The sequence below is a fragment of the Clytia hemisphaerica genome, unplaced genomic scaffold, assembly GCF_902728285.1.
Source record: "Clytia hemisphaerica strain Z4C2 unplaced genomic scaffold, Clytia hemisphaerica genome assembly, whole genome shotgun sequence".
NCBI lineage: Eukaryota > Metazoa > Cnidaria > Hydrozoa > Leptothecata > Clytiidae > Clytia > Clytia hemisphaerica.
The window spans coordinates 643,598-763,245 of NW_027104206.1; the positions used below are offsets into that span (position 1 = coordinate 643,598).

At 35.5% G+C, this 119,648-nt stretch overlaps 8 protein-coding genes across 9 annotated transcripts; 1 reads left to right on the plus strand and 7 right to left on the minus strand.

Annotated features, from left to right (window-relative positions):
- Nucleotides 1–4,462: 4,462 nt before the first annotated feature.
- LOC136815338 (uncharacterized) lies at nt 4,463–6,673 on the minus strand. Its single transcript, XM_067071779.1, has one exon. It carries the CDS (start codon nt 6,611–6,613, stop codon nt 5,408–5,410), a length of 1,206 nt encoding a protein of 401 aa, XP_066927880.1. The 5' UTR covers nt 6,614–6,673; the 3' UTR covers nt 4,463–5,407.
- Nucleotides 6,674–33,407: 26,734 nt separating this feature from the next.
- Nucleotides 33,408–40,071, minus strand: LOC136815339 (hydroxyacylglutathione hydrolase, mitochondrial-like). Its single transcript, XM_067071780.1, has 8 exons — nt 39,925–40,071; nt 39,430–39,643; nt 38,368–38,485; nt 37,851–37,953; nt 37,412–37,515; nt 36,930–37,031; nt 36,373–36,452; nt 33,408–35,045 (listed from the first exon to the last, which is right to left on the minus strand). The coding sequence occupies exons 1-8, from the start codon at nt 40,004–40,006 to the stop codon at nt 34,952–34,954; spliced, it is 897 nt and encodes a 298-aa protein (XP_066927881.1). The 5' UTR covers nt 40,007–40,071; the 3' UTR covers nt 33,408–34,951.
- A 7,554-nt stretch (nt 40,072–47,625) lies between these two features.
- On the plus strand, nt 47,626–53,644 carry LOC136815364 (uncharacterized). The gene is made up of 2 exons (XM_067071806.1): nt 47,626–51,881; nt 52,261–53,644. The coding sequence occupies exons 1-2, from the start codon at nt 48,154–48,156 to the stop codon at nt 53,450–53,452; spliced, it is 4,920 nt and encodes a 1,639-aa protein (XP_066927907.1). The 5' UTR covers nt 47,626–48,153; the 3' UTR covers nt 53,453–53,644.
- Nucleotides 53,645–54,376: 732 nt separating this feature from the next.
- LOC136815340 (GATA zinc finger domain-containing protein 7-like) lies at nt 54,377–65,138 on the minus strand. Of its 2 annotated transcripts, none has more exons than XM_067071782.1 (9): nt 65,025–65,138; nt 64,490–64,633; nt 62,316–64,121; nt 61,970–62,089; nt 60,230–60,322; nt 59,218–59,352; nt 58,781–58,866; nt 56,922–57,029; nt 54,377–55,292 (listed from the first exon to the last, which is right to left on the minus strand). In XM_067071782.1, the coding sequence occupies exons 1-9, from the start codon at nt 65,106–65,108 to the stop codon at nt 55,238–55,240; spliced, it is 2,631 nt and encodes an 876-aa protein (XP_066927883.1). In that variant the 5' UTR covers nt 65,109–65,138; the 3' UTR covers nt 54,377–55,237. The 2 variants fall into 2 exon arrangements, with proteins under 2 accessions (XP_066927883.1, XP_066927882.1); XM_067071781.1 differs by having other exon boundaries at nt 61,970–62,092.
- A 336-nt stretch (nt 65,139–65,474) lies between these two features.
- Nucleotides 65,475–67,101, minus strand: LOC136815343 (protein chibby homolog 1-like). The gene is made up of 3 exons (XM_067071784.1): nt 66,669–67,101; nt 66,340–66,461; nt 65,475–66,076 (listed from the first exon to the last, which is right to left on the minus strand). The coding sequence occupies exons 1-3, from the start codon at nt 66,868–66,870 to the stop codon at nt 65,984–65,986; spliced, it is 417 nt and encodes a 138-aa protein (XP_066927885.1). The 5' UTR covers nt 66,871–67,101; the 3' UTR covers nt 65,475–65,983.
- Nucleotides 67,102–78,015: 10,914 nt separating this feature from the next.
- On the minus strand, nt 78,016–101,021 carry LOC136815349 (forkhead box protein J3-like). Its single transcript, XM_067071791.1, has 3 exons — nt 100,969–101,021; nt 80,769–81,774; nt 78,016–80,442 (listed from the first exon to the last, which is right to left on the minus strand). Exons 2-3 carry the CDS (start codon nt 81,492–81,494, stop codon nt 79,417–79,419), a joined length of 1,752 nt encoding a protein of 583 aa, XP_066927892.1. The 5' UTR covers nt 81,495–81,774; nt 100,969–101,021; the 3' UTR covers nt 78,016–79,416.
- A 483-nt stretch (nt 101,022–101,504) lies between these two features.
- Nucleotides 101,505–107,714, minus strand: LOC136815350 (dehydrogenase/reductase SDR family member 7B-like). The gene is made up of 6 exons (XM_067071792.1): nt 107,529–107,714; nt 106,966–107,066; nt 106,098–106,311; nt 105,095–105,187; nt 104,492–104,644; nt 101,505–102,766 (listed from the first exon to the last, which is right to left on the minus strand). Exons 1-6 carry the CDS (start codon nt 107,659–107,661, stop codon nt 102,555–102,557), a joined length of 906 nt encoding a protein of 301 aa, XP_066927893.1. The 5' UTR covers nt 107,662–107,714; the 3' UTR covers nt 101,505–102,554.
- A 1,015-nt stretch (nt 107,715–108,729) lies between these two features.
- LOC136815351 (uncharacterized) lies at nt 108,730–109,943 on the minus strand. Its single transcript, XM_067071793.1, has one exon. The coding sequence runs from the start codon at nt 109,772–109,774 to the stop codon at nt 109,079–109,081; it is 696 nt and encodes a 231-aa protein (XP_066927894.1). The 5' UTR covers nt 109,775–109,943; the 3' UTR covers nt 108,730–109,078.
- Nucleotides 109,944–119,648: the final 9,705 nt, after the last annotated feature.

Here is a 119,648-nt window from a genome sequence, read left to right on the forward strand (position 1 = left end):
CTCTGAACGTAACGAAACAAACGCCAGAGAAGACAAAAGGCAGAATTGTTTGAAAATCAAGTAACAAATTGAACGATTGAATTCTAAGCAAAAGTTGAATACGTAATATGGAACAGTTTCCACCAAATCTTGAGAAATACTTAGTTCCTAATAGAAATTCCATGACTATAAATAAACTTATTTAAACGAAAACTCCCAATGTATTGTCATAGAGATGACACCCACATAGAATGAAAAATTAACATATTAGCATCACTATGGTATTCATTATGATGGTGGGCTGCACATTTTTTATAAGAACATCGTTTTAAACATGTTCTTAACTTTTTTTGAATTATATATCTCTCAGTTTGAACCACAAGTGATTTTGTGGTTTAGAAATGCTGACTAAATCGATCTGGCCAGCCAGGGTGCAGTACGCAGTGCTGACGAGTCCCAATAAGGACGAAATGCATATGCTGCTCTGCCACCCAAAACTCCTGAGTGAATATAGTTGGACAGAAATTCATTTATTTTTGTGACAAGTTGAAAAAGTTTACATTACTCAAGAGTAGCATGCTTCCAGCAATCTTCAGATGTCAAACCCTTGAGTTTTTAGCTTAAAAATGATCTTTTATGAATACTTTGGCCTAATTTCCTAAGAAATTGTATGGTTTAAAATTTGCAAAGTCTTTTTACACCTCGTAACTTTATGTTCTTATATACTCTGTTCTTATAAAAAAGCGTATACATAAATTCTTTCATGGAATAGAAAAGACTGATTTAATAAATTCTCTCGATGGGTGAATCAGCAAATCCAATTTTATGAACAGTTATATTTTTAGAGTAATGCGGTGACATCCTACTGTGTCACTTACTGCTTTTAAGGTGACGGGATAAGAAAATGTACAGGGTTTCCTTTATCAAGGTCTACAGCTAATATATAGACGTTTTTTTATAAGAATAAAAATGTAAGGCTTCGAAGTGCAAAATATTAAGTTAAGTATCATTTTAAGGCTTTGTGGGCTTTAAAACACCCAATTTCTTAGGAAAAATGGACAAAATTTCTCAAAAAATGGTGAAAATAAGTATCGAATAACGGAGGGTGACCAATGTTCTCATTTGAATTTCAGAAACGATTTGGGGTTCGGTTCGAAAGAGAACCGATTGGCAGTGCCCCCCCCCGCCCAGCGGCCGATTTTTTGGGGGGCGCCAAAATACAAAGTGCGCAAAATAAAGCCTCCGATAACTAATTTCGGCGCCCCATTGCTCTTTTACCAGCTTTACACCTTAGATATGGCCGAATCGGCCAAAAAGAGAGAAAATACCCAATTTTCGAGCGCCAAAATCAAAGTGTTCTTATATTGCCTCTCCAGTTTGCCCGAATTTTAGTCGACCCACCACGCTACTGCCCACTGGCTAAAAAATCCTACCAGGTATGTAAAAAGGGGTGTGAAAACACAGCAAATACCTGAAGTATGATATTGTAACACTGGCAAGAAAAATGTGTCATCCAAATTAGGTAGCAAGCTTTTTTGCCATGATTTCCAGATATATGTTCGATTATACCTACCTACATTGTGACATTTTATTCAAGATAATTCAAAATCAAGAGCCTTCAACACCCATTCTGATTCACCCTTCACCAAAACAAACAACGTACACCTACTCATTAGATACCGTTTCGCATATAATATATTACTAAGACATACAAGATCTAAAATCTAGAGTTGATGACGTTTTGGATTGAGTGACGTCACAAATAGACAAAATAATTATCTGGAAAATCAATATCCGGATGTGATTCGTGACCTTGGTAATGATCGTACCTACGCGTTTTCTTCATAAGAAAAAGTAAGTTTTGGTTTAGCCTCGGTTGCTCTTGGTTTATCTAGACTAAAAGACACGTTTTAAGGGCTACTTAGACTACACAATATATTGACTACACAATATATTGGCGTACAATATTTGACAATATCGTTTTCGGACCGTAATGTACGATGTAAACTATTATGAAAAGGAATTTTCTTTCTGTAAACAATCCCTCTATATTGTTGGAAAATTGCAAATCAAGCTGACAATATATTGCAGACACCTTTTCAATATTGCAGGCATTCAACAATATATTATCAATATATTGCCTGACAATATATTGTGTAGTGTATGTAGCCATTTAGAAAGGCAGAACAGCCTGCACTAGTGTTCAAAAAGGGAACGTCTTCTTGCGTTTCTTTACTATAAATACTGTTTTTACCACAAAATTGGCAATTTGAAAAGAGACAGGATCCGATAAATGGACACTACAAATAAGGCATGAAAAATGGCCTGACTTGAAGGCATACTTTAAGGACAGAAACTTTCGCATTTTTCGCGATTTTGATCCTTTTTCGCAAAAGTTTCTGCCAGGTAAGAAATTAAACCTGAAAAACGCGAAAAAATAAACTTTCCTTCTCAGTTTTGCACTGTTTGCTAAATTTTTGAGTGTTATATGAGTTTTTGTTACCAAAAAAGGTAAATTTTATATGAATTCGCGAAAGTTCTATCTGTGAAATTTCGACTAAAACCATAATTCGCGAAACTTAAATTCGCTAAATTTCGCGAACGACTTTTTGAAGATGATCTATATATCCATAAAATGACAAATTACTTGTAAATCAAAATATTGTAAGAAATGTTTTCGAGAAATGTTATAGATTCAAAGTACACATAATTGATGAAAGTTAAATATTTAGGAATCAGTTTGAATTAAATAACATACCTTTTACTTCTTGCTGCATCCAAGATTCAAAAATGCAATTGACCAGCTGTCAGCGAACACGGTGAACCATATCATATTATACACTTGAAATACCATAAAAATTATACACTTTTCTCTGGACGTACATGATAAATGCATTGCTGGCCTCGTTTCCAAACCAAAACTTCCAAACCTATGTATTGCACATACTTGCATTATGTTGATTTTTCAACAAGGCAACTATATGGAATGATTATTTTTCTTTTACGTAGTTTAGAACCCAAAAAGGAAATTTTTGCATAACTTTCCGAGCAGAAAGCCCAAAAGGGGATAATTTTTATTTCAAAGTTCAAATGAAGGTTCAAATTATGGGAAAAAACCCCAACAATGCTTATCTGTATTTCCAAAGAGGAGTGCAATAAATCGTTCCTGGCAATCAAGGATACGATATTAGATATCACCAATACCCATTCAGCTTTTTAGGAATCTGTACCATGCCAGAATCGGTATATAAAGGATTAAACCATCCATGTTGAACAAAGAGAACGACTTTTCTTGATAATCATCCACTTTCTTTACTTTCAATAGACTTTTTTTATCCACAATAACGCCAGAAACACCATACATTATCCGTGGTTTTTTGCCTTTTTATTTTTCAACTATTTGATTATTTTCACTGAAAATCGTAAAAATATAATAGTATTGGAATCGTTAGACAGAACAATGATACCTAAAAAATGACTCTAGACATCACATTGAGCAGATCTCATATATTTACAGGATCTACCTTAAGTGGATTAATTTTTCCGTTGACTTTTTTTTCGTGACCTGGGAATTTAAAAATTTCGCCTGGACCCAATTTCTTTCATTCTCCTAAGAGTTTTGGCCAAAATCCGGATTTTAAAAGAAATTTCGTTTAATTAAAATTTAACGGCGAAATTTAGTCCACTTGAGGTAATTCCAGAATCATTGAATGGCAAAAACAATAGGCGGAAGAGGCCTTTCTAACCTTAAACAGATAGTCATAATTTTCTTACGCGCACTGTAAACCTCAGAAGGCGCATGAAAATTAGCCATCTGAGGAAAATTGTTAATTCTATTACAATAACTTGTTTCGCGCCGGAATGTCAAAAATTTAAGTTTTTCGTGGCATGGTGCTCTATTCATGAGTACAATCACGCAACTCTATTGTCATTCACAGTCCTATGAAGGGAAGCACGGTTATTACAAATTCGAGATAGCTCATTCGTCAGATCGTTGTTTTCACACATCCCTTTAGAGCTTCAGCGTGCTGGATAAAAAATAATAACGATCTGATCTCAGGTTAGGCTTTTCCAGATAAAAGATGTTGATTGGAAAATGTATCATTTTTTTGGTTCATCACCCTTGACAACTAATATCAATGCGGGTTAAAAATATCTTAGAAAAAATATAAATTGGAGCGTTCAGACGTTTAGGCGTATTAATAGATTATATCCGATCAAATGAAATTCAACAGTATTATTCAATTTGGCTTGATTGAGATTCTATTGCCGATTGTAATTGATCAAAAATTTTGTTTATTAAAATGAGCATTTTGTAAAGCACGTAGGAGTACAGTTGACTCTCCATAACTCGGACACGCAATGCAAATTTTTCGGGTTAAGGAAATATTCGAGTTATAAAGGTTTGATTTTAAAAGGCTCAACTGTACAAGAAAGGTGAAGGGGGTAATTTTCCAAATTTACTGACAGTTCGAGATTTAGGTCGGATTTTTTAATTTCCTTTATCTTAAAAAAACTACAATCTGTAATAAAATATAAAATCAACAATAATATTATTAGTTTTAACGTGTTCTAAAAGTGTATAAAATTATAATGCTTAAAAGCTTGTGAAAAAAATGAAATTTGAAATTTCTTCTAAACGAACACCACATATGAAAAATTTACTGGTTAGTTGTAGGGTATGTTGAGAAAAATGGCGATCATTCACCCTCATTAATAATTTTTTGAATGATTGTCTCACGTTTAAATTGAGAAAATGGTAGCCCTATACTTAAAGAAAATCAAAGGGAGCCTCAAAAACAGAAGTTGGTCTTGATTTCCCTCACTCAAAAATAAACAAAATTAGCATGTAAAGAGACTCTTGAGAACGGCGACCACTTAACAGAAACCAAATTTATTCAAAAATCTAACATGGATCAGCCGTTTTTATCATTTAATAGAGAAATTAAGGTAAATCAAGTTCCCTCTCTGGTTCTGAAAGAAAATCTTCATTTCAATATTTCTCAACAACAAGAACAATCGAGATCCACAGCCAAATTGTCTTTAATACATGTGACTTTAAAAAAACCTTTTGTATGTAACCTCACACTTTTCACAAGAATGTTCCTGAATGTTTTGATAACTATAGTTGCAAAGTTTGGTTAACCAATTTTCCAAAACAACATGTTGCTCGAGTTTACGCTCCTTTCAAACTTCAACCCAAAGTTTTGTTCTTTAACTGCTATTGTACAGTCTTTTGAGGATTTCACATTAAAGAGATAACCAACAGCAAAATGGAATACGAGAAAAATATCTCAGGTGCTACCGTAACTATTTTAATCATGCGATACGATAAACACAACATCATTTCAACACAAAAGCGTTCATTTCTCAATAAGGCCCCATTCACATCTCCTAACTACACATCTCTTGATACTTAAGACCTCCTTTACACCTGCGTGACTGACCCGTAACCATCTTCAGAAAAGTCGCTGATAGCGTCCGAATAATCAGGCGGGATGTTTAGGTTATGATTATCAAGAGACGGTGGCCCTCCGTGCGAAGATGGTGGCCCATCAACCTCCATAATGTCATTATAGTACATATCACCGTTGTGGTTAGGGTATCTTGATTTCTCCTCTTCAGGATAATAACCTGCATACTGATCGCTCTCTTCCTCTTCTTCTATACGGATCCGCTCTTTGTCGCTTAACCCGTTCAAGCGTACGCGCTCGCGTTCCTCTTGTCGGATAAGTTCTTTATCAGGTTTTCTGGTATTTTCAGTTAATTTTTCACGCTCGTCATGCGTGCTCTCGTAAGTACGGGCCGCCGTATCGTTTGGAATGTCCCCGTTGTGATAATATCCAGAAGACACATTCTTTTCTTTCTTGCGACCCAAAAAGTTATGCTTATAGCAATATCTGTAGAAGAAGTAATAACAAAAAACGATCACAAACGCCTCAACGATTATCACGACCGCCAACATGGCGCCATTTACGCCCCCATCACATCCTGAACGAGATTTACCAACGAGGACTTCAGGATCAACGCATTCGCACGTTCCTTCATCGACAACTTGTTTCCGCTTGGCACATCGAGCGTAGAATTTAGCTTTACACGTACACCCACATTCCTCCTTGCTAAACACCTTACGCTTAGCACATACTTGGGAGTGCTCGTCTTTCGGGCAAATACAATTACAAGCGGACTGCTGCCAGATGAAAGGCGCATAACAATTTTTGGGTCCCGTTGACGGGGAATAATTACACGAACAGCCGCATGTTGAAGATTTGAACTGTTCATACGGTGTACAATCCTCCTGTGAAATAACACATCTTTGCTCACAATCCGTATGATTAGTGATATTTAGAAAATGTACATTTCCCAATTTCGTCAAAACAATAATCTCTACATTGTCTTTCCCATTTTGCATCTTCGGGACACATTTCTCATTTTTAGGGTTTGGGACCGGATGTTTGCCATGACAACGGTGCATTTTAACAAAGTATGGTTCGTAACGGTATAAGTTTGGATCAGTTGCCACGTGGTCAATGTATGGAGCACATTCTACGTTCTCAAGATGGATTGGATCAGCGGCTAGTATCGCACTTGACCAGAAGACCAACAAAAGGAGGGGTATAGAATACAACCTCATCTTTATAATGAATTTCGATTGTTTTTTTTTCTGTTATTTTTTGTGTTATTTTTTAAATCTAAAAACGAAAGAATGTAAATTGTTAAAAAATATGTTGAATATATTTTCCAAAAATAACAACAACTTAGTTTTATACTGCCTAGTCTATTTCTACTAAATTACTTAAAATAAATTTTATTTAAAATCTATAATACAAAACTACAAATACAAAATTTTAACTATCGAACTTTGACTTTAGAGTATTATATACAAAAGTTATCACAGACTCGTCAAAAATTCGTTAAAACATTGCAGTGTAATCAGTAACTTGAATTAAAAAATGAATGAATCACAAAAAATAGAAAAAATTCCAACCGGTAAAAATTTCGAAAATTTATAAACCATATCAGTTGTTAAGAATGACAAAATTTGTCATTTTAATTTCACAAAAGCTTGTAATTTTTTCTTTGTTTAACACAGAGAGGAGCGGTAGGAGTTATAAAGTGATTTAAAATTTTTACTTATTTCTAAGAGAGTTTCTGTGTGAATTCGATATGTAGAAAATTGTCACAAACAGCAAATTTAACTGATTTTTAAGGGTTTTCAAATTCCGTTCAAGTATAAAAAAGATCTGTTAGTTGAATTATAAGGCCATTCATGGTCGAAATGAATCATGGGTAATCAAGACTGATTGCTTCGGTTAGGCGCAAAAGCATCCAAAGTTTTAGACCAACAGAAAGTTGTTATCGAAGCGCGGCGGTCCTGATTATCCATGATTCCATTCGACCATGAAATGGCATATTAACGTAAACCTAAATAAAACCTTCATTTCAATAACACCGCAATCGAATTTTAAAACAAGTCATCTTCTTCTTAACTCCGTCCTTTAGAACGTCTAACTAAACTTAACTTTTAAAAACAGATCTTTCTTCTAGACAAGAATATGCAAACATAAAACTGATGACACGTTTATTATCAACGTTGTTTAGTTAAATCATTGATAATGTTATCGTATCTAATCCCTACGACTTTAACCTAAACATCATGTTTTAATACGCAAACAGACTATATGACCAACATTTTTCAACAAAAATCTTGTGTTGATAAGGATAAAAATCAAGGACCCCTGCATATATAATTGTTTCAAGGAAGTAAAAGGTTGGTAAAGTTAACACCGAAAAGTTAAAGAATCTATAAAAAACGTTCCTGGCTGATATTGGTAGGATATCCCGGGGGGGGGGGGTACTTTGGCAAAAAGGGGTACTAGAAAAATCAGTCCCTCGTAGGGTATTTTTGGGGGGAATTTGGAAAAACTACGGAAAATTTTGAAAACATTTTTGAATTTCAGTCCCATTCAGAGTCACTTTTTCAAAAGAAATCACGCAGGGTTCATTTTTCGAACTTCAGCGGCACACCCCCGTTGGTTGGCAAGGTTAGTACCACCACTCCCTCCCCCCGCCACCCGGGAGGATATCATTAATTTAATACTCTTAAAAATTGTTCCAAGAAAGCCGAAAGCTTTAACGTCCGTCTATTTCAGAATAAGGTGACAATAAGTTCACTTTCAGAAAACATTCATAGTTCCTATATGCTCCCCAATCCTCAATCAATACGATCGTCATTACTGTGTCGAAAAGAGGCCTAGATATAAACACTCAATTTTTTCCCAAAACAATAACAAATTTCTCTGATAACTGATATCCCTCTAATATCGATAAAAACATTTAAGGTATTTTCTTTCACCATCAACATCAACAAGTGTCTCTCAATGACCACAATGAACTTCAACTAGAAGAGTCAAAACCTGACAAAAGTGAATAAAGACTTCTGCAAAAGAAAAGTTTGTTTAGATTGCATTCCCGCAAGAAAAATACTTCATAGAATTTAAATCCTGGGTTCGACTGAATGCTTATAATTCTATATTTTTATTTGTGGGTACCACGGTTTTCTTAAATATAAAGATCTGTTCCGGATTTTGTTTTCAAATCATTATAAAACGTCTCTCAACTCAAGCCACAATAAATACAAAGCAGATAGGTGAGACTTTAATGTTGTTTTTACGAGACTCTCATACCCTCAAAAAGAAGACATATTCCACAAACAAAATGGACTTGTAAGAGAAGAGCGCAAAATCAATACAAGAAAATTCTCTTAACGACAAAATTAACCTTAAATTAAGCAAACTTCTCCTAGAAACTATCCCTAAAACTCCACAGCAAAACAGAGTGGAGTCTAAAAAAAAACACACAATTACAATACAATATCTTCAATCAAATCAGACAGATATTGGTTAAATTCAAATGACAAACGATGGATCTACGTCAACAAGCAATGTCTTAAATTTCTCTCTCCATCAACATTTTGAAAACTCATTAAACATTCTCAAATTTCCCTCTCTTTCCTTTTTCTTCACTTCCAATCAAAATGTAACTCAAAATAAATTGAATTCATATATGGCAATCTGAAACGACTTTTGGTAGGCAATCGTCAAAAAGTTATAAATAAACAAAACAAACATTGATACGTCATCCTCATACCCTTAACACTAAATTTATTTCCCAAAAATGAAAGGTCCTAAATCGACTCTTCAGCACGTAAAACAGTGCTTACAATATATAGGAAATAGACCCGATATTGTAAGTATCATCTAAATAACACGTCGTCATCATACACTTAACACTAGATTTCTTTCTCAGAAATGAAAGGTCCTAAATGGACTCTTCAGCTCGTAAACTATTGCTTTTAGTAAATTGACCCATGTTGTAAGTGTCATTTGCAAAACAAGTCATTAACAAAGAAAACGTAAAATAAAATTGTCATGAAAAAAGGTTCCAAAAGAATCAAAAGAACAGTGAAGCAGGCTCCCTTGTGAGTCAGTCTCATCTATGGATTACATCATCGTCATTATAACTTACACTCGAATTTTCTCAAAGGTTATGTACAAGAACTAGGACCAAAGGAAGAACTAAGAGCAAAGTAAAGACTATATTTAAAGCAATCCTTTAGTAAGAGCCAGTACCAAGGATGTTACTGGTAAAAATATTACCAGGAAAGACAACAGGTACATCAATGACGCATAACATACGAAGAAAGACTGCCAGAAACTTTTTGTAAAGCTCACAAAAAATAATAAACAAAAAGCTGGTTGGTACTGGTTCTAAAACTACTAGTCTAACACTTTCAACACCCTATTACATTAGAAGACAGTCTCTGCTTAAACTGAGCATAGAGAACGGTCATTAAAAAGTTACAATGCTAAGCAACATATTTAACATATTTCAAAATTACAATTCAGTCACATGTCTGACAAAGTAACTGCCATTTTATAATTTGTCTAATTTCATTTCAAATTACATCACATTTCTCGCATCATACCACAGTGGATCATACGGATTCTACAATTATAGCTCTTCGAACATCCTTTTCCAAGGTTAACATCCCAAAGCTGAATATAGACAACATAGAGTACAAAGTTTGAATAGCTCGAAAAATTTTTTATCAATCTAAAAGTATTGTCAAAATTACAGTTCAGCTTGTAACGTTCATTTTTATAATTTGTCTAATTTCATTTCAAATGACATCACAATACAATGTACAATACTGGTTCTAAAACTTTAGCTCTTCAAATATCATTTCCAGGGTACGACGATCTCTATTCAAACCTATTCAAGACTATATGGACAACATTGAGTACAAACTTTTTAAAACTCGAAAAATTGAGTTATCGATCTAAGCATTGTCAAAATTACAGTTCAGTTTTATAATTTTTATAAAATTTCATTTTAAATTAGATCCCATTTCTCTCATCAAATCATACATCAGCACAATAATGTACAGTATAATTTGATAGGGATGCATAGATAATAACCTTAATGTTGATTATGGGATGAATTATGCATTCCCTGCTCACAACAACAAAACAAGAAAATAGAATAGGAAAAGAGGTTGTCTAGATTACATTGTTCATTCTAATTTGATACATTTACTATTTTATTTACAAGAATATTCTAAGAATACATTTTAAGAATAAAGCCTTAAAAATACTCCAAGATTAACCATCAAAAAAGAGACACTGATATTTTTTTCCAGAGATCTAGAGTAGGTTATTGAAAGTCGTCCCCACAGAACTTTGTTAGAAAAATATTCTTCAAATTTGGAACTTGATTCCCTTGAAACTTTATGGTTTGATGCTTTGAATAGAAAAGATTTCCTATAATGCATTTCACGAAGATTCATTCATCTTAATTTAGTATTCCTCAATTAATTAATAGATCTAGGTAACCATGGTGACCCTCCGGAACGGTTACAAACTAGATTAGAAGAAAAAAAAACTTGAAGAGTGATACACGCGGAGATCCGATGCGGTTTTTTAATCGTGTTGCGATAAAAGTTGAAAAGATCAAAGAGTTAAGTAGAAAATGACAGTGTAAGAGTGACAGATATTTTGGCTTCAGAACCATAAAATTCTTTAAGCCAAAAAGTACGAAATAAGTTTAAGTTTCACTTCCATTGGTGAAAAAAAAAATAAGAAAAAATTTCTCGGTAAAAGCATCATGTTTACATAGTGACAAATTAACTCTTCTTTGAATTCACAGTAGACCAAAGGCTGAGTGGAAACAAAAATTACAAATTAAATTTTCTCAGATGAGAGGAATCAAAAGGAAAAAGAAGGTTTAGATTTTCGTTCTTCGATCGAAAATAGAACAAGGAAACAGGAAAAATGACAAATCAAATATTAGATTAAGTCAAATTGACAATAATGTCGTTGAACATCAATTTGAATGAAAACTCCTAAAGTAAGCAAGAAAATGTAGTAACGAAAATTGAAACGTTCAAATTCTCAAAACTATTAGAATTTCCCAGATAGTTCCAGACTTGAAAAAAAGCTAGAAAGGAATCATATTTTTTCATAGGAGGTTTCAAATGTTATCTCAAAAATTCCATGAGACTAGCTATCATTCTGACATGAAGTGTAATATATTCTAGCCAAAAACAGCATCATATTTTGTTGCTTTCTCTGGCATCCAAACACACTTGAGCATGGTTCAGTGATATAATTCACAATTAAAAAGACGAGAGGACCAACATAACAAGAATCTATTCAGAGGCTTATTCTGAGAAACAAATTCAGTAAACGTCCATATAAAACCACGTCCACAACATTCAAATAAATGTAGAATGTTAACGATTCAAAAAATTGACAGACTCTATCAACATTCAATATACTAAAAGGAGAATAGATAGAGGTATTTCATTATTACCTATATATAATGCACTACACCACTTGTGATGAATTTCAATCATATTTATTATAAACATACTCTCTATATTACAAAAAGTAACTCTTTATTTCATTTTGTATCTCATTCAAAACGATCAGTGCAACGGTGACAGTGTGGACACGTTCAATATACCAAAATGAATTGTTTAAATTAAATATATTTCAAACCTGCAAGCTATCTCAGTAGTATTTGAGCTTAAGCCTTTAAATAAACAAAACTGTAACTTTTGGCAATCTAGGATATGCTTTATAATTTTTACACACTGTTGTACACATTTCAAAAAGCTTCTCTAAAATCTATTCTAGAATCTAGACTCTCAAACATGCGTGCAATCTAACAAACGATAAATTCAATTCAACTCAACGATAAGTTGAGTCGCCACTTATCGCGACGATAAGTTATAATTTGTCATAACTCACTAAAGCTAACCAGTATTATATTAATAGTCAATGAGTGCACATGTTGATTGTAAACTATCAAACTAACATTAAATTTCAAATGATTTTAACTTAAAACATGACTTTTGCTTTACTCACTTCGACAATGTACAAGCTCCCCTTGTGTGTCAAATGGTGAAATAAGATAACAGAAAGCTTCTTATGACATTGAGTAGCATATAATGACATCAAAGAACGCATTTATTTATAAGAACTTGAACAAAAACTGACATTGGAGAAACTTATGGATGACTTAATGAGGCAATTTAAACAACTTTATAAAAGGACGCTTTGGTCGAACTAATGGAGATTGGTCTGAATACAGTTGCCTCTCTCTTATTCGATTTTCAAGGGGCAAAGACTTCGAATTTTCTTCGAATTATGAAAATATTTGAATTATAGAGAGCATTTTACCAATATGTTAGTTCAAATTAAAGAAAAGATTCGAATTATAGAGGTTCGAATTAGAGAGAGTTAACTGTAAAAGGGAAATATGAGAGCTTTTTGTTTGTGTGTTGAGGGTATCACTAAAAAACGTACATGTTATATTCAAAAGGATTTGAAAAATTCTTATAAAAAAAGTTGAAAAAATCTCATTGACAATTAAGAAACCGCACTAACCAGCGCAATGGGAAAGAATGAGAAAGAATTTATTTCCTCTTTCATGTCAATCTTATAAATGGTTATCTATTTCATTCACAAGAATTTTCAACATCAAAAAAATGCTTGTAAACAAAATGATTACAAAAGCCAAAGCTCAAGTCAATACACCATGTTTGAAGTCCATCAGGTACCATAACCTGGCAATAGCGAGTTTATGTATTCGAGATAAATCGAGGGGGACGGTATAAAGCAAAGTTGACATGTCTCAGAAATCACCGTCCACTTTGCTCGACGACGGTAAAAACACCAAAATGCCGTCGTCTGTTTAGGTGAGCAAAGGCGATATAGAGCCGTTCATCAACGATCGACTTTGTTTTGTATCATTTCGCTTACCGTCGCCCTCGATATCCTTCGATACATGTAATGGGATCGAACCCAGAACCTTTTGTACCAATGGTCTTACTTTTACTACGCCCACTAAATCCTTTAAGCAAGAAAGAAATGTGACCATCTATTCCAAAACTAATGTATAGTGAAAATCATAACATCTTTAAAATGTAATGTCTGAATGGTAACACAAAGTCTAAAAGTCACGAAACTTCTAACTTGCATATCCTTAAAGGAAAAAATCATTCCGATATTTCATTCTCTCCTTTCTCTCAGAGCTCCTTATAAAGAATCATTACGTCATGACGTCATCTCTAAAACGTCACTGACGCTGTCAAAACCGCATGTCGTAAAGGAAATAATGTTTGCTTTCAATTTTCTTTGTTATTTTTGGTACTTTTAATTAATGTTTCAATGAGTAATGTTTCATTTGTTTCGTTTGTTAATAGAATGTCATGAGTACAAGACATCCACAAAAATTGTGCTCTCAAAACTTTAGGTAAACTTATAGTAAAGGAAATTATATCCGACCAATGCATGCCTATAACCGTTACCCAACGTTACAACTCTCACCAAATCCTACGTGGTTGATAAGGGTGTTACATAAATGCTCTTCTGACCTAGATGTAGATTGCTCCCTGGTTCCTACTTCTAATTTTGATTATAATACTAAAACGGCTCTTTTGCGCATTCCAGAATTTCATCACCATCCAAAAAAGGGAATCAAAAACTGGACAGTTCAAAATAATAGGATCAATTTCGTATTATGTTTGATGAACGAAATAATGAATTGGTCAGAGTCTGGGTATTGAGTTATCTAAACATTACATTATTTTCTCCCAAATGTTAAAATCATATGACACGACTGTTGAAAAATGTTGATCCAATTTTCCACGAACTGTATCATGCAAATCTTTATTTTTGACTTTAGTATACATCATAGCGAAGAAAAATGTAATTTTGTGTGACGTTTGTCGTTCAATTTTGTCTTTGAAATTAATGATACTCACAAAACCCTTGAAGGCGTTGAAAGTTTTTCTATCGATTTCAATTTCTATTCAATTTACACACTGTCTAAAAAAGGAAATTAAAATTTCTTACCAAAATCGTGGTAAAGGATAAGCTAATTTATCGAACCTGCCCATGATCTCAAGTAGTTGCTTAAAAAATATACAGTATCAGTAATTGTATGTTGTTGTTTTAAAACTACAAAATTAAAAGCCGTCTATTAAAAGACGTCGTAACCAGTCGTAACCAGCCATTCTAACTGAACTCCGAACCTTGCTAAATCAAATCAATATCATATTTGTCAGTAAAAAATTACACTACTGTCAGTTTCACGCTGAACGATTGTCAAGTGTAAAACTTCTTCGAAAAAATCTCAACAAAATGTACAAAAAGTTGTAATCCCTCCCTAAATCAAATCATAAAATGTTCGATCAAGGTCAACCAAACATATCATAGTGTACCTTGATAATTAAACGAGGCAATATTTATAAAGTATTGCTTGATCATTGAAAGTGTAGGATTTAAATCTTTCCTGCTTCTTTTTAGACTAATCTGCTGGTCGGTCACTTTGATAGTGCACCTTCTAACAGCTTGAGATCTAAAGGTAATCAAAAGGAGTATAGGGAAGGAAGGCTTTAACGGTTAGCAAGTTTAATGTTAAAACAATCAGTGCAGAATATTATAAAAAACAGACTATTTTTAACCGACTATTTCAACATACTCGACCCAACTACTTTAATTGAAAAAAGCTTGGATTGACCTATTTCATCTGCTCGAATGTTGAAATTATTTTCAGGTGTCCGATCTTGCTTTACAGTCTTGTGTCAAACCTGTGACGAGGAAGCTGTCAAAAACAATTTGCAAAAATAAAAACAAAGATATATGTAATATGAAAAGTAGGGGTGGGAAAATCAAGGTTCCTATAATCACTGATCCGAAACGAGAGACTCTTAATAACTATATCTCACGAAGAGGATTGCTTGCTGCACAAGAAGGATTTATTAAAGTAGGGGTGGGAAAATAGCAAAATAGGTTTTCAAAACACATATTAGCTAAAGGTTGGATTCTTCATAATTAGATTAAGCTAAATTTTGGGTAAAATAAATACTCTTAAAGTAAACAAAGACTGGATACTCCATCAATTTAGATTCATTACTACAAAATCTGCTTTTTAAGACCACTTTGTCTGACATTTACAGCCACTCAATTGCACTCAGAAGTTGGGAGAAGAATGAAACCAAAGTCTGTAAGACCAGAAAAAAGGTAATACAAATGTGAAAAACTTCTTTGACATCTTGGCCGTAGATCCTTTTAGGAATAAAAAATGTAATCTGACAAGTCATCAAAAAAGAAATCATAAGTCAACAAAAATAAAGTGAAATAAAGATTCTCTCTCCTGGCTAAGGAACTGGATTAAAATATGGAAGCCGAAACTAAATATTTCAAAACTTGAAATACTGTATAAAAACTAAATAACATACCACCAAAACATGAAAAATATGAGAACTGATCGATCCCCAATTACATCTTATACCTATAAGAGGTCCTATCTAAATAAATCTGAAAATTCTGAAACTGAAAAATTAGTGTGAAAGTAAAAAAAGTCGATCGGCTCAAATGATAAATCGCAGCCAGTAATAATAAATCAAAATAAAGACAAATTTTTAAAAATAGAAAATTATACCAAGGAAAAATAAAGCAAAATAAAAAAAAGGAAAAGTTTTTAGAATAATAAAAAATTCATCCTAAAACTTTATATAAAAGATTAGAAAAAAAAGACGGATTAAAAAAAACCTGAAGAATAAAATGAAAAAGGAGGTAGAATGATAATGAATCCTTTGCATGAAAATTCAAGAAAAATGAAAAAGGATTGACTCACTTTCAAAGAGACTGTTTTTAAAAGGATTTAAAGTTTCCCAGCCGCCAACTAAGGGACCCTGCAAAGACTTTGAAGATAAAAAAGAATGAATGATATTCTCCCCATCAAACAACCTTTCCAATCAATCGTTTTTATTTAAAATTATGTCTTAGTGCGCTTTTATCTCTCTGTGTCATTAAATGAAACAATGTAGGAAAAAACCACGTAAAGAGGGATTTATAACCAGCAGAAACAAAAAATAGTTAATTCCCTTTTGTTTCTTGAAAAGTATCCTCAAAGTTTAGCATTTTTGTTGTAAATGTAATTTTACAAAAACCTTAATCTTGATTCTGACCTAGACCTATCAGCAAATTAAGGACAACCCCAGAGCCCTGGGTATAAATAAAACATCTGAAAATTCAATTCGAGACAACTTTTAAGAAAAACAATACTAAGAAAATTCTGAATAATTCTTAGCCTGAAAACCACCAAAAATAAGTTAACTGATGGTTCTTTTCAAAAAGAAATTGGTATATGAGGTTTTCACACCTATGGGTGTAATAAATAAGCTTGTCAAAGTCATTAATATAATAATGGTCATTGAGTATCAAACTTGACACTCTAAATAACCACTTTATGCTAGCAACAGTCAGTGCTGCAACCAGTTTTGATGGTAAAATTTAAACCAGACAGTTGCAACACTATACCAAGACTCCATAATCCAAATTCAATTCAATTCACATAAAACACTCTCATTTTGTACATTCCTCTATTTTTTAAATAATTTTTCTTAAGAGTCGTAAAAGGACTTTTATCAACATTAATGACTACAGTACAACAACTTTGATCCTTAAAAATACTTTTCCATGTATGCTCTACCATCAAAGCTTTCACAAAAACCCGATTTTAGACGTTTTACAGTAGTTATTCTGCTGGCTAAGAATATTTAAAAAAAACACAATTAAATTGAAAAATGGCTATACAGCAACAGGTTGCATAAGGATACTCTAAACCCTAACTCAAAAACAAATTTCTCCTATAGTGTAAACAATTTTTTCATTTTGAGATCTCGGTTTGACACAATAATGGTTCATAAGTGAGGAGTAGCTTTCATCAAGTTTGAATTTGAGGGTAAATTTAATAGGGGAAGCTATTAAATGGTGACTTTAAGGACATGTTTTTTAATTGTTTCGTTTTTAGGGGTCTTGGGAAATCATCATTCATTTCTAATATAATGAATGAACTAAAATTATGCCCTGATGATGGTTGCGTGGAAAAGATGAACTTTAAAAATTTAAAAGAATTTTTTCTAAAGCTTAAATCTGTCATGACTTATGCTTCAACAAAGTGCGGTCCAAAAATGAGCCAATACTTAGCATTTTAGCAGGAGCAAATACTTAGCATTTGGATATAGAGGCTTGTATCTCTCTCAAATTTTCTGCTATGACTCTAATATTTTGCACATGCCTTTTTATACCTTATAAGATCCATATACCAACATAAGCAATCACTAAAAATGGTTGTATGGTCCTATTATGAGCATGTTTTTAGCATTGGGTGTGGCTTTTTTTTAATCCACCAGCACAGTTAAGATAAATACAAAAGAACTATGATATTGATATTATGCATACTTGAGGCATTCAAAAAGATAGAAAAACCAAATTTGGCCGATATAAAGCATTCCAGGGTCCTTTTATGAGCAAAAATTTAGCATTGACTGGACACAGAGTTCTTGAAGGCCATGTCTTTATGCTAAAATTTGAAAACCCGAAGGTTATTGTTATTTCATAGCTCATTTAGGCGCTATTTGATACTTGGATCATTCACGAAGCTTAAAAAGTCTTTTCTGTGATCTTTGTCATAGTTAAATGGACCAAAAACGAGCAGTATTTTAGCATTTTAACGGAAAATGTTAAATATTTGCTCGATTCTGGACCCTGAAAAGGTTTTGAACATCAAATAAGTTATCATTAATGTTTGATACACAATTGAACAGAACTTCATGAGGTTATTTTATGTTCCTAGGTCTCAAAATGTGCTGAATTTAGCAAAAATTAGACTAGGTGTAAAGTTAATTTTAGTAAGAGAAGCAGAATAAATTGCAGTATTTCCAGTGGAAAATGCTAAATTTAGCTCCAAACGGGCCCTTTAACAGCTCAAATGTTTTATTGGTGTTAATAACTTGATTATTAAAAACTACTTCAAAGAAAGTTATGAAGGTTTTACACCCACTCCAGCCTTTTAATTAGGTGTTTAGAAACATACTAGTAATTCTGCTGCAGTATTTTTAGTGGAAAAAATGCTAAAATTTAGCTCCAAACGGGCCCTTTAACAGCTCAAGTTGCTATATTGGTGTTAATAACTTGATTATTCAACTATTTTCAAAAGAAGTTATGGAAGCCTTATACCTAATCAAGCCTTTTACTTTGGTGTTTTGGCACTTATTGTCAATGGGGAAATAGGTGCTAAAAAAGTGCTCTAAAAAGGGCCCCATAATAGGAAAATGTGGGCCTTTTAACAATAGGCTACTTTAATTGCCATCCCTCTATAAGAATCATTGGTCAGATAGACAACTTCCTGGGTTTTTAGCTCTGATTTAGATCATTTTCCGAAACACATACAAATGCTAAAATTTGCTCCTAACTGGCCCCTACAACAGCTAGAATTTTGGGAAAAGAACTTTTTGGGGTCCTATCATCACTACTAACATCCTGTGAAAATTTCGGACCTCCAAGTTACCCCAATCAAAATTTAGCTTTTTTGAAAATGCCAAAAACGAAACAATTAAAAAACATGTCCTTAAAAAGTAGCAGTTTTAGGGTCCAAATAGGTAAGATTATCATCTCAAGTCTGGGTTGAACCTCTGAATCTCTTTGGTGAAAGTCTTCTTTGCTATGCGAACAGACCAGATCTGATCAATCGAGCTCCATTGAATGATTAAAGTTCAATTGAAAAATTAATCAAACCTAATCGAACACTCACCATTTTTGAAGGACTAATCACAAATTTGATCTTGGTTCCAAACAATAGTGAGGAGATAGCTTTCATCAAGTTTAAACAGCAAAATTTTCTGGTCTGTTATTTATAAAAGTAAAGAAAAACAACACACAATTTATTACATTATTACACACATTATTTATAACTTTTTTTCGTTCATTTTATCTACATTCATTTTATGAATAACAGACCCGAAAATCGGCTGTATGGAGTTGATGAAAGTTTTTTGAGCTTAGCAAGATCAATTGAGTAGGGGACCTAGGCATAGAGCCATCAAATGTTAACAAGACAAAGTGAAAAGTAAGCTTCAGAATGACCAAAAGAAACTACAGAATGACCGATGGAAACGACGAAATGGCTGGTAATTACCGGTCACCAGTCGTTAGTTGCAAGAGGAGGTGCCTTATTTCTAGCTGAAAATGATTTTTGTGTATGATGAACAGATAGCAATTTTCCAGCTAAAATCCTTCAAAACATATCACAAAGTAGCAAGCCTTAGATCAAATAAAGTTTTTCCAGATGAAGTTCCAGCAGTACCAAATTAGCTTCCCTACCCTCTGACTACTATTTCTGCGAAAATTGATTGGTTGATGGGAATCAAGGTAAGAAAAAGGAATAATAAAAAGATCAGAATCACTATATTACTTTGCTTAGCATTCAATCAGTGATTATTAAAACTTTCATATTATTCCTCGTTATAATGAAAGGTGATGTAATAGACATTTGGTACTATTATTATGTTGACATAAGAACATTTACGGTACAATTTACAGAAATGCAGCCTTAAATCCCACCATAATAGACCGTCGTATTCTCCCAAACCCCAGACTCTCCTTGTCAATACAATTGATAATTTTTCCCAATGGATGACCAATTGATAACCAATGGAAGGATTGAATATTGATTTTATTCCAATAATCAAAAGGTAATCGAGCCTATTCTAAAATCTTGAGTATCGATTGGGTGTTATATCATAAATAAATTATGTAAGTAAGTGATATTTTAAGTAATAAGTTCATTAACAATTTTATTTTGAAGTTTTTTTTTGAAAACAAAGCCCCCGTGCTAGATGATAATTTCATTTTCTTAACTTATGGACCCATTTGGAAGTATTTGTAATATAGATCATTTGCATGGTTTCATCCATGATTTTGAGTCCCCCCTTAAAACACAAATCATCCCTTATCAATTTATCCCCCCTCAAAGCTTAAAGATGGTTTTGAGGTTCCCCTTAAGTTTTACTCCCCCTTAAATTTGCAAGACTCTTATGTATACATGCCCTTAATTTTTGGGGTGTAGAGACAAGCGAGAAATTAGTCCATAAACACATTGCGGGGATTGCATTCAAAAATAGAACCCCAAAAAGTGAGGTTTTCAATAACAACCACTCTTTAGCCCACAGCGTTGACATTCTTGTGGCTGCTGTGTAGTACAAAATTCCATAAAATAAGAAAATTGATGAGCTTTCCAAAAATGTGGCCCTCTTTGAAGTTGAGTGATTCAGTCTTGAAATATAAGATGGCAAAGTGAGGGCAGGTTTTGTGGCTGTATGTCGATGTGGCTCACTCAACGGGTTGGCTTATATGTGCTTGCTTTAAAACTTAAATATTTTTTAACCGTTTTTCTTGAAATTGGTAGTTTTAAAGGTCGGATAAAGATACTTATGGGTTTAATTTGTGGCTGCAGGGTTTTCAATGGGCTTAAAATGTGGCTTCAATCATACTTCAATCACTAATTTATCAATTTACACATTCCAGGTTGGGTTTTGTTTTTAAAACATGAATATTTGCAAAGCCTAATGCAAAGCAAACACAATCTGACACAATACAGTGTTATTTTAAGAAAGAGTGTACATTTTGTGGCTGCAACTATACCATTTTTTGTAACTATAACCCTCTGAGCTGTTACATATAAGTATTAGTTGGCATATTTAGGGTTGGCTTATGTGCTGTCCTGCTTTAAGACTTCAATATTTTTTAACCGTTTTTCTTGAAATTGGTAGTTTATTAAGGTCTTAAGATACTTATGGGTTTTCAATGGGCTTAAAACGTGGCTTCAATCAAAGCATATATGAAAAAAATTTTCAACTTTGAGCCGCAATTCTAGCCCAATGACCCAATAATTTTGGTTCCATTTTTTATATTTTGTGGATAAACCCTTTTGCTACGAGTTTCATCTGAAAAAAATGATTTTTACTCATTGAACAAATTTGTGGCTGCTGTTTTATCAACATAGTGTTTTTCTTGATTTGTGCCGCAATTTTGGCCCATTTTACAAAAACTTTTTTTCAACCTACTTCAACCTACTTTAGAACCAATATTGTGAAGTTTCGTTTGAAAAGAGTTATTTTCAAAAGAGATATTCAAATTTCTTTTTTTTTTGCTGTTTTTGAAAACCTCACACAATTTTTGAATGCCATCCGGGGGAAAACCCTAGTTCTGGGTTCCGCTTTTTATTTTTTTGTTTATTGGTTGGTGGTGCATCAGCATCAGCTCCATCTTTTGAGGAAGCTCTTCTACTGATATTTCTTTCTTTTGTGAAAAAGTTTTTTATCATTATATACTTTTCTAAACCAGCAAATTTAAAATATTAGTAGAGTATGATAAACTGCAATAAACAATATACCTGGTATAAAAATCCCTACAATACACTTTTCTAAAATCGTTTTCTCCTCAAACTGGAAACTATTCCATATAGAAGCAGAACAGAAAAATTGAATGTCTTTAAAAATGTAAACATTCGAATCACGGGACATTCCATTACTGAAATGTGATTGGAGCCTTAGATGTAGTGTAGCATGATGACACACCAAGGAAACAAAAATATTTTCGAATGTAACATTCGAATCCAAATAGAAAATTCCATAGCTGAAATGTGATTGGAGCCTTAGATGCTTTACAAGATCGGGACACAGCAGGAACAAAAATATTTTAGAATGAGGTAAAAATGAAAAAAGTGATGAAGAAATATCAGCCGTTGGAACAGAAAGGAACAAGATTACTCCCCCCTCAAGTAGCAAGGGCTTCCATTTGACCCTTGAGACCAAGTCCCCCCTTATTTCTCAGTTTTTAACAGTTTTGCCCTTTGTGTTTTTCTCTAAATTTTAAATCACCCCTTATTTTAAGGGGGGGCTGAAACCATGATTTGGCAGGGTAGTTGCAGCCTATACAAGAATTGGAATCTAAAGTCTAAAGTCATAACTCCTTGCCAGTGACCCCGCAGAGAAATTTTTAGTTGGCAGACACTTACTTTAGGTTGGTTTGGAAATTGTTTTATTTTGAAATGTAATCTTCACTTTAGATGAATACTTTTATTCATTTGGATTCATGAAAGGTTCAAGGTTTGTTTACTTTTTATTTCAAATTATTTCATTGATTTATTGAGCTACAATCAGTGAGGCTGGAACTTCGATTTTTGAGGATTAAGATTTTACCAGTTTTTTAGCGATTTTTGCCTCGCTAGCCCAAATCTCGCAACCTCTTTACCTTAAGGAAGATCGAAATTAGAGTTTTTCAGCATAGCAGAAATTTTTTCATCTTCACAGGATCGATTCTCAACAACGCGCGCGAGAAAAAAATGACTAGCTCGTTTTCGTGTGGGCGAATAAAGATGAGGCGGCAATCTTGCACTGAGGGTGCTACTTAGTTTCCACCCTTTTTTGCGTCCACAATAGAATGGCCCAAACACGGAGGTAGTCTAAATGATAAACTATGTCGTTCTGTAAGTGTTTATTTTCTGAGAGATACAAATAGTATATTTGAATATTATTAACTTATTTATTAAAGTATTTTTGAGCACAAATTTAAATATACGGTTAAATAAAAAATGAATGATAACAGTTCTGTTTATTCCTCAAACCCCCGGGAAAAGTTTTTTTTGCTGACTTAGCTATTTTACAAATCTGGGAAAAGAACTCCCATAGGAATTCCGATACCTAACCCGATTGGTTAATTTCGGAACGGCTTCAAGAAAGTCATAATGGCAGATAATTTTAAAAGTTTCTGAGGGAATGTGTGTAATTTATCGATGTTGATGCGGCTAGTTCGAAACGCAGGTCACAGGTCACAGGTCGCAGGTCACAGGTCACAGGTCAGTGATGACAGGTTGACTCTAATCAATGTCATTGCAGAGGAAAATGTTTGGAAAACACAAAGAATTATCAAAAACATAATTCTCAAGCAATTTCATCCATATAAAACCATTTCAAACATCAAAATTTAACCATGTGCTTTTATCGATCTTTCGCAGTTTGCGCCGTGTATAACGCAGACCAGAAAATTTAAAACCATATTATACGTACAACAGGTATATTACATATTGTAATGTTTGTAATGTTATATGATGGTTACATATAATAAAACTCATCGCTCTAAAACTACCTTCTCAGAGAACTCACGAGCTTCTGATTGGTGTAATTTTATATCCAGCCATATTGTTATCATCACATTTGGTATGCTAAATATTTTTGGTGTTTTTCTCTTTTAAGACATGATATTTTGTGATTCTGTCAACATTTTTGTCAAAAATTGTCATTAAGTCATTAAAATAACAATTGAATGATTAATTAGTTTCATCCTTCTAAAACCACTCTCTTAGGGACCTCACAAGCTTCTGATTGGTGCCGTTTTATATCCATTCACACTATCAACATCACATTCTGTATTATAAATATTTTTCGTGTTTTTGTCTTGTTAGGCATCATATTTTATGATTTTGTCATTATTTTTGTAAGTAAGTGTCATTAGGTTGTTATTTTATTCAATTGTCATTTTATAATATCTTAATAACATGTATTACTTTTTTGTAATTTAATGCGTTATTATAGGATTTTATATTATAAATATCTTTCTCTTGTTCTTTTAGATTAGCATTCATAGTTATAAATAAAACATATGAATAAGATATTCTTCATGCTAATCTTATTCACTAATTCTTAATGGAGTGAATTTTTTTATCTGTTATCATTATTGCCCTTGTAGAGAGCAAGGAGATGGCACGGGATGCACTGCCATCCTCAGTCGGGAACGTGTCCTCGTCAACATATCGTCGACATAAGCCAAAGCAGACTGAGGCTACTCACGCTGAAACACCTATTCCATGTCCTGGTTGTAGGAAGCCGTACCTGCGTTTCACGGAGGGCAGGACAGGACGAAACAGAAAGCCACACAAGATGTGTATCGACTGCTATCGAGCCAAACGTCGCCAAGAGAGATCTGACACCAACCAACAGCCTCAACCTGGAGCATCCAATAGCGAGATAAGCACCGTCCCTATGTTTTCCCAAGTGACTGGAATATCTACGCAACCAGATGTCACCAAATCTTCTAGAGCCACTCAGAATGCCATTTCGTTGCCTCACAACATCTTCTCCAAAGGGCAATGGCGCAAATCAAGATTCAAGGAACATCCTAGGGTAGAACTCTTATTGTCCGTTTTGTCTTCTGACTATAAACAATTCGGCAAAAGATGCCCTAGTATTGCCCCATCTAAGATAATGGCACTTGCTGACACGGGTGCGCAATCATGTTTATGGTCAATGGATGAGTTTGAATCGCTTGGGTTTACCAAGGATGACCTGATTCCGGTCAGCATCAACCTCATGGCAGCCAATAAGTCTCCTATTAAAGTCGAGGGGGCTGCACGTGTTCGTCTGGAGGGTACTGCATATGATGGCTCAAAACGGTTGTGTGCTACAATGGTCTACATCAGCAGACAAGCCCAAGGATTTTACCTTTCGCTGGAGAACATGATGGACCTTGGAATTGTACCTAAGGACTTTCCTGCCATCAAACCCTCGTCTACTGTTCACCCTACCAATGCAGTGGTTGAAGACCTCATTCCAGAGGAGTCATGTTCCTGTCCTACTCGCACCACCATCCCCGAATTTCCAAAGGAGCTTCCATTTGAATGCATTCCACAGAACAACGACAAGATGAAGGAGTGGCTGCTTGATTATTTTGTGTCGTCTACTTTCAATACCTGCCCACACCAGCGGCTGCCACAAATGGATGGTCCACCGGTTGAGATCCATCTTAAGCCTAACGCTGTTCCAAAAGCTGTGCACACTCCAGCATCGATACCAATTCATTGGCAGGACCAAGTGCACAAGGATCTCCTTCGTGACGAAGCATTGGGTGTAATCGAGAGAGTCCCTTATGGCGAGCCAGTGACATGGTGTCACCGTATGGTAGTGACACGAAAGCACGATGGGTCCCCAAGGCGGACTGTTGACCTATCTCCACTTAACTTAACAAGGACCTGGAAACCTGTCCATGGCATATTATTTCTATGTTTGACGACCCAGACGACTCGTTATGGTGTTGGGAACATCTTTTTAAAAACGTCCTCTCCTCTCACATTACAACTAGGAAAGTGAGAGTTCGAAACAACAACCAACCCTGGATGAATGGGGATGTACGTAAAGCTATAAATGACCGCTTCAAACTATTAAATAAAGCAAGACAAACCCCACGAAATTCCAAAGAATGGAAGGACTACAAAAGAGCCAAAAACAAATGCACCAACTTGATAAGAACCACTAAAGTAAATTACTGGAGAGAGAAATTTGTGACATGCGAATCCTCAAAATCATTCTGGTCGCTTGTAAAAAAATTCAAAGGGAAATCAAATAGCCGACACATTGGTCCCTTAAAAAATGAAAATGATACCATTGTTACTGATGACACTGATAAAGCAAAAACAATGAATAAATTTTTTGCTAATATTGGAAAACAACTTGCGACACCTCCACAGACTGACGAATATGGATCTTTGAACTCGTACATTTATCGAGTGACCCCTACTATATCTACAATCCAATTCTCAAAAGAACTTCTTCAAAAATCGTTCAAAGCTGCTGTAAAAATTGGTAAAGCCGGGGGTCCTGATAACATCACCGCTAAGGACCTATCTTTGAACCCGGAAGCCTCAGTTGAGGGTTTACAGTACGTTGTCAAATGTAGTTTATCGTCTGGTACTTTTCCAACTCAATGGAAAACTTCTAAAGTATCTGCAGTCTTCAAGAAAGGCTCTAAATCGGATTGTTCAAATTACAGGCCGATATCATTACTCTCAATCCCAAGTAAAATTGTTGAACATCTTGTCTGCTCACAATTAACTGACCATCTCAGAGAGCATTGTCTCGAATCCGAACACCAGTGGGGCTTTAGACCGAATCGATCGACCGATGACATCCTACTCTATATGACCGAGAAGTGGAGAAAAGCCATTGACTCCCGCCAATCAGTTGGTACCCTGTTCATAGATTTTCGAAAAGCATTTGATAGCGTATCCCACCCAATTCTACTAAGAAAGCTAAGCGCTTCAGGGTTATCAGGTGACTTTTTAACCTATCTTGAGAGTTATTTGTCGAATCGTAAGCAATTCACCGTTATCAATGGAGTCAACTCAGATTGTGCTGATGTGGAATTCGGAGTACCGCAAGGGTCACTTATCGGCCCACCGTGCTTTTCAGTTAATGTTAACGACATGAGTGAAAGCATTGATTGTGATCTAGATCAGTTAGCTGACGACTCAACAGCGTACACATCAGATCCACATAGCGATATTGTCATCAAAAACCTTCAAAGAAGTGCCCATCAACTTGAATCGTTTGCCAAGAAAAATTCGTTAACCATCCACCCTGACAAATGCAAAGTTATGCTTATGTCTAAAAATCGCTTTGTTGGTCCTCTTCAAAATATAACTATTTGTCATAAAAATGTTGAGATAATAAACTCAACAAAATGTCTTGGAGTTACAATCGATGACGAATTGAAATGGGATGTTCATGCTCAAAAAATTACTAAAAGTTTCGGTGTTAAAGTCAAGAAGCCATACCAAATGAGAGGGATGCCAAAGTCTACCCTTTCAACCATCTATTTTCAAGGAATATTACCATCCGTCCTGTATGCTGTTTTGATTTGGGGAAATTGTTCCGATGCCTTACTATCAAGCATTGAAAAAGTTCATATAAGAGCTGCTCGCTTCATTCAGCGGATAAAGAAATCAGTCCCAGATATCTATGTTCTGTCACAGGCCAAATGGAAGGAAATTATTTATTATTATAAGAAGAGCATTGCGTGTAAAGTGTACAAAATATACAATGGTCTCAGCTCACCACTTTTATCGGAACTTATCAGCAAATCAAATACACGTGGAAATAGAAAATCTTCAAAAATTGACCAGGCAAAATTCACCTTTGTTGATTATAAACGATCATTTATGTACAGAGCAGCTATTGTTTGGAATAACATTCCCAGCTCAATACGGGAAATAAAAACTTACAAAGCTTTTACAAAAGCCTTGAATAAATCTGATTGTTTGGATAAAATTAATTTTAATATGACGGGTCGTGCACTATTATATAAAGATTATGTTTATTACTAAATTACATTTACTGAATATCTATTTTTTTTCTTCGCAAATTTTTAGCTTATTATTACCTAGAGTTTATTTATGTACTTTTATATATGTATATTTCTCCTAAATTCTCCTGAGTCTTAATCCTAATCAACTTTTTGTTCCTATACAAAAACTCCTAGATTCAACTAACTTTTAGCTTGATTCAACCAACTTTTAGCTTAATTCACAAGCTTTTACTTTTTCGTTTTTTAGCCAGTAGGTCCACATCAGTTTTTTACTGCCAATATGTACAGAATTGTGTATAATTGTATATAGTTTTGTATATAGAACCTGACCTGCTTTACCAAATAAATTAATAATAATAATAATAATAATAATAATAACAAACACTGTCAAAGGGAAACGTTTGCATCTGCTTCACCATTCCAGTCAGCTAGAAGAGTACCAACCAACACGTGGAAGACTGTCAACGACGCATGGAACGGTTTCCATAGTGTACCTCTCGAGGAATCCCACAGGCACCTTACCACTTTCATCACACCCTTTGGCCGCTGGAGGTACTGTGCAACCCCACAAGGATTTTCTGGTTCCGGTGATGGTTACAACCGTCGTTTCGACCAAGTCCTCTCTGATTTTGAAAGGAAAGAGCGAGTTACTGACGACGTCCTGCACTATGACACGTCACTTGAAGAACATTGGTGGAGGACGATGGAGATGTTAATTACATCCGGCAAATCAGGAATTATCATGAATCCAGATAAGTTCCAGTTTGCCCAACGTACTGTTGACTTTGCTGGATTTCGTATTTCCGATTCATCCATTGCTCCGTTGTCAAAGTACACCGATGCTATACGCAATTTCCCTACGCCCAAATCAACCACTGACATCCGGATTTGGTTTGGCTTAGTGAACCAAGTATCAAACTACGCTCAACTCCGCGATCACATGGAGCCTTTCAGGCGGTTCCTAAGTCCACGTCAGATGTTCCAATGGACCCCCGAACTCGACAAAGCATTCCGTCAGTCCAAAGAATCTATCATCCAAGCAATCAATGCAGGAGTCATCATATTTGATCCTACACGAAAGACCTGTCTTCGACCCGATTGGTCTCGCAAAGGCATCGGCTACTTCTTGTACCAGCAACATTGTGAGTGTGACTCAGACACACCGGATTGCTGTAATTTGGGCTGGAGGATCGTTCTCGCAGGATCCCGTTTCCTACAGTCTTCAGAACAACGATACGCTCCCATCGAGGGGGAGGCCCTAGCAATTGCGTGGTCGCTTGAACAGACCAAGTATTTTACTCAAGGCTGCCCATCGCTGATAGTCGTCACTGACCACAAACCCTTGGTCAAGATTCTTGGAGATCGTACATTAGATGAAATAGCAAACGATATAATCTTTCGCCTGAAACAACGCACCCTGCCCTGGTCCTTCCGGATTTTTCACCTACCAGGCAAAACCAATCTAGCTTCTGACGCAACGTCACGTTACCCCTCATCCGTCATCGGGTTACTAACAGTCGCTGATCAGATTGAAAATGCCATCAACGCTGCTATTCGAGTCGATACAAAGGAAACATTTAGCATCAGTTGGGATCAACTAGTTGCCGAAACAGCCAAGGATCAACCACTTGCTCTGCTTCTTAAGTACGTCCAATCTGGTTTCAAAGCGATTCAACCTGATGAGATTGCAATAGTTTCTGAATACTGGAAATATCGAGATTCGCTATATATTCTCGATGATGTTCTCCTTTATCACGATCGAGTTGTTGTGCCCCCATCACTCCGTCAAACCGTACTATCCATCCTTCATTCAGCAAACCAAGGGGTGACTGCCATGTCTTCACGTGCTCAATCGACAGTCTTTTGGCCAGGTATATCAAAGAACATTGAAGCTACTCGTGCCAGCTGCGCCTCGTGTCACCGCAATGCCCCATCGCAACCTGCCATGCCTACTGCGCCTCCATCCACACCGTCGACTCCATTCGAGATGATCTTCGCTGATTTCTTTTCATATGCTGGCATTCACTACCTACTAGCTGGAGATAGATTATCTGGCTGGGTTGAAGTTTACCGCTCCATTCATGGTAGTAGCAAATCTGGTGCCAAGGGACTCATTGCTGCGTTACGCTCATTGTTCGCTACATTTGGCGTTCCTGAAGAGCTTTCCAGCGATGGCGGCCCAGAATTTGCCGCTGGTGAGACACAATCCTTCTTGAAGAAGTGGGGTGTACATCATCGCATCTCATCCGCTTATTTTGCCCAATCTAATGGTCGTGCTGAAGTTGCAGTGAAGAAATGCAAACGTTTGCTAATGGAAAACATTTCTCCCAATGGATCGCTAGACAACGACAAATTCCTCAGAGCCCTTCTCCAAACACGCAATACCCCCGATGCAGATTGCAAGGTCAGTCCTGCTGAGATCATCTTCGGCAAGCCACTCCGTGACGCCTTATCATTCCTTACCCGGCTACCCAAGTTTGCAAATCCTTCGATTCGGTCAACATGGCGGGAGGCTTGGAACAAGAAGGAAGAGGCCATGTTGGCTCGCTTTTCTCGATCGTCCGAACGGCTGAACCAATCCACTCGTAATCTCCAACCATTATCTGCTGGTGATCATGTCCTTATCCAGAATCAGCATGGCAGCCATCCTAACAAATGGGACAAGTCAGGTGTCGTTGTTGAGGTTCGTGGATTCGACCAATACGTTGTTAAGGTTGATGGATCAAATCGTGTGACACTTCGTAACCGACGATTTCTGCGTAAGTTCACGCCTATCTCTTCAGACATCCAACCTACCACGAGGATCAATGTACTGCCAGTAGCACCTGTCCGGAATACTGTTGCCACTCTTCCGCTTAGTCTACCTGACACCACATCAATGGGAGATACCGCACCTACAACTACTGTTGCTGATGCTCAGGAAACCGTTCATTCCGATATCCCAGCCCGCCAACATACTACACCTGAGGAAGTACAGGATACATCCCAGCCTTCCGTATCGGATGCTCCTACAAGTACGCACTTACGGCCGCGTCGCTCGATAAAACCTCCTCCGAGATACATCTCAGAGTCTGGAACCTGGTCTTGAGTGATGTGTTGGAAGGTTAACATGTATTTTCTATGCGATGGTAGTGATGAGTTCTCTCTATATTGAGCTTTTAATTGGTGATTGATGTGTTATGTTATTCTTAAATTGTTTTGGCATGTTGGATATGGTTTTGGCCATGATTGGATTGATTTATTGTGGCTTTTGTACTATGATGGGTAAAATTTCCCCCTAGTGTTGACGCTTCTATTGACTATCGGATTTTTACCCGATACATATGTGGTCATGTATATTTTTTATGACTGTTGAACACTGAGCTGATCAGCTCTTAGATTTATAGGATTTTATATTATTGTTAGGTGCTCCTAACTTTTTGGGTTTTTATGTTGTCATCATCTTATATGCTTTCAACATGGGGGGGATATAGGATTTTATATTATATATATCTTTCTCTTGTTCTTTTAGATTAGCATTCATAGTTATAAATAAAACATATGAATAAGATATTCTTCAGTTATGTATTGATGTTATGTCATTCCCTTGAGAACGGACCGAGTCCGAAACATGTCGGGAAAAATCAAAATATAATAGCCGCATTCTTTTTCACCGTCCAACACACAATGTATTGATGTTATGTTATGTATATGTTATGATCTTATTATCTTTTTTCCGGTCTGCACTTTGTTGACCTGTGACCTGTGACCTGTTGACCTGTGACCTGTGACCTGCGTTTCGAACTAGCCGATGTTGATGGCTTGTTGATTCTTTAAAGAAAAAAGATAACAGGTATAGCTTTTTCTAATCCTGGAATATCGAGGTTCCAGCTACACTGACAATAGCTGATTGAAAAACGAAGATTTCTTATAGTTATCAGCGTGGGCTTGGCCGCCATTTTGAATTTCGATTTTTTTCTCCTGTACTCGGCAATTTAGAGACCACTGTTTTTGTGATCTCGCTTGGTCTCACTTTTGTTTAAGATTTTCAGCTTGAAAACCAAGGTAAAAGAGACAAAAGTTGGGGGCAAAATTGGGGGCATTTGTCTCAATTATCCTGTATTTCAATGCAGCTTTGCTAGACTAAACAAGACAAACCAAAACATAATGACATCACAGTGAATTGGTCTAGAAGTTGTTCGTAATACGCGATTTGGCTTACGCGTTTAACACTTGTGGTTGTGCCCAAGTTGGAGCAGTTGATGGTAAATGAGTCTCCATTATTCTAATGTCTCTATAATTTGAGTAAATCGTCGTTCCTCGTAGCTGTTTGTGTATGGAGACTACACAAAGTTACTAGTTACTGTGCATTGAGTGGGACAGTCTGTCTGTGTGTGCCCTGACCTGTCGTCCTGTGGGATAATACCAAAAAAAATTGAATTTTTGTTTTTGTCTAGCTAAACATTACAAAAAATATTAACAAACATCTTACCAATTAAATCTCTATGTCAACTATGGAAATGTCTCACGAGCAGGGCTTGATAAAAACTTGGGTAGTAGAAATGGAACAGAAAACATAAAACTTTGAAAATCGAAGGTCGGATCAGTGTTTTCGCGACGCCATGTTTGTTTTCCTTCACTGGGTAATTTTGAATTATAGCAAAAAGTTGAAATCCCGCGCGCGGGAAAATTATCACACAACTCGCCCGCCCCGCCCCGCCCCGCCCCGCCCCCTTAAAAAAGTTACACATTTTTTTTGTTCATTTTTACTTCCATTTCAAATTCGAATAAAATGGCCCCTTGAAGATCGAATTAGAAAATAGAGAGATTCAACTGTACACTATTTTTTTTTTAATCCAGGCTTTAAACTTGACGACTTTACCACCAAATTTCTTCTTGATCGAGTTTCAGTCTGTTATTTTCATCCCCACTACTGCGACTAGCTGAAAAAATCCTACCGGGTCTGTGAGAAGGGGGTGTCTCTCTGGTGGTACCTTCCTACCAACCAATTTTGTTATTTGTAAAGCTGTGCGAAAAAGAGTTTTCGTCTAATAGGCCGAACGAATGCCCCCGGATAGTATAGAGAACTGCCGGGTACATTTATTAGGATGTCGTACTTGACTAAGTTGGCACAGGAGGGGCGAGATAGAAGGGGCGGGGGGCACATAGCCCAACCTTTCGTGTAGTTGTGGTCGCGCTTTGTCAAGTCTAGAGGTTGTATACCGCCCATAATCCAAAGTTGTTATCTTTCACGTCAAAAATAAGCGCCAATGGAGTTGCTTTATTTTTCTTTTGACCAATAGCGTAGTCTAGCAAGCTAGACAACTAATTCAGACATATTAGAAATAAAGCAAAAAAGTAAATTTTAGTCGTCTAGAAACCTTTGTGCACTAACTCCAAACAAAAAAAAAAAAGTGTCAATATCGCAATTAAAATTTTTTCCCGCTCAAAAGTTCTTGAAAATAAAATGTGTGTGGATTTGTGTGTTAAAAATGTTTCATTTGAGTTGATTTTATTTTGAGAGTTTGTTGTTGCTTGATAAATTGTTTTTTCGCTACGCAAGTTTCTGCGTAGCTAGGCCTCTATAAGGCTGGAACACCGGATTCTTCCAGTCGTTTATACAAACTAAATCCCGTATCATTATTTGATTTTATTATTAGTATTACATGCATTATAAACGACTCCAGTCTACCAATAGCGTGGAAGCTTCGCTCGAAAAAGAACGATTGAAGCGCGCACAAGTGGAGACCGGCCTTAAAACGGCAAAGAATTTAGAAATTTCTGTAGATATCGGGTCCTGTTTACAAATTTGAGACAAATGGGAAGCTCTCAAAGAAACACCCAAAACGCGACATATTACTCGTGAACGTCAAAATTAACGGGTACAAAAACGGATTATATATTTTCAACCATTTAATTCTTTTTCAATTGGTATCAAACTTTTAACGTACAAGTTTCTTTTAAGCTCATGAATCTAAGATATGATTACTGTATTTCCTATGTTTAGAGCGCCAGGCACCATACCTTAATCAAGAAGTTAGTAGAAGGCGCGCTGTGCCCCAGAAAGCGGTACTCTCGGGTTCCTAATAATTGGGTTTTTTGGAATAATCGGGGTTGGTGAAAAAATCACAAAACTTAGGGGCTCTGACCATAGTCGAAAAATTGATTTAAGTATTTGAACATAAAAGTTACTTTTTAGGTTCTTTAACACTTTTGACAAAGAATTGCCTTTATAAATTGCTTTTTAATCAAATCTCTTAAGAGTAATTAAGAATTTAATTGTAAAAATGACGTTGTGAACTTTAAAAAGACGTTAATGATATGTTGCATCACCTCCTTCTATAAAAAGTGCTAAGTTTTAATGGGTAATTAACTTTTTTGTTTCGAAGTTTTTTCAAACTGTCCGCAAAGAATTGAACTGTTTTAAATTTTTCGGAAAAATCTTCTAAATTAATGCATCAAAAGTTATGGCTGTTTTTCTATGAATAAAAATGTCATGGGTGGAAAATTTTTAAAATGGAGGCCAACACAGCAAGAATTTGGGCAAAAGAGTGAACTTCCAAAAAGCATTTTCCAAAAATTAATAAGCAGGGGGGGATTGGAAAGAGAATGCCTTGGTAGGAAAATTTTCGAAAAATTAATCAGGGGGACGCTTATTAGGTACCCGAGAGAACTTATTAGAAAGTCATTGACTTTTCGATAGATTCCTAATCCCTTTGAACTTCAAGGAGTTTGTGCTACGGAAGATTGGAGCTATCGAAATAAAGCATATACCAGTTTTAAGTGCAAAAACTGCATAGCTGGTTGTGAAATTTGTGCTTTTCTTTACACCCAGGGTGTAAAATAGTTTACACCCAGGGTGCAAAATAGCTGACATAAGTGGATAAATTTTGGTGGGGGTCAGATTTGGCGAATTTTGGCAAAAATCCCCAAATTAAATCCTCCGCCAAAAATCGGCCATCATCACTTTAAGATAATTTCAATTTTGCCGCACCCAAAATCTTAAAAATCTAAAGAGCAACGCGGCGGTTACTTAAGGAAATACGGTAAGCAACATGTTCTATGTTATAAACGTGGATTCACTCAATGTGTTCATGCTTGTGTCTTGTGTAAATTATGTGTGTAAAGTAGGTTAAAAAGTCTCCTTTGCATATTCCTTTAAACGTCATTAATTCTTCTAGACCTTCTTTCATCCATTTTCGTCCAAATACAATTTCGAAGACAGGGTATGTGCTTGAGTTTCTGGCGACATGGTTGCATTTAACCAGTGAACTTCGAATAAACATCACACATCTTCTAGATTCATTGAACTTGTCAACTAATTCCCAGGAATTGACAAGGTGTTTGATTCAAGAGTCGCTTTTGATCTCAAGTCATTTTCATCCTCTAAAACGTTTTCTTGAATGAACAATAACACCATAGCCTTAACCATATCATCTTTATTTGGGTTTAAAAGTATCTTTTTCTTTTCTAATAGCACCCATCACTTCGATTGGATCCGTCAATTGGACGTGTTGTTGAACAGCTGGTTGACTGCAATAAAAAGAAAGACCAGAATTTGTTAAAATCTACCAGGAAAGAAATACTGAAGGGTAGTTACCAAATCTGTCCAAAGCCCAGATAGAGATAAGGGAAGACTGCACACCTCCTTAATGTAAATCCTTAAGGGAACACATTTTGGCAAGAACTAATTTTGGCAATTCAGCGAGTTTAGAGAAAATTCGCCAAAATTAGTTCTCGCCAATATTAAAAACTTTCAAGATTTTCGTTACTCGCCAACAAAATTAGTTCTCGTCAAAATAAGTTCCCTTTTGAATTTGTTACTTACAGTTCTGATCAAAGGAAAGTATCTTATTATTCTTGCAATGACTGGTACGGTCTAGTCATCCAATTTATGAAAGTATCTTTAAATGAGGCCAAGCCTATCTAGGTTATCAGTCGAGATATTATCATCAACTGAAGTACTCACCATCATGTTGAAAATAGATCAATTTAGAGTTTACTCTTAGGTGCCAAACAAACGCCGCCCCCCCCCCCCGCTTGTTAATTTTTCGAAAATTTGCCAACCCCCCGGACCTTATTAGGACCCCCCGGATCTTATTAGGACCCCCCGTTTATTAATATTAAAGAAAAAATTTTTCAGTTGGCAAAAAGAAGTCCCCTTATTTTTCTCCAAAAAGCCTGATTTGTATATGTAATCACATGATAACGAGTGCAATTCGAATATAATTGCAAGAGTGATTTTTTTGTTATTAATTTTCCGAGTCCGAAAGGACGAGGAAAATTAGAAACAAAAAAAATCACGAGTGCAATTTTCGAATTGTACGAGTTATTATGTGATTACGAGCTAATCGCACAATGGCTGTCACTACTTTTTCCCAGTTAGGAAAGTAAATTACAGAAATTACACTGAGAGTTTTATATTTTTCTCTTCTCTTTATGTATTTCTTTTGTTGTTGTTTATTGATTTTCTCTCTCACAAAATAAATTTCGAATGCAATTAAAACGTTCGATGCGAAAAAAAATGTAAGAAAAAATATTAAAATCAATTTCGTAAACATTGGCGCCGCATTAGAGAGTGTGATTAACGATTAATTGCTCTCTACAGGATGCAATTAACGATTAATTGCTCTCTTTGAGGGCGTGCCAAATAAGAAAAAATAACCCATCGTGCGATTATAGCCTATATTTACATTATTTTTGGGTTTTCAGAAATAGTATTTCCAACCACCCCGGCAATTAGCCCCCCCCCCGTTTATTAAAATTTCGAAAATTTTCCAACCCCCCCCATTTATTCGAACCCTCTCTCCCCCCCCGTTTATTTGGCACCTGAGAGTACACTGTTTACTACTCATCATACCTAGTTCGCATGAAAGGATTGTATAACTTCTCTTCGTTTAAAGAAGATGGTATTGTTGGAAGATTTCTTTCTCTGCGACCCTGAACAGAAAAGAAGAGAAATTTTTATGTTTATGAATACATATGGTAATGTAGTTTGGTATTTGGGAATAGGTTTCAAAGTTTCACTTTCTGCTACGTTCTGGAAGCTATAACTTTCTATGTAATAATTTTGAATGAAAAATAATACCCAAACCTCTTAATTTGGATTTTTCTTTAATTCGACTAAACATTGTTGGTCACTTTAGTCGAAAAGCACTCCAAAACACTCTCTATAATTCGAATCTCTTATTCGAAGAAATGATTTAGCCCCTTGGGAATTGAATTAGAGAGATGCGATTGTATAGCTGAAATCAGGTACCTCTATACCAAAAATAAAGTTTCATCAAAAATGAATTTTTTTTATTTTCTTCTGCATTTTTGAAGTTATTTTCAGTGGTATATAACTTCAATAAGCGAATAGACGTTGATATAAAAGAATTACACATAATGATCAACGAATAAATCAAATTTTCAAACCTTTGCCCACTCCATTTTCTCAATGAGATCTTTATTTTCTGGCTCAACATGAAGTGCGTATTGTAGATTCTGTACAGTATACTCGTGACCACAATAAACATTCTAAGAAAAGACAAAAGGTAAGAAAATGTAGAGAGTTGTAGGGTTAAATCTTTTTTTAAAGTTTTAACTGAAAGAATTTCAAACAATTACATCATTTTGTTCTGAAGGTAAGAAATTATGTAATTATTCAATACATTCGGTTAACCAAATACACTAACTGGAACAGTTTGATATTATAAGTTATTCCTTAAATCTCTCAAAACTGAGTGTACTGATGAGTGAAAATAAATTTTCTAAAAAAGAAATATTTCTCAAAAAATAGCTTTATTGCTATGTGTATCCTGTAAAAACAATCCTATGATTTTAAACACAGCTTTGTGTCACCACCCTATGTACCTTCTGATACGCTATATAGCACACCTCAGTTATTTTATACTTACACAATGATCGGGTAGTTTTGATAATTTCTCAATGAGTGCTTCATGCATTTGGTGTGGTGTACCTTCAAAGAACCGCCCACAACCGCCTACAAACAATGTGTCTCCTATGATTAAAAATATAAGAGAAATATTAGATTCATGTAGCCCTTTTTTTCGTCATTAGATATTAATAATGCATTATTACAATCATTATTATCAATTATCAAAATACATACAAGTTTTAAAGATGAAGATGCACCAAAAATAAATTACGAGGATTATACTCTTGTCTTTCACGACTTCAAATCAGGATAGGGATAATGAGAGTAATGTTTTGAACCGTTATTGAAGCATCGCATTGAAAAGTAATCTCATTGTTTGTAGCAAAAATAACTACTAGATGATGCAAATAAAACACTTATTAATTATATCGTGTCTTATATATGATTAAGATATATACCTGTGAAAAGTGCCGGAGCATTTGAATTTCCTTCCACCAAATAACAAATATGACCCATTGTATGACATGGCGTAAAAATACACGTGACATCTAGGTTACCGATCTAAACACAAACAATTGTAATCATGTTCATTGTTTTGGTCTGAACACCTAAATAACGTGATAGTAAATGTTGAAACACATTTGGTTTGCCAAAATAACAAATTCAATAGAAGGAATATAATTATTGTATGGAAATGCATTTTTATTGCCCTAGGGGAAGGGGCTTTGGAAAATTTAAATCATTAAATTCAATTCAAATAAAATTTCGTACATACAGTAGGCTATGCCAACAGCAAAACATTATCATTTTCAGCCGGGAAACTCTGGTTAAAATTCTCCTATCTTAAGTAGTGATGAGAGAAACTGTATCTGCTGAATATGGAATTCCAGTGTTTTTCAAAATTTCTGCACTGAAAAGAGACGAGTTTCCTGTCTACATTGTTTAGAGATTAAGTGCAAAGCAGAATATACTAACCTTAAGTTTATCACCATCTTCAACTTTTTTATTGAGAGCACCAATTCTATCATCGCCACCGCACACAGTCAGTCCTTTGACCAATTTGCACATCTCCTCATTTCCGCCAGCATGATCCCTGTCAAGCAAACAAGTAGGTTTTTTAGAATCAGGCAGATAGTTAATCTGTATTAGGTTGAAGGGACTTTTGACAAGCAGCTTGTATTTTTTAAAGCATTATTAAGTAAAGTAAAATAAGTATATTCTTTTGGTGGCTGTCGATAGGCTGGGAGTGTTGGAATCCTTCCCCTTTTTCTATCTGCCCTAGACCTTGGAGGTCGAATGCACACCTACTATAAATTCCTAGTGACTTACCTACAATCATGGACAAAATATTTGAGACAAAGAGGATTTTCCTGCAAAATCTTAAACATCACAAATGATTTTTAAGCGCATTAAACTACAGTTGGGAAGTAGAGTTTTAACTCCGAGTTTTAGCATGAGACTTTTAAGACTTGGGACCTTATAGGACCTCAGGATTTAAAAGATTAAAATCTGCTCCAATAAGGCGTGGAATGTAGCCTAAAAGCCACCGAACCCCTCCAAAATCGAAATATTGAATGAAAGAAAGTGGAAGTGCCATTGCAAAAGCAATTCTCGTCCAAACTTTAAATCCTGAAAAACGTTAAAATACACTAATATTTCAAAATATTTCAACACCATGATTGTACAGTTAGACCAGATTACCCAATCTATGATTCTTATTCACTGAGTTGGCAGTGACCAGGGATCAAACCACAACCCTTGGATCATAAAGCGAATGCTCTACCAACTGAGCTACCTCGCCACACAGTTTGGTAATGGTCTGGTAATTTCACTTAGCAATCTCAAATGATATTTATTTTCAATATAGCTCTGTATAGCTAGAACAATAAAAGCCTTATCTAAAAATGTCTAAAAACCAGCAACCTTGGGTTTGGTTTGTTCAACATTTTTCCACTGAGCTTTAAATGTTGCTTTTTAAGCAATAGTCTTAAAAAGACTCTTATCTTAAAATAAGAAAAAGAATCTGAATTTTCTTACCAATGATGATGAGTAGTAAGGATGTGTGTCAATTTGACATTTTCTTCTTTGACTGCATTCAAGCATTTCTCCGGTTCCACAGGATCAATAATAGCAGCTTCTCGTGATTGCTCACAAATGATCATGTACATGTAATTGTCTTGAAGGGCTGGTAATAGTTTTACTTTCATCTCGCTTGAGTAAATGGCTGTTGAGAGGGTTGAATTACCTCGACCTGGATTGTTTATTAAATCAAAACAATTTCAATAAATCACAGTAACTGTGGCGATTCCTTACATAGACTTATTTTGATTAACACAACTGTTGTGTTAATCAAAATAAGTCTATGTAAGGAATCGCCATGACCATGACTAGATTCAGTGAATCGAATGATAAAACATATATAAACTCAGTTCAATTTAGATTAAAACTTTAAATAACCTCAAAAATTTAGTAGGCATCGAGGTAGGTATTATTGCGGTGGTTAAAGTTTTATAGTATATATAAAAAACATACCCCAAACTCCTTTAAGAAAGTTGAGAATAGCACCACGTGGATTTGGTATACTAGGGATATTTGGGCAAGCTTGTCTCCACATTGATTTGATCTAAAGAAAACTCTCCTCTTCTTTTTTGTAAATAATATGTTATTCTAATTTAATCTGGATGGGAAAAAACAATATAGTTTTAAAATGTTTAAAGGCAACCTGTTTGATATTGAATCCTACCTGGAGTGAAATCTTGCATCACTGGAGGGAAACATGCATACGCCTCAATTAATTAATATGTCTGGTCATGGTTTTCTCAGGCCAATAAAAAGAAATAGTCTTGTTTCCGGAAATGTGGCGCGCAAATATCATGAGACCCTGTCAGACCTGCCAACTTGAGATGTCCATTTTGCATGAGATAAAAATTTCCAAGTCAAATCTGAAATTGTAGCCCGGTTTTCCAATTTTCCGAAATCGGGGAAATCGGGGGAAAACTTTTTTCCGAAAATTGGAAAATTAGGGAAAATTTTTTTCGGAAATTGGAAAATCAGGGAGACTTTTTTGCCAAAATTCGGGAAATCAGAGAAAGTTTTTTCAAAAATCAATAATGTGTGAGTGCATGAGAAATCAAGTTTTTCAAAAATTGCATGAGACAATGTTGAAATACTCACGCTCAATGCGCAAGAGTTGGCAGGTCTGTAATATACAAATCAAATATATAAGAATGTTTGTTCGCCTTTGCTGTATATTATATTATTCAAGAAAAGTAAAGATTCGGGCATCATTCAGAATGACAGATTGAAAGTAGCACTTTCTTTTGTTCCCAGGACATATTTTTAGAAATCTGGCAATATATTTTACCGTAACTTGGTCTAATGTCAACATCCCTCTTCTAATCTCAACACCCTTCTTTAGAGATAGGAATAGTAACGTCAACTGCTCTAACTTGGGACTATCTGACAAAACATGGGACGGCAATTCGGCCACCATTACACCGAATCTCCAAAGTCATTTGATTTGAGTTAATGAACGACGTATTAAAAAATATAATCGACCGTGCGCAACACACTGGGCTCAACTTCAGTGGCTTCAAATCATTCATAGGCCCAATTGTAGACCCCCAGATATTCACCCAATGAACAAGTGTGCCAAATTTTAACCAAATCCGATTATTTTGGAGGCCTGTAGACTGCTCCAAAGCTTTAGCCTCGTTTTGGCAAAAAACTCGTTCCCAGGCCCCAAAAATCAAAATTTTCAAAAAATGAAAAAAGCGCCCCCAGATATTCACCTAAGGAACGAGTGTGCAAAATTTCAACCACATCCGACCATTTTTGAAGTTTCCAGGCTGCCCCAAAGTTTTAGCCTCGTTTTGGCGAAAAACTCGTCCCCAGTCCCCAAAAATCAAAATTTTCAAAAAATGGAAAAAACGCCCCCAGATATTCACCTAAGGAACGAGTGTGCAAAATTTCAACCAAATCCGACCATTTTTGAAGTTTCCAGGCTGCCCCAAAGTTTTAGCCTCGTTTTGGCGAAAAACTCGTCCCCAGGCCCCAAAAATCAAAATTTTCAAAAATGAAAAAAACACCCCCAGATATTCACCCAAGGAACAAGTGTGCCAAATTTCAGCCAAATCGAACAATTTTTGAAGTCTCCAGGCTGCCCCAAAGTTTTGGGACATACACACACACAGACAGACAGACACACACACACACATTCTCAGATTCTAACTCAACTGAAGTTGAGAATATATATGATTTCTCTTCCGCACTGAGTAGGCTTTTAAATCGAAATATGAAAAAAATCTGTAGTAGAACACACACGAGTGTCTGTGTACTCTAAGAGGAACGAAGAAGTATGATTGATAAACTTGGTGGAGTTATCAAAACAAATTTGTTGTCAAAGAGATTTAACAGTACCGTGAATGGTCCTAAATACGACAGCCCTGCCTAAATCCGACCCCCCCCCCCCAAATAACTACCGGGTGCGTCAGAAAAAACTTTGGACGTTTGGTGAGCCACTAGGACCGAGCAAAGTCTTTTTAAAACTCAAAACCACTTTTATTAGAAAGAGGATAGTCTAACTTAAATTTTGAGGTATAGCTTTTTAAGTTGGGTAAAGTATTTCTCAAGTTATAAGCTTTTGAAGTTAAAATTCACTTTTCGAAAAGTGTAAAAAAACGTCAAAAATGGGTAATTAAAATGTTGTGACAATAGACAGTGTTGTCGCGGCATTTTGAGAAAGAGAGATTTTTTTCCATACATCACACTCTTCACAGATAGATTCTCTCAAAAATTCACCAAAATAAAATTTTTAATTGTTGTTTTACAAATTCCTGCTCTGGTATGTTTTATTACCCAGTGGAAACATTAATGACATCGTTAAAAACGTGCACATCAGAACAAAAGAGAAAGAGAGAGATAGAAAAAAAGAGAACAAATTTAATTACCTGTTTTTGATGCATTTTTGCTCTTTTTGATAAGTAATTTTGAGCTTCAAATAGCAATATCTCAAAAAGTTTTGTTTCAAATTTAATGAATGATACCTCAAAATTTAAGTTAGACTATCCTCTTTCTAATAAAAGTGGTTTTGAGTTTCAAAAAGACTTTGCTCGGTCCCAGTGGCTCACCAAACGTCCAAAGTTTTTTCTGACGCACCCGGTATATGAAAAAAAATTCTATGTTTATAAACATTCCCTCTCCAAGCTGAACAATAAACTATTGCAAGGACTCTCGAAACAAAACATCTAACAAGATGACTATAATGTCAAGATGTCAATTAATGTGATCAAAGAAGTGCGAGTTGTAAAAATAATTACCTCTATTATTCTGAATCCATTGCTCATGTTTAAAACGTTAACAATTTATGTAGTAAAAAATTGTATGAGAAGCAATTATTGTAATTTGGTTCAATACACCGTTTAGGAGTCGACTGCGCACGCGTCCAAACAATTTTCTATTGCTTTGATTTTAGCGACCGTTCTTTCCCGCGTAAAAACCGGTAGGTAAAATTCTGGTTCTCATAAGGAAACCTAGCAGAGAAATGGTAGGTGAAGAACTTCTTATAATCATAACTTCTTTTCCTCTAGATGAATTTTTGTGAAATTTTCAGGAGAGATTCATAAAATTATCATTAATATCATGCTCAAATATCTAAATCATTCTCTTTAAAGGAAAGAAAAAAATTGACAATGTTTACATTCCTCTAACCTTCCACAGTACTAAAGTGCGCATTTTTACCTACTGTTTTCACGGTGGAACACGGTGGAGATAGCGAGACTCCTAAACGGTGTATTGGTTCAGTGTATCAAATCTCACAGTTTAGTTGACACTTTGGTATCTTCATTGCGCCACAGTGAAAGGTTTGTTTTCATTTTAGTTTGTATCTTTGAAAGACCCCATCGGATTGAGGCAGAGCTGTCGGATTTAAGACCACTCACGGTAAGTGAAAATACAGGCAAGATATCAACCAGTCCCATGTTTTGACCAATTGTCCCAAGCAGCCTAGAACAATGTTAAATTTCGTTTTCACGCAAATTCGTCACATTATGTCCCGATAGCCTCATACCTACAGAACTTATCCTTAGAGGCAATCGAGCAAGAACAATAGAAAAAATCTTTATTTGGCTCTGTAGAAAAATTGCAAAATAGAAACTTGCTTAAATTTACAATACTGATTCTTTACCCCAAAACGAAACTTTTCTATTTTGTAAATCTTTCTTCCACTTCCCCATATGTAAAATATAGAGTATTTTCGTTTTCCCCCCAAACTTGCGAGGGAAAAATGTTAAGGCCGCGTGTTGTCCTCACGGATTTTTCTAGAGTAATTTATTTGTGTGATGTCATAATGTTATTGTTCTCTTCTCAGATTATTACTGACGGCACTTCAATCACTTACGGGATTGGACAATGGTTGACAATAGACCGTGACGTATACAACAATTTGATATGACGCGGCAAATGAAAGTTCATTATTGGGTGGCTTGATAACACTCGTGATTTCTTTATTTTTCTAATATATTTTGTTTCTTTGTTTTGGAGAATGATTATAGTAAAAAATATGGTTTTATACTATTATTTTTAAATTTGATATTTTAAATGCCTATTTTAAGAAAAACTTGTAATTGGGCGGAAAGAATAAAAACGCCTTTGTTTTGAACGCCCGACAAAATCGCAGGATTCTGGGACTTCTTTTAAGGGTTAAACATGAAAACAAAGAACTAAGAAGAATCGACTTTTTCAAACTTAAAATACAATGTAAAATAATTTTGTAATCAAAATTTATTTTAAGAAATATATTGAAAAGTAATAAGGGAAAGGGAAATCGAAAGTAATTACATTCGGCTTGTGATGTTTGAGAGCTTGGATGTTGGGAAGCTGCAAGAATAAAGGTAAACAAATTATAGTCTTTTTTCTGAAAAAAGAATTAAAATTCTGCTAGACTGCCAAGTTAGAGCAGTTGACAGAAGAAAGGTTGGAATCGTTTATGGAAACTATATTTAATTCAATTTTTTTCTGAGCAACCAGAGAGAAAAAAAATCTTTTGTTTACCAGTGATTCTGACATCACTACTGTATTATTCCTATCTCTAAAATTGGGTGTCAGAATTAGAAGAGGAATGTCAGAATTAGAAGAGGAATGTCGATATTAGACCAACTTAAAGTACTTTCACCCAGTGTTTGTGTAAAAACCACGCAGGTCTTGCGGCTGCTTGCGGTTAGGATGGGTAAGAAGCTTCATTTCCCATCCCGGAGTCTCCTCTCCAGCCCTTCAGGTTCGGAAGTCAAGTTGGGCCTTAAACAATAGATCCAAAAAGGCACCCTCATTGTGGAAGATAATTAGTTTTGGTCTCCGGCTTTGAGAAAAGTAATGTTTTCAGTTGTTTACGATGGAAAATTGTAAAGTTTACAAGTGCCATTTCCAGACGATCTCAATCGAACGGAATCGACGATCGAACCAATCGAACCAAATGGAACGCAATCGACCGATTGAAATTCGATTGTCGAACGCAATCGAATCTCGATCGAACATCAAAATTCTGGGTAATATTCGATTGGTTCGATTGTTGTTCGACTGGTTTCTTGCAGCTTCCCAACATCCAAGCTCTCAAACATCACAAGCTGAATTAAATAGACCTTTTTTCAAAGAGGACGTCCTGTTGAATAATTATGTAGTCCAGCCATAAAAACAATGATAGAGCCATGTATAATTACTGTATCATGCATATTGTAATAATTATGCATGGTTTTATCATTGTTTTTCTGCTGGACTACATAATTATTCAACAGGGTGTCCTCTTTGAAAAAAGGTCTATTACTTTGATTTCCCGTAGAAATTATACAATGAACAATCCGGGGGTCAATGAATCGACGATCGAACGCAATCGAACATCAATCGAACGCAATCGAATATCAATCGAATCTGAAAATTGCAGTAATATTCGATTGAGATTCGATTGCGTTCGACAATCAAATTTCAATCGGTCGATTGCGTTCGATTTGGTTCGACTGGTTCGATCGTCGATTCTGTTCGCTTGAGATCGTCTGGCCATTTAGTTTTTGCTGGCTGATTGAATGGCACAGGACCCTTGACGTCTTCCCTACCTAACCTAACTGTATAGGTAAAATTGCATATATAATTAATAACTTTTGGTGTCAGTCAACCTTGTGATCCTTTTGGCCATCAAAGTGTTTCTTACAGCTGAAATCTTGACTGGTTTTAAACACAGCAGGCCTTGACTAACCTGATAACAGCTGTTCATAATTTTCTTACGTGCACGGTAAACCTCTGAAGGTACTTTTAAAAATTATACATCTGAGAAAAATAGTCCTCCCGGGGAAAATTTTACAACAAGAATCTTGTGTGCGCCAGAAAGTCAAAAACTGATACAGCGCCCTCTGCTATTTGTAAACACTAATCACGCAACTTTGTTGTCATCCCCAGTCCTTTTAGACCAACGCGGTCCTTACGATTTTGAGATAGCATATTCGTCAGATTGTATGTATTCACCCATCCCTTTAGATCTTCAGCGTAGTGGGCAGAAAACAACCACAATCTGATCTCAGGTTAGCCCTTGGACACAAGAATGTATAATAATAACACCACTCCTCAATTCCATTCGTTTAACTAATCTAAAATTTTGTGATTACCATATCAAGAAATTTCGGTAAAATTTGAAAGGTATCAAAACTTTAAAGTGTACTTATTACAAGCATCAATATAATAGAGTCACTTTTAGACTGGTCACCATTTGACAAAACAAAAGAATTTCTGTCAAGAATCTCATAAAATAACTTCTGCCGAAGCAGGTAGCTATTCAAAATCGAGGGAGTCAAATGATTGGCAAAAATTATTACAAACCTTAAGAGAAAATAATACTTAGCAAATGAGCATCTGACTGTGGATACTTTTTTTTGTTTCTTGGAAATCTAAAACTGTCAACTGTGGCTCCATTTGAAAATCGTACGATTCATGTTGCCCTTTCACTTTCCATTCATGAACTGACGGAAAGCACAGATTTTGATTTGGTGTAGTTTACCTCGATTGTTCAAACATGGTACAAATGGGAAATTCCCGTCGAAAAATTTCCCTAAAGGCATACGCCCTCTCTATATGATGGCGGAGTGGCGTTTGCCGATGATAAAATGACACGGCGATCGGTTATTCGGCTGTGCTCATGGTGCGTCTCTCCGGTCGTTTTGGTGGACTTTGGTGGTGGAATTATATGAAAGAGATTTATGACATGTGAAGTTCTGATCAAAAAGGCAAGGTGGATGTACTGTACACATCACATACGGAGGATAGGGGAACTCTCATCTCATTTACACTCATTTACTTCGTTTACGAAGATAAGGCTTATGGCCAAAATGTTAAAAGCAAGTTAAGGTCACTTAGTTAAGACGTGTTTTTGCAGCGCACTTCAAAAAATTGTGGAAACTCAAAGAAGCATCAAAGTTCGCTAAATATGAACAAAAATCGTGACAAAAACAGCAGATCCACCAATTAAGCAGCAAAAATACAACTGCAACATGCACCCTTGTTAATGTTAGGTTACGTGTATTGATGACGAAGATCAAAATCTACTCAAATGCCGTAGCTGTCAACGTATGGTAAGTACATTACGAGTGCACACAATTGCTACTTTACCAGCTGCAAATCTTCGCTAACACAAACACGTATAATATTCAATGTGTATCGATGTCACAATTGTGTGCGAATAACGAGATCCTTAAAAAAGTAAAATCGGAGAAAACAAGTACTATATGATGCAAAAGGAAATTGCTAAGAAAGACAACGAAATCAAAAAACTCAATCACCAACTCAAAAACCGCGAAGTCACCAACAACGACATCCTCAAAATCCTAACAGAAATAAGGTGAACGATTTAGAATCTCGTAAAACCTACGCTGATATAACCAAAGCACACAAGGAAAATCTTAAATCTGTTGTTGCGGAACAAAAAGAAGAGGAGAGGAGAGAAAAACGATTATCAATCCAAGGAAAAAATACATCATTTTTCATGGACCTCCTGAACAAATTGAAGAAACGAAAGAAGAAGATCAAGAACAAAAAAATAAATTGAGGATCTACTCAAAGATATCGGCATCCCCGGCATCAAACCAACGCATCAACATCGTATTGGGTTCGAACACGAAAATGGGCCGAGGAAAAAAGCGCCCAATAAAGGTGACCTTGTGTGATGGACGAACTTTGTACTTTCGATTTTGCGTTTTGATCACGTGACTATTAGGGTCACGTGGGCCTATAAATTCTTTTGTATTTTGATTTTACACTCACTTAGTATTTAGACGTCGAATAGAACGGAACAAAAAGTAAATACAGTCCGTGATCTACCACAATGGTCCAACGACCGGATGAAAAAAAAGAAAATAGAATAGAAAAAGAAATCAAATAAAAAGATAATTATTTGGTTATTGGAATAGAAAACTTTGTTTTGAAATTTGGAGTGGTTTGATTTATAGACTCCCCCCTTGGATGTATATTTTGTGGAGAGTATGAAATTGTTGATTTTTTGAATTATCTGGAATTGAAATGTTCAAAGTTTTGGTATTTGAAATTGTTGATTTACTGGATAAAGAGAAATTTGTTTGGTGTTGCTGATTGATTACACCTATCTGGAAATTGAAATATTCAAAGAGATTGAAATTTGAAATTGTTGATTTCTAGAGTCAGAGAATTTTTTTACGAACTATTTGTCGAGAAATTGCTGAAGTAGGTACCCCCCACCTCTGTTGAAACACTATGGCTGAGCAGAACTTAAAGAGAATGAAACGCAGACGCACTGCAAACAAGAATGTATTGACAGGACTTTTGGTGAAAGCAAAGGATGGGCTCCAAAAGGAATATAATGACGATTTAAAGGTCGAATTGCAAACATTATTGAGAACTATTCAAGAACAAGAGGCAACAGTGAAAGCCTTAGACAATGATATTTTAAATTTAATCGAAGAGGATGACGAATTAGAGACAGATTTGAAAACATCCGTCGATTTCGGAATTGATGTTACGACGGGAATCACAAAGATAATTAACTTCTTGAAGAAAAATAGTATTGATACGTTGAGCTCGAGCAGCGGGAGTAGTAGTGGTAGGAAAGCGACGACAAAGCTTCCTAAATTAACTTTACAAAAATTTAACGGAGACTCTCTGAAGTGGAAACCGTTCCTTGATTCTTTCAACATAGCGGTCGGAGAAAATGATGAATTGTCGGGAGTGGAAAAAATGAACTATTTGAAATCCCTCCTCACAGAAAAAGCCGAACAAACCATCTCGGGACTTGCACTTTCGAACGAAAATTATCCTATAGCAATGAAACTCTTAGAAGAACGATTTGGAGACGAGCAAATTATTATCTCGTCCCACATGAACAAACTGTTAGAATTACCCAAAATTATGAACGTGAGAGACATTATTGGGTTGAGAATTCTTTACGATACGGCGGAATCACAAATTAGAAGCCTTCAAGCATTTGGTCTACTCGTGAAAAATTACGGACCTTTACTCGTACCTGTTATTCTTTCGAAATTACCGGACAGTTTGAAACTTATTATCAGCCAAAAGTCAGATTCAGACATTTGGGACGCAGAGAACATTTTGAAAGTTTTGCAAAAGGAAATTCTTGCACGTGAAAAACTTAACACTATTGGAGAAACTGTGTCAGATTTCGGTGAATTTGCAGGCCTCCACGTTGGCGGAGGTGAATCGAGAAAAAGTTCGTGTACTTTTTGTGATGGGAAACACAAATCCCACAATTGTCGAACGGTGTCAAATATTGAAGCGAGAAAGCAAATAATCAGAAGAAAGGGCCTATGCTTTGTTTGTTTAGAGAAAGGTCATTTATCGAAAAACTGTCGGAGAAATTTTACATGCTTCAAATGCGGAAAGAAACACCATACATCCTTGTGTTTTGGAAAAAAGACTGAGAGGACCGATACTAAGCCAGCTGCGGATACAGGGGATCAGGGTACCGAAAAAGCAAATGATGACAAAACTGAAAGAACTGAGACAGCTGAAAACACAACTTCAACCGTTACAGGTATCGATTTAGAAACTGTTAATTTACTCTCCAACTCTGATCAAGTTTTGTTGCAAACAGCAGAAGCAGTTATTTTTTCCAAGGGGGTAGAGACAAACTGTAGAATTTTATTTGACTTGGGATCTCAATTATCCTATATCACTCCAGAAGCCAGGAATGCTTTGAATTTGGAAACCACCGACACAAAGCGTCTTAGTATCAAGGTGTTTGGGGGTTCGCATTCCGTGAAAGAACTAGATAGAGTTGAATTTACTGTGAAAGCCAAGTTTGGTCATGACAACGTGAATGTGTCTGCTTTTGTGAATGAAGTCTGTAAGCCTCTTAGTGGACAGAATATTGACTTAGCCAAATCGGAATTTCCCCACCTTCAAGGTTTGAGTTTAGCAGATGGGGGAAGTGGCAAAAAGAAAATTGACATTTTGATAGGGGCGGACAATTATTGGAAATTTTTCAAATCGGGTGTAGTTCAAGGAGAAAATGGAGGGCCGGTGGCTTCAAGCTCAATTTTGGGATTTATTTTGAGTGGACCGATTAATAATTCAAACAATGCTTTAGAAACCAATTCTACAATGATTGAAACCTTTTCTTTGAAAGTCGCTGTTGAAGAGGAGAAAAATTTATTGAAAGAATTCAAAAGGTTCAACGATTTAGAAACAATAGGCATTGTAGAAAATGAGAAAGATTGTGTACTTGAGGAATTTGAGAAGTCTATTGAATTCAAAAACAATAGATATGAAGTGCGGCTTCCTTTTAAAGAAAATCGTTTACAGCTGAATGACAATTATGAACTTAGTCGAAAACGTCTCTATTCAAATTGGAACAAACTGAAAAACAATGAAAGTCTTTTGAAAGATTACAATGAAATTTTCCAGCAGCAACTAAAAGATGGAATAATAGAGAGGGCGGGACATGAAAAGCCAAATGAAGTTCATTATTTGCCGCACCATGGTGTTGAGAACAAAAGCTCAACGACCACTAAATTACGTATTGTTTTCGATGCTAGTGCAAAGACACATGGCTCTCCTTCGCTGAATCAAAGTCTCCACACTGGACTCTCACTTACACCCTCCCTTTTCGGGGTTTTACTTCGTTTTCGCTCGCACAATGTAGCCCTGACTGGCGATATAGAAAAAGCGTTTCACCAGATTTCAATCCACCCAGATGACAGAGATTATATGAGATTTTTGTGGTTCAAGGACCCTTTCAAATTAGATAAGGAAACTTTTGAGAACAACGAATTGATTGAGTACCGTTTTTGTCGAGTTTTGATGGGCGCGACGCCCTCTCCCTTCTTGTTAAGTGCCACCCTACAAGAACACATGCAAAGAAATTGTACTGATGAGCCTGAACTCGCTTCGAAATTTTTAGAATCAATCCACGTAGACGATTTAACTACTGGGGCTGAAAGCGAATCATCTGCCTTTGAATTTTACGATAACTGTAAAACAAAACTGAAAGAGGGTGGATTCAACTTGAGAAAATTTAAATCCAACTCCAAAAATCTAGAAAGTTGGATAGTGAAAGACTTTGGATCGAATGAATTAGAAAAGGGAGAACAAACGAAGGTACTTGGAGTTTCGTGGAACAAAGCAGATGATAAACTTTGTTTTGATTTCGATGAACTTTTACAAAATCAAATTGAGCCATTAACGAAACGAAATGTTATGCATTTTATCGCTTCAATTTACGACCCTCTCGGGCTGATAAACCCAGTCGTGGTAACAATGAAATGCTTCTTGAAGGAACTGTTTAAAGAGAAGCTTGGTTGGGACGACCCCCTACCCGAAACCTTAAAGAGCAGATGGATTTCTATTTTGAAGGGCCTTGAGAACTGTAAAATTGAAATTGACAGACTGTACTCTTTGAAAGAATTTGAAGACCCATTCGTTAACGTACAATTACACGGGTTTTCTGATGCATCAAAAGTCGCTTTTGGTGCAAGTATGTATTTGAGATTCGTTTACAACTCTGGAAAAATCAAAGTTGTTTTGATTGCAGGAAAATCTAGAGTCAAACCAAACAAAGTGAAAAGTATTCCCCGCTTAGAACTTTTGGGAACTTTATTGATTTCACGTTTAGCTCAAACAGTTAGAGAAGAATTGAGCTCTGTTTTTACGCTTGATGATCGGACACATTTATGGACAGACTCTTCGTGTGCTTATTGTTGGATCATCAATGAAGACAAAACTTTTAAACGTTTCGTAGAAAATCGGGTTTGTAAAATCCGCAAATTGACTGAGTCTGCATGTTGGCACCTAGTGCCTTCAAAGTCAAATCCTGCAGACATAATCTCCAAGGGAAGTTCACCAGGAGAACTTGGAGATTTGTGGTTTCGAGGACCAAAATTTCTGGCTTTGCCGGAAACCTCTTGGCCACAACTTTTACCTGGTGACAAGTTTGATGAATACAAAGAAGAAGAAGAGGAATTAAGCCGGTGATTGCTTTGTCAGCACCAGCTACTGAAATTGATTTAAGGGAGCTCATACCTCTCACTCGCTACAATTCGTTTCTGAAACTCATCCGTGTTACGGCATGGGTCATGAGGTTCATAAGAAACATCCGAAAGAAGAAAGAAGAAGGACGTTTACCTACCAACAACAACCAGAATGGACCGTGGCTATCCGCCAAAGAACTGACGGATACCAGAAAGTTATGGATTAAACACGAACAGTTATCCATCAAAAATTTGAACGACGTCGGAAGAAACTTAGGAAATTACTTAGACGATGACGGCTTGATACGATGTCGTGGACGATTAGACAACGCAACGCAAATCTTACGTTCAACGAGAAGTACCCTTATTTATTGCCTAGCAGTCGGCTAGCCCAAATGATTGTTTGTTATGATGTCCACAACAGAATCCAACACGCCGGTGTTAGAGACACTTTAGTTGAATTACGTCAAGAATTCTGGATACCTAAAGGAAGAAATTTCGTACGAAAAGCACTATTTGACTGTAATACGTGCAAACGAGTAAATGCTAAACCATACGCTTATCCAGAACCACCTTCACTTCCGGTAGATCGAGTAACCGGAACGACAGCCTTCAAAAACGTTGGTCTTGATTACGCAGGACCTCTTCATGTTAAGAACGTTTTCGGAGATGATGAGGAATTATACAAAGCTTGGATCTCGGTTGCTACCTGTACCAGTAGCCGAGGAGTTCACCTCGACATTGCAGCAGACGCTTCGGCTGATGAATGTGTGGAGATTTTACGACGTTTGATTGCACGACACGGTGCACCCGACATAGTACGTTCTGACAATGGGACTAATTTTGTCAGTGAAACTGTACAGAACTTTGCATCATCTCGAAATATAGACTGGAAATTCAGTATTGAAGCTGCCCCCTGGATGGGTGGTTTTTGGGAGCGTTTAGTGCAATCAGTCAAACGCCCATTGAGAAAGGTATTATCAAATTCTACCTTACGATTTAATGAATTATTGACAGTATTAATGGAAATTGAAGTAATGATCAACAACCGACCTTTAACATACGTCTATCCAGAAATGGAAGAAGCTTTAACGCCCAATCACCTCATCTTTGGAAGAAGAATCAACACGGTTGCCGAAAAACTTGGGGAACGAACGGCCCAAGTCGAAAAGCGTGTACAATATCTAGAAACTTTGTTAGAACACTTTTGGAACAGGTGGAACAAGGAGTATTTGACTGAATTAAGAGAACACTGGAAACAGAAACGTATGAAACGACAACCTATTACCAAAGTAAATGACATTGTATTGATTATGGATGATAAGTTAGCCCGCTCCAAATGGAGAGTCGGAATTATTGAGAAACTTATACCCAGCAATGATGGTCAAATTCGTGCTGCAACTGTTAGAACTGTTACCGAGACTGGACGTATTTCGTACTTGCGGCGACCAGTAAATAAACTTATACCACTTGAAGTCTCGGACGAAGAAGACGAAATTCATAGACGTGAGATCAAATTCGTGGACGAAGAAAAGATGAAATTTATTTTACCATACACTCCCGGACACTAGAACTAGGAAATTAGGGTTTATTTTATACGATTTTATTATTTGGTGGGGAGTGTGATGGACGAACTTTGTACTTTCGATTTTGTGTTTTGATCACGTGACTATTAGGGTCACGTGGGCCTATAAATTCTTTTGTATTTTGATTTTACACTCACTTAGTATTTAGACGTCGAATAGAACGGAACAAAAAGTAAATACAGTCCGTGATCTACCACACCTTGCAAAGTGAAGAAGAAAAAAAAAGAATCATGAGCAACCTAAAAGCCTTAAAAAAGTTGAAGTGGCTCTGGATATCATCTAAGCATCACTGATATTTCACCATCAATGAAAGAAGAAAAACCATAAAGAGATATGCGAAAAAGCTAAGAATAATGGAACTCTGAATGTGATTTCATTTGGCGTGTGAGAGGAAGTCCCAGAACAGATAACCTTTGCTTGATAAAAACAAACAAAAACTTTGCCAACCAAAAGCTGTCAATATCTAGCCTCAGTAGCATCGACGTCGGGGGAAACTGACGAAAATTTTGGAGGGGTGACGAAATTTTCCTGTATTTTATCACCCGACCAAAACTTTTACCTATTTTTTTTATCCCCGACCAAAACTTTTACCCAATTTTTTAAACCAAACCAAAATTAAAATCTAAATTTTTTACATTCTTATTAACCGAAATTAGTGCTTTAAACTTTAAACACCGAATTAGAAGATCTTTTTTTGAGCTAGTGAAGGAAACCATTTCATTTGGACAATTTAGTTGAGTGAAAGTGACTAAATTGTAAATTTCGTCGGGGAAAAGTGACGAAATTTCCCCCCGACGAAAAAAAAAACCGACTAAATGAAACTCCCACATTTTTTCCCCGATAAGGTATAACCATGGCGATAAGTGGTGAAATATGAAGCAAACGACAAACAGAGAAAAATATGGATAATTCAAGTTCTCATTGGTATGAAGTATTTATATTTCATAGAATCTTTCAAAAACAGAAACGTTTTACAAAAAACGAACAGAAATTTTTACTTTTCACTATACAAAAATATTATCTAAAAGCTGTACTATCAAATATTTACAAAAATATTATACTTTAAAACTTAGGGACCCTCGACAAAAAACTTTCGAATTTTTTATCGGCATTGGGCCGATAAGGGGGTGAGTGGGGGTCCAACTACATACCGATAAAAAAACAAGTATTGGGACGAAAATCTTTTCAGCCAATTTCTTTCTGATTTTGTCCACAAACTCCACTGAAAGCATACAATTTCACTTGCTTTCACCTTCGCGCACAAATTCGCAACTTTAAAAGTACAGTTTTGAATTAGCTTTAATAAAAAAACTCTTTTTTCATTGGCCAGCGTGCTGCCATTTCCTTCGAAATGTTGCGACTTCATCGCGTCTTTTTAATTTTCGTTTTGATTAACAATATCAATGCGGGTATGAACAAACTCAATGCTGGTGCAAATAGTCAAAAACTCAACGAAGACGGGTGGAAAGCGAGATCAACGCGATGGCTGGAAAAAAATTGTGTTTTCGAAGATGTAAAAGTTGGTTTCAAAAATTTTGGCCGATAAGAGGAAGGGGGGAGGGGGTCTGGAGCTTATCGGCCCAATGCCGATAAACAATTCGAAGAAGAGAATTGGAAGAGAGGAAAAACTAAAGATAAAGTATTTGGGATTCAAAATAATAGATGGACTGACAGAAGAGATGAATTCCCCCACAAAAGAAAAAAAACAAAAAGAATACTATAACAGTAAAACATAATAATAACTTTAAATTACGCATGCTCCAAAATTAATTATCGTTTTTTCATGGTCGGAGAATGTGGACTCTGGATCGGTTTCAATGCACCTCTAAAACCGAAAAAAACAAGTGATACTTTTATGGACCTACCTGGTTATGCATTTAACACATATATAATTGATATCTACATAAGCGTGACCATTAAACAATCAATCAAAACACAAATAGTGACGATCTATTAAAATTAGTCGTTTGTTTCTTATAAAAAAACACGTTTAGAAACCAAAATTTCATGCTCTTGAAATATTCTTTCATATTCAAGGCTTCGAGAGCAAAAAAACATCTCTTTTTAGCTGAAATTTGCCCCAAATTTTTTTTCCCAAGAATCGAGCTCCGTCACATTCGAGGGTTTATAGCTATGCATCTTTGTGCAAAAAATCATAAAGAATAAAAGAGCCAATCTCGAGAAAAGCTAATACCTAAGTAATTAATAGTGTGCTTATAAAAAAATATCGAATTTGGCCAGCTTTTCTATAAAAACATGTCTAAACACATATATTCTTTAAAAGTAAGCCCTCGTGAGCAAAAAAAACATCTATCTCATAAAAAAAATTGAGTTATTTGACTAAGAACATTGATGTATGCTTATTAATAGTGATTCTTATAGATAAACATGCGTTTTTTGAGCCAACTACAATTTTTTTGCAAAAATCTGCTTGAACCGTATTTTACCTATGATAGTACCTTTACTTTCCTGCAAAAAATCAGTAAAAATTAATGATCCAATTTTTCACAAAGTCCAAAAAACCCATTTTTTAGCCGTTTTTTGGCCCAAATTTGCCCAAAATCTTTTTTGAAAATCGGACTCCGTCACATTCGAGGGTTTATAGTTATGCATCTTTGTTCAAAAAATCGTAAAGAATGAAAGAGCCAATCTCGAGAAAAGCTAATACCTAAGTAATTGATAATGTGCTTGTAAAAAAATATCGAATTTGGCCAGTTATTTTATAAAAACACGCCAAGCAACCAAAATTTCATGTCGAAACACATATTCTTTAAAAGCAAGCCCTCCTGAGCAAAATCTCATAAAAAAATTGAGTAATTTGACTAAGAACATTGATGTATGCTTATGAATAGTGATTCTTATAGATAAACATGCGTTTTTTGAGCCAACAAAATTTTTTTGCAAAAATTCGCTTAAGCCATCTTTTACCTACGATGGTACCCTACTTTCATGCAAAAAAACAGAAAAAATTAATGACCTAATTTTTCACAAAGTCCAAAAAACCCGTTTTTTAGCCGTTTTTTGGCCCAAATTTGCCCAAAAAACTTTTTTTTTGAAAATCGGGCTCCGTCACATTCGAGGGTTTATAGTTATGCGTCTTTGTGCAAAAAATCAGAAAAAACTAACGAGCCAATCATGAGGAAAGCTAATAACAAACGAACGAACGAACGAACAGACGAACGGACAAAGGTTAATTTATAGGACCTCCACCGGGGTAGGTCCAAAAAGAGTTATAATCAGGAATGATGAGGAATATCGTGCGGAAGATCATAGCAAAGGTTATGACTATGTTCAGACGTTATGGTTTCACTTCGTCTCGAGACCAAACGGTTCCGAAATACCGTGTTTGGTTGAGATTTTACTGATTTTCAGAATTTTCCTAACATTTTGCTTCGAATTATAAGCATCCTTCAAGCATTTTCAGCCTTGTAAATTTCTCTATCTAGAAACATACCGTCCAGTAGATTTTGGTCTTTGAGATGCGGTCTTCTTGCTGACTCCTTGTTTAACAGGCGTTTTTGGTGGTGGTGCTGTCTTTGGTCTGTTGTTGTTGATATTGTGTCTTTTAAGTAACGAGAAAAGTTGTAGTCAAGGAAGAAACGATGGTTTAAGTGATATTTTTGACTCGATTACTTGATATTTATTTGACTCGATTACTCTTGATATTTATAGCTTCAGAAGAGACTCCATTCAAAAAGAATGTCAGTATAAAATTTGTATTGCCTAGCGATTTTTCATCACCCTTTAACAAAATATGTTTTACCAGATAAGTAAGGTGTGAAGAACAAAAATTCTCAACCCTCCCTTTCATTACATTTTCTGAACATCTTTATACAACCTACTCTCGGGTACCTAATATCCGTCCCCCGGTAATTAATTTTTCGAAAATTTTCCACCCAGGACATTCTTATTCCAACCTTCCCCCCGCTTATTAATTTTTGGGAAAATGTTTTTGAAAGTTCCCTCTTTTGTCCTAATTCTGCTGTATTAGCCTCCTTAAAGTTTTCCACCCAGGACATTTTTATTCCACCCCCTGCCCCACTTATTAAGTTTTGAGATTTTCTCCACCCCCCCCCCACCGCTTATTCCAATACCCCGGCTAATAGGTATTCGAGAGTAGGCTGCTGAAATCCACTAACTGGTTCGTGGACACCCTATCTAATATGATTTTCGACACGATAGAAAATCTATCGAACCGATTTTTCTAGCGGATAGGTGTTGAGACGATACGATGTCCTAAGTGTGCTACGTTGCGTTCCGTCGCATTCTGGACCGGTGCATCTTTTGAGTGACCCTATCCGATATTATTTTCGAGACGATAATAATTTTTTGAGATATTAATACTACTCTTTTTTATCGTTACATCAAATGTGAACGAACACAGTAAACAAAGAGAGTTCTTTGTAGCGTTTCATGCCGAAGTGTTCACATTATATCGGATGGGCTATCGAATCTTTTCGAAAAGCTATCGAGTATAGTGTGAACATGGTCTAAGTATGCTACGTCGCGTTCCGTCACATTCTGGACCGTTGCATCTTTTGAGTGTGAACGCCCTATATAAATGACAGATTATGATAACTTTTGGAATGCCTTTGGAAATTCATTTCAATTACAGGTGGAAAGGGAGTACTGTTTTTTAGGAAAATTTGTCTTAGGTGCCCTCACTCCCTTTTTAGTAGCAAGAACTAACTTTTTTCGAGGAAACCCCTATTTAAAAGCCCCTCGCCAAGAAAAATATGGTTAATGACCCTGAAAAAAATAGTAGAATACTTTGCTTGACCCTGTAAGTTTCACGGCCCTTTTTTTCTAAGTTTTTAAAGAAAATCACTAGTTCAAACTTTAAAAGCTGCGATATCTCTGGTTCTAGAAGGAGTTAGAAGCTCGTTCATAGCTCGCTGGATAGCTTAGAGTTTCCTCTTTCTTTTGGGCACCTGCCTGAATGACGGAAAGGCGCCCAGTGGTAAAACTTTAAACTACTTCACTGGAAGACAGAATCGAGTAATGCAGGGCGAAATTTGGAGGTTCTTGGATCACTCATTGATCAAGAATGATGGTCGAAAAACGGTCAAAATCTCAAAAAAGTGGATTTTTGTCACATTTTTGCATTTTTTTACTTTTTGGCTTAAAATATCGCTGGAAAAAACTCACTTTTAATTTTTGTTTTTGCTTGACCATGAAGCTCAATCCAATTCCTACGAGTTAGACCAAAAATGACGATTTCTTACTCAAACAGGGCATTACTGAAGGGCTTCGTCCTCCTATATAGCCCACCCGACATTGACACTTAAAGGATTAGCTTATAGAAAAAGATACAAATTCTCTTGACGTCTTTTCATAGTTTTGAGAGAGGCTGCAGATAATTTCTTGGTTGCTGGAGCTGTCTTTGGTCTTTTGTCAACCTGAAAATAAGATGATTGAAGTTTTAGGACGCGAATGATAAGATGGGAAGGATGATAAGTGCAAAACTTATCACAGGTCTTAAAACAATTGCTCATTGTCGACCGAAAAATCATAATTCTCAAGCTAAAGCAACCAGATCGAAAAATGTTGTCAGACCCACTTGAAATCGTTATCTCGAGCCTTGTGAGTTGGAAGCAGTTTGTGATCAAGTCGGGAACCACTGGTTTCAGGCGCTGTCATCGATCACTCGACCGTCGCTCCCTCAAAATTTGTTATTCAATACAGCAATACACAGACAAGTGTACACAAAGAGATGAAAGATATGAACATTCGAACAAAGACAAACATACCATCATAGAAGGTCGTGAATTTCGAGGTTGTTGAATCTTATCTTGCTTTTGTTTTCGATCCTTTTTGATAATGGTCCATTGATCAGAGGGTGACATTGTGAGAATGTCATTCAGCTTCCCTTGTTTAGTTGAAACCTAAAATTATATACGAGAGTCTTTAGTCTTTAAATGGTGTTCAACTACAATATTCATGATATGCACCACTGGAGAGTCTGAGAACTTTTGAAATTTTCCACCCAAAACGTCACTTAAACAATAGAAGAAGTTTGTTTATTTACTAGAAACCGTACACTTTTTCTTGACCAACAGCACTGGTTACGTGTATTTGATGCAACCATCAGTTTAGGAAGTTAGGAGTTTGGATGGTTTTATGTTTGAGAACGTACGCATGGTTAATATCTAAGCTAGGTTGATTCAGTCACTAGGATAAATCTGATGGGACAAAGTTAAAATCCGTAAATATAAGAAATCTTTAAAGCACTGAAAACGCTATATTGGTATTAGCCGTGTGTTCTAGCCGTGTGTTCTAGCCTTGTGAATTGGGCTTAGTTTTAACTAGGCTAGGGCTAACAGTCTAACAGGGCTAAAAGGTTTTGAGTAAAATAAACATTTTTTTCCAACATCAAGGGCAATAATTGGAGGAAGAATAGAAAAATTAAAGTTTGAAATTATCAATCTGTTTTACTAATTTCTCAGAAAACGTCGATTTGAAGAAGTTGTTATCTCTTCCATCTTTTTATGGTATGATGAACTAAACTGGACAATAAAACATCCGAGATAAAATTATAGCAAATCAAAATAATGTTGGATTAGAAGACATCATTTAACATCATCTCCGACCATACGCTTGAACAGCATTTTTCTAACAAAAGAAAGAGCAATTTTCTCCACCTTCGACGCTGCGCGATCTCACATTTAGAGAAATTCTTTTGTTTACTCTGCTTTGTCAGCATAGAGGCGCGCCTCTTTTTTATATCATAACAAAGAAAATTGAATTATAAGAGTAACAAACCTCGTCAAGCAGTCGAGTACGAAGCTGTCGATCGGCTAAATTGAATTTACCACGATTTTCTTTATCGATGTCACTCAAAAATGAACGTGTATCCTACACAAAGAAATATCAAGAGTACATTCTATTATTTATAAGAAACAAGTAGATTTTTGATTAAGTTCAGTTGTTCTTTCTTTTTCAGCATTTTGAGACTCAAATTGTTATCCTGTTCTTAATTATAGGGTGAAATTAAGGCTTTTTACCAAATTTTTACTACTTTGAACCCTAAATTGCTTGGAATTTAGTAATTCCAGGGTCAGCATTGTTCTTAAAATTGCTCTTATTTTTTGGCGATTTTGAGCCTCAATGCTATTATAAAATTGTTCTTACAAAAGAAAATTAGTGCTATTATTTAAAGTAGTAAGCAAGGTGAAGTAAACCGATTAAAAAGGGATGTAGGTGAAATTTAAGATATGAACTATTCTATTAAATAACACCCGAAAATGCCAGGCAATTCATGGCTGTTGTGTCTAAGGTGGTGAACCGATTTTTTTTTATAACCGGTTTCTAAATAGGGTTGGACGCAGTGGCGTTGTGGGAAAATTTTCCTGGAGGAGCCAAAGTCAATTTTTTTTAAATGGCGCCCCCCCAAATTTTCCAAAGTGGCGTTCATAGTAGTAAAAATTGGGTAAAAAGCTTGAAATACCTTAATTTCACACTACAATTAAGAACAGAATAACAATTTGAGGCTCAAAATGCTGAAAAAGAAAGTTAAATTTTCATTTAATGATGCTATATTGTACACAAACTTGTAAATTAGCTAGATTGCAAAGAAGTTTATTGCGAGCGAAAAAAATTGCAAGTATTTTAAAATTATGGTCCTGGGGCACAATTTAAGGCGCATAAAATATGATTTTTAAGATTGGGGCGTTTAAAAAATCTCTTTTGGCGCACCTTGCTCTTCGGCACTCCTTCAAAAAAGCTCCGCTGGGGGGTGGGGGGGCGTGTCACCCGGTCCCCTGCCACAACGCTATTGGTTGGACGTCCCCTTTTTCCTCAAAAACGTTAGTACCAGGTATTATATTAAAAAGAGAGTGGTGGTAGTAAGACAAATTTTCGCCAAAACCAGGGTCGATATCATGCCGCAGTACCCCCGGCCATTCCGGGTATTAATGTACTAAAGATTATGTCATGGACATATCGTTGTAAAAGTGGTGTCTAAACAAATCCAAAATCTTGCACCAAAGATACTCAAAGACCAATCTTACCTAACAGGGGACCGAAACAAAAGCCCGGGAATGCAACAGCCCTTCCAAAATGTCAATAAAATGCTGTATGGCCGTTAAAACACGTCTTGTAGTAATAGCAATATTTCAATAACAAAAAGGTAAGCCCGGGCGAACCTCCAAACTGTGCCTGGTAAAAACAAAGTAAGGGCCAAAAACATTGCTAATTCCATTGACTTCCAAGCCTAAGCGCTAGACTCGAGACTCCAGGATGGGAAATGAAGCCACTTATTTCCCATCCGGAACGCCCGTGCTTGGTTTTTACACAAACGCCGGATTGAAAGTTATCGCTAGATTTCAAAAAATGTAGTCTTCAAAAACGAAGGAGCCACTAGATACAATTCGTCGTCATGATTGCGGCGCGTTCTACATGTGTTCTGGATGGGAAATAAGTGGCTTCACTTTTTCTTGCCTGCGAAAGGTTAGAGGTTCTACTCCAGCCCTTCGGGCTTCAAACCCAATGGCTAATTCTTACCTTAATTGTCTTGATGATTTCATTGACTTTTCTTGTTTTCAACAAGCGACGTACCATGAAACCTTTGTATAAAGCGAACAGTGGCGAACATCTTTGTTGGTGGAAAGACCGATTTTGGTCCTGCTGAAAACAAAAGGTTTTGAGATATCTGTACAGTTAAAATAATGTCTAATTTTCAGCTAAATGTTAATTCAGGGTTGTTAGGTTTCGTCAAGTTACGTAATTTCCACCATTATGGAAGCGATAGATTGAGTAGAAGGGATCAATACAGCTTAGAGAACTTATCCGAGTTTTTTTGAAGATCGCATTGGCGAAAGTTAAGGTTTTAGGAAAAGTTTGATTATACCTCATTACAGATATCCATTCTTGGAATTTCATCCCCATAAATTAATGAAAGATGATGGAAATTTTGTCTAGGGCTGCTGAATCGCTGAGCCTCATGCGGCGTCGATGTTTTCTCTATTGAGTCTTGACTGTCGTGTATGTTCGGAGTGGAAACTGTCATAATTGTTTTGTTGGTAACACGTGGAGAATCTTGATTCAGAGCTGGGGTAGATATGGATTTATTGGTTAACTTGGATGGGATGTGGAGAGTCGATTTCGATAAAGGTATACCAGCGTTTTGATTGGAGTTATGGGAAAGGTTATGGTTTCTTTGTTGGAATTGGCGTTGATCTATTGTAGTGTAAGGGTGTTGGTTCTGTGGTTTCGGGAAAGGAGTATCAATATGGTTCTGGTTGACAACACACGGTGATTGAACAGCTGGTGACAAATCTTCAGTGAATTTGTTGACGTATCCTGGATATGGTGTGTTTTCTTGGTTATTGTTTATCAGTTTCCTGGTTGATTCTGTTGGCTGTTGAAATTCTCTTTGCTCAGTACAAGGAGTGGTTAGTTGGCTGGTGAAAACATTACCTGGAGTATTGAAATCACCTTCAATGTTTGTTGTTGGGTACGGCGATAAATCTGTTGAATATGTTATTAATTTTGTAGCTTGTTTCTTCTTATTAGATTCGGGTGTTGTAAAGAATTTCGTGGCTCTACTTTTTCTTCGCAGTTTGGCATCAACTGATTGATAATGTCTGAGTAAGAGTTCGCTTCCAAAACCAACCATGTTTGCGATAGAATCTCTTGAAAATTTTTCTGGGTTGTTCAACTCAGAATTTGGTTTAGATTGTTCTTGGTGATTCTGTGAAGCATTGCTGTTAGGAGAGCTGTTTGCGTTTCTATTATTCATATTATCGGTGAGACTTTGATTTTGCAAAGCATTATTTTGAGATGAAAAATAACTATTGGTTGCACTGGTAGGACTTGGACCATTCTGAAGCACATTACTTGGTGGATCTTGGTAAATCATTTCTGGTTCTGAATTTTGTTGGTTAGGTGATTGTTGAGAGTGGGTCAAAGAGTCTTGAATATCATATTGGGGTGGATATTGGTTTTGTGCACTTTCAATACCTTTGATACATTCGGATGGTGAATGACTTTTTGTGATGACAGGATTTTCATCACTTTCGCTTGTAATTGTAAAATGTACTTTCTGTTGTTGCTCAGACTGTGAGTGATTACTACTATAAGATTTGGGTAGGGACGAATCAGAGGTGTTAGGTGAAGAACGAGTAATACTTCCACTATGATATCTGCTTGATTCTGAATCTTGGAATAACACAGGAGAGTCGAGTTGTTGATGACTTTGGTTTTGAAAACTCTTCAAAGGTGTATTTTTCTCTACACTCATTACAAGCATATCATGACTATTCTCTATAATGGATTTCTGTCTACGTATGTTTTCAAGTCTCATTTGATCGTATTTTGCAGCTAATTTGATTTTCTCGATTTCGTACCACGATTCAAGTTCGTCTTGTTCATCTTTGAGGTCCATCAGCTCATCCATTTGTTGGACAATATTGTTTTCAGAGATGCTTGGATGCAATTCTGGTGTTTTGTTTTGTTCTACAGGCTCTTGGTAATGGCGGGAAATGTTATCTTGAAGGTGGGGAGTGTTTACTTGATTGTTGGTAGCCCTTTCTTGGTGGTAAGAAGCATTTCCTTGAAGCTGGGTAGCCCTTTCTTGGGGATGGGGAGTGTTTTCTGGAGTGACTGTGTTGGACGAAGCTGATGATAAACTTTGTTGGTTCTTTTTTGGTCGGCTCTGAAAGAAGCATTGAAATCAACCTTAAGTCGGCTCTGAAAGCAAAATAAGTGTGAAAACAACAAATATTTTTTTTGCAGTGGTGAAATATTTTCTGTCTTCCAGGAATTTGCCTAATTAGCAATACTAGTATGTGGTACAATCAAATCAAAGTCATAATATTTGAGAAAAAAGGGAAATTCCCACAAAATCTTACAACCACAAACGATTTGGAAGCGCTCTAAATTCTAGGTTGGAAGGGTAGAGTTTTAACTCTGAGTCCAAAAGTCCAAGAATGGCCCAATAGGGCTCAAAATATTTTGATGAGTTAGGCAAATTGTTCTACAACCTGGGTCATTAAACGAATGGTCAAATTTAACTCGAATAACCTGAATCTTCTGTTGAACAAATAGACAAGCTTGCATCATCTCTTCTCTCTTCCTCTTTCGTCTTTCTTCGATTTTCTGTTCTATTTTACATGCTTTCATTTTCAATGACATCAGATTTTTGCGGTCCTCCACATCGAGTTTGATCTGAAGTAGTAATAAGAAATTTGAAAATCAACCCACAAAAAAACACAAAGCCCGATTGTAGAAGAAGTGAAAAACTCATCCCCAATCTCAAAAAATCAAAATTTTAAACTAGAACAATCATGGATGAGTTAAAAAGGGGTGTATTTAATTCAACCATTCTTTAATAAGGCAACCATTCCTTAAAAGGCAACCCATTTTTAAGGTGAACCGTTTTTTAAGGCAAACTATTTTTCAAGGCGAACCATTTCTTAAGGCGAACCATTTTTTAAGGCAACTCATTTTTTAAGGCAAACTATATTTTAAGGCGAACCATTTTGTAGGTCTCCAGGCTGTCAAGGGACTACACACACACAGTTACAGTTTTAGCTCAACTGAAGTTGATAATACATACCGGTACATCCTTCATAAGAGGTGTCTTGCAAGTATACCATGAATTTGGTTTGTTATTGTTCAACAACTTCTGCAACGGGTCCATTTTTCACTTTACTTTCTCATTACTTTTTATCATTCTAGAAAAAATATAAATATTATCATGAAGAAGGGTCTAGTTTTCTGATCAATTAGTCTGTACAGACCTATTCAAAATTCATTGCCGTAGAGGGTCTGTTGTCATTTGTCAAGTGTCTTTTCTGATTTGAGAATTTTCAAACCGACCACTGCGATGGAGTGTGAGTGAGGGACGGGAGACGACGACAGAAGTGTTGTCATTTATAAATCATACTTTATCGCAGAGGTTACACTCTGGTACAGAGTACTGATGAATATGTCATTCTGTAATTATTAAAAAATTGTATACGTCAAAATTATTTTATGTGTATGTCTCGGATAAGAGAGGCAGTGAGAAACATTATAATATGTATTTCAAAAATCTCATTGTACAATAAATTACATATAATAAGCAAATTTATAAAATCAAAATATCCATCATTTAAACAGTATTAATTTTTATTTGTTGACAGCCCCTTATGAATCAATCACCATAAATAAAAACCATCTATCTATTTCATTCATTATACATTCATTTACACTTGGCAAAGAATTTCTGCAAGCTTTTGCAATGAAGTTGAATGGGTTGTTTTGCAAGCAGTTGCAAGGATTTTCCTGTTTTTGGTGATCATTATGTTCCTGTTAATAGCTTTGAATAAAGTAGTCTGTTTGTGAAATACTTCAGATCGAAGGAAACAGCTGCCAAATGATTCTTGCTTGAATGATCCTCTTCAAAGCTGATAAGAGTCCTAAGAGCTGGCCAGAATCATACAATGTACGAATGTACAAGCTGAAGTGTTGAAATCATCACCGCCAAATACTTGGCTCACATCACAATGATGGAACTTATAGAAGCTCTAGGAACTATGAATATCCAGAATCTTTATTCCCGACAGCTTTCTTCATTTGGTTAATTTCTTGTTCCATGCATTGAATATCTGATTGTGATACTGCAAGCTATAAAGAAATGTGTAATATAGATTTAAAACATTGTGACAGTGTTTTTATATCAAAAACTTTAAACTTTAAGGAAATGACCTCTTTTAAAGAATGAAAACATAACTCACAACAGGTTTCAAGCTTTTTAAAATATGTAAATCCAAAAATATAATATTATAAATCAGATTGATCTTATCAGATTTATCTTAAATGATTGATTGATGAATTTGAAGTACTTTAAAAACTATACAGCAATAGGTAGTTGATATTTCATTACAAACCATATCTAGAAGTAATTCAATTTTGTATTTCAACATATTATTTTCTTCTTCAAGTGTTAATATTTTCTCTTTAGCTGCATGCGATAAGTCATTGTCTCTCATAGATGATTGGCTACCTTGCTCTGCAGTTTAAAATAAAAGAGGAAAAAAAGCATTGATAATACAATTGATGGTTTATAATTAAAATAGTCAGGCAAGTTTCAACTGTAGTTTATTTGTGTCATTGTGTATTATTAATCATAATTTAGAATAAGATTTTTAGAAATTCCAATCGGGTCTGGTCTTACATTTGAAAGCTTCAAAATACAAGTTTTAACAAAAAGTTATACCATCTGTAGCAATCCATACACCATTTTGAAAAATCATTTTTTGCCCACCAAGTGAGAGTTTCAATGGTGTCTGTGAAAAATCTAGGTTTGGATCCAAAGCGCTTTTATCACTCAGCTGACTGGGATCAGTAGAGCCAGCATCTGCTTTCCGTTTAGGAACTTTTCTAGAAGCTTTAAAACTTGCTTTACCAAACAAAGGCATTTTTTAAGTTGATTAATACTAATTTTTTGATTTATGCTAAAAGTAATCAAATGATATAAATTGTACGTTAATGCATGTGAGACTTTTTAAATTCCCACCAATAAGATGGCTGAATTTGAAAACCCTACTCTACTGAAGCCAGTAGCTGTTCATTGTCTTGCAAGATAGGTGGCTATAAAAATGACATCCTTTAATTTTTAGTTGGTCTAATTTTGACATCCCTTTTCTAATTTTGATACCCTTCTCTGGAGGAATAATAATGTTGAATCACGAGCGAAGCCAGAACCCCCCCCCTTCTCAGGTTGTGAAATGTTAACAACTTTGGTTACGTGAGCTATTATGTAACAACAGGAAACCCATGTCCCATTTTTACGAGTCTCATCAGTGTACACCGTTTCTACTATTTGAAAGCAAATATCTACTAATCTAAATAGAAGTAAGGCAAATTTAACGATATTTCTTTTATTTACCCTCTTATCAGAACCTTTTAATCACCTTAAAATGACCTTCCTCTATGTTTTCCTGTTCAGCCTTCCTTATGACAATTTTTATGATTTTGTTATTTTGAAATATGAAAGTTAACCCCATTAACCCCCACTAGGATTATATAATCAAGTAATTAAGTTTTATTTTTAGGAGTAGGGACCTAGTATATATAGAGGTCAATTTTTCTTTTATAAGGAGGTTAGTGAAGTCAAATATTAGAGCTTCAACGATTATTTTCATAATGTAAGTGTAACTTTTCTTTTGTAACTCTAGGAGCTGGTTATGTCAAAGATTATTTTTATAAGGAACTGACTTTGTCTAAGTTCATTCTGTACTCGTCTCCTCTTTTGTTTTGTTTACTCTATCTGTTCATGAAATTAAGTAAGTTCAGATGGAGGGCTCGGAAATCCCATTACACCAACTATTGAACCAAGTTTTGTTTTGAATGTAGATTCTTTGTGCTAGACTGTTTCGACACTATCAATGTTTTAAAATATCTTTTCCTTGAGTTTGAATTATTAAAATAATGTTTTCAAGATTATTTCGACCAATTTATCTAAAACCCCTTTTCGGATTTTCTCTGTTCTGATGCAAATTAGATTTTATGAAGGTAGGACAGGTAGGGCCTCGACATGGAGGTTCTACCGAGATGTCTGCCCACCTGTCCCCTTTTCTTTTCCAACCTTACCCTCGACGAGTGCAGAAATGTTCCCTTCCCCTCTCTCCTTTTCCTTTCGCGACTGGTAGCTTATCCGTTACTCCCTTTTGATGTTTTCTTTTGGCATGCCTATTTTTTTTGTTAATATTAACTTTAATTGACTTAGAAATCTCAAGCAAATGATTTCTCAATCCCTCTATCAATTTTTTTTTATCGAATTATAGATATAATTGATCTACTCCTCTTATTTGAAACCGGATTTAATAAATCAGATATTGAACTTGAACTTGCCTCAATTAACCTTGACGTAGCCCCTGATGTAGGCGATGTAAATTTTACTAATTAAAGAGAAATCCCCTTTGAAGAAAATATTAGCTAATTGAAGAAAGAAACCCTTTTTATTTTGAAAATTTGTACATGTAGAAGTCAAAACATGTAACGAAAATATTTTGCGGAGAAAAGAAAAGAAAACTCCAGCGATTTGACAGAGTATCCCATTAAATTTTGAGACAGATAGCCAAAGGACTAAGGGAGCCTTTGAAGGTATACGGAAGCTAAAAGGGAGCTTCTATGGTATTCCAAAGAATAAAAAGAAATTCTTTGACGGTGGTTAGCCAAAGACTATATGGGAGTCTTTGATGAAGTACTTAAAAGAAAAAAATTTGACCGGTCCGCCTAGAGGCGAATCCTCTATGGCACAAATCCCCTTTGACCCAAAAAGAAAATATATGCCTATAGAAAAAAAAAAAAAAAAAAAAAAGAAAAGAAAAGAAGAAAGAAAGATTGACTATTTGTTTACCTCTTTTAAATCTAAAGAGATATTGTAATTATGTCAACCCACGACAACTTAGAAGTAGCACGACGCCACGCACTGGGTGCAATCAGAATGCATCTAGGACAAGAGTGAGATTCAACGGGAGAGAAGACTCATGACGCAAGGACTGACTCTGTTGACCAAGAATCACGGGAAGAGATGTACGAGAATATCCAATATCGAATCCAAATCGCTAAGCAAAGTATCAGCGAGTTGTCTAATGGCCAAAGACAATACGTCAATACCTTGAAGGATATCACCCGAACATTGGAACAGAAGATTGAACAAGGTCACGGACAACCAGAAGAGCCAGGAACACCTTCGATCCCATCGATTGAATCCCTACAACACAAAGGATCCCAACAAGAAGAAGCCCTATCCAAAGAAGTCAACAGGATCCTTCAAGAACTAAAGAACTTACAAGAAGAAGTGCAATTTGATAGCACGCCCCCGTCCCTAAAATTGAGAGACAAGCTTGAAGAAGCTTTCGAATCTCTTAAGAAGTCCCACCAAATCTTAGAACGATTCGTTGAAAAAACCAACAAAAACCATGAAAATCTCCTAGAAAGATTAAGACTGGAAACAAATGACCCAGTCAATCGTGGAGAACCCTTCTCGTCCAAAACCCCATTCCCTATTGACATTCTACTCCTGCTATTCGCGGGCTTAGAAGTGACACAGTCAAAAACCCAACCCTAATAACACAATGAAAATTGTGAAAGTGAAAGAGTCGAATCCAATGTCAGACACAGTTTTACTTACCTCCCTACTTGCCAATAGAGTGGACATTGCTTCCCTCCCAAAATTTGGTGCCCAATCAGATGAAGACATAGTTGAGTTTTTGACCAAACTTGATTTGTCATTGTCATTTTACCAATTAAACGATCAGCAGAAAGCAAGAGTAATACCTCTATTATTAAAGAATAGAGCGTACACGTTCTTTTTGACCCTAACTAATAACTCGAAAGAAGACTATAAGAAGTTATCTGATTGTCTTCGAAAAGAATTTGACGCTCCAGGATTGAAATATCGGAAACGCCAAGAGCTACACGGCATTCAACAAAAAGGCGAAAGCATTACAAAATACTTAGAAAAAGTGGAAAAGCTCTCACATAATCTGGAAGTGGCGGACCAAACCAAACTAGATATTATGATTGCTGGCTTAGACTTACCCTATAGGAATTATATACAGATGAAACAACCCAAGTCCTACAGCGATGCAACCCATGCCCTTTTGTTAAAGGAATCAATTAGTCCCCCAAGGGATGACGCAGCCACCATGCAGAGCATCCTCGCCGCTGTGGAAGCCATGGGGCCCAAAAATGATGAAAACAAAATTAGGAAGCCACTCACCTGCTTTCGCTGCGGGAAGCCAGGTCATATAGCCAGAGTCTGTTATTCAAAACAGCAAAGGCAACCTCGCCAGTCATATCATAATGCGCCCGTCACAACAGTTACAATGCTAGAAACAACTATCAAAATCAACAATCAACAGAAGAAGATATGTGATCAAGACACTTGGATTTGTGTGTTGAGGGCAACACTCTTTCGTGCCCCCGTGATGTTGAATCACGAGCGAAGCCAGAACCCCCCCCCCTTCTCAGGTTGTGAAATGTTAACAACTTTGGTTACGTGAGCTATTATGTAACAACAGGAAACCCATGTCCCATTTTTACGAGTCTCATCAGTGTACACCGTTTCTACTATTTGAAAGCAAATATCTACTAATCTAAATAGAAGTAAGGCAAATTTAACGATATTTCTTTTATTTACCCTCTTATCAGAACCTTTTAATCACCTTAAAATGACCTTCCTCTATGTTTTCCTGTTCAGCCTTCCTTATGACAATTTTTATGATTTTGTTATTTTGAAATATGAAAGTTAACCCCATTAACCCCCACTAGGATTATATAATCAAGTAATTAAGTTTTATTTTTAGGAGTAGGGACCTAGTATATATAGAGGTCAATTTTTCTTTTATAAGGAGGTTAGTGAAGTCAAATATTAGAGCTTCAACGATTATTTTCATAACGTAAGTGTAACTTTTCTTTTGTAACTCTAGGAGCTGGTTATGTCAAAGATTATTTTTATAAGGAACTGACTTTGTCTAAGTTCATTCTGTACTCGTCTCCTCTTTTGTTTTGTTTACTCTATCTGTTCATGAAATTAAGTAAGTTCAGATGGAGGGCTCGGAAATCCCATTACACCAACTATTGAACCAAGTTTTGTTTTGAGTGTAGATTCTTTGTGCTAGACTGTTTCGACACTATCAATGTTTTAAAATATCTTTTCCTTGAGTTTGAATTTCTTAAAATAATGTTTTCAAGATTATTTCGACCAATTTATCTAAAACCCCTTTTCGGATTTTCTCTGTTCTGATGCAAATTAGATTTTATGAAGGTAGGACAGGTAGGGCCTCGACAATAAGAAGGTCGGAATCGCTGATTGAAATTTTAAATTTCTTTGCTTAGCAATGCAATCAGAGAGGAAATAATCTTTTCTCTATTATCAGTGATTCCAACCACCTTCATATTATTCCTATTCTCTAAAGAAGCTTGTTGGAATAAGAAGAGGGATGTCGGAATTAGACCAACTTATGGTATAAGGTAGCGTTATTTATACAAAATTTATGCAAAAATGAAAAAAAATCTTTTTATTTTTATTTTCAGGTATGCCACCAAACTTTCAATAGGGCAATAATATTTTTATGTCCATAAACTCAGCATAATACCAACACAATGAGCCAACATTTCTGCAACAGAGGCCATGATCATGAACTATGAATTTTCACTGCTAATGTGCCTTTTTTAATTTTTTGTTTGCCTTCAAAATCACAGAAGCTGATTGGAGAAAAATAAAGCGCTCACCGCCCACAAATATAATGAACAAATAGATTTTGATTTTTGTCTTGGTTGATGGCTTGTTGAATCTGACAAGAAAAAAGTAAACATGTAGGTCCCGGGGTGGGAGGTACTTAAGCAAATGGAGGGTATGGTATGTGCTAAGGGTGGCACACAGGGTACCTTTTTTGGATTTCCAAAGTCCCGCTAAGGGTCAGAAAAATCAGAAAATCAAATTTCAGTCCCACTAAGGGTTGAAAAAATAGGAAAATTTCAACCCTGGAAAGATAGAAATTTGGTCATATTTGTCCCGCTATGGGTCGTAAAATTCCCAAAGTTTTCTTTTGTTTTCTGTTTTTAGTCCCGGTAAAGTTCAAAAGGTCGAAAGTTGGGCGGCACCCCCCCCCCCCGGACGTAGGTATGCTAGCCATGGATCTGGAGGGAATTAATTTTCTTCTTGTTTCTTTCTTTCCTTTTTCTTTCTTATCAGTTCACGCTTTCCCTCACTACTTCTAAAGCGTGGTTAGCTCAAGCGGTTAGATCGCCTGTCTCATAGGCATGGGGCTCTGAGTTCGATTCCAATGGATGTTCAATTTTTCAATTCTTCAATTTTCTTTTTTTAACTCTTGTTCTTTTATAATGAAGGTCAATCAAACAAGTAGCTAGCATATATTAACTCTGCTCTCCGTCTAAGGTTTAGATAAGCTATGATAGCATCACTTAATAAGAACTTTTTTAAGTTTTTTTTTCTTCAATCTTTTTTTTGCCACAAGCGATTATTCAAGGCTGAGATATAGAAGAACGGGCATAGGCGTTTGCGCCTGCGTTTGCTGTCTGACAGTTTCAGTTTCAGTTTCACTTTCACTTTCAGCCAGCGAGTGAGTGAGCGATTATTTGTAAGAGAATCATCAAATAACTTCTTTCAGAATCATTGAACTTTTCGTTTTATACTTTAAAGGCAGAATAATAATTAATTTCCGGGTCAAAATGTTTGGCACTTGATCCAATCGTTTGCTTATCTTTCTTGCGTGGTCGTTATTTGAATTTCAGTATTCAATGCTTATAAAATACAGTTGTTATAAGAGTATTAAACTCTTCACTAGGAGGGAACAGATCATAGATTCGAATTGAACGCGTAATTACTAATAGCAATTAACATTACATAAGGCGTCGATATCTCTTCACTCTAATGAAAATATTGTGATACGAAATTAAAAATCAAGAATTGAAAAAATTGGACACCCATTGGAATCGAACTTGGAGCCCCATGCAAATGAGACAGACGATCTAACCGCTTGAGCTAACCATGCTTTGAAAGTAATGAGAGAAAGGGTGAACTGATAAGAAAGAAACAAATTCCCGCTTTGATGTTATTATCGAAACACAAGGATCAGTCATGCCGAAATTCCTTTTCACATGTCAGCAATCTAGTTTCTATAAATATGAAAACTAGATTGTATATAAGACATTCTAAAAAAGAAAAGTTGGTTTTCTAAACAGGGAAGTTTCAAGTAACAAGGAAACGGTAAAACTTTCTCAGGAAATAATGAATTTGTAAATTTAAGGATGTGAATAAAAATTTGTTTAGGGGCATTTTTCATTATCGAGGGGCCCCTAAAATGTTAGGTACGTGAATTGAATCTTAAAAAGATGTTATAATAATGTCAAGGGCAAGGTCTTAATATGGTAAAAAATGTGAGTGAATAGTGAGTTTTTACCGTCAACTCCTCTAGCTTGGGACTATCTGACAAAACATGGGACGGCCATTTGTCCACCATTTCACCAAACCTCCAAAGTCATTTAATTAACATATACCCAAATCATAGATAGCAAATAATGTGAATACGTTACTCTCACCAGGTAGGCTTTCACGCCGCAAAAGGAACAAATCTTTGCAACGAGAAACATGTATATAATAATGGGATCGCGTGCGTATTCGCATATTCGCGCAAGCGTCCAAACAGAGATATTAAAAAAATCTGTTTATCTGCGGAAAATCATGAGATCTGTTATTGACACTCGTTAACTTTGACATGTCAATCAACCGTGCACACTGGAAAAGTCTCTAGCTAGAGTAAAAACAACACAAAAAAAGTGGAGTCAACATTAAATTGTTAATTACTTCTTCAAATTATATACTTTTAAAATGCTTTAAAAATACATTTGGTTGTGATAATGAGACGGTGAAAGTTTGATTGATAAACTTGGTTGTCGAAGAGATTTAAACAGTAAGTGAAAATAGAGCCCAGAAATCAACCGTCACAAAATTTGACCAATCGTCCCAAGTTCAGTCAGGGCCTCCTTGGTCTTTTATAATATTAGTTCGGATAGAATAAAAACATACCTGATCAACACAACCAAACCTTCTGTCTTGCGTTTACTCTTTCCTTCCCAACAACTTTCGTTTTTGCTTATGTAGGTTTAGTCTGGAGATCCATACTCTCTATTCAAACTTACAACACATAAGCAAAAATCCCATCAAAAGCTACTCATTGAAAGTATGGTATTTATGACCCAGTTTAAATTTGTTTATATACATTTGGTTTGAATTTCGTGCCAAAAAAGCCATTGATAAGGTTAGCCAATCAGATTCGCGCACTTCCAATTAAAACAATAATATCACGTGGTTTCAACAATTGTTTAACAGCCAATAGAATTCTGCAGACAGATTTGGCATCTACAAAAATACCCGGCTACTCTGTTATTTCTATCAAGATTTCTACATTATTATTTGTTTTAACTAAATGCTATACTTCGAAACCACACAAACAGAGTAGACGGGTCTCCCAGCTAATGTAGGTTTTAGATTGGGCGTACCGCCATCGCAAAATATTTTTCGTGAAAATTTACTGTATTCTAAACACTAGTATAATCTAGATATAGGAAACAAATATTATATTTGAATCTTTTTTTGTTCGTATTACTAAATTTCACGATAAAAAGAACTATTTACAAATTATTTACTTTATCGGGTGTTGAATCGACATTGACATATTTAAAATGATGTCATAATCAATACCGTGCATATTTTGTCAACACCCTGCATATTTTGTCAACATCCTTTTCATTGGATAAATACCACTAAAATATACGAGAGAAGTAAACATAAATTTTTCGCCTGCGAGCACCACAAGTGTTTCAACCGGTATTCCAACGAAGCCATATTTTGGTTTGTACAGAAATTTCGCCCGCTCAAATCTAAACAACAAAATGGTCAATCTCACTAAAGCAAAACATTGCGGCCACGGCATTTCCCTGGATAAAAATTCTGGTCACGTGACCATCTGTGATTTTAGACCAATGAAAACGCTTCATTTCCCCGGATTAAAGTTGTGTCTACACTAACGCGCGGGAATTTGTTAGAAAAAGAGAAAAAAAACCGGGGGTCAAATTAAATGTTTCTCTCTTCTTGCGGCAAACATAAAAGACTTTAAGAGGCCATTTATTTAAGAAAGGGGTGTTATATCATATATAAATCATGTAAGTAAGTGATATTTTAAGTAAGAAGTTCATTAACAATTTTATTTTGAAGTTTGTTTTTAAAAACAAAACCCCCGTGCTCTATGATAATCTCATTTTCTTAGCTTATGGACCCACTTGGAAGTCTTTGTAATACAGATCATCTGGCAGTGTAGTTGCAGCCTATACAAGAATTGGAATCTAAAGTCTGAAGTCGTAACTCCTTGCCAGTGAACCTGCAGAGACATTTTTAGTTGGCAGACACTGACTTTAGGTTGGTTTGGAAATCGTTTTATTTTGAAATGTAATCTTCACTTTAGATGAATACCTTTATTTATTTGGATTCATGAAAGGTTCAAGGTTTGTTTACTTTTTATTTCAAATTATTTCATTGGTTTATTGAGCTGCAATAGCTGATTGAAAAACGAAGATTTTTGATAGTTATCAGCGTGGGCTTGGCCGCCATTTTGAATTTCGATTTTTTTTCTCCTGTACTCGGCAATTTAGAGGTTGTTCGTAATACGCGATTTGGCTTACGCGTAACACTTGTGGCACGGCTTAGCTAAGCGCACCTCTCTTATTCATTATCTAAGAATTGAAGCGGGCAAAGATTACCGCGTGGGCTAATAGCGGACAAGGGTTTTTTGAAGATATTTTCAGTTATAATTTGAGGTAGAGAACAAACTAAACATAGAAAGGGGGTGTTTTTTAGTGCTCTATACGATGATCGGTATTTTTTTTGAATTCTATGTTTAGATTTTTCTACCCAGCCCTGTTGTTATGTACGCGCGCCCTGTTGCTACGGCCTTTGTTTGAAATCGAAAGCGAAACAAAAATAATTTAGCACACACTGCCGTTTGCGTAATATATCGATAAAGTGAAAGGAGGCCCTGACTGAAGTTAGAGCAGTTGACGGTAGCATGAATACCGTGAAGTCGGGTAACTTGTATCAGTGGAAGGAAACTTACATAGCCATCAAATGACTGACCAATCAAAGCAGCAAAATTTCAAAACAAATTAACTACACAGCTTGCCAGCTCTACTCTACCATTTATTTTTGTTTTGATTTAATTTTATATTTTAATGAACAGCCAGATCATTCATTTGAGGGCTATGCATGTTAGCCTCCACTGATGCAAGACATGCAAGACTGCATTGCAAGTTAGCTACCCGATCTCCACAACAACACCACACGGTGCACAACAGCGGTCAGTCAGGCGGTAGTTGTTCTAACAAAAATCTTTCCCAACCGATCAGATAAATTTGCAAAAGATACATGACAATTGTGAGGGTCAAAACTTACAAATTAAAATATGGTAACCGATAACACATCAATCTTGCTACATAAACACAACCTGACAACGATATAACATTGAATACAAATTTTTCTGTTACAAGTGTCGATCTTTTTTGAGCGCCATTTTTATTTTCACAAATATTTTCCGATATTTCCCCGATTTATTGTTTCCCGCCATTTTCGACTTTTTGACGCTTAGGGCGGGCACGATGAAGGATTACATGTTTTTTTAATAAGCATAACGCTTATAAGCATACTAGGGTTGGTGAATGAGGGGTATGTGCGGACGGGACCTCCGAAAACCGACCCTTAAAGAGACCAAATTTTAGTGAAAAAGTGACCCTTAGAGAGACTTTATCGAAAAATTTTCCCTGATTTTCAAAAATTTCCTACCCTTAGTGAGACTTTTTTGTAATTTTTTCTCTCAAAATCAAATTTTTTTTCTAAAAATCGTGATTTTTCCCACCCTTAGAGAGACTACTTTGAAATTTCCTGATTTTTGTAACCCTTAGAGAGACTTTGAAAGGTGAAAAACCCGACCCTTACCGTCCGCACATACCCAGCACCTTTTTTGCCTAAGTACCCCCTCCCCGCCCCCCGGGTCCACGGCTAGCTACATTTCACTGCTCCCAAAATCTGAACAAATTTCACAAAATTTCTGAAATTTCACTAAAAACTTGGCTCGAGGTGAATCATAAGCATATTTCTTAAGCATATAATAAGCATAAACTATGTCTGGATGCTTTGAGAACTTAAGCATACACGAGCCTGACCAAGGGGCATACAACTTGCTTATAAAAAAAAACATGTAGGTAGAACTAGAATGTCTCTTTCCTCTTTCTGACTAATATGAGCGAGTTTATGAATCTTATAAGGGAAAAAAATGTCGGAGTTTTATTTAGTCGGGGAAAAATTTCCTCACCTAGAGGCATTTTCGTCAATTCCCCCGACCAAAATTTCAAATTCTTCACTTTCCCCTGACATTTTTTCCCCGATAAGGTATATGTGCTTTTTTAGCGACGAAGACGGTTAGCTTCTGATTTGTCTAGATCTTCTTTGACTGAGGACGACGGTAAATCAGCACTTTTACCGTACTTGGTTTTGCCTGTCATAACTGTTGGTTATTCCAAATCGCTTTAGTCACTCCACCGTCCTCGAAAGCGCAATTACGTACATAAACATAAACTCGCTATTGCTCCACATCCGTGTCAATTCAGTATGTGAAAAAGCTTGCAAATTAAAATTGATGAGTACCCGATACATCACTCTTATTTAAAAACAAAACCTTCAAGTATCGCTTATTTCTTTCAGACGAGGACAATGTATTCAAATGTATGAACTGTCTCGTTTGTTTTTGGAACTTTGCATGTGCATAAAATATCCCTACTCGTAGTAAGGGGAACTCAGCGGTCATTATTTTGTAATTTCTAGTTAAGTCGACATAAAACATGTACTCGATTAACTGGTGGCATTTGCATCGAGCCCTGGTATGATTGATCGGGCCATTGATCGATTGGACAAAATGATGAATCGTCGAAAAATAAACAGGTTGAAATTTTTCTAAGGGGTAAAATCTCTTGAAAAGACTGAATAATATTTCAGATATTATTTTTCATGGAAAATCTAATTTTTTTAACTTTACCACTCAGTATGTTTACAAAAAAAAACAGGGCCATAAATGTTTATTATGTACAAATAATGATTGTTTTCATAATGGACCTAATAATTGCTTTTACAATAATGACTAAATGGTTATTTTTTCAAATTCTCCTTCAAATGAAAATATTAATTTATAAACACGAAAACTGTATGATAAATGAAACAACGAAAATCCAAAATTAAATCCTACTTCTCTTCAAAGAGAATATTCGAAAAAAAAAGAGATTATTGTTACCGTAATTACGGCTGAAAATCCAAAAGTTCGCTTTACAATCAAACGAGCTAATAAAATCGCCAAAATTCGGATAGTGCTGCGGCACAACTACTTTGAAATAAGTTAAAACCACGCTGGCACATAATTTTGCGAGGGTATTGTTGAACAGTTTTATGAGCGGCAAGCTTGGTTAATATATCAAAATATTCGGTACGAGTTTGCATTTTTAAGACGAATGTTATATCATTTCAAATGTTAAGTGTGAACTTTTGGATAGGTAGTTAGCCGTAAATGGAAGCAGTTTGTTCCGTGAAGTTCAACTTGATGCTTTTTTTATACTAGTAATCTTTAGAAATAGCCTGGTTGTTCGTTCCATACCCACAAATTGTCGTATCTAGGTCCGTTTTACATCCAGATAACATCCATGGAACGTTAGACGTTGTTAAAACGACCGTCTGTCAACCGTATTTGTCGAATATGTTATTCTTAAAATTCAGATGATAGAAGTCTGAATCGCAGACCTCTACAAAACCGCTAGTAGTAAGAAGCAAAAATTCGATTATACTAGTTGTAGAGGAAAGCAAACAGCCTAAAATGATAGAGAATGTCTCGGAAACTGAAAATGTTTCAGAAGTTCTAAAGAACTTCTAAGCAAAGTAAACTATTTGGACATAATATCTGCCGTTATAAAAAGCTAAAAACTTAAAGCATAAAAATTAACGGTTGCAAATTCGAGAAAAAAATGTATAAATTCAAAACTAGCTATAAAGAAAAAACCGTAATAGTTTCTTAACAAAATTTGCAAAATTAAACATTTTAATTCACTCAGTTAATAAGCTTTTTATAGTGTCTTTTTTAGATTAGAAAGTTCATAAAAATCGAACGAGAACAAAGGAACAGATATGACCATGAAATCATGAAAAATGTTCAAATTAGAGGACCACGCCCTTAAATAAAGGGCGGTAAAATCTTCCAGTCTTCAATTTTCGGCGTTGGAATGTAGTTGTTTTATGCACGGACCCCATCAACTACCAAAGAACAGCCTCCATTTTCCATTTTATCTCTCCAAATTTACAACTTTCAAGAATCACCGACCTTAACAACATTTGACGGTAAATTTCATTCTTCGCTTTGCATATCAATTGATTCTGGAGATAAAGGCTCATCCTTAATGTCATTTTCAAGTTGCTCCATCATTTCCGGTGTCGGATTCAACAACGTCATACTCGTACCACGTATCGTTAAATCCAAGTCGTTAAACGGTGCTTCATCGGCGTCCAAATCATCCGACAATGTATCGTCGTCACCCGATAACGGCGGACTTAAACAGAACGTTGCCGTGAACCCGCCGGAAGAATTCAAACTACTTGTCAGTCCTTTAGCTAAGAGAGTTGAACTATGTTCACCTTCCGAAGTTAAATTACGAGCTTCTAGGAGTTCTTCCTTGACCATCGACATACTGCCGCTTAACAAATCACTCGTATTTCCGCTATGATTGAAATTTTGTTCAGCGCTCCAACTACAGTCCGTCCTAATAGCGTTTGCAAAAGTGTTTAATAACATAGAACTACTGAGATCGAAATTAGAGCATGATGTAGATGTTGGATCTGTGAAAGAGTTTGATGATCTTTGTAAAGAATCAGCTAAAGCTTTAATGTTATCTTCATCGGAGATGAATCGTGAAAACGGATTTTTACCGTATGGATGGTCCATCCGGCATTGTTCCGCATCGGCTGGTGTAGCGGTCGCGTGTTGTTGCGGAAACATTGGTGATGTACTTGAAGATGAAGCATGTTTATAGATATTTCTATAAAGTGTTTTATTGTGATCATCGCTATGTTTTGAATTGTTCGTATCATTATTATTGTTCGTGTCAAGAAAGACGTTTTCGTTTGTCGGTGATCGTAAACCTTCTTTGATTTTTAATAAAAGTTGACTTTCAAACAAATCTAAACGTTGGCGTTTAATGTATTCTTGACAGCCGTAATCCATCATCGAGGAACGTCGTTTCCGGATGTTCGATTCCAGGAGTTTGTCCGCGTATTCAGGAACGATACTCCAGTAACCGCCTTTACCAGGGTCACCCTTGTTACGTGGTATTTTTGCGAAACATTTGTTTAATGAAAGATTGTGACGAATAGAGTTCTGGAAATAAAAGAAGGAAACGCTTGATTTCACGACTGAGCACGAGACGAAAAATAAACGAGCTCGCGTTATGAAGAAGTCTAAATTCTCAACAAATCTTGTCAAAGGCATACTCTGAAAGTTAACTAGAGTCCAAGAATGTAACGTCTGAAACTAATTTTACCCCTTCCCCTGATAAATGTTGTATCAAGGCCGTTAGAGACAATGGCCGTTATTGTCGCACACAATGATGATAAAAGAGAGGGTTTGGAGGCGGTCAAATACTCTTTAAATATAAACTTATGACAAATATTATGTCTACCAATGTTATGAGCTTTCTATCTTACCTGCCAACTAGGCTCTGCATGTTTATAGAAGACAAAATTATCTGTGATCCATTTATAAATCTCACTCAATGTCATTTTAGAACAACTTTTCGATTTCATTGCCATGATAATAAGGGCGGCATATGAATAGGGCGGTTTGATACGACTGTTCGTTCGATAGTCTACAACACTATCAGAATGATATCGGTATCCACGCCCGAATTTTTGTTCTTCACCCTCGTCACTACAGTTCGATGGGGCGGGAGATAAGGGTGCGTAAGAAATCGGTTTGCCCTCCATTAAATCGTTTACTTTAACACCAGTCAGCCATTGCAGGCTAGTCAAGCTATCGTCTAACTCCTCATTAGACACAGTCCTGTTTTCTTTTTTAATATTTTTACTAAGACCTTCAGCGGCTAGTTTTTGTTGTTGTATTTTAGCGCGGAGTGATGAAACTTTAGATTGTTTTTTGTTTGCGTTGTTAGAGTCTGAAGAATTTTTATTCCGTGGCGTGAGTGGCATCACTTTATTGGGTCGTGTTTTATCGCACGGTGAAACGCTTTGCACTTTCGGTTTTGTTTCACGCTTAAGAAGCTCCTCAGATGGTTTCGCGTACCCACATTGAGAATGTGATTTTGATAACTTGGAAAGACTGTTCCTGACTACCGCATCTATATCGATTCCGTTTTTAGAGATACTCTCTATACTTTTCGAGATGCTTTGGTGGTTTGGTATCAGCATTGGCATTTTGGCTCGATTGAACGCCGAGCGGCGTGATGCTTTGGATATTTTGTAACGATGCAGAGAATCAGGTAAGATATGCTTCAATGCAGATAACCGACCATGAAATAATATCTTTGAAGGATAGATTGTTGATTTTTAACGAGAATTCGAGCGACTGAATTCGGAAACGACCATAAGGAGCTGAGAGATGAAATTATCTTCAAACAACTTGTCTCAAGTGTGAATCAACGAGCAATAATTGAAGCAATCTTTCTTTTGTTGAACGACGTTCTTTGTATATTACCTGAAACGAAAAACGAATACAGTTATAGGTTGAATTAAAAGGAACTGTTCTATTTTGATATCAAATATGGACTTTGATTTGATAAAAGATAGACGTGATGCATTGTTTTTGCCGGACCACTTAAATTATTCAGATTATTCAACCAGGAACTACATAATATTTTGTCTCCATTATAGCTTCTCCCTCGCTTCCTTCCTATCCAACACAAGTTTTGACCTACAAAGACTCCTATTTTCCCAAGATTCATTCCCTTTAAAAGGCCTTTAAACCTCAATATATCTCCCCTTATAAAACATGAAATAATATCGTCAAAGGAGGAATTTTGAAAGAGAAGAATATGGTATATTTGCCAAAAAAGCCTTGAAACAGTGAAAAAGGATATCAAACAAACTCTTCATAAAGCATAAAAATAAACACTAAATTATCATGGAGGTTTAAACCGTAGCGGAACATTTTAGCATGTATTTCAAAATTGGCGAAATTTCTTTGGCAAAACAAAAAAAAGCTATTCGTTTTGTATTATGTTAGATATCGATGAAGCAAATAAAAGACAAAATAGGTTAAATTGTTACATATACCGAAAAACAAAAACGATGAGAACTGACACGTATTAGTTTTTAGACTGAGGATGTTTTATAAATTCTTACACCCCCTTCTCACAGAATCACTGGGACCCTTTCCCACTGGAAAAATTGTTCAAAATATCGTCCCCGGTGGAAAAGCATCCTCCATTTTTTTTCCTCACTGAAGATAATAAGATAAACTAATCCTCACTACAAAATGTTATGCTATTTTTTCCATCCCCACTGAATTTTCTGGTTTGAAAACAAAACAATTGAAATCCCCAGTCATAAATAATATGGGAATACCAATCCCCGTCGAGTGTCAGTCCGCTATTTTTATCCTCACTGGCTGAAAAAATCCTACTGGGTCTGTGAGAAGAGGGTATTCTTCAAGCAATCCGACTATCAATTACGAAAATTGGGGAAGGAAACGTGGTACTTCTACAAACTCTCGAAACCATTGTTGACAAAGGTTCCAAATAACGAAACTTTTTTTTTCACTGAAATGGTTTCGATTTTATAGTATAATTACAAGTTGATAGTATTGGGTTTCTTCAACATTTCAATTTTCCACTTAAGTCTAGAAATCGTAAAACTTGTTTCACTAAATCTCCTGATTTCAAAGCGATTTATAAGTAAACTCAAAATTCAAACAAATTTATAAAGACGATTTCATATGATTGTAAAAGATTCCAAAAAAAAAATTAAAATTACTTCCTTAAATTATTTCGACGGGCCCAAAAAAATATTATTTTAGGAAAAAAAATTAGCAAGAAAATGAAAAAAAAAAGGAAAATTATCAACATGAAAAATTAGAAATTAATGTAAATTTTGGATTGGAAACGAAGAAGCAACAAGGAAATACAAGCAAAATCCCCTCCGAGAAAACTTTACATGCTGTGGGAATAAAACATATTTTTTCATAAGAATCTTTTAGGATGCGAAAAAAAAATATTCTAATCAAATTAGGTTAAAAACAAAAGAATACATAGAACAATAAAAAAAATTGCTTTTACAACCAGCACCGAAATATATTGGCAATTTTGGGTATTTTAAGGTTTTTCAGAATTTAAAGATCGGGCGAGAATTGCAGTTTCAGTACTTCCAATTATGCTTCATTGAATTTTTCGATTTGGGAGGGATTAAGTGGCTTCCAAGCTATATTCTCAGCCTTATTGGAACATTTTTGAGCTTTTAGATCCTGAGATCCTAAGCTTTAAGTCTTAAGTCTAATGTTAAAACTCTGAGGAAATTCCCCTTTTGTGCCAAATATTTCGGCGCCAATCGGAGTTATTTTGTGACTCGAAATTTCTTTCGGATGATTTTGTATTTGCTTTCTTATAAAAAATTTGAAATAGTGCTTTTTTTTATGGAAACTGAAAAACAGTGTATTTTCACCACGTTTGGAAAATTCAATCTTTAAAAATATATAGAAACAATTTTCTCACAAATTCAATGGTGAGACAGCGCGTTGAAGGGGGGGGGGGCTTGTGAGGATGAAAGCGACTTAAAATTTGTTCCCTTGAGAATAACTTAAAAAAATGATGGGTCCTAATAAAACTGTGGATTGGTATCCCGGTAGAAAAATTTTAGAAAAATAATATATCCATCCCAAAATTTCCCAGATATTCAAAATATTAAAAGCACCGAGAACTTCATGTTGGACTAGCCCACTAATTCAGACAGAGCAAAATTTGAACAAAACATAACGGAATGAAAAAATTTCTAGGTTATACAAACTAATATTTTTTATCGCATTCGTATCACTGTATTACACGCAGTTTAAACTAAGTCATACATCCGTACTTCTTTTACTCTACATACCGCTTTGTCGCCCAATATGTTTTACTCCTTGAGATTTTGGTTTCGAGATTAACCCTCAATCAGAAACTATTGGTTGTAATGACATGAGTACAATAGCTTCAAAAAAGATAAATGATCTAGTTAACAAAAACTCGGGGAAAAATAACCTCCCGTTTCCGCCGAAGTCTGCTGGTGGTTCTCCAGACCAGGTTCTCAGAAATAATCGATCCGTCAATCAATTTTAAAACAAAGCGAAAACGAGCCTCCAATAGGATCCATCTAAATATGACCTAATTCTGAAAATGAAAAACCAAGAAAAACTTGCCGATGCAGAGACAGACTTACAGTGAGGTTGACTATGAACCCGAATAAAATAACAAATGAAATATTTCTTTCTTCATTTTTCATTTAAAAAAAACTGACACATAGTACTGGTAATAGCGAAAAATAAAATATTCTCATACTTAATATAATTTCTTCATAAGAACATCTTAAGAACATTTTAAGAACATTAGTATAATACCATTTCTTAAAGTTGTTTTTAAATGCATCAGGTATAGCACTTCTATCTATGAACTTTCGAAGAAGAGGACCTATAGATCATACATGCAGGAAAGCTGCAAACAAACAATTTAAAAAAACAATTATAACAGCCCCAAATCACCGGATATACCTAATGAGTGCGTTCTTAAGAGAAAAAAAAGTAAACTCTCAAAATAAAAAAATCTTGAAAAAGGAAGAAAGAATCATATTGAGAAAATTGTATTAAATAATTGATAGCTATCAATAATTTTTCTTGTGAATATCACATTTATACATCGTACTGAATAACACTTATACACTATTTCTATTTTCAACATCACTCTCAATCCTCTAACTCTCCTTAAAATTTTCTTTCCTATCAAATGAAAGAGATCCAACACACAAGATTAAGGCTAGCAATAAGCAGTTTTTACTTTTTTGTATTTGAGAGAGTTGCGTTAAATTCAGTCAAGGAAGGTCCAACTCAGCCCCTTGATCATATTAGCACCGTCCCCGTTTATCACACTTTTTATAAGAACAATGAGACTCAAAAACGCTTAAGATATAAGAACAATTTTGAGACAAAGCTAAGTGTTGGATGATGTATTTAAAAAGAACTGAGGGTAAAGGTACATAGAAAAGCGAAAAAAGTCCTAAACACGCTAAATCTTGCCTTGAAGATAAGAACAGAATAAGAGCAATTTCAGTGGTAACAAAAATTAAACAAACCTCTGTGTCACAGATCCGGTTAGACCCCTATCCACCTAGGAAAAAATGGTTGAAAAATCAACTGAGGTGGAAGAATAAACTTTCAAAAATTTCCAGTGTTTGGAAAACTAAGGGAAAAGTCATCCCTGCTAGAAAACACCCCTGTCTCATTTACCCGGTGAAAATCATTTGATAAAATATTGGAACTGAGAACCAGAGCTTTTTTGTTGAAACCTGGTACCGTACTCACGGCTATCTTTCGCGCAACAGTGAAACGCGCCAAAGAGACAAAAATTCGAATAGTTCTACAGCACAGTCACTTTGGCACATGATTTGGCCAAGTTAGCACATAATTTGGGAGGGTTTCGCTGAGCGGTTTTTATGAGTGAACTTCGTTCGTATATCTAAGTATTCGGTAATTTTCTACGGAAATTCTTTCATTTGAATATTGAACAAAATTTTGGATAGATAGCCGTTATTATGGTAAACTAGGTAGTTAAAAAAGGATTGAAATACATGTACGAGAATTCTAGAACCAGATTTGAAAAAGTCGGCTTTTAGGAAAATCCTATAAATAATGCAAGAAAAGATAAAGTAATGATATGGGAATTACTCAATCGAGAATCAGTCTAATGAATAATGATTTTTATGAATTCTCATTTCAAAAATAGAATTGGTTTGACATCTCCCTTTCCAAGTAATGATAAAATATTAAGAAATAATTTTTTCCTGGAGAAAAGACCTACCAAGATGAAGGAGATTACCGATATAAACTTAATTATGAAAATAAGTGTCATATAGTACTGTACTGAATGAAAAATGTGCAAGAATTTTGATTTGAGTTTTCTAGGTTAAGTTGACATAACTGACATATGTAGATTCTAGCCCGGTGAATGCTCAGTTAAGACCCTTATAGTGCATTCTATCCAGAGTTCACCCTTACAGTGAATTTCGATGGTATCGAAAACCTACCCTTATGGGCGGTACATGCGTTGATCAGACAATATGAGTGCCCACTCCCCCGGAAGAATCTTCCCAAACCGGCAGAAATTCGAGTAAGTTCTTCCCGTTCGAGAAGGTACTTCCCATTTCGGAAGAATCTTCCCGATCGAGTTAGTGGTACAGACTGGCCGGGGTTAGTTCAGTATATTTGTTACCGAGAAGATTCTCAGACCACCATTCACGGCGTTTGAATAACACCCTTCATTAAATGTAGACATTTTTTGTAACGTAAACACTAACTCGGTACACATAAACACTATTTCCTGTGATTTTATCGATAGTCAAATCCAAACAGCCCTGGCTTGAATGGTTGTACTAGCACAAGTCGTATCGCATACCCGGCGGTAGGACCCCGTGCTAACAAAAAAGACACAATCGCTCCTTCCCATGTGAGTTAAAGGCACCCTACTTCATCTATCTAAAAAACAACACTTTACTCGGACTTTCATCTAACTAAGGAAACAAACAAATGTTGGTCATCCATACATGTTTTACAAGGAGCTATAAAAATCTACCTCCTTCTGCTAGCTATAAAAAGATTTCTTCTTCACTCACGACATTTTCCCCATACTTTAGCACTAGTACAATAGCGACGAGTAAATAAATATAATTTTACTAATTTCCAAGACATTCCATGAATGACGGTTCATAGTATATTTTCAAATATGTCTCGAGGGAAATATAGGCGATCATTATAATGTGAATTTTCGTACATTGAGGTAATTAGAAGTAATTAAACCTCCATTTCGTATTAAATTGATAATGAGTAAAGGGATTGAGTGCGAGAAGCACGAATATTCAGATTTCAGTAATCTTGAACATTGTCAACAAACTTTATAGTAGGCAATTCGTTGTCGGAACACTGTTTTTGCAAGCTCAGCATATACGTTTTTTTGCAAGAACAAACTATATAAGAACATAAGGCTTCTATGGCAAAAATGTTAAGAACAAGTTAAGAACATTTTAGGGCTTTGATAACTCTAAAACACCCGTTTTCTCAGAAAAATGGACATAAATACTCTCAAAATTGGGAACATAAGAGCATGTTAAGAACATTTTTAGGCTTAAAACTCAAAAGGCCTCAAAAATGTTGGATGCTCTTATAAAAAAGAAAACGTGTATTAAACCAGCGATACAGACCTCAAATATGAACTGTCAAACTGGCTTTAAAAGTCCTAAAAGAATTAGCTTTCTTTTCCCCAAGCGATATTTATCTAGTTTCAACCTTCATCCGGATCACTTAACTTTTTAACCTGATTTCCCTAGAGGGTGGGGGACATCACAGTTTAATAGGTCAAAGAATAATTTCAAAGATAAAGAAGTAAGGAGGCGGAGTCAGGGGCGGGATGATTGAAGAGAAAGAGTTGCAACCCGAACAGTTTGGGGAGAAAATAGGGGTGGGGGTAAAATGGGGCTATCTTCAATTCATGCTGTGCTAGAGTTTTTTTGATGTGGTTCTACCCAAATAACAATAATCTGAAAAAAAAATTCAATTTCATGCATTTTTCAGGAATTGCCGGACCAAAAACTGCCGATTTTGGTCCCAAAACCCCAAAAATAGCAATTTTCGTCATTTTACTGGTATTTATCCTTGTTTATGATCCCATATGAAGCCAATTAGTATTCAAAGTTGTTTGAATATAATTTAGAAGTACTTAAGATATAATTTTGGTGCTTTCAACACCTTTTGGGACCAAAAACTAGGCAAATTTGGGCCAAAAACTCAAAAAAAATTAATTTAATTTTTTATCAATTTTGTCATGTAAAAGTTGCTTAAATGCACGTTATAGCAGGGGGGGGGTCGGACATCTCAGACATATATGAGTAGTAAAAGGATTTTTATGAATTTTTACATACCACCACCCAGACTCTTGGAAGAGGTATCTTACTACCCTGGTAGTAAAAGTTTTTGGGACAATTTGTCATGGAGACCACCTACTTTTTGGTTGCTTTTAGGACTGATTTTGCAAAAAAAGCTAAAAAATGATTATTTTTGTGACACATTTGTCACTTAGTGCAAAAATTAATGTTTTGCCCTTAGAATGAAAGTCTTTTTTATATTGACAAAAAATTTCGAGGATTTTTTGTTTGCAGCAAACAACTTTCCAACAGAAAATTTTTTCAAATTATAAAAATTTTCAGATTTTTTCGGAAAAGTCATCCAAAAAATTGAGAGAATTACAATAATATAGCTAAAATTTGCTAATTTTACCAGTTTAACTACCCAGGTAGTAAAATTTTTTCAACATTTAACACATAGATACCACCCATTTTAGTATTTAACTACCCTGGGTAGTAAAAGTTTTTTTCGATTTTTCGTCACACCACCACCGTAGTAAACGTCATTATGTCTGAGATTTTACTACCGACCCCCCCCTGGTTATAGGCCTAAAACTTGCCATTCGTTTCAAAGAAATAATTGATGCATCACAGGGAGTCAAGATTAGGGGCCTCTGGGTATAGAATGGGCTTTAGAGGCTTAATTAAGCTAAATAAACAAGAAAATCAACTGAATTTTCTATAAAAATGTAAATTAATATAAAGTTCAAATCTGATGCCGATTTAAATATTTTCAAATGAATTTTTGATTCATTTCGCTAAAAATTATTAAGATTTAATATATATTAATCTATAATAATTCTGATCGATTCCATCACAATCGTGAAGTGTGTTGATCAAACGCAAACAAAACTGTTTTGCTGTTCATCAAATGAAAAAGTCTCTTTCTGGAATCTGCAGCCATATCCCAATCACCTTCTATTAGGGTAGATCGTCAAATGGCAAAGTCAAAAAATTGAAAGTGTAGTATTTTTTGTGAAAATTTAATCTATTGTAAGACATTTTGCGCAATTTTTAACCTCCTAGGTCAAAAATCCAGCATTCCCCAGGGGGGTCTTTGATTCACACTAAAGCGAAAAAAAATGAGTAAAAAAAAAAAAAAAAAAAAAAAAAAAAAAAAAAAAAAAAAAAACAAAAAAAAAAAAAAAATGGCAAAATGGCATTTCTTTGCCCATTTTAAGACTATAAAAGGCCAGGAAAGGGTCAAAATGGTTTCTAAATGATGTCTTGTACTAATATTCAACACAAAAAGACAAAAGAACCCCAGCGAGATCGCCCAATGTTTCAATTTCAGGCTAAAAAGGCTGATTTTCTCCGATTCTGGGTAGCAAAATGCACGAAAGCAGCATTTTTGAGGACCCACAACTTTTAAACTTTTTAAGGTACACACTCGAAATTTTCAGCAATGAAACACTTCAGAGAAAGCTCCAGGAAAAATCAATCTTGAGTTTTCAAAAATTTCCTATAAGTCCATAATGGCGCCCTAGAAATTGAGTTTTCATGCAAAATGCCAATATTTCAAGCTAAAACTTGGTTTTCTTGGGCTAAAATCTCAAAAATGATTTCAAATGATGTCCTGAAATCTTTGGCTCTTGAAAGTATTCTGAAAATACTCTGGGAGAATCAAAATGTTTTGGGTCAGAAATTTGACCTAGTCTGCCATTATGGCATTGCATTTCCAACTAAAACGCGATATTTAGAGTTAAAGACTAATTTTCTCTGGCTAAAATCTCAAAAATGGTTTCAAATGGTGTCCTGAAATCTTTTGGTGTTGAAAGTATTCTAGATATACTCTGGGAGAATCAAAATGGTTTGGGTCAGAAATTTGCCCTAGTCTGCCATTATGGCATTGCATTTCCAACTAAAACGCGATATTTAGAGTTAAAGTCTGATTTTCTCAGGCTAAAATGTCAAAAATGGTTTCAAATGGTGTCCTGAAATCTTTTGGTGTTGAAAGTATTCTGGATATACTCTGAGAGAACCAAAATGGTTTGGGTTAGAAAGCTGCCAAAGTCCGCCATTATGGAATTGCATTTCCCACTAAAACGCAATATTTAGAGCTAAACTCTAATTTTCTCAGGCTAAAATCTCAAAAGTGGCTTCAAATAGGGTCCTGATATCTTTCGGTGTTGAAAGTATTCTGGAAATACTCTGGGAAAACCAAAATGGTTTGGGTCAGAAATTTGCCAAAGTCTACCATTATGGAATTGTATTTCATTCTAAAACACAATGTTTTGAGTAAGCTTGAGTGTTCTTCCTAAAGAAATAAATAAAAAAAAGCCCATTCTATACCCAGAGGTCCCTGGTCTTGACTCCTTGTGATGCATTAATGATTTCCTTGAAATGAATGGCAGTTTTCAGGCCTATAACGTGCATTTAAGCAACTTTTACATAACAAAATTGACAAAAAATTACCTTTTTTTGAGTTTTTGGCCCAAATCTGCCTAATTTTTGGTCCAATAAGGTGTTGAAAGCACCTAAATTATATTTTAAGTACTTCTAAACTATATTCAAACAACTTTGAATACTAAATGGCTTCATATGGGATCATAAACAAGGAGAAATATCAGTAAAATGACGAAATTGCCATTTTGGGGGTTTTGGGACCAAAATCGGCAGTTTTTGGTCCGGCAATTCCTGAAAAATGCATGAAATTGTATTTTTTTTTCAGATTATTGTTATTTGGGTAGAAACACATCAAAAAAACTCTAGCACAGCATGATTTGAAGATAGCCCCTAAAAAATGTTGATTTACCCCTACCCCTAAAAACGATAGCAGTGAGTTGACAGCCTAACGTGTGTTTGTTCTAAAGTCACCACCAATTCTTTCCCTACTGGTAGCGAGCTTGTCTGTACACAGACCCAGCAGCTAATTTCAAGATTCATTGCCGTAGAGGGTCTGTTGTCATTGTCTTTTCTCATTTGAGACTTTTCAAACCAACCGCTACGATGGAGTGTTGGTGATGAGAGAGGGGAGACGATAATATAAGTGTTGCTATTTATAAATCACACTTCATCGCAGAGGGCTCCGTACGGGAATTTTTTTACCAAACAGACAATGCGCACAGAGTGTACTACAAAGCGATAAACTTATACCATGAGATACGTGAGTACCGATCTCGACTGCCATTGTAACTGAAATATTGTTCCACGTTTATCCTTGCGGCTTTTTTTTATTTTCTCGCACCTTTACAAATTTATGAGAAATCACATCCATTATTAAGCGAAAATCCACAGAACCGAGAAAATCTGTGTCAAATCAGCTGATGGAAAAGCTATTCTGGGTTTAGAGAGATTAATAAATTAACGAAAATCAGATAAGTGACGTCACAATAGATGGTCTGACAGAAAATTACTTTTTGATTCGAGGAATACTGTATCAGTATACATTTTTTATTTTTTTTATTTTTTTTTTATTTATACAATGGAAATTTCAACTAGGGAATGGGCAGTAACCTTTTTATGACGTCATGGCGAATAGAAAAAATTTCATAAAAATGTACAGCAGATGAAATACTTACATGCCGTCGTTTTACATACAATTCAACTGCCCGCAGTCCAGACTTCACTTCTAATTTTCTATAGGAAAAAGACCCGGGTAGTTGAAAAATGAGCTTCGGAAAGTTAGGCAGTTTCATGAGTAAACACAAGATTTTCCGTACATTTAGTTTAGAAAAACTCTTTCCAATTTCATGCCGATTATCTCGGGAAAAATAACGGAATAATCCCGGAAAAGTAAGGAGAATCTTAGTGCGGGGAGTGGAATCTTATGCAATTCAACGATAAAATAAAGGTTTGTTGGTTTGCGACGCAGATAAGATGGAGTTTTTATAAGATACTTTAAAAGTTGATCATTTCGAAGTAATGAAAATGACGCGTTCTTTAGAAAAAGTAACAAAATTGTTTCATAACTGGTTAACGAACAACCAAATCAAATTAAGAGCTTGTAAAAACTCCATCTCGTCCCTTGCAACGACCAGGTTTAAGCTTTATATTCTTCCTCGCAAAACAAAGATATTCACTGACCCCGACACTTGCTAAATCTAAATCGGCAAAATATTATCCTGGTCTGAAAAATTTCACCCCAAGTAGATTCCTTTTCAGATAGGAAAAGTTTTTCCATCACATGGAGCTGATATTATAGGATAAGAGACGATTTCTGTAAAGATTTGATAATACGCTCTTTTATATCATCTCACAATAAAAAATAGAGTTTAGTACAATTTAAAGTAAATTGATACATTACAAAACGCCCTCAAGACTTTATTATCGAAAGATTTATATTTCATCATAGGTCGAGAGAACAATGTAACACTAATATTAATCGAATAAAACTGAAACTTATACTTTGAGGAGGTTTCCATGGAAACCTTAGATGTAAACAATATGGTGCGTAGGATGCGCTAGTATTTATGTTGAGATTGAGAGAGATAGAGTACTTATTAAAAGCTAAACAAACACATCACACTGTCTGTAAATCAAGGTATTAAAGAAGTTTGTCAACAAAAAATTATTTGATTTTGGCATTTAAACTTCTCAAATATAGTTTTAAATTGTCAACTTCACCACAAACTACCAAGAAATGATATTATGAAAATCAGCTGATTATCCGATACACGTTTTTTTTATAAGAACTTCCAAAATTTTTTGAAGCCTTCGGATGTTCTTAAATTAGTGAGTTTTGAGCCTAAAAATATTCTTAAATTATTCTTATATTCACCATTTTCCTAAGAAATTGGCTGTTTTAGAGCCCACAAAGCCTTAAAATATTCTTAACTTGTTCTTAATATTTTGGCCATAGAAGCCTTATGCTCTTATATAGTTTGTTCTTATAAAGAACTAAATTTGTGTAGCATTTCGTTATTCACCGCATCCCATCGCATTGTTAAATGGATGGTGTTAGAATCTCATCAACTATTTGCCCGTGAATGATTGCCTTATTACTTAGACCAGCATTACTGTGTGAGACCTTTCGATCAGAAAAAATGGTACTAGATGGTATCCATTTCTCATAAAAATATTCTATTCTGTCATAGGATACACAAGACACAAAAGAGACAAATGGGGGAATCAATAACATGAGAAGAAATCAGCTGATTATCACCTTGTAACGAAATCTACCAACACAATGCTAAATATTATCTACCTCCTCATCAAAAACATATACTCTATGATTCAAATCGCTTCATAAGATTCTGATATATCAAATGACGATGAATAATTTGGAATCTAGAATACAGTACCGCGCTTATCATTTTAAGGACTCAATATTTGTACTGAATTTCGGCCAGTTTGGCCTATATTTTAAACAGCAGGACTTAGCCGTTACCCACGGTCACGTAGTTCTCATTCGTTCAGTTTAACTTTTTTGTTTTAACTGTGGAATGACCAAAAAGCCCAAAATCTCAATGTATGATTCTCCATTACTATAATTCATAAAACATCGAACAAAATCGAAAATCTTTGCATACAAAGAAAAAACGCATATTACTATCGGGCTCACGCATACTGACATGCAGCAAATCTGTCCCGTACCTTTCTCATCAAAACCCTAATTCTAGCGGTTTCAGACAAAGAAAATATATACCAATAAGCCATCCGTTAAGTCAAAGCACCCTGTAAAAACGCAAAACCAAGAGTTTAAAAGGACAACATATTTCGACCTTTAATAAGGGCTTTAACACGTAAGCAAGCTTAACAAACTCGAAGGGATTGTAACAGACGCACTCAATATTTGCCCAGGAACAACTTTAAACTATTCAAGTGAGGTAGTATACATAGTAAAGCAATGTTTTGAAAGTTTATTAAAGAGACTTTTGTAATGTTGGAATTCTTGAAAACCCTGAACTAATATTTGAGTGAGAGTGTGAGATGTGCCAAACACTAACATTGGACAAGCTTTTTGGATATTACGAATATCAGATACAGACTTAAAGAAATCATCTCTTCTACATCAACTAGCAAAAACCGTTTGAAAATCTCACAAAAAAACTTCGGACAAAGATTCACGCCTCCTTCTCAGCCAGCCCTTACCTTTGTTTTATGTGTGAACTGTTATAGTAAAATAATTCTTCAAACGTAAGCTTTGAAGAACACATTGAAAAAAAGTAGAAGAAAAGACGTGGTATTACCAAATCTACCATCAATTAGACTGGAGTCGTTTATAATGCGTGTAATACAGTAGTATAGGCGTTATACGATTATTGTTCCCTCCATTACTTTTTGCTTTATTTCTACTGTCTGAATTAGTCATATAGCTTGCTAACCATCAATCAATCTAGCCTAGAAATCTAAGCCAGATTGATCCAGTCACTTGGTAAAATATGATGGTAAGTTGTGACTGAATATCAGTTTTTCAAGGCCAACTTAAAACTTCCGTACACCATAAAAATCATTAAAACACCGATAACGCTATATTGCCTTTAGCCGTATCTTAGCCTTGTAAAAACTGGCTTGGTTAACCAGGCTACAATCAATCTACCATTATGTATAAAATAAAATTACATGTAAATCGCAGAACATACACGGTGAACACAAACCATCCACACGAGGATAGTACACAAAATGTAAACAAAAAAATACAAAGTACTGACACTTATTTTTCAAAAATGACAACACAGACTCTTTCAGAGGTATTAACGGAAAACTGAGGAATCTCAAAAAAATAAAGTGGTTAAGAGAAAAGGGAGAGATTGTGTTAAGAGGTGTCGTATTTCTGTTAAACTATCGCACGTCTTTCCTTTCATCGTTGAAGCACTTTTGCAATTTAATTTGTCTCTCCTTGTATTTCCCTGTCAACTGTAAAATTGTGGGTTTTTGGAGAGAAAAAGGCCTAAAAACAGGGAAACCGTAATACTCAGAAATGAAGAAAGCGTGAATAAGATAAGTCTGAGTCGAAGTCTGAACTAAATTATAAACACAAGCCCGAGTGGTCCTCAGCGAGCGTAACTCGTTTTAAGCAACGGACGTTTGCATTTTCAAAGTTTTAGGGCTGCCTCGTTTAATTATATTATCACTGATAGTGATAAGTTTATTTGCAGCCCTACATATTAACTGGTATAAAGAACGAAATCGAGCAGCGGTAGATAATGAATCGGCGTAAAAGAATCCGGCGTTTACTCAGACAGGAGAACAAGAGCCGATGAGACAGTACAATGCGGCTGGCTCTAAATTTATTTTTATCTCCTGTAAGGAAAAGGCAAGATTAGTATTAGAGAAATAGGGTGTGGTTGTTTGAGTTTTAAAATTGTGCTAAGTCAGCTAATTCAACGGACAGTTTTTGGTATTTTTGTCTCTCTTGTATTCTTCTCGCCTACTTGACACTTGACACGTGGTTTATGAAGACATTGAACACAGAAGATTGGGGATAGATAAGTCGATTTTCTATTGGAAGTTGAAGGACACTTGATACGTTGAAAATGACAATCTGTTTATTTTCATTTGTGCTCAAACAAAAACATACGATTCCATATGATGCAATTCGAAAAGATTTAATCATTTTTGGTAGATACAGTAGAAAAGATGATATAACAGTATATTTGAATACATGAGATACGTAGAGAGATAGAGAGATAGAGATAGAATGAAAATCCACTTTCTGATTACCTCTTAAAAATGTATTAATATAACGATTCCATGTTTTCTTGACTTAGAGTTTTAAACAGCATCCATTTTAATTGTGGTATGCCAAAGATTGCTTCTTTCTCGAATATGGAATGCTATCTTCCTGTTATACAACGCCAACATAACACCTAAATTAACTTAAAGACCAGGACTTTGGTTAGTTGAAAAATGAGCTTCAGAAAGTTAGGCAGTTTCGTGAGTAAACACAAGGTTTTCCGTACCATTAGAAGCGAACCCTTTCCAATCCAATGCTGGTTATCCCGGGAAAAATAACGGAAAGATTCCGCAAAAGCAACAAGAATCTTAGTGCGGAAATGGGAAACTTATACAAAACGACGGTACGTCGGGAGGGGCTATAAATATACCATAACACGACTACCAAGTTGAAATACACAAATCAGCTTAAATCCTGTCTATCCTCTTTTTTTTTTAACCCTCCCATATGTTGTACACAAGGAGAAGATATGATGAAGATTTTTGTTTTACTGTGTGGTTTGTTCATGCGGTTTTCATGTCACAGTAAGATCCCTATAGATTTGTTTTCAAGATTTCTTAAGAAGAGCAATTCCTGAAAATCTTGTTATCAAGTATCACTGATTTGTATTTTATTTTCAGAAGTTGGAATTGTATTTGAGAATTTTGCTTTTTTTCAATACACCCCCTTCTCACAGACCCACTGGGACCCCTTCCCACTAGAAAAAAATGGCAAAAATATCGTCCCCGGTGGAAAATTATACCCCAATTTTTGTCTCCACCGAAAATAATCAAGTAAACCAATCCTCACTGGATGATTTTATGCTACTTTTCCCATCCTCACCGAATTTTCTGACTTGAAAACAAAAGAATATCAATCCCCTGCCATAAAAAATATGGGACTATAAATCCTCATCAAGTTTCAGTCCATTAAATTTTTATCCCTGTTGGCTGAAAAAATCCTACCAGGTCTGTGACCCCTTTTCAATTCACTTGTGAGTAAAACACTGCACCACATTTGATTCCAAAATCCCAACCCTGTGTCATTATAACACAAAACTTCCTTCTAGACGAAAACATTTTGAATTGAGTTGAAACAGGGGTTGTTGAAATTTACATTAATGCATTTTCACCAATTGCAGCAAAACCAAAAAAGCCAAAATAGTATGTAGTATGACTGAATCAAATACGTCCGAAGGCTTCAAAAATTTTGGATATTCTTATCCTGAAATAAGTAGCATGGGATCGTTTGAAATTCATACGTCTACTCCAGTCCTATATCCCAATCTACCGGAGCATGTCCCTACAAGACCCCACGGGGACACCTGGCCTGGCGGAAAAGTCACTGAGTTTCGTATTAATCACTCATTGCTTCCAGCCCAAAATAAACCGTTATTTTCTCTACAAAAAATAAGAAGCCAGTAAATGGGCACAAAATCAAATTCCTTCCATAAATATCATAAACTTGAACCATAGGAGAGAAAATCTCCAAACAAATCTCCTCGCTCCCTTATCATCTATATTACAGAAGCATGTTGCTCCGATTACCCATTTAAAAGTTGGACAAAAATTTTTTTTTCGGTTAGAACATAATTTTTTTTTGAACAAATCTAAGACAACAGCGACGGTTGTTAAAAACAAGATAATTATGTCGCCTCGTAAAAATTTTAAAAGGACTTCTTTTGTTTTTTAGTACAATAAAGAGCAATCACAAATCAACTCCGACACAAAACATTGTATTTACATTTTGCAAAATGATACGATTTTAATTTTCACTCTCTAATTTATGCGAATAAATTTATTATGATGTTACCGTGGCTACAAGGATTTCAAAATAACAGCTACGGAATAATGTATTTTTATGAAGTTTGATTATTGAACTGTGTTTTTTGCATAATTTATTCCATTGCAACAAAAAAGTTCTTTTTTGAATCAAAAATTTTTATTTCAATTATTCAAAAATAGATTCATTGTTACGTTGAATTAAAACAATCTAATCATAGGATAATGAAAGTGAAAGTAAATCCAAATTATGATGTGAATTTTAGAGACCTGAAAAACCCGGGTTAAACAAGTGATACTTTTATGGACATACCTGGTTATCAAACTAATCAGTGAACATTGAAACAATGAAACACATAAGACGGTCAAAATACAAAAAAAATAAATAAAAATGAAAGCATATCATCTATTGAGAGAAACTATGAACACTATTGAAAAAGATTTTCGAAAAAGAAATAAAAAAGCTATTAAACGCTTTTCTTTATAAAAACAACCCACTACACGTTTTTTTTTTTATTAGAACCTAGTTTATAAGAACATATAGGCTGAAATTCGTCGAAAAATTAAGAACATCTTAAGAACATGCCCAGCCTCAGTTTGGAAAAAATGACAAGAAACTACAATTTTTTCCTCTTTTTAAGCAGTTTTAACCGAATTTAGGGGTGGTCTCCAATGCATTACAATATTCCCTTAAGAAATCATTCCAATTTTATTATTTTGTACAAAACTTTTTGAACGTAAAATATTTAAAAAAAAATATTGTCCAAATTTTGCCAAATTTAAGTGCTCTTTATTTTGTATCATATTATCGATTTAGAGTAGTCTGAAAAATTAAGAACGCATTTAAGAACATTTTAGGCTGAAAATTGCTAAAAAAATAAGCACATCCAGGCTCAGCCAAATTTTAGGTGTTCTAATAAAAAAAAAACGTGTATCAGAAAAATGCATACAGCTCAATAAATAAAGTTTCCAGAAAACTCAAACCATCGGGCTCTAAAGTGACATTTTCTTTGTTTAGAAAAAATAATAATAAAATAATGATTTTGCTAAGAACATTGATCTATGCTTATAAATAGTGATTCTTACAGATAAAGATTCGTTTTTCAGCCAAAATAATAATAAGTGTTTCTAGAAAACTCAAACGATTGACCTCCACCGTGACATTTTCATCTTAAAAAACTAATAAAAATAATAATAATATGGCTAAGAACATTGATGTATGCTTATTAAAAGTGATTCTTATAAATAAACATGCGTTTTTTGAGGCAACAAAATTTTTTTGCAAAAATCTGCTTGAGCCATCTTTTACCTATGATGTTACCCTACTTTCATGCAAAAAATCAGAAAAAATTAATGAAGCAATTTTTCACAAAGTCCAAAAAACCTGTTTTTTATCTCGAAAATCGGGCTCCGTCACATTTTGGCCACTATTATTTTGCACCTTTGTACCAAAAATCAAAAAATTCATATGATTCAATCCTCAGAAAAGTTAGTAACAGACGAACGGACGAACGGACGGACGAACACAGGTTAATTTATAGGACCTCCACCCCACCGGGGTAGGTCCAAAAATCGAGCTATGAAACCGAATTATGAAAGACCCGAGTTATGACATCATGACATTATAGTGCACCTTAATTTTCCGAGTTGAAATAAACTCGGTCATTTTTGGTGCACCTCTAATTTTCGAGTTTTATAACTCGATTAATTATGGTGCACCTTAAAAGTTTCATAACTCGGCTTTTGAAGATGCACTTAAAAGGGCCGAGTTAATTTTTTATACAACCAAGCTGACCAATTATATTGTAATCTTCTCTCTTTTCGAAAATTCGAATTCAAAAATTCGATTTTAACGAAATCACAGCGGCAGGTATAAAACTATTTTTAAAATTCATCAAAACTTCTCATTTACGCAAAACATAAATGACCGAGTTATGGTGCATTTTAAAAAACCGAGTCATGACGTAATTAATTGGGTTTTCATAACCCGAGTTTTCTCAACGATCAAACGCGCCAAAATCGACCCATACAGGCTTAAAAAGTGTAGTCAAAATGATATTGGTCACTGAATCCAATCAATCGACTTTCCTTCTTTTACAGTAAAGTTTAGAAACATGGCTGTAAAATGATATACAGGACTGTAAAAGGTAAGAATTGATAAAAACAATGAGACAGGGCTGTATTGATCGTCATTAAAACAGTGAGGCAGGGGTATTTTGAATAAGGGTGAGCTCTTATTCGAAGATACGTCCCTTGATGACGGAAAGACTGGCGTTTTTAAAATGCCCTTCCGAGTCTTGTTTAGTTTTGCATCAATATTCTAAGAACCAGGCAGTTTTGGAGATTTTTGTCGGTATGAAATTTTGTATGATAGAATCCCAATATTCTGGGTCCTATAAAATCCATAATGGATAAGAAAAATGAAAGAACCCATGAGACGGTGCTATCTCGACTCATTCTCTCATCAAGGTCTAGCCAGAGTGTCTAGGTCTATCTAGACTCTTCTATTCTATTATGGTTGAGTTATAGGAGGCTCTGGGAGCCCATTCTCGCAACTATAGATGCTTTGAGTAAGCATCCCGTCAGCACCTTGAACTGATTACCCGATTCCCCTCACATGGCATGGGTTGACCCGGGCGAAGATCTGTTCACTTGCCAAGTGAACCGTTGTGCGTGGGAATCGAACCTTGGTCACCTGTACAGGAATCAAAGTTGATGTCCACTATACCACAACGCCTCTTTTTATGTCACAACGCCTCTTCTAGCTACAGGTCTAGGACATTGGTTTTCTCTTCCACTCCCAAACTTGCTCGAGTGGATAAAGGCACGACCCGATGGAACCCTTCCCTTCCTCTAAAATCAGTCAAGTTGCTCCTGGTGCTAAAATTACTCTAAATCTTGTCCCTTTTGAAAGATTCCGTCGTAAAATCGTATCATTCCTCATCATTGATAAAATGAAACAGGAAAACCAACAATAATTTTTAATTTTAATCTCAATCCTAATTCCTCCTGATTGAAAGAGTTCAAAAGGGTATTTATTTAGGCTATTCCAAAGAAATTGTACAAACAGGCGGGGGTACAGGGGCATTGACGAATTTTTTTCACTAACAGACTAACCCCCCTGGAAATTTTGGATAACAAACTATCCCCTGGAAATAAGGGGTCGACACCCCCTGGATAGTGAATTTTTGTGAAAAAGGGCCTGGAAGATGACTATTGATGTCAGGTTATGAAGAGAGAACCCCTGCCCTGGAAAATCTGCAAAACGAACTAAAACCCTTTGGAAAATCAAGGCTCAGCTCCCTGGAAAAGTTCGTCAATACCCCTGTATGGTTTAAAAATGGAATAGCCCATCTAGAAGAAAAGAATTTCTTCTTACCTTGAATGTTTTTATAAAAAAATATTGTAGCCAATCTTGATCTCAGGACTCAGCAATTTGTTTTTCATGAGAAAGTGTTTATGATTTTGCATGTTTTTGGAAATTCGAACATTCGATTCGAATGTCAATCGAACAAAAACGTTCGAAATTACACTTAAGGCCTTAGATACACCTTGTCGCGGAAGAAGAGTAAGTAACGCACTATTTACATCGCAGCATTTGAATAAAGCGTTCATATCGGAGTTGTAGAAAAACCGATTCGGTGGTAGTCTGATTTCCAAAACCTATAACAAGGAACTTTATCATTAGAAGATGAGCACAACCCTGAGAAAAGGATGCAATTTTAAGAAAACTTTAGAAAATCTAAGACAGTTTTCAGTAAGAATTTTAAGATATCCGCTAGACAAAATAAAGACGTCTCATAAAACATTTACTAAAAGCATCGAAACTTGATTAATTAGACTTAAAAGCCATTTAAACAATCGAACAGAAACCAACGAATTGAAACTTTATGTGATAGCTGAACACTTTCTTTATAAAGTACAAAAAATCTAGCTGTATAAAACAATTATAAATTTGAAATGTATACAATATCAACAAAATCATCAATAAATCCCAAAAATCTACAAAAAAATTCTCATTTGCAAAAAGACTTTAATCAAGTACCTGATAGTGAAACCCTGAGTTTCAGAGGCTAAGTTTATAAGTTTATAAAAGGCATTTTAATCGAACCTTTAATTCCCGTAGTGCCTGGTGATACAATCATGATGTAGCCGTTACTATCTCTCGCAAGGCTAAACGAGCTTCCAAACACCCCGGTGGAACTTCTTCCCACGATGGTGATGAAAATTTCTATTGAAACCCCAATCGGGATAGAAATTCTATTGTTCCCAGGGCAAAAAATCCAATTCGGATGGTTTTGTAATGCAATTTTCCCTATTGAATTTCAAATGGGGCTAAAAACAAAGTCGACTTTCCAGTGCAGCTGTAATTAAAGGATATTCTTCCAACCGGTGACGAAGTTTTAGCCCGATTTTCTGGTGGGTAGGAAGTCTCACCCGGTCTGTGACACAGGGGGTGTTTTCAACGTTAACACTTTGAGTACGTTAGGGGCGTTAAACATATGTTGTTTTTTCTTAACTCTAAATTCTCTGTATCTGAGAACTTCGAAAGATCCTGTAACAAGCTTTTTCAAGGATTTCTACGAGATTTCTATAATCTCAAGGAGAGAAATCATGTAAAAATTACTTTTCCTACCGTCAGGGTTCATGTTAAGTATAGTATAAAAAATGCAAGAGTTGCAATATAAACGAGGAGCGGTAACAAGTGAAACCAGGAACAGGTCATTCAGCCTCTATTGTTATGGATCCATGTAAATTATCATAAATTCTATATTGAACATCCAATACTAAAATAGTCGAACAAGCTATCCATTTGATTTTTAAATTTCTATTTCCAAAGTTCATCAATCAAAACAACAATTTTTAATCAGCCTTAATTCGACAGTCTAGTTTGGTAGGTTGAACAACTCAGTTCGCAGCTACTTGAAAATTAAAACTAGACCATACATTTTCGCTCAAGAACCATTATGTTTTCTTTTTGTACATTTCGGCCTCTTTTCGGCCTTTCCGAGCCATGTACCAGTGATAGAGCGGCGGACAACAATGTCGCGTCATTGGACCAAGTCCGTTGAAGAATCCACATAACAATAAATCGTTTCTTGGTTTGTATACACAATCGTAAACGCATTCGGCGACGTACTCTGGAGGCATACCCGACGCTGTCGTTTTGTCCATTACTGTAAGTATAAAAATAAGATAAAAATTTGAAAATTTGGGGAAATATTTTAATTCGAATTACAGGGAGATTCGAATAATAGAGGTTCGAATTAGAGAGAGTTGACTGTAATGTTAAAATAAGGAATTTATTAGTAAGGACAGAGGAATGTAAAGAGATGGAAAAACAGTTTCTTGAAAACAATGGAAAAACGGCTCGCCATATACCAGGTCTCTTGCCCTTAAGGGAGTTGATGTCGAGTTAATAGGGTTCTTTTGTTGTCGCTATAAAAAATCCGCATAATTAGCGAGTTGTGACAAAATTCTTTTGTTTCAAGCCTAATTATGCGCAAACTTTTAGGGCTTATATTTTGGGTACACCTCTCCTATACGAAAAAGTACCTATATCTTCTTGCTCAGAATTTCCTAGCGATTCTACTGATATAACCGCATCATGACCGCACCATTATATAGAGGGCCATAGCTCGAGAAAATTCTAACTTCATCTTGATTTTACTTGAGTTCTAACAGTTTTACAAGAATCAATTTAATATCATTGCGTTAAGAATTTCTTTTGCTATACACTGTAAAAAAATTGCTCCTTACTCCTAAAAATTCAACTAGTAATCGGCGAAAAAGGAAAAACTAATTTTCATTTTTATCGTCAAATCATGTAGAAACCGTCCGATTTGTATGGCGGGCCGTCTTTTCTGGACTTTCATTTAATGACCTAATCAACGTTTTTACAATAGAATTTTCAATAGAAGTGATCGTTGAACTTTGAGTAATCAGAAAAGCTGTTTTTCCATCTTTTTACATTCCTTTGGTAAGGAGTTGCTTACAAATTAATGTTCTTTACTTTTAGCAGGGAAGTTCTTCCTTGAAATGATTTTTGTAAAACTTGCTACTGGAAGAAAGTCTTGTTCTTTGAAGTCAGCACCCGGTCTTCAACATGAAAGCGTTTTTAACGCTTATAATTATAATGCAAAGGTTAAATATAAGACGAAAGAGTAGGCAACCAATATTTCCTAATCAGGGTGTGTCAAAAACGAAATGCCGCTTGTTGATTTTTTGAAATTTTTCCAACCCCCCGGACCTTATAAGAACCCCCCCCCCCCCCCGTTTATTAATTTTTAAGAATATTTTCAGCTGTCAAAGAGAAGGCCCCTTATTTTGCTCTAAATAGCCTGACTTTAGCCTGTATTTACCTTACTTTAGGTTTTCAGAAGTACAATTTCCAACTCCCCGCCAATTAGGTCCCCCCGTTTATTAAAATCTCGAAAATTTTCCACCCCCCCCCCGTTTATTTGGAACCTAAGAGTAACTGTATTTCCTCAAATTTTTCCTTATTGCAAATGGGTCGAGCAACTATTTTAGGGTCCAATTATGGTTAGTAAGCGTATGAAATTATATAAGCCCCGCTCTTTACTCCCAGGTGCCCAATAAACGCCGCCTTTCAAATTTTTTCCAACTTCCCCCGGGCCTTATTAGCCCCCCCCCCCCGTTTTTATAAACTAAAAATGTTTTTTCCTTATCATCAAAAGGAAATGTTCCCATAAAGTGTGTCAAATTAAGTGTTTGCTCAAAAGTTCTGTCGATTGTCTCTTATTTGATCTTTACTTGACTGAGGCTCTTCGTTGAACTTATTGAGAATTTTTTTAAATTACAGAGAGACGATTGTAAAACTTTTTTTGTCCTATCTGAGGAAACTGTGTTTTGGTGTCAAGCAAAAGATTTTAAAATTGTACCTCCATGTTTTTCACCGTCCGGAGTGAATGCATTCTTGGAGAGATTTGTCCGGATGTAACCAGGGTTAATGGTTGAAATGTTGATTCCTTCACCACATACTTCTGCGCGGAGTGAATCGAAAAACGCTTGTGATGCATGCTTAGAAGATGCGTCTATGGGAAAGATAAGGGTGATATCTCAAGTCAGTGGGTCTACCAACTATAATCTCTTATGATTTCATACAAAAAAGGGTCCTTGTGGATTTTTTTTAACTTGTTTAGAAGGGTTTTTCAACAAAAAATGCTTGTGATGATGCGTCAATGAGAAAGAGGAAGAGTGAGCGCCTATCAAATACAATATTATCGTCTCCATTGCTCTAACAAAAAAGCCACCCAGCCCACGAAAGATAATTCTGAATTTGGTATCAAATATTATTTCTGATTCAATCTGAGGGGGATTTTGAAAATTAACACTAGAAATAATCAAGAGACGTTTTTTAACATATCCCTTAATAAATGAAGGGTAAATTTGCAACGAGTCAAAAATTAACGGGGTTTTTATTAACACGAAAATTTTCCATTCGTGTTAATTACGCGTCTCCTAATATAAATATTATTACTTACAAGCACATCTGTAAGGGATAGCAACAACAGCTTGTAAACTACCAATGCTGACAATGTGTCCAGTCCTCCTTGATAGCATGGATGGTAAAACAGCTGGAAAGATTAATGAAAGAATCGTGTATCGATTATATGAATATCGATAAAGGCATAGAAAATTCTTCTTTTCACATATATCGAGTCGATTAATCGATGAACTGAAAAAAAAACTAACAGTATCACATGCTTAGGGTTGCAATCGACTTTGGAGAATCTGGACAAAACGTATAGACTTAGACTTTATTACTTTAAAAGGGATAATTAGATGGTTTGAGATTTTTTGCCTCGAGAAACCCTCTGTGGTTTTGAGTAAAATCGCCAAGTATTTTTGTCTAACTTTATTCTAAAGCCGAGATAATAAACTTTAAAATTTCTGAAAATGGGTTCTCACACGGTTCTTACGTTGAAATTATATTGCTTTTTTATGGTCAAAAACTTGTAACTTAATTATCTCGACTTTGGGAAATATTCAGGCAAAAATATTTTGAGATTTTGCTCAGGACAATGGAATTTTTCCATATGCCAAATATCCCAAACCACCTGAATGGAAATCTGTCCAAAGAAGGAAAAGTTGCAACACTTTTAGACCTTAGGGTAGAAAATTCTAGGTTCACCAAGGCCTATCCGAGCATTGTCATTGCTGTGTACACAAGATAATATTTCATAGAGGATAATATTTCATAGAGGACATTGTTTGCCGAGTGTTTAATCATTGAATATAAAATAGTATATTATAGGTCTTACCAGAATCCTTTACCAGCCGAAATTTTCAATACAAAAAGTAGAAAAGCAACTCCGAAAACCCTTGGGAAAATTTTTTTTTATTTGTCATGATGACGATTTTGCAAAGAATCGAAAATTTGACGTTTTTACATCACTTGTGTTATTCTTGTTTATGTATTGAATTTCAAGCCTTACAAGATGCATATTTTTGGAGTTGCTTTTCTACTATTTGTTTAGCTATTACCTTTGACAAGGTTGACAGGTCCAAAATAATTGACTTCCATCATCTTCCGGTGAACCTCAATATCAGTATCAATGACAGTACCACGAAGACTAACACCTGCATTGCTGATCAGAATGTCAACAAAACAATGGTTGGATTCGATTTCTTGGATACAGTTGTCAATGTCCTTCTTCTGTGTGATGTCCATCGAATAAACTACCGGCCATTTTGAATTCTATTTTGTGGAAGAAAAAGTATATATGATAATTGCAAAATCGTTCGTGTGAGAATTCATTCTAATGAGACTTTGTAAAATACCTATTAAGTTGTAATACACTTTCTTTTTTATAAGAACAATTTTATAAGAACAATGAGGCTCAAAAATGCCAAAAAATAAGAACAATTTAAGAACAGTTGAGAGGCTGAGTTAGAGAGTTATAGCAAAAAGAATCACTGGTTTCTAAAATCCTCTAAATAGTAAAGTAAATAACCAAAACTTGTTTTTTACCTTAGAAAAAATAAGAAAAAATAAGAACAATACAAGGCTCAAAGTGCCAAAAAAATAAGAACAGCCGAGCCTCAGCAAAAATTTTCTTATAAAAAAAAGTGTATGTATCTTTCTTATTTAGACTTCCTACTTTAGGTATAAAGTTTTAAGAGTTTCTAACCCTTCAAATGATTTAGGATTCCTTTATTATGAACATTTAAACGACCCTATAGCTTTGTGTGCAACTCTTAGAAAGAGGATTTTGATGAGGGTCTGCAAAAGAGAAACCTATTGCTAACACATGCACTGCACACATCTTGCTTTGGATTACACCAATTTTCTGTCCGGTTATGATATGGTCTGCAATTTAAAATCAAGAATACATAATAAAAAAAGTATCACCTCATCTCCAGAGATTTCTTTCTTGACACGTTTCAATTCGACCACGTTTCGTGCACACAAAATCACTTTTGCACCTTCCTCTGCAAATTTCTTTGCACACGCTATAAGAAAAGTTGGTAAAAATACAAAATTCAGAAGAAAAGGGCAGAGAGGAGTAACATAGTAATAATTAAAATGGAAATTTTTAACATAATACTAAGTCAGAACAAATTTCGTAAATTTTTAACATCATACATTATACTAAGTCAAAACCAATTTCATAAGACCTTTTCTAGGCACTTTCAACTAGGGCCCGACCAACCATTATTTCAAACTTTTCTAATAATACAAGGAGCCTCAATAGTGTCCAGAAGATATCTTTTAAAAAGATCATGATATAGATTTAACTACAACAAAAGTAGAGATGGACGAGAATTGATCATTTCATTGCTAAATAATATGTATTTGGTCATTAAAGCTCAAATTTGTTTTTAGTGAAAACATCACCCCCTTAACTTATTCTTCTCTTGAGCTCGATCCTAAACTTGAGCTCCTAGAAAAGAGGAAAAAATATTATCACCTACCTTCGCCTAACCCAGAAGATGCACCGGTGACCAGAACAATTTTATCTTTCACTGGAACTGCGGTCAATATGAACTTTCGATACAAAGAGTACAAGATTCTTATGACAATGAAAGGTATAATGAAAACAAACATTTTGTATTTTTCCTTGTATAATTTTAAAGCTTTGTCATTTGTTTATTTGCATCTAAAAGTGTAAAGCAACAGTAATTTTTATTCTAATCTATTTTATAGCAATAGATGTTATAACCCTTAAGGAAACTAATTTTTAGCAGAAACTTATATTCTTGGTCCAAAAAAAATTCCAAAAAATCGCAGCTTTTCCCTATTTTGGACACATTTCTTTCATTTTTCTAGGGATTTTTCAAATTTTTTGATGAATAAAGGCAAAAATTAGTTCCTTTAAGGTACAAAGAATAACGCTGAATATTCCCATGTAAAAAGATTAATATTTAATAAGCAGACTGTCAATCTGTCAATTAAAGAAAACTAGTACTCGGTTTAAAATAAAATGACTTTTCAGTCTTATGTTCAGAGGATGATTTTTAAAAATTGTATGTAAATCAAGAATTTAGTTATAAAAAGATGGTGTTGGTGTGTAAATGCAAGCGTAATACATACTACTGAATAAAAAAATCACTTCCGTTTAACTTGTATGATAACTGATGATGCGTAAGCCAAAAAGCTTTTCACAGTATCTCAATTTTCAAAACTTAATAATGACGACAACTCACTCAAAATTTTTTGGAAGGACTAAAAAATAAGTAATTTCTCAGAGTATTGTACACCTAATAAATAAAATTAAATTAAAATAATACTGTAATGTCTAATAAAGTGGCTTGGGTTAAAAACTGTTTGGGTGAATGCGTGATTGAGTGAAAATTGGAAGAATGAAAGAATTGTAAGCTATCTGTTTTACCTAATTTCGATTCATCAAAAAATCATTATATCAAATGCCAAATAAATCTTCATTTCCAATCTGTAGGCAAGGCCCGAAATAACGATTTCAAGTCCGATCAGAGTTGCTTTAGCTTGAAGATTATGATTTTTGGGTCGAATAAGAAGCTACATGTTTTTTTTTATAAGCAAGTGTATGCCCCTTGGTCAGGCTCAAGTATGCTTAAGTGTTCAAAGCATCCAGGCATAATTTATGCTTATTATATGCTTAAGAATCATGCGTATGATTCACCCCGAGCCAAGTTTTTAATGAAATTTCAAAAATTTTGTAAAAATTCTTCCAATCTGAGCCTTAATATGCTTATAAGTGTTATGCTTATAAAAAAAAACATGTATTTGGGTCGGTCAATGTCCGATGTCTGACCGTTATTTCCAGCCCTAGTAGGTGAAGAGAATTCTTTCTAGAAAAATCTGGCATTTTCTTAAGATGAATATATGAATTGACATTTAATTTTTATAAAACTATTTTTAAAAATTAAGTTTTGAAAAAAAATACTAAAATATCTTAGTAAAAAACAGGCAAGAGAATAAGAGGAAATTATTCTCTTCAAGGGTTACTTCGATTCAAAACAACATTATATCCCCTGAACAAAAATCAAGGGGCAGTTAAACGCTGACCATTACAGCTTCTATCAAGAGACAACAGAAAGGGGCCAGCAGTTTGGATCCATTGTTCTGGTGTTCTAGACATGCTTGCATCTTCACTGAAAATACCTTCAAGCATCTCTGTATTGATCATTCCAGGGTTTAATGGTGCACAAGCTAGTGGAGAGGGTAAATCTTTAGCTAAGGCTAGTGATAGTCCCTCAATTGCCCATTTAGAGCAACAGTAAGGTGCCATTCCAGCTGCTGTGCTACGACCCCATCCTGAACTGAGGTTAATAATGACACCTTTATTTGCTTCCAGCATATGAGGTAGCACCGAATGGATAACATAATTAATCCCTTTGATGTTTATATCAATTAGTTTGTCAAAATCTTCAACGCTTATTTCCCATAATGGACCAGGTTTGCCTGATATAGCAGCATTATTGATTACTAAATCCAAGGAACCTGCCTTCTCAATAACAACCTTTATCCAGTCTTGGACGCCTTTAGCTGATGATGTATCAACAGATTGGAAATTAGATTTGCTAGCCCATTCAGATTCATTCAATTTACGAATCGCATCAACATTTCTTCCACACCCATATACCGAGTGTCCATTTTTGGCAAACCAGCTAGTCATTGCCAATCCAATTCCTTTGGTTACACCAGTTATGAGAATGTTTTTCTTTTGCTCATGTGCCATGGTTTGAGGTAATGAAACAATCTTATAATTATTCTAATAAACTGCAAAATAACAAGTGATACTTTTATGGACCTACCTGGTTATTTAACACATATATTTCTATGTGAGCGTGACCATTAAACAATCATTCAGAACACAAGTGACAATCTATTGTTGTTTGTTTCTTATAAAAAAACATTCAGAAACCAAAATTTCATGCTCAAACACAAATATTCTTTCATATTCGAGACTTTGTGAGCAAAGACAACATTCGAATGTTTTTGAGTGTTCACATGAGTGCGCAAATGTTTTTGAATGTTTTGAAACAATTTATTCTAGTAAGTACGTTCAATATGGACAGTCTGGAGAATGTTACTTGTCTCTTGATCTTTCGAAATAATTGAAATCTTTTTTCTGAGAGGGGGAAGGACATTTTTTCTTTCTAAATGTTGTATATTCTTTTCATGAAACAGAGTCAAAATGTATTTTCTATGATTTATGATTTATAACCAGGAAACACTTCTTCGTAATTTTTACTGTATTTTGGATGCACAAGTTTATTTGGAGGGTATTATTTTTGCCAAGAGTTATAGCTTAAGTTTTGATTTTTATTCACTTCTTTGTTGTTTACAATTCTTTCTTTTATTCTCCAAAAAGCTTTAGATTTTTTTGGTGTTGTCAGTGATGAAGTTAGTGCAATTTAGGAACGAAGAAGATGGGGAGAAGAAAAAACAGAGCTTTCTTCAATTTTGAGATGTTTTTTAATTTGAAATGTGTGCTGGAAATCAACTGCAATAAACCAAAGGTTAGTTACTTTTATTAATTGTGAAATCTTGATATTATTCATTTCGACAAGAGCAAGAGAATTCTCTCACAGTCAACTGAAGAAGGCGTTGCGAAACTTCTACCACCTCAAAACTGGTCGAAATTCACAGAGAATCCAGCCTGACTCAGCTCATTATTATCTTTTGACAAATCTGAAACCCCCTTCACACACCTCACTTTAGATATTTAATTTCCCAACAGATGAGCCAAGGGTCTTTCATTTATTAATACCCCTGTATTCATGTATTAATACCCCAGAAAGTAGATTAAAATGCTATGTTATGCTATGGTCTAAAGAGAATGGAAGTAAAAGATGGGTATTTATGCTAACCATTCCTGTCTCACTGAAAGTATCTACTTCATCTCTAAGGAATGATGACACAAACCTTGATTTATATTAGATTTATTTATATTCTTTCTTTTCCTTCTTCAGGATGTAGAAAAAATGGGTTTCAGATGGTTTTGGAAGTCATTTTTTCTGGTTTTTTTATGCCTGAGCAACAGAAAGTTTAAAATATATATTGCATAGTATATAATAAAATCACCTTGTTTTTCTAAATCTGACATCTAGTCCTTCTACTTTAGATACATCCCTGTTATTTCACAAGAAGTATAAAATTCATTTCTTTCCTTTAATTTTTTTTGCAGGGATTTTTGAAGTTCATTTTGGGACATTTCGCCTATTTTTTCTTCCCGCCTTCTTCCTAAAAAATTCACTTTTTTCTATGCCAATCAGATTCAGCGTCTTTTTCCCAATCAGCCAATCACAGTGGCTTGTAGAGGGCATTGCGTATTTCTTTGTCTGGTCTGTATTTTTTATGTTTCCTTGAATCCAATGGATTTCTTTTAGCAGAGTAATGGGTCCCACTAAACCTGCAAATGCAGTGATTGTATTGGCTATCACAAGGCTATTTTAGAATTTCTTGAAAGCCAGATAAATTGCGGACCGAACCGTGGGTCTGAGCTATTTTTTCCAGGTCCCTATCTTGAATAACAGGAGATCAAAGTAGAGACTTCGAAATTTCCTTGGACAAAATAACTTCCTGAAGAGTTGTTGCACTTTTTGATAAACAGCAATTTTGGAACCTTACTTTAGTGGTCGTGTACTCACGGTTTTTGACAGTTTTAAACAAAAGAGTTTGTGCCCCCTAAACTTCAGTTAAAAGGTTATATATATTTTCACATTAAACCATACACAATATTCTGAACTTGTATACGATGTTTACATTTGAGCAATACTCTTCATTTTGAAAATCGCAAAATTTGATAAATTTTACAGACCAGCAATTTCGCCCTCATTGACGCATTCGAGTCATCCAGTGGAGGAAAACATGCACAGCCCTCAAATAACTGACCAATCAAAGCAGCGAAATTTCCAAACAAATGAACTACACAGGTCCGCTCCCAGCTCTACCATTTTTGTTTTGATTTAACTTTGTATTTTAAGAACCAGACAGGCATGCAAGTTTTACCCGAATCTCATGGTACTTTTCAATGTGTTGTAGTATCAACTTGTCAACATAGTATTCCTGCAAAGGAAAGGAAAAAATGGGCCATTCCAGAAAATTTTTGTTACCCCCCGTCGGACGGCGTGCATTTTTTTTCTAGCCTCAGAAATAATTTTTCTATTTTTGCTGATTGCTGATTTAATGTTTTTCTTTTTTATGAACTATTTACATTTAAAAAATCCTAAACAAAAGACAACCCTATGAGGCTTTCGAGTTCGAAAGGATGTAATGGAATAAAATGTACAAAGATAACTAACTCACAATTAAACAAATAAGAAGAAATGATATTATGATACAAGCGAATCACTACAAAAGGCTAGGTGAGCAACTGGCAGCAACAACATGAAAGATTATTCAATGTGAATGAGCTTTGTTTTAAATTTTTTAGAGAAAATGGATAAACTGGAAGATTTCAGATTTAAACAATTACGATTCCAAATCTGAGGACTGTCGAATTGAATTGGAGAAGGTGAAACATCAAATACAAGATTTGTGAGAGAATAAGAGTTGGTTGGCTGATTAATTTACCACATTCTAGTTTGTAAAGTGATTGTATTTTTAATGGTTCAAACTTCCCCAGTTTATTTTTATCAAATATTTTATTGATTTTATTAGATAATTTATCAATTACGGTATTTAATATTCCAAGGCTTTTGGTATTAGGAGAACCCCAAGAGGTAATACAATATTGCAAGTGAGAATTTACAAATGCATAATAAAGAGAAGAAATATGTGATGGTGAAATCAAAAACTTAAATTTATAAGACCTGAACCTTGTTTTACCTTTGTTGTGACATGATTGATATGGGTTTGCCAGTCTAGTTTTTCATTTATCATGACACCCAAATACTTTGCAGAACTTACCCTTGTAACCTGATTTCCTGCTAACGATAGGTTAAAGTTTTGTATATGTTTTTTCCCTGAAAAAAGAATAAATTATATCCCCACTGCATTGAGTTCTCTTATTAGAATTCATGATTAATGGTGTCAAATGCTTTGGCAAGGTTAAGCAAAATTGTGCAGCAGGTTTCGTTCTTTTTGATGCCAGCATGGATTTCATCCGTTAATTTTAGTACAGCATCAGAAGTTGACTTACTTCAGTGTAGACCTAAAGCTTTAAACCAGCATCTAATAACATAAAAACCAGAATATGATTTTTCAATGGGCAGTATAGACCTAACTCTTCATACAAAAATTACGGGAAACGCATTTTTGGACTTTGTACCCTATGCTGCACTCAAGCACTTAAGCCAAAGTCCCGCAAAGGCGGGACAAAAATCAGTTTTTTGAAGTTTGCAAAAAAACGCCACATAGAAGATCTTTCAAATTCAGTATGTGAATAGAGCAGTAAAAAATACAACTTTTCTATTTTTCCTTTTTTTTGCAAAAGTTCTAGGAATGAAAATAAAGGGATAATGATGATTGAATACTATCCATTGATGTCCCGCGGCACTATCGTAAAGCTAGAATCGCTTCGCGTACTCTTCGCTTGAGAAAATGATTGACAGATTGAAGTTTTCACCCGCGCAGGAGTTCGCGGAGCGTTCTCGGCTCAATCCTCGGACCGCACTAAAAATGGTAGACTGAGCTGTGATAGATCATTTCGATGGAAGTTGTTGGAATGTTTACAAGGCTCTTGACAGAAAATCGTTTGTTTTATTGTCAATGATGACAGTGCGGTTATTAATTTTGTTAGATCTGACAAATTGATGTTTGTAATTGCACTTAATAGTTTTGATTCCCATCAGTGTAGACCTAAAGCTCTAAAACACCATCTAATAACATGAAAACCAGAATATGATTCTTCAATGGGAATCAAAACTATAAAGTGCACTTACAAACATCAATTTGTCAGATCTAACAAAATTAATAACCGCACTGTCATCATTGACAATAAAACAAACGATTTTCTGTCAAGAGCCTTGTAAACATTCCAACAACTTCCATCGAAATGATCTATCACAGCTCAGTCTACCATTTTTAGCGTCGTCCAAGGATTGAGCCGAGAACGCTCCGCGCCTGCGCGGGTGAAAAACTTCAATCTGTCAATCATTTTCTCAAGCGAAGAGTACACGAAGCGATTCTAGCTTTACGATAGTGCGCGGGTCATCAATGGATATTATTCAATTATCATTATATATCCCTTTATTTTCATTCCTGGAGCTTTTGCAAAAAAAAGGAAAAATAGAAAAGTTGTATTTATACTGAATTTGAAAGATCTTCTATGTGGCGTTTTTTTGCAAACTTCAAAAAAGTGATTTTTGTCCCGCCTTTGCGGGACTTTGGCTTAAGTGCTTGAGTGCAGCATATAGGGTACAAACACTGACCTTTATAATACCCTGGACCAAGCTTCTCAATCCCAGCCAAGCAAAATCTTTGACCGGAGTTTTTTGAAAATTGGTACCCTAATGGCGGCACTACTCGATAGCGGTGTAAATGCATCGAGAGCGCTAGGTCTGCTTTTCCTCCAATTCTTTTGATGATGTAGCGGCGTTAGACGTTAATTTTTAACATTGCAATGGCTTCTTCTCGGGTACCAATTCAAAAAAAACTCCAATCAAAGATGGCAGATATTGCTTGGTCCAGGGTTATATAAAGGTCAGTGGGTACAAAGTCCAAACATGCATTTCCCATAATTTTTGTGTGAAGAGTTAGGTCTACACTGACTCTACTTTTATAGCTACCTGGAATCCAAACAAATAGGTTATTCCAGTGGTGGTCAGAAATTCAGATAAAAATCCATGTACTTTTGTAAAATGCATTGGAAATTCCATTCTTTTTTGCCTTTTTTAATTCAATTGCCTTGGACATTCATACACTTTTTCTTCGCTCTCTTGCCTTGCCCTCTTGGTCTTGGAAATTTCGAATTTTGGTGTGAAAACTTTTGCCCTCGGAAATCCTGTGTTGTCCGCCCCCCAGACAAATTGTAGAATGGCCCAATAAAAGAGGTAAGACTAAGCCTAGTTTCTAATCCTGATATGATAACAAATAGTAAAAATATTTAAAGAAAGATGGTCTCACCTCCAGCTCCAGTCGAAAATCAAAATCTCACCTCGTCCATCATCTGCGAACAGGCGAAGGGAAAGTACTGACTAATTAATTTCAAAGCTTAAGGAGATAAGATTGCAAGAAAGTTTAAGCACTGTTTTTACCTCCATCATATTACTTGATATAACCTAGTCGGTTACCTTACTTTTCTCTTCTGTTGTCGCCCGGTTCTTTTTATTGTTTTGAAGGAGCAAAATCAAGTTATCGAAAATATTTGAAGTGTAACTTTTGAGTTATTGTGAACAAAAATGGCGGCAGCAAAGTGGTGTGATTTTTTTATTCGAAGTTCTCCATTCAAAATTGGACATTTTTTTTAACCAGCTGAGCTCAGCTAATATCTGGAAAGCAAAGAAACTGCAGTTTATCAAAATATCACACTGAAGAATGGTTTGATGAATGGCAATCGAATCTCAATCGAACGTCAAAATTCTGGGCAGTCAGGACCTCATTTCACTTTATCGATATTACGCAAACGGCAGTGTGCGCTAAATAATCTTGGTTTCGCTTTCGATTTCAAGCAAAGGTCTTAGCAACAGGGCGCGCGTACATAGCAACGGGGCTGGGTAGAAAAATCTAAACATAGAATTCAAAAAAAATACCGATCATCGTATAGAGCACTAAAAAATACTCCCTTTCTATGTTTAGTTTGTTCTACCTTGGATTATAACTGAAAATATCTTCAAAAAAACCTTCGTCCGCTATCAGCCGCGCGGTAATCTTTGCCCGCTTCAATTCTTAGATAATGAATAAGAGAGGTGCGCTTAGCTAAGCCGTGCTCGCGGGCGATAAATTTATGTTTACTTATCTTGTATATTTTAGTGGTATTTATCCAATGAAAAGGATGTTGACAAAATATGCACGGCATTGATTATGACATCATTAAATATGTCAATGTCGATTCAACGCCCGTTAATAATAATAATTCGTAGATAGTTCTTTTTATCTTGAAATTTAGAAATACGAGAAAAAAAAGATCAAATTTAATATTTGTTTCCTATCTAGATTATATTAGCGTTAGAATACGGTAAATTTTCACGAAAAATATTTTGCGATGGCGGTACGCCCAATCGCGCCCACGGGAAAGTTCCAATTTTTAATTATCGGGAAATCGGGGAAACCGGTTCACAACGTGGATAAAAAACGTACGGAATGAAACCTGACAAAAGGTTTTCAACCAGATTTATTCAGATAAAGCTATAAGAGGTTCATTACTTGTGGATTTTAAAACCTACATTAGCAAAAACGAAAGTTGTTGGGAAGGAAAGAGTAAACGCAAGACAGAAGGTTTGGTTGTGTTGATCAGGTATGTTTTTATTCTATCCGAACTAATGTTAAAAAAGACTAAAGAGGTCCTGACTGATTCTGGGTAATATTTGATTGGTTCGATTGTCACCGCCGGATAGGCTATCTCCCGGAAATTTTGCCGGACCTCAAACAATGACTCTTTTACATGTGCAGTAATTGTTTTTACTTTAGCGTATAAACAAGGCCTTAAAAATTGAAGCGCTGTCTCGGGAATGGAATGACAAATTTTGGTTGGTTGATTTCGGCTGCTGCACGTTTTATTTTGTTTCCAATTTTGAAGTTTTAATTAATATTGTCTTGCGAACTTGATTCAGGTAACTCTCATCCTTGTTGTTGAAATGTATCCTGTAGATGAGTGATGTTGTTTTTTCTGAAAGCTTAATTTCCTAGTGTGACTAACTGTCAGTCAGGACCTCATTTCACTTTATCGATATTATGCAAACAGCAGTGTGTGCTAAATAATCTTGGTTTCGCTTTCGATTTCAAGCAAAGGTCTTAGGGGTCACTCACAAATCGATTTTAAGTTCAAATAACGTCATATGACGTTTGTGGGTGGGTGGGTCAAGGTAGGATGACGCTTTGAATGGGTTATAAAAAACATCGATTTTGAGATAGAGCTTTCATCTAATATATTATCTCTTTTCTATTTTGTATAATGAAAGAATAAAAAATATAAGTGAAATGATATAAAGTACAGAACAAACAGTCAAACCATAACCAGACAAACCAGACCCCTCAAAAGTTAAGTTTGTATAACGACGGCTCGACTTTGATCGCTGCATTTTGTATTTTGTTGACTGTTGGACTTAAACGAAGAGCACCTCGAAAATTATCAAATAAAAGGAAAGCTGCGGAAAAGAATACGGAAGTCTCGGAAAAGAATACGGAACTATTTGTCCACCGAAACATTTTCATTTTTTGCATGCATCACACTCCAGCTGGAAGCAACGAGTACTTTGGGCAAGCATCGAGCTTTATCAGTCTGGGCAAGTCGGGTCTAGAAACCAGTGGTCAAAGCCGCGTTGGTTTTGTTGGTTGGTTGCAACACTCGAGTCGAAAATATGGTGATGGCATTGAGCATGAGTTGGTGTTGGTTTTGACGTTTTGGCTGAAGAAAAAGAATCAGAAGTACCAGATTTTTTTGAGTGACGTTGTGTGGGGTGGGTGGGTTGGTTAGCTATCAAAACGTCATATGACGTTATTTGAACTTAAAATCGATTTGTGAGTGACCCCTTAGCAACAGGGCTGGGTAGAAAAATCTAAACATAGAATTCAAAAAAAATACCGATCATCGTATAGAGCACTAAAAAATACTCCCTTTCTATGTTTAGTTTGTTCTACCTTGGATTATAACTGAAAATATCTTCAAAAAAACCTTCGTCCGCTATCACCCGTGCGGTAATCTTTGCCCGTGTCAATTCTTAGATAATGAATAAGAGAGGGGCGCTTAGCTAAGCCGTGCTTGCGGGCGATAAATTTATGCTTACTTATCTTGTATATTTTAGTGGTATTTATCCAATGAAAAGGATGTTGACAAAATATGCATGGCGCTTACAAAATATGCACGGCATTGATTATGACATCATTAAATATGTCAATGTCGATTCAACGCCCGTTAATAATAATAATTTGTAGATAGTTCTTTTTATCTTGAAATTTAGAAATACGAGAAAAAAAAGATCAAATTTAATATTTGTTTCCTATCTAGATTATATTAGCGTTAGAATACGGTAAATTTTCACGAAAAATATTTCGCGATGGCGGTACGCCCAATCGCGCCCACGGGAAAGCTCCAATTTTTAATTATCGGGAAATCGGGGAAACCAGTTCACAATGTGGATAAAAAACGTACGGAATGAAACCTGACAAAAGGTTTTCAACCAGATTTATTCAGATAAAGCTATAAGAGGTTCATTACTTGTGGATTTTAAAACCTACATAAGCAAAAACGAAAGTTGTTGGGAAGGAAAGAGTAAACGCAACACAGAAGGTTTGGTTGTGTTGATCAGGTATGTTTTTATTCTATCCGAACTAATGTTAAAAAAGACCAAAGAGGTCCTGACTGATCTTGCTCCGGATCAGCGGAAGTGCTCCGGAATCTTCTGGTGTTCTGGAGCACAAAAAAACGGCACTTTTTCCGAGAGGATCCTTCCTCAAGTGCAGCTAATTTTAGCATTTTTTTGCCTTTTTGGGCCGATAGAGAGTCTTCATTTTAAAAAAATGCAGGAATTTTCTATGTCTTTCTAGAGATTCAATACACCAGCTTCTTTCCTTTTTTCATACCGGAGCTAAACACTTCACATTGGAACTGTCAAAATTTAAGACTGGGCAATTGTTTTGATTGCAATGTAAGGTCGTTTCTTTTCCCTGTGTCTTGAATGTTTTGATGGCAATGTAAAGTCTTCTTTTTCTTATTTTTGATTTTGGTGGTCACACTTTGATGTCTAATTTTGAAACTGCTTGCGTCAAATTTTTCATCAACATATCACAGCATATCAGATGAAAGAAACTGTATCAGTTTAATTTTAAACGTGATTTTAATGGAAAGGCTTAACATACTCATCCTTTTGGACAAGTATTTTTATGAATAACAGTTGAAGTGTTATTCTCTTAAAGCTTTTTTGTCCACATGTAGCCGTTTATGTTTTTCAAATAACCTTTTTTTTCATGTGCTACTGGACAAACTTAAATCTCTTGTGTTCTACTCCATGGCTGGTCGAGCAGGTATTGGTACCTGATTTTAGCCTGTGGCTAGGGGGGACTAACCATGTTAGGGGTCACCTAAATTTTTTCAGATGGACCTGGGGGCTAGATTCTATGTTTGGTGATTGAATTATAACATAAGTAGCCTACCAGACCATAGGTTGGCATTTTCTGATCTTATATTTTAATCTAAGCAATAATGCTCAAAAACTGACAATTTGGTATCTAATATATTATCTGCAGTGCCGTAGCAACTGGGGGGGGGGGCACCAATAATTTTTCAAAAATGGTTTATTTGCAAAATGCAAAGTTTTTTTTTTTAATTTGTCATAATTGTCTTATAAATGCATGTTTTGAATGCATTTTCAAGCAATCTAGAGCTCAAATTTTCAAAATTTTCCCCCTCAGGCCAAACCATGGTTGGCCCTCGCGGTGTCACTAAACTTCATCCCCCTTAATATGAAACTGCTTCCTACTGCACTGATCTGTAAAAATTCTTTAATCCT

What these genes read in the sequence shown, in the direction of transcription:
- LOC136815338 (XM_067071779.1), bottom strand. Translation starts at nt 6,613, where the DNA reads ATGAGGTTGTATTCTATACCCCTCCTTTTGTTGGTCTTCTGGTCAAGT.
- LOC136815339 (XM_067071780.1), bottom strand. Translation starts at nt 40,006, where the DNA reads ATGTGGAGACAAGCTTGCCCAAATATCCCTAGTATACCAAATCCACGT. An exon ending in CAAAACTACCCGATCATTGT is followed by an intron (nt 37,032 to 37,411) that starts GTAAGTATAAAA and finishes GTCTTTTCTTAG; the next exon opens with AATGTTTATTGTGGTCACGA. An exon ending in AGAAAATGGAGTGGGCAAAG is followed by an intron (nt 36,453 to 36,929) that starts GTTTGAAAATTT and finishes TTTTCTGTTCAG; the next exon opens with GGTCGCAGAGAAAGAAATCT.
- LOC136815364 (XM_067071806.1), top strand. Translation starts at nt 48,154, where the DNA reads ATGGCTGAGCAGAACTTAAAGAGAATGAAACGCAGACGCACTGCAAAC. An exon ending in GAAGAAGAGGAATTAAGCCG is followed by an intron (nt 51,882 to 52,260) that starts GTGATTGCTTTG and finishes TTTATTGCCTAG; the next exon opens with CAGTCGGCTAGCCCAAATGA.
- LOC136815340 (XM_067071781.1), bottom strand. Translation starts at nt 65,108, where the DNA reads ATGGACCCGTTGCAGAAGTTGTTGAACAATAACAAACCAAATTCATGG. An exon ending in AAATCATCAAGACAATTAAG is followed by an intron (nt 60,323 to 61,969) that starts GTAAGAATTAGC and finishes TTCTTTGTGTAG; the next exon opens with GATACACGTTCATTTTTGAG. An exon ending in AAAAGACGTCAAGAGAATTT is followed by an intron (nt 57,030 to 58,780) that starts GTATCTTTTTCT and finishes GTTACTTAAAAG; the next exon opens with ACACAATATCAACAACAACA.
- LOC136815343 (XM_067071784.1), bottom strand. Translation starts at nt 66,870, where the DNA reads ATGCCTTTGTTTGGTAAAGCAAGTTTTAAAGCTTCTAGAAAAGTTCCT. An exon ending in TGTATGGATTGCTACAGATG is followed by an intron (nt 66,462 to 66,668) that starts GTATAACTTTTT and finishes TTTAAACTGCAG; the next exon opens with AGCAAGGTAGCCAATCATCT. An exon ending in TTGAATTACTTCTAGATATG is followed by an intron (nt 66,077 to 66,339) that starts GTTTGTAATGAA and finishes ATTTCTTTATAG; the next exon opens with CTTGCAGTATCACAATCAGA.
- LOC136815349 (XM_067071791.1), bottom strand. Translation starts at nt 81,494, where the DNA reads ATGCCAATGCTGATACCAAACCACCAAAGCATCTCGAAAAGTATAGAG. An exon ending in ATGCAGAGCCTAGTTGGCAG is followed by an intron (nt 80,443 to 80,768) that starts GTAAGATAGAAA and finishes TTTTATTTCCAG; the next exon opens with AACTCTATTCGTCACAATCT.
- LOC136815350 (XM_067071792.1), bottom strand. Translation starts at nt 107,661, where the DNA reads ATGTTTGTTTTCATTATACCTTTCATTGTCATAAGAATCTTGTACTCT. An exon ending in AAGAAATCTCTGGAGATGAG is followed by an intron (nt 106,312 to 106,965) that starts GTGATACTTTTT and finishes TCCACAAAATAG; the next exon opens with AATTCAAAATGGCCGGTAGT. An exon ending in GGACGGTGAAAAACATGGAG is followed by an intron (nt 102,767 to 104,491) that starts GTACAATTTTAA and finishes TTATACTTACAG; the next exon opens with TAATGGACAAAACGACAGCG.
- LOC136815351 (XM_067071793.1), bottom strand. Translation starts at nt 109,774, where the DNA reads ATGGCACATGAGCAAAAGAAAAACATTCTCATAACTGGTGTAACCAAA.